Consider the following 144,179-nt stretch of genomic DNA (forward strand, 5'->3'; position numbering starts at 1 on the left):
TCCCAAACATCTCAGATGCCCAGGTGAGAGCTGCTCTCTCTAAAGCAAAAACACAGCATCAGTGGGACCGGACGGTGTCCCCGGCTGTGTGCTACCCGAACTCAATGAGGAACTAAACCCACACATAAGGCTGCTGTTTAATCTTAGCCTTACTACAGGATACGTGCCCAAAGAATGGCGACGGCAACTGTGGTCCCACTCCACAAAGGCGGTGCTTCTACGGACCCTGGAAATTACCGCCCCATAAGCTTGACAAGCCTTGTCTGCAAAGCTATGGAGAGGATCATAATGGAACTCATAAATAAAGACATTGGGGACCTACAGACACTGGATCCTACCCAATTTGGCTTTGTCAAGGGCAGATCCTGCCGCTTGAACTTGGTCGACTTTTTCGAAACAGTCACTAAGGCCATTGATGAGGGTAAGGCAGTTCACACAGCCTACCTTGACCTAGCAAAAGCGTTCGACACAATACCCCACGCGGGCATCATAGAAAAGCTCACCAGCTTAGATGTAAACCCATATGTCACAAGATGGGTTGCAAACTGGCTCAAGGACAGAACACACAGGGTTAGAGTTGCTGGTGCCATATCAGACTCTAAGCCGGTCATGAGCGGTGTCCCACAGGGCTCAGTCCTGGGCCCCCTCTTGTTCGGCATTTATTTTTCTGAAGTGCAGGCAAACATAGGGGGATTGTGGCTGACAAAATTTGCAGATGACTGCAAACTGGGCACCATAATTGACACTCCATCAGACACAGACATCCTCCAGAAAGGTCTCATAGAAATGGATAACTGGTGCCAGAGCCATGGCCTTAAGCTAAATGCCAAAAAATGTATAGTCATACCCTTTGGGAAAAACAAGGTAACCCTAATTACCACATAAGTGGTAATCCATTAAACACGGAAGAAGTTATCAGGGACCTGGGGACCCAAGTTGACAGTAACCTCTCTTTTGACACTCACATTGCCAAAGTGGTTAGGAAGACCTTCTACATTGCCCACCTGATCATGAAGGGATTCACATCCAGATCAGGAGAGGTCATTGTACCCTGTACTCTTCACTTATCAGACCAATGATTGAGTACAACGCCCCATTCGAATGTACCTTACCCGACACCTGCAGCAGTTGGAAAGACCCCAAAAGTTCCTCACCAAAAGGATAAAGGGGCTCAAACATATGTCATACGATGCCGACTGAAGAAACTCCAGCTCTATTCAGTCGCATACCGTCTGCTCAGAGGTGATCTGTGCCTGACATACAAGGCCATGTCCAACCCGGAATTAATGACATGCTCCACCTCAAAAAATCCAAATCCACCAGAGCCACGAGAGCAAGAGACTTAAACCTCAACACGGATATAAATAGGACATGCTGGAGGGACAGATTCATCACCCAGAGACTCCCTACACTATGGAACAGAATCCCAGTCCATGTGAGGCAGAGCCCCTCACTGACTCTGTTCAAGAGAAATCTTGACGAGTGGATGGGAGATCGTAGGTTTACCCCGGGAATCATCTCTGTATCACTGCTGGACAGAGGCACAAGAAACTAATGGGTATAGTATTCTCATCCTAAGGGGTGGTGAAAGCCACACACACTCTGGCTAGGCTTATAAATGCCCTAGGGCAGATAGCCTAGTATGAACCTATGAACCTATGAAACAGACCAAAACTAACTTTTTTTCAGAAAGAATTATTAAACCATGAGAAAACAGTAAATTTATTGATTTTGTATAGGTTCATAGGTTCATACTAGGCTATCTGCCCAAGGGCATTTATAAGCCTAGCCAGAATGTGTTTGGCTTTCACCACCCATTTTAAATTTATTTTGCTATGCCCTTTTTCGAGGCTAGTATACTGTGCCTCTGTCTAACAGTGACACAGAAGTGATACCCGGGGTAAACCTACGATCTCCCATCCACTCATCAAGATTCTTCTTGAAGAGAGTCAATGAGGGACTCTGCCTAACCTGGACTGGGATTTTATTCCAGAGTGAAGGGAGCCTCTGGGTTATAAATCTGTCCCTCCAGCATGTTCTATTTATTTCAGTGCTGAGGTTCAAGTCTCTCGAGCGCGTAGCTCGATGAGATTTGGATTTTCTGAGGTGCAGCATGTCCATTAATTCCGGGTTGGACATGGCTTTATACGTCAAGCACAGATTGCCTCTGAACAGGCGGTATGCCACTGAGTAGAGCTGGAGTTTCTTTAACCGGGCAGCATATGGCATCTGTTTGAGCCCTTTGATCCTCTTGGTGAGGTACTTTTGGGGTCTTTCCAGTTGCTGCAGGTGTCTGGTAAGGTACATCCCAAAAGGGGCATTGTACTCAATTATGGGCCTGATGAGGGATGAGTATAGAGGCACAATGACCTCTCCTGATCTAGATGTGAATCCCTTCATGATTAGGTGGGCTATATAAAATGTTTTTCTAACCACTTTGGCCACGTGGTTGTCAAATGAGAGATTGCTATCAACTTGGGTCCCCAGGTCCCTAATTACTTCTTCTGTACTTAATGGATTACCACCTATGTGGTAATTTGTGGGCACTTTGTTTTGCCAAAGGGATGACTATACACTTTTGGCATTTAGCTTGAGGCCATGGCTCTGGCACCAGTTGTCTGTTTCTATGAGGCCCTTTTGGAGGATGCTTGTGTCAGCTGGAGAGTCGATTATGGTGCCCAGTTTGCAGTCATCTGCGAACTTGGTCAGCCACAGTCCTTCCGTGTTGGCCTGTACCTCCGAGAAATATATACCGAACATGAGAGGTCCCAGGACTGAGTCTTGTGGGACACCACTTGTAACTAGTTTGGAGTCTGACATGGCTCCAGCAATTCTAACCATGTGGTTTCTGTCCTTGAGCCAGTTTGCAATCCATCTAGTGACATAGGGGTTTATATTTAAGCTGGTGAGCTTATCATTAATGCCCGAGTGGGGTATTGTATCGAAGGCTTTTGCGAGGTCCAGGTAGGCTGTGTGGACCACCTTCCCCTCGTCAATGGCCTTGGTGACTGTTTCAAAGAAATCAGTTTTAAGTTTTAACCAGGTTTAAGAGGCAGGATCTGCCCTTAACAAAGCCGAACTGGGTAGGATCCAGTGTTTGTAGGTCCCCAATATATTTATTTATGAGGTCCATGATGATCCTTTCCATAGCTTTGCAGACCAAGCTAGTCAGGCTTATGGGGCGATAGTTCCAGGATCCGTTGAGGCACCACCTTTATGGAGAGGGACCACTGTTGCTGTACGCCACCCTTTGGGCACATATCCTGTAGTAAGGCTGAGATTGAACAGTAGTTTTATGTTTGGGTTTAGCTCTTTTTGGAGTTCATGTAGGATGCAGCCCGGGACACCATCTGGTCCCATTGATGCTGTGTTTTTTGCTTTGGAGAGGGCGGCTCTTACCTGAGCATCTGAGATGTCAGGGGGGCAGCACTCTGCTGGGATAAATATTTGCCCTTTTGGTGGGGAGCGGGGGGAGAAGTTTGCGCTGAACCTGTCATCTAGGATGTTGGCAATGTCTGTGGGTTCGGTGTATTTTTGTCATTTTGGACTAATTCTGAGCATATCTGGGAATTACCACCCAGGTTCCTAACATAACTAAAGAAAGCCTTGTGATTATCCTTAGTGTCCTGTGCAATTTTTCTCTCGAAGCTGGCCTTAGACAATTTTATGTGTGCCCGTAGTTTTTTGCTAATACTGATCAGTGATGCCTTCCCTTTTTGGGATTTTGCTCTATAATTTAGTAGCTTCCTCCTTCTATTGTATAGTTTGTTTATGGCTGGGGTCCACCAGACAGGACGTCTACCTTTGGAGGATTGGGTCTTGGTTTTATTTGGGATCGCATGATCCATGCATTCCTGAAGGTGCTCATAGAATGCGTTTATAAAGGATTCTGCGTTCTGGGCCGTATTTTCCACAGGCCCGGGGGCTTTGAAGGATTCCACCTCAGTTTTGAGGAGTGTGAAATTTGCTTTAGAGAAGTTTTTCACTGTGGTTTTCTGGGCAGGGGGTGGGGTCGGGATGTGAATATCCAGTGAGATTAGTTTATGGTCTGATCTTACCAGTGAGGAATACACTTCTGGTCTGGAGCATAGAGTCCCCATGTTGGTGATGATCAGGTCCAGTATGTTTTCCCCTCTTGTGGGAGTGGTAACAAATTGTTCCATAGCATTTGAGTTTATAAATTCTAGGAACCTTTTGGCTAGGGTGTTGGAGCTAGAGTAATGCTCCCAGTCTATGTTTGGGTAGTTGAAGTCGCCCAATATAATGGTGTTTGGAGAGACCTTCATATTTTCCAGTGTTCTCAGGAAGGCCTAGTGGGGTTCCTGGGTTTAGGAGGGTGGTCTGTAGCAGGCTATAAACTGGAAGGCAGTTTTACCCACTGTTAGTTGCACATGGATAGTCTCTGATGTTTTGTGCTTTGCCACCAACCTGGAGGTGTGGGTATCTTTGATGAATATTGATACTCCCCCCTCCTTTTGTGGTTCAGTCCAAGTTTTGGGGCCGAAAAGCATGGTATGAGGTATAACCTGGTAGTGCTGGGGTGCTCTCGGGAGCCCTGAACCAGGTTTCTGTTACTGCACAGATATCGATGTTCTCCATGCTAAGGAGAGTTTTGAGTGCATGCATCTTGAGGTTTAGACTTCTGGCGTTGAGTAGCATTACTCTTAGTTTCTTATCCCTTGTGATACCTATGGAGGTGGGTTTGTCTTTTGAGCCTTGCCTAAAAAAGGCACTTATGGGGGTAGCAAGAGCCTTTGCCAATATCCAAAAGCCCAGGGGTGATAGGTGCAAGCCTTCCCTAGCGAAGCATCGTGGCTTGTCGAGCATATCATCCCAAGCTGACAGGCATTGGATCCCCTTTGAATGACACCAGTACTTAAGCCAATTGTTGAAATTGATCATCTTGTCTTCATATTGTGGCATCATTCTTGGTGAGGGTAAGATGCTACTCAAGGTCAGGGTCATACCGGCCTGGGCTACATGCTCAGAGAGCTCCTTTATGTCTCTTTTCATGTAGTCCAGGGAGGTACGTCTCAGGTCATTCACACCAGCATGGACAATGACTGAGTCATACTTGTACTTGCCTTGGAGTGACCTGAGTGCTTGTGTTATGTGACGGATCCTAGCGCCCGACAGGCTGCTCACCGTGACCCTCTCCTTTATATGTATGATACTTTATGTATGATTTTACTGTGTTTTAATTATATATGATTTTGTATGATATTCTCTAATAAAAGCTGTACAAGAAAGTAAAGTACATGTACGTACCAGTACAGTAGGCCTAGTTTCTTATGTTGACCACCTCTGTATGTTGAGTGTTTGTTACAGTCCCTTGGGTGGTCAACTTACAGAGCTTCTACTGTATATATGTGTGTGTGTGAATACAAATAGGAGTGTCAGGAGGGCTAGGAGAATTTGGGAGATTAGGTAATGTAACCTGTCGATGAGCAATTGTATTCTGCTTGAGGCTTGAGGTGATCTTCAAGGTTTCACCAAAAAGATGGGCAAGCAAAGAGGTCTTTGAGATGGGAAGAGAGAGCTTCCCAGAGCTTGGGGCCACGAATGGAGAAGGAATGGTCAGAGCAATGAAGTTTGTTTCTGGGGGATTGTAGAAATGGTCCTGAGTGACAATGCCTTCGAAGACTGTACATAGGAGGTTTTCTATACAAGCCAGAGGCCAATGGTAGGCAGGAATATCCCCTATGGAGCTTATAAAGCTGTTATCCAAGAAGTAGGTTGATTTGTTGCTGTATAAGATGCAAAATGTTTTTGTCAAGAGGTAGGCAATGCCACTCATACCTTGGAGAGAGTGTGATGAAATGGCAGATAGAGCTTGAAATAGTATGAGATTGTTTTATACTATATTTGATAAGTTACCAGCCTAGAAACACTCAGAATAAATACTTTTTGCATTGTTACTATGTTATTGGGATAGCTCTGCTTTTTGGCATTTATTATTACCTATAATAGGTCCAAAAAGCTTCTGGATAACTAAGGGTGAAGCAGTGAGATGTAAACGTGCTGTAGGTTATCAAAAAGTCTCCAAAGATCTCCAAATAGTTAATTAGTATGATTTTATTCCAAACAGACAAGCGCTTTCGCTAAAAGTAGCTTCATCAGGTCTATAACAATACAAATGAATTAATTTCCTATTTTTATAGTCTGTGTGATTTAATCAAGCTTAAGACCATCTTACATTTAAAAGGGAAACGTCACAACTTTTAAGAAACATCATCCTTCTGTAGACAAAAACCACATTTCCTTCTACTACATTTATATAAAAAAGAAAAATGTTAAAAAGCTTCATTGCTATTATACATACACACTATGAAATTTAAAGAGAATATATAAAATGTATATGTTTAAAAATATATGTGTTAAATTATGTAATAAACATACCTAAATTTCTATGTAAGTATATGAATGTGATGATATGGTCACATATTTATCTGACTTATCATGACTAAAACTGAATAATGTGTGTATGACATATGTATATTATGCTGGAAAATAGGTGTATGTCTATGAGAAATATATGCTTGTGTATAAGATGCCTAATTATCATGTTGATGTATAAACATGTGGAATACTGGTACAATAAAAATGCGTATTCTATGTACCTATATAAACATGTAGTTGTGTAATCAAAAAGTCATCTTACCTAGTATAAGTATACTAAATGAATATGAGAATAATAGGAATTTCTTTATGCCCGAAGAGGAAGCGTTGAACAAAGACATTAACGATAAATACTCCACCATTTACAACGAGTTTGAAGAAGGTACTGTAACTCCTTTATTTGAAAATGTCCTAGACAGTGTGCCAGCGTTAGAAAGAAAGCTGATCACACAGAAGAAGCACAAAATCAGCAGGGACTTAAATGACTTTAAATTAGGCCAAGTCTTTGCTTGGCCGAGATATAATAGTAATAATAATAACAGCAATGTAAATCGAGTGAAAGGATCCAGTAATGTGCTTTCAAATGTTTCTAATGTTCCGGATGCATTGAATGTAACCCCATCACTTGTTAACACAAATGGTTTATACAATACTGGTAATATAGACAAGAACTTAGCATCTAAAAATACATCTAACTTAGATTGTTTAGACAGTACTGTAGTAGTAAGGCCAGATGTCACAAATTGTAATGCGAGAGGGAGAATTGCTGACATGGCAAATAACAGCAATCATGTTAATAACACTGCAAACATCAATACTACTAAACCATATGTTAGTAGAAGTACTGCCACCCCTGACTCTGTAATAACTTTACAACAAAGTATGGATGAAATAACATCTTTAGAAGATAATACCAATATTCCTGAGACTACAACTGATAGGACAGATGGTAGTACTCGATGTATTGGTTTAGCTAATGAAGAAGTCATGAATAGAGAACAGATAGGAGATAGGGAAACTACTAATAGTAGCAATTCAAATGACTCTAATGATGTCATTCATATCATGCATCCTAGCATGAATGAAGATACTAACTTATATCCTACAGTTCAAGTGATTAAGAATAGTTCAGGTATGAATGTTGGAAATGGAGAGGTTGTAGTGAGAAGGAAAACATTGGACTCTCATTTAAAGATAGGTCATGAGACAACCATGAACATTTCTTTTCCCCTCCCAACACGCTTGGAAAAGGGTCCAAGGCGCACGCGCTCTGTGAGCAGAGGGCGTCAAAAAAGAAAATACTCGGAAGAGTTTCCTCAGAATCAAACATTGAGGAAAATGTGGAAGAAATAAGTGTCAGCTCAGTATTTAATTTATCCAATAGAGTTTTAACAAAAGATGAGATTTCTCTATTAGAAAAGGGTATGAATTTTATACCCAAAAGTAATAGTAGTATAACAGAGACTATATCAGACCTGAAATTATTTTGTAGGAATGTGATGTTGAATTTACAATTCAAAGACATTAATCATACACAATCAACAGATAGGAAATTCAGATTTAAGAAACTCAGTGACCTTGTTCCTATCAATCATCCCATAGTAGAGACTTATCAACGGTTGACAGAAGATGAATTACACAAGTACTATAATGAACACAGAGATAGGAGACATTTCAACTCTGATAACCTAACTCATGGTGAGAGAATGGGTCTAAGGAGCCTGCAAGCTGATAACACCATTGTAGTTAGGCCAGCAGACAAGGGAGGGAGGACTGTGGTCATGGATTTAAATCAGTATTTTGTAGCCATGAAGGATATGCTAGGTGATAGATTTTATGAAATCATTGACTCTAATGTTAAAGAGAACATCATTCTAACAATTAAGGGTATACTAATGGATCTCTTCCATAGTAACAGGATTGATGAAGATTTATTTGGCTATTTACTGATTAAAGAACCACTAATTCCGATCATGCATGGATTACCCAAGATCCATAAGAACCCGGCTAATCCTCCCATGAGACCGATAGTCTCAGGACGAAGTTGGATAACTGAACACTTATCTGTGTACATAGAGAAGAATCTGAGACCCGTGTTAAATAACAACAAGTTTGTACTAAGAGATTCGAAACAATTTTTATTAGATTTATATGAATGTATTGGTGATCAACCTGGATCGGAATCTTTTACATTTGTGACATTGGATATACAATCCTTATTCACAGTTATACCGAACAAGGAAGGATTGAGTTTTATCACTGACTATCTAAAGAAACACAGTGACTATAGCACGGACAAGATAAATTTAATATCATATTTCTTGGATATAGTTTTAAATAACAATATATTTATGTTTGATGACACTATATACAAACAGGTGGATGGGGTTGCCATGGGCACCCCATGCGCCAACAGCTATGCTAATATGGTGTTGGCCCACTGTGAGGAGGAGGTGTTATTCAAAACAAGATTATTTGTAGAACAGGTTACATTTTACCGACGTTTTGTTGATGACGTCTTCCTCTTATGGAAAGGAACGGTAGAACAATTAGAATTATTTCTGAGAACCATGAACAGCTTAACGGGCTTCCTTATTTTCACGCTGAACTATTCAAAGGACAAGATTGAGTTCCTTGATTTGTATATAGAGAAGTTGCCCAATGGGATGATCAACACAGGGATATTCCGCAAGGCCTGTTACAGTAATTCACTGCTAAAGAGATCAAGCATGCATCCCTCATTTGTTTTTAAAAATATCATAAGAGGACAGGGGATAAGGGCCTCTAGACTCAATCCCACAATAGAGGGTTTCGACTCAGAATTAGATCTGCTGAAGGGTAGGCTGTTAGAGAGAGGCTACAGAGAGCATGAGGTGGAGAGCAACCTACGAGATGTACCTAACCTAAGGAGAACCATTGCCACACCATATTTTGGTCCTGACAACTCATATAGAAACATAGGTACTGAGTATAGCCGTTCAGTTGTGAAATTCATGACTTCGTTCACCTCTGATAGCTACAGGGTTAGGGACATCATAAGTAAATATTGGAGTATCTTCGACATAAATGAAGAGATAAGGAACATCGTAGGTGTTGTTCCGAAGTTTCAATACAGAAATCGGAAGAACCTCAAAAGGATGCTATGTGACACCAAGGGTAGTCAATCAGTTTCCAATATAGGACACACTGAGCCATGTGGCAAGTGTAATTTTTGCTCATATATAGACACAAGCACTAGATTTTTACATCCAGACACAGGACGAGTATTCAAGACTACTACCGTAGCAAACTGTATGACATCCAACATAGTCTATCTAGCAGTATGCCAAGTGTGTAAGTGTTTCTATATAGGAAAAACTAACCGTAGATTCAGAGACCGTATTAGAGAACACATATATCACATTAAGAAATGCTATCTAAATAATGCTTTAGCGAAACATGTGGCAGATAATGACCTCACACATATCTTTCGTTTCAGAGCCTTAGAAGCTATACCAATCAATAGTAGAGGAGGAGATATTCGGAATCATACGGAGGATAGAGAGAATGATTGGATTATACGACTAAGAGCAGATAGTGGGAAAGGTCTAAATGAGAGGGTATCCATAAAACCCAAATTGAGAAAAAGAAGGAAAATTAAGTAAGATTATTCTCTCTGATCTACATATATACCTTGAATGCACTTGAATTGATTATGTTTAAGTAAGATTGTTGTGTCTATTAAGGGCGTGTACCTTGAGAATACCATTAGCACATAAATGTATAACATATTTTACATTTACAGTTTTCTGATATCTCAGAGTAGCATGTATATATAGTGTTGATAGAAGTTTTTATAAGGATTCCATTACACATCCAGACAATAGTGTTTTTGCTGTTTGATTTTATGTGTTTTAATGACATAAATATTAACTGTTTCTATTTAACCACACTTGATACAGGTCATGTTGAACATACAGATCTATCACATAACAACAACATTAAGGCACATATTCTCTTTGTATCAGTATTTTAGCATGAGCATATTTATACATTAAGAACTTATACATTTTTTCTTAGATACATGTTCATTCCTATTATTCACATATTCATTTAGTATACTTATACTAGGTAAGATGACTTTTTGATTACACAACTACATGTTTATATAGGTACATAGAATACGCATTTTTATTGTACCAGTATTCCACATGTTTATACATCAACATGATAATTAGGCATCTTATACACAAGCATATATTTCTCATAGACATACATCTATTTTTCAGCATAATATACATATGTCATACACACATTATTCAGTTTTAGTCATGATAAGTCAGATAAATATGTGACCATATCATCACATTCATATACTTACATAGAAATTTAGGTATGTTTATTACATAATTTAACACATATATTTTTAAACATATACATTTTATATATTCTTTTTAAATTTCATAGTGTGTATGTACAATAGCAATGAAGCTTTTTAACATTTTTCTTTTTTATATAAATGTAGTAGAAGGAAATGTGGTTTTTGTCTACAGAAGGATGATGTTTCTTAAAAGTTGTGACGTTTCCCTTTTAAATGTAAAATGGTATTAAGCTTGATTAAATCACACAGACTATAAAAATAGGAAATTAATTCATTTATATTGTTATAGACCTGATGAAGCTACTTTTAGCGAAAGCGCTTGTCTGTTTGGAATAAAATCATACTAATTAACCATTTGGAGATCTTTGGAGACTTTTTGATAACCTACAGCACGTTTACACCTCACTGCTTCACCCTTAGTTATCCAGAAGCTTTTTGGACCTATTATTTGTGATTCTAGTTCTAACTAAGGGGTTTACCGTAGTGGTGGTTTCACACTCCTTTGATTTATTATTACCTGATTTAAAGTTACTTTGGTTTAAGCTCTAGTGAGAGTAAAAAGAACTTAGTCATTTATGTTCACTACATAGAAGCAGTCTCTTAGAGCCTTAAAGTTCTCTGTTCTAACTTCAACACAAATTCCAATTGCACTTACTAGTCTATAGTTGCCCAAAGAATCCTTGCTTGTGCAAAAAGGCACACGCTCTTGGTGTCTAGATTTAGATCGTTCCTTCTTCAGACTACACATAGACTACTTATTTAGATAGATAACACTTCAGAAAATTGACTACAAACCTCTTAGGCACTACTGCCCCTTAACCCATGTTAGTAAATAACTGGAACCATGGATTTGCACTTTCCAGTTGTCACTGTAGATAGCCTGTTTGAAATGGGCATCCTAAGACAATGTAACAATTTAACCTTGTTTACTGTCAATCACCTACTACTTAAACAAACTTACAGTGCATGAGCGATGTAATTATATAATATTAATGGAGACAAAGTTCTCACACATAGCCAGTGTAAGTAGAAAATACGATGTCAGTAACACACAACACTACACTAAACCGACCACATACATCTCTTAAAAGTAACTTACCTAAATCACAAAGATCTCCTAAATGTAATATAAGAAACAAGCACCCTCAGCAACCTCACAAACTCAGTGCAGGTTGCACCTACCATGAAATATGAATCTAAGAGTCACATTGTCTCAAGTCAAATGTCCATAAGCAAACTACCACACAATCCAATATTCTAGCTATAGATGACTCCATAGTGTGGCACACACTGATATGCCACTCACTAAGCTGTGCAAGGACAGGGTCACAGTTAGTTACCTATCAGGTGGCAGGATTCATCACATGATGCAAGCACACATGTCCTTGCACCATAAGTACACAAAGGACACAGTCACTGAGCAAGTGGGTTTAAATGACTTGAGACACACCTCCCTGGACTATATGAAAAACAACATGATGGAGTTCTTGGAATATGTGTCTAAAAGTAGGTATGAACATAGATTTGTAGGAGTACATACTTTAACAGCTAAAACACACGTATTATATACACTTAAAATTAATACCATCAAACAATTATTCAATCAGAAAATTAAAAAATTAAAAGGCCAAGTCCTTTAAAGTAACATTTGCCAATTAAACTCCACATTCATTCCCTTAGGAACCAAGGTGTCAAATTTCAATTTATAAATAACTTCTTTAAAAAGAAGTTTATTTTTTCCACTACCTTCACCTAGATGAATATGATCCACTTTTTCCAAGAAGAAATTATTTTACATACAATTTAGGACTTTTTTTTTTTTTTTACATTTTTTATTGTTACCTAAAGTCATTTCATTGCCAGCATATATCAAGGATGTTTTTGATTTTTTAGAAAAATTGAAGTCAATAGAATGGACAGGGAACATGTAGTGGGTCACACTTGATGTTAAGAGTTTATACACTATTATACAATGACCCCCCCCTCCATTAATATTCAAAAACATGCACGCTGATTGGTCAGCATCCACGTTGTAAATCCGAGTTATAGTAATGGAAAAAGTTCCAGTCGCCCGGACTTTTTCCATTACTATAACTCTTACAGCAACACTGTCTCACTATGTTAAACGAGTTTAACATAGCGAGACAGCTTTAAAAAAAGCAACGGATATTCTCCGTTGCTTTTTTAATGCTGTCTCGCTATGTTAAACCCATTTAACATAGCAAAACAGTTTGTAAAGAGCAACGGAGATCTTGCTTTCTCCGTTGCTTTTTTCAAAACTGTCTCGCTATGTTAAATGGGTTTAACATAGCGAGACAGCTTTAAAATAAGCAACGGAAATTCTCCATTGCTTTTTTTTAAAGCTGTCTCGCTATGTTAAACCCATTTAACATAGCGAAACAGTTTGCAAAAAGCAATGGAGATCTTGCTTTCTCCGTTGCTTTTGCCCACAGCTCTGATGTACTGCATAGGCATACGCATGCACAGTACATCAGAACTGCCGCAGAATACCAGACAGCTGCGGAAGGGCAGCAAGGAGGCATTATACAATGCCATTATTTAAGAAAAGTAATTATTTTTTTCTTAAATAATGTCATTGTATAATAGCAATAACCCACTTCTGGGTGTGGGTAATGCTGGATTTACCCATGGTTGGCTTTGTTTGGCCACTCGGGCTTCGCCCTCATGACCAAACCACACCAACTGTGGGTAAATCCAGCATTACCCACACCCAGGCATGGGTTATTGCTATAATATTAACCATTCATTGCCATGGCCTGGAGGCTGTTTGCTTCTTGTTTGGTGAGTCTCCCACAACTGAATATATTGTGGAATTAATACATTTTTGTTAAACTAAATTTCATTTTTGAGTTCAACAATGAAGTTTTACATCAATAATGTGGTATAGCTATGGGGCAGCTTTTGCCCCCTCATATGCTAATTTAACAATAGGGCTGTTTGAGTTGGAATGTATTTATAAAAAAAGATTTTTTCCTTCAGTATGTTAAATGCTATTATAGGTTTATAGATAATTACATTTTTTTTATGTGAAGGTGTTGAACAAAATTTAAAAGTATTTTTGGATGAGTTACAAGTTAATAGATTTAATTTACAGTTTGATGGAATTCAAATAGGGACGGAAATTTATTTTTTAGATGTAGATTTAAAGTTAAGTATAGGTGGAAGACTCACCACTAAGGTACACAGAAAATTTCAAGGTGATATACATTATTTAAAAGCTACAAGTTGTCACCCAAGACATACAATAGCGGCACTACCATATAGGGAATATATACGCCTCTTCAGATTATGCAGTGATGAACAAGACTTCTACAATGAAGTTGGTTATACTTTTAGAATGTTTGAGAAAAGAGGCTATAAACAGGATATATTACAAAAGGGTTGGTTAAAATTTAACAATGAATATAGAGAAAAAAAGGTGAACAGATGGAGATCAGGCAATGGTGAACATATTAATAAACAAGTGGACCCTAACATGTATTTTGTAACCACATATAGTGGGTTTAGTAAGAAATTAATAGATATTGTTCAACAACAGTGGCAATTTTTATATTCTTTGAAGGCTGGCTGTACTTGGATGCCCTAGAAATTAGTAAGTTCATATAGGGTTGGTCGCAGTATAAAAAAGTTTTTGGTTAAATCTAAATTCAAAAGTCTTAGTGAGAGTTTAGTTAAAACTATGGGTAATAGGGGTACTGTAGGATGTGGAAAATGTAAGGCATGTAAATTTATTGTACCTTGTTTTAAGTATATTAATGGTCAGATATTTGAAGTTAAAGGGGAATTTAAATGTGACACTGATGGCATAGTTTATGCCCTCAGATGTATGTGACAAAATTTATATTGGAGAGTCTAAAAGGGCTTTCAAAATAAGGGTATTGGAACATATCTGTGATATTGATAATCAAAAAGAACAAAGCCCAGTGACAAAACATTTTTTAAAAGCACATGGGAGGTTCTGTAAGGGGTGTACAAGCCACTGTTTTGGAAATGGTGGATCAAATTGATCTGGGTGAAGGTAGTGGAAAAAATAAACTTTATTTTAAAGAAACTATTTATATATTGAAATTTGACACCTTTGTTCCTAAGGAATGAATGTGGAGTTTAATTGGCAAGTGTTACTTTAAAGAACTTGGCCTTTTAATGTTTTAATTTTCTGATTGAATAATTGCTTGATGGTGTTAATTCTAAGTGTATGTAATACATGTGTTTTAGCTGTTAAAGTATGCACTCCTAGAAGGCATTTTCTGCCGAGACGTCAGAAGTTTCATTTGGAGGTCCTGGCTTTTTGTTGTTTTTTTAGTTCATTTGAGTGTATTGTGTGGTTTTTGCTATGAACATAGACTTGGTCTGTATTCTACAATCGCCAAGAATGATGGTGCAACATGAACAAGAGATAATTGAGCTCAACAATTGCCTTACTTTGTGGTGTTATTCAGAGGGGGTACAATATATATCAGCCTGGGAAGAGATGTTAAATAGTCTGGGCTGCTTTACCAGGGATGGCCTGCACCACTTCCACAAGGCTTCCATATATTGGCGAAAACCTTGTAAACCCCACAGTGCTGTTTTTAGGCAATTTCAGTTTTCTAAAGCTCTCAACATAACTAAACTGAATCTGGACAACATCAAGGTATTGCTGCTCAAAGCTAGGAGTCTTAACATAAAACTTCACACAGTACTACTTACCCTGGAAAATGTTGATATATGCATTGTCACAGTTACCTGATTCAAGACCAGTGAAAGCACTCCATCAGTGCAGGCCTCAAATGCCTATCATTCATACAGATCTACCAAACTAGACAATGCCACTAAAGGAGAAGGTGTCTCTATATTCCTTAAAAAAAAAAACTCACCTCCAGACTCATTAGACGAAATAATGACCAAGAACTCATCCATGTACAACTTACTAAAAAAAAAACCCTTATCACTTTACAGCTAACTATAGGACTCTCTCTATCCCCACCCCCCAACTCTTGACCCATGCCTCCAATCTCCTTACAAGTATGCAGTCACTATGTATTAAAAAGTATTCTCCTAGGAGACTTCAACTATCCTTTCATAATCTGGGAAGACTTATCTGTCCTCAAACATGTATGCCCAGAGATTTCCAGAAATCATCAATTCAAACTGTCTGACCTGTTAGTCCACACCCCCAACCATGGGTGATAAAATGTTGGACTTGGTCCTTAGCATTATGGGGCAGCTCTGCTCCCCACCAGTCATAACATCCTCCATGGTGAAATTGGACCACAAGTCAGTCACATTCACTTTAAGACTGATGCCAGAAGTATCTTTCAATATCTCCGTATTCAGAGACTATGTAAAGGCTAATCTACTAAAACTAAGTGATTACCTGACTAAATTCAAAAGCCCCTTCCAATCTGATGGTTTCACTGCCTGTGGAATCCTTCACTGCCAAATTCTATGTACATGTAAATATTTGCATCAATGTATCTATTTTCCGTGGAAACAAATACAGTGCCAAATTCAAAAATAAACCCCTGTGGTAGAATCCTGGTCTCTCTAATAAAAGAAATAAAAAATAATTGCAAGCAAAAATAAATTTAACTCTCAAGAAGACAAAAACAATCTTACTAAACTAAACAAGGAATTCTAGATCCTGAGTAAATCAACTTAAGCTGGATATCCATCCTTGGACCCCTACTTTTCTCTCTTTACACCAATAATCTAGCCTCTGCCACCAAACATGGCACACTCATCCAATACACAGATGACTCTACCATCATCTGCTCAGCCCAGTCCCTACCCAAACTGCAAAAAGTCACACATGAAGCCTTTTCCTCAGTTGAAACATGGTTATCCGATGCCCAATTAATACTCAACCCAAACAAAACTAAACTACTCATCTTCCAACCCACCAAACATACTCAAAACAACTCTCACTTTAACATCACAGCAAAAGACAACACCACTATATACCCAACTGAACACACCAAATTGCTAGGAGTGGAAATAGACAATAAACTAAAATTTGACATTCACATATCCATGACCATAAAAAGTCCACAAAAACTAGGAGCATTATACAGAAATAAACAATTTCTCACCAAAGCAGCAAAGATTTCAATAGCAAATTCCCACCTTATCTCCACCCTACTTTATGCCTCTCCAGTATATACCAACCTAAGGCAATGTGATCTAAACAAGCTAGAGACCTGCTACAACAAAATCGCAAAATTCGCCACAGGGGCATCCTACCGTAGTCACCACTGTCTCTCACTTGCTGAACTGGGCTGGCTTGAACTCCCTCACCTCCTTCAGTGGTATCAACTCTCACTCACCCACAAACTAGTAAACCATCCACTAAATGTCCCATCCCTCCAGAATCTACTCCAACCCTATCGCACCACCAGACCACTAAGATCCAGCAACAAAAATCACTTGCAGATCACTAAAGCAAATAACTCTGCTGGTGAAGCACTATTCTCTTGCGCCATAGCCAAATTATGGAACTCACTCCCACCCACAATTACCTCTGTACCATCATGCACCAACTTCAAAACTTTATTAAAAGCGCACCTAAAAACATGCTGGCTATGCCGTTGCAACTTCCACTCTAATATCATCCACCCCATCCAACTACTACATTTCTTTCACCTCCACTAACTACCTTGATGATAGCAAGCTCAGATGCTCATAAGCCCAGTACTTATTATACAGCAGGAACTTCTCATTGTTACATTTGTTAATGCCTGTTATGTACTTCACAGATAAAGATTCTAGTTGTCTACTGTTGTACTATGTTCTTCATCTGTAAATATGTTGTAAGTAATTTCTATGTTAAATTGTTAATCACTATGTAATCCAATGTAACTACTGTTTGTTTATTTTACTGTGGAGCTTTTCTCTCCGGGCCTCCGCTGAAAATGGACCCACGTCCAGTCGGACACTCCCGGTCAACAAATTTAAATAAATAAATAAATAAATAAATAATATGAAGTAAAATTAGCCACCCAAGCAAAAGATAACCACAAAACCTTCTTTAACTATGTTAGAAATCGCACAAGTAGCACCTAGTGCTGGACTGAACTAATTGTAAATGATACCACATACTCAAACCAAAAAGACATAACAAATCTACTAGTGGACAAATTCAGTTTTATCTTCACTCTTTTCTGCCATCCAGTATTATACACCCCCTCAAATCTCCCAAGACCAAGTTCATAAGGCAATATCTAAGGCTAAAAATACTATATCTATGGGACCAGAAAACATGCAAGACTGCCTTCTGGTTAACCTGAAACACAACTTGACAGAACCTCTGTAGATGCTATTTAATTTTAGCCTCAAAACAGGCTTTGTGCAGGAGAAATGGAGGACAGCAACTGCCATTCCCTTGTACAATGGTGGGGCTTCAATTGTTATCCATAATTATAGACACATAAGCCTGACCAGTCTCATCTGTAAAGCTATGGAAAAGATCATTATGGATCTAAGTAATAGGGATATAGCTAACCTGCATACTCTTGAAGAAACCCATTCTAGATTCGTCAAGACCAGGCCCTGCCTACATAATCTGGTTGACTTATTTTGAGAAAGTCTCTGAAGCATCAGGGCAAATCAGCAAATCAGTGCATCTTGCATATCCAATCCTCAAAAAGAAGTTCAGCACCATCCCTTACTTGAGTGTTGTGGATAAACTCCCCCAGCTAAATGCTGACCCCTACTAAACTCGGATAGAAAACTGTCTCAAAAATAGAACCAAACAAGTACAAATGGGGAGGTCTATCCCCTCCAAAAGGGCTATCACTAGTGGAGTGACCCAGGGTTCAGTTTTTGGGCCACTTCTCTTAGGCATTTACTTCTCAGAGGTTAAAGCTAATGTTAAGAGTTTCTGGCTGACCAATTTTGCAGATGACTGCATATCTGGTGACATCATAAACTCCTCAGAGGATAACAGAATCTACCAAGAGGGCCTGTCCCAAACAAATAGTTGCTGTTAAAGCTATGGACTAAACTGAATTCCAAGAAATGTATAATCATATCCTTCTGCAAGCATTACTTCCCCTTATAATTATCACATTGACAACAACTTCCTGAAAATTGACCCTGTATATAGATCTGCAAATCTATGTCAACAATGAACTGACCTTTGATCACCATATATCCGCTATTGTAAGGAAATCCTTTTTCATCACACAGCTTGCATCTAAGGGTATGGTGTCCAGATCTAGGGGTGCAATTGTTCCAATGCACTCATCAATTATTACACCAATCATTAACTATAATGCCCTTTTTGGTATGTACCTCTCCAAATACTTGACACGGCTAGAACATCCACAATGTTTTTTCACTTAAAAAAATTAAAGCCCTAAATCACATAAAATATGCAGTCTGACTCAAAGCCTTATCCCTCTTGTTGGTATCATATAGCCTGTTGAGATGTGACCTCCGCCATCCATGTAGAGCGTCAACAAACCATATTCTATCAGACCTATTACATATTCATAAATCCAATGGTATCATAAGCAGCTGCTCAAGAGACTTCAATCTCTTTTGAAAAATTAACAGAACATGTTGGAGGGATAGCTATATATCACAGAGAATACTGATTCTATGGAACCATCTTCCACTCCATAAAGCAGAATACTTCTTTTACACTATTCAAATGTAATTTGGATACATGGATGTGTAACCACAAATTCACTTCTGGTTTAGTAACACTGGAGCTTATGGAGAGGGGGAACATTTAATTAATCCAATATATGCTTACTTGTCCCATCTTTGGATATTTATATTGCAAAATATAAGGGCTAATAATTACCATGGTAATATAAGGCTAGGCTTCTTAAGATCCTCACAGCTTAATAGACCAGTAAGTACCTATGAACTTATGAATGGAGAAGGAATTTTTATTTTAGAGGTAGCAACCACTAGTGTGAGGCAGTATCCAATCTGGAATAGGAGAATGTCTTTGTCTATGCCATTCCTTGTTGGTCTGGTGAGAAAAGGATAAGTTTTATTAGACCTAAAGAGCAGGGAGTTTATCTTTTCCTGAGTATCATTGTGAATCAGGTGGAAAATAAGTGAGAGGGGTCTAGCCAGATGCCAACGTACCTGAAGGAGGCAACTTGTTCAACAGAGTTGTTAAAGTAGTCATGGATAAAGAAAGTGTTGGGAAATGTTTGGCATATTTGGGGGGTGTACCAATCATCTCAGATTTAGTACTGGAGGGTATGAGCATACCTCTCAACTGTCCAGATTTTTAGAGAATGCCCATTTTTTTGCTTCATATTTTTGGGCTGTTCCTCATAAAATTTGTGCTTTTCCTGCAAATCATTGAAGACTGAAGTCACTAAATAATAACACACATTTGTGTTTCAGAATTCATATCCTTCAGAAAGTGCATGTCAATGCAAAACCTATTTTTATAGCAAGTTTCTAATTTTACAAGAGCAATATTTAAAATGTTTTCCTAATTTTTGAGCTTTTGTCCCCATTAATTTTGGCTTTGTACATGTTTCTTGCACTTAGAGATTGAGATGTATGGGTCTGAGTATCAGCTTTTGCTGTTGAGTCAATTTATGAGGGAAAGGAAATCTGTTTGGGGGTCTGTTGGACTGCACGGGTAGTATGACTGAAGTAATATACAAGCATGTCATTGGCATACAGTACATACAGTAAGAAAGGAAGGTAGGGTAGATCTATCATGAGTTTACTGTAAGTGGAGAAAAGCAGAGGAAGGATGGAGTCCTGGGGAACTCCTTTAATTAGAAGTGTGGAAGGACAGAGATGATATTGTTATACAGTACTGAGGAATGTCGGTTGGAAAGGTAAATCTGTAACCAAAAAATTGTGTAGAGTCAATACCAATTTCAGTAAGGTGGTCAAGTATAATGGTATGGTTGACCTGATCAAAGGCTCTAGAAAGGAGGCATTTGTCCATTACTAGGAGGTTATGGTCTGTCAGGGTCTATAATACAGTGGAAATGCTGTGGCCAGAGGAATGTACTGAGTGAATTCTGTATACAGTAGCTTTTCCAAAATTTTACCAAGGGAGGTCAGAATAGAGGTAACTCAGAAGTCAGCAGGGAGAGTAGGATTGGCTCTAGAGGAGGGCTGCATTTTAAATGTTCAACATTTTGTTTTGCATAATGCAAAACATGTAAATGTTTAGCAATGGGGGTGACAATGCTTTCCCTGCAGTGGTGTAAGAACCAGGGAGATACGTTGTCTGCCCAGGCTGAGAAGTCAAGTTTTAAGTTCTCAGGGAGAGGTAAAATATTTTTTGGCTGTAAATGTTTAACAAAAGAAAACTGGAGTATAAGGTAATGAAGGGGGACTGCAGAGAACAGGAGCGTATTAATGGAAACAGTGGTAGGGAGGGAAGAGAAAAGATGACTGAAGTTTGAGATACAGAGATGAGATTAGGTAGAGATTTGGGAAGATTATACTATCCTGTTAAACAATTGACTTCAGCCCAGATTTTTGAGATCTTAAGAGGAGAGGATCGATGTTCTCCAATAAGGTGACTTTTATGGGTCTTCCTGCTTGTTTAGGCAGGTTTCTAAGGAGGGTGAAGTTTGTCTAGAGGAAGAAGCTGGGTTGGACGTCCATGATTGCCAAGCATTATCCCTAAATGTATGGAAGACTTTGAGCTCATTGGTGAACTAGTTGTTTTTCTTGGGCTCATACAGTGAGTCCTGAAGATTAGTAAGAAGAATAAACAGCTTGGCAGGATGATTAAGGTCAGAGGAAGATAGTATAGCAGACCAGCTGAAGAGGGCAAGCATTGATTTCAGAGTCAGAATGTTGGCTTTAGATTTATGGCAGAAGGTAATGAAGTTCAGTGAAAGTTTGTTAAAACAGTGATGATTATTGAAAATTATAGGGCACTGATCACTGATGGAAGCATGATAAATAAAGATATGTGAAATAAATGAAGGATTGTTCATAATTACTTGGTCAAGTAGAGAGTGAAGGGATGAGGAAGGCTTAGGTCTAAGTGGGTTTAATAATAAGCTGAGTGAGATTATAACATTAAGTAGTTCTAGTTAGAAAGGTCTCAAAGCCAGTGATAGATAAAATACATATGAGGAAGGGTATAAAGTAGGGGTTGAGGATATTTAGAATTTAAATTTAGGTAGACTGGTAGAAAACTATCATGCAAAAAAAAAAAAGACAAGGAGAAGACATTGTAAGAGAAGTCCATATTATATAATTATAGATGATTACAGGTTATAGGCTTCTTTTAATAAACATTGCAAAACTGTAAAAGCAGTTAGTTGGCTGTTAAGGCTCTGTTATCATATTTTGCATTTTAGTGTGTAAGCTACCTTATTGCATTGTAAGTGTTATCTGTTAACTGTGTTTTGTGTACTGTTGCCAAAATAAATTATACATATCTGGAACCATGCACTGTCTAGTGTTATTGCACAAATATTTGTGTGTTGGTCTCCATGGCACATGGGTTGTGGCGGGAAATATTTATGATGATTGGCATTCCTTCATGACTAACAACTATAAATAATAGAGTGATGGAAAGATAAATAGTTACGCATCTGACAATGTACTGCAGTAACTTAAAAAGTCCTATGCTTGCTTGCCTTCTTTATTTGTGGGGACCACAGGTCAAGATATGGTTTATATAAAAGTTTTTATTATATCTGAGGGCTGGTAACTGTCTTGGGTAGAGACAAATCCAGATTCATTTAATTAGTCAGCAGAACAAAAAGTGGTTAACAAAAATTGGTAGATGGTTCTGAGGAAGGAGCATACATGGTGATGCAGTAGCCTGCTTTTTGCAGCAGCGATAGATGGTGTTACCATACCAGACACATTATTGGGGCCAGCAATGATCTTATGCAAAAGGCTGCAGGTTTAGTTATATGATGATGCAAAGTTCACATGAAAGAAACAAAATAAGTATAATAAATAAGCAAATAAATAATGTGAGGTGAGATGTTTTCATTAGGCTGTATGTAGAGAATTGTTTTAAGGAAACCCTACTAAGCCCAGTTAGGATATTGGGGGTAGTGGAGTAAGGTCATATTATGATGTAATCTAGATAATATTTTTATGGGAATATAGTAGAATAAAAGTAGTAGTGAATGCTCAAAAGTCTGAGGGTTGGTATATTTTAGGTTTTAGTCATAAGCTGCAACAAAATAAGCCATGGTTACCAGACACAGACCTATTTGCAATTGGTGAAGGCAGTGAATTACTCCTGCACTGAACTCTGGCCCAGGGAGGAAATGGCCGTTAAGGGCCATTGCATGCTAGGAAGGAAGGAATGGAAGAATTAATTAATAAGGGAACAAGTGAATGGACGAATGGGAGAACAGAAGACTCAACAAGTTCACCATAACCCCATCCCCATTTAATCATCTTGTTTGTGCATGATCACAATGCACTTAGGGGTTAGGTTTCCAAAGTAGAGTTGTGCATATTTAACATTTTAAAATGGAAGTTTATGAGAGCACAGCCGCATTCATAGATCATCAGGGAAGAGTTGATTTATGATATCAGGACAGTTAACAGGGAAGTTTCACAGGACAAAATAAAGAAAAACAGTTTTCAGAGAAGCTCAGAGATGAAAGAGTCAAAAAAAGGGTAGCAGGAACAAGTAACAACAGATCAACATTTGGCATCAAGAGGTTAGTACCACAGTGGGTTAATAAGGACCAGTAAGTTACTGACACAGTAGGCTAACAAACATGTCAGCAGATGAACAAGGGAGTAGTAGAGGCAAAAGACAGAAGCAGCTTTTTGGTTGTTGCCTGTGCACAGAAAGGGCCACAAACAGATGGGTAACAATTTCAGAGTTCAATATCATATGGATAAGTATATGCCAATGGGCTCTTCAATAGCTCTTTTAAATGTTTGCACTGTTTAAAAGCACAGAATGCAGGCAAGGACAATATAGTGCATTGCATTAAGGTTTCTCTTTATAGGGCAGGCTAATTCACAACTGTATCAACAGCTAGGACCAAGCTTTGGAAGAATATGCAGGACCTAGGAGGGCCCTTGGCAAATGAGAAGGTGAAAGGCCCACTGACCAAAACATCCTATCCAGAAATAGAGGCAGACAACAGGGTAGGCTTATGCCCCCTATTTAAAAAAATGATTAACAAGTTAAACAAAATATTGGAGAAGGTTTTGGGTAAAGAGAACTTCACATTAAAGCAGCTACAGAAATTGACAGACTGATTGGATTTTGCCTGCAGAGCTATCTCAATGGGCAAGTCATTCAAGTGAAGGCTAGCAGTGAAAAGGGCATGGTGCTCAACATCATTACATAGGATAAGGATCACGAGGGACAAGAAATGTGATCTAGGAATATTATAGAGACTTATTTGGGACTTCAGTAGAATAGCACTGCGGTAGCAAATACACATGGACAAGGAAGCAGAAATATATATAACTAGAAATGAATCCAAATCCTCCTTCTTAGCATACTTGTTATATGAGTATATGGTATGTATGGGTTTGGTGTAATAATTAAGGTCTTCATCTCATAGACACAAGGCACATGGTTTGATTTTGATCACTGGTTACTGGTGAGGCTTAAATGGCCCATCAGAGGAATTAGCTTAGTCTTCATCTAAGAACCTATGAACCTGTATTCCTTTAGCTCATTGATGAACTTTGATTTACAAAGGAAAACATCAAACTGAACTGATTGTAAATGTAAACATACACATTACATTTGTGGTTACATAAAAATGACTACAAACTTTGGTTTTACATACCCACACTCCCAAAACTTAAATATATGAAGTCCATGTTGACACAACCATGGAGAAACACAATAACTCCTAAATGTATATTACAGTTGAACTGTTGCAATTCAACAGTGATATCATTTGACAACTTTATCCACTGAAGAAAATTACTAAAAGTAGATGCACTAGGTAAATACATGCCACAACCAAACTCATGGCACCCATATATATTGCAATTAATGACTGTGTGTTCTTTCTTTTTTTAAGACATTTTTATTAATTTAACATATTTATAATATATACACAGAAAGGAAGACATTCAACATCACCATACTGTTTTACAATGTTAGGAATACATTGAATCATTAAACTGAGCTTATACAGTTAACACATTAAGCGTCTTGGTATTTCAACGGTAACATTTCAAGGCTAATCCAACCACTGAAAGTCTTAATATGATTTCTAGAGGTTGTTCTTATCATTTATTTTTCAGTTTTACATAATATTGCTGTTAAATTTAAAATTACTTGAATGTAGGAACTGAATTAAATTTCTATTTTTGTAACTTTTCTAGCCACTGCCAGGAGACTCCAGAACAGTGTTGTTGTTTGGCTTTTACAGATAAAGGAAGTAGAATATTCATTAGTATTATTGATTTAGTTAAAGAACAATTATCAGACCATAACCCCTTAAAAACATACTTATCTCTTCCCAATATACATTTAATTTTTACAATCCAATAACGTGTACCCAATCAGCTTTTACATCTTTACTACATCTCCAACAGACTGAAAAAGGCATTTTACTAAACTTACAGATTTTATAGGGAGTAACAAACATTCTATGTATTTTTCCACATGAAAATGTCAGTATAAAATTGAAGAAGTTTGATTAACTGATTTAAGTAACAACATTTTATTCTTACCATCTATTGAGTCACTCAATCCACTATTATCTAAACAGTTCCAGAATTTTGCATTGAAATTATTATTATTATTTTATAATTAACATACATAACTTGGACATGCTTCATTTTTAGGTCAATTTACTCCCAATGATAGCATTCATATATTTATATAATGAGGGTATAGTGTTCTGTTCCTCTTCACTCGTATTATCTACATTTAATTTCTTACAACCTTTCATTAAATATTCTGGCAAATGAGCATTTCTTTTTTTTTTTCAAACAAATCAGACCATAATACTAATCTATTCCTTTTTAATACATTCATTTTAACATTGTTCTGAGTTTTCTTAAATCTAGAGGTGTGTGCAATGGGAAAGCACAACCATTTCCATTGTGATAGTATTGGAGTTTTAAAAACATATTTCTTAACTGTTTTAAAATTTGATTTAATATATGCAGAGTCTAAAGATTGAAATGAATTTATTTCTAAAGTAAATTATATTAACCAGATGAAAGGATTGTAACATATTTCTAAATTATCATATTTGATAAACTTATAAGAATTTAGTAAAAATCTGTTCCTGGATGGTTTTTCATTGACTGGTATAGGCTGCGTCTATCCAGAGTAAACTGGAGTTAAATTTTGCAGTAATAGAACAATATTCTACATCTAGGAAACTAATCCCAACATACTCCCATTATCTTATATGAGTTTTATAACCAATTATTTGCTTTATATAATACCATAAGAATTAAATTAACATTTTCCATTTTCTTTAAAAGTTTTTTTTTCTGTCAGATATTAAAGCTATTGAATGCAATATGTATATAATTTTGAGTAATATAATCTTTTTGATAAGTACTAACCTATCCTTGAAAGTAAAAAAATGTTACATCATTAATAAGAAGAAACACTTTTTTCAATTATTTTGAATTATTATTAATATTATTCATTAATAATTTTACTCATATCTTGATATATTTTTATTTCTAAATATTTTAGTTTTTTTCTTCCCAATTATGTTTATCTTTAAAGTTACTATGTAGCAATTGATTTAACACTGAAGTTTTAGTTTTATTATTAAATTTCAGCAGTGATAGCACTTGAAGCTTTTTAATTTCCTCATTTATTTCAACTGAATAATTTAAATTTCCTATAGTTAGTAAAATATCACCCACAAAAACCTGTATTTTAGATTGACAATCCTTGTTAATTTTTTCATTGCTTCCCACACTATTAGCTAAGAGTTTGATAACTAATGCAAACAGTAAAGGGCATAAGGGGCACCCTTGCTTTGTACCTTTGTTTAATGTGAATCCTAGACAAATGTAAGATCCAAATGTAACATATGCTTTGGAATTTCTATACATTTTTTAAATATTCCAACAAACTGTGCTGGAAATACAAACATTTCTAAAGTTTTAAACAAGTAGTTCCAAACTACAGAATCAAAAGCTCTCTCAATATATAAGCTAATTAGGGCCAAGTTCTTGTTCATTCATTTTGCTAAATCTAAGATAGTTACTACCTCTTTTGTATTACCATACATTAATTATTGACTATTGATCCTGTTTGATCTTTACTAATTATCTGTTACATCTCTTAACACTGTGGCGAAGATGTAAGTAAATATTTTACAGTCTGCATTTAATAATGAAATAGATCTATATGAGGAAACTAACTTATTATACTTTCCCTATTTAAGTAAAGGTGAGATCACAGAAAATTTCCATGAGGGAAGACTTATTTTGTCACATTGAATTATCCTGAAAATGTCACTCACTAATTCTAAAATATTTAAAGGATGCAGACTATTTAATTCCATATTTAAACCATCTAATCTTGGAACTTTATCATTTTTCACTTTTTTAAAGCTTCTTTCACTTCTATTAATGTAATATGCTTATTCAACAGAGATATTTGTTGGTCATTAAGTTTATTAATAACATTTTTCTTTAAATACTTATCAATTTTATAATTATCATTATTATTTTTATCTTTATTAAGATCCTCACTGAATTTTATAAAAATGTTAAACATTTCCTTTATTTCTGAAGTAAGCTTATTAGTGTGAGGATTTCAGATATTATTGATTTGTGCCTTTTTGCTTAACATCTTATGTCTATTAGCTAGTCTATGTATATTTTTTGAAGTCATTGCATAACTGTGCAATTTTATTTTTTCTAAATCTCTTTCCACTTTATGCATCAAAATTTATATTTTGTAATTATGTTTTAATGACTTTGGTATTATTTAATTTGCTTGTTGTTCAAACTTCACCTTGTGTATTTCATCATGTATTTTTAACAACCTTTTATAATTTCTTTCATTTTATTACTAGCCCATCTTCCCATTCTACCTTAAAATTGTATTTTTAAGGAGTCCCATAGTATGATTTTGCTAACCTGACATTTATCATTTAAAGATTAAAAAATAATGATTTATTCTTTAAGATAACTCTTAAATTCTTTTAATCTCATCAAATATATTGGGATTCTATAAATAATCTGAAATTTCCTTATATGTGTTAATATATTAATACTTAGTGCATTATGCTCAGATAAAAGACAAGGAATAGTTTTAAAATAATTCACTTTATTAAGTAAATCTGTAAAGGCATACATCCTATCAATTCTAGCCTACACATAAGAATAATGAGTGAAAAACAATGACTTCTCTTTTGCTTTTACTATTAAATCAACTAAATTATTAGTACTAACTCATCTGTTTAGTACTTTAGCTGGTGAAAAAAAAATGTAACCTTCTGTTCACTTGTATCTTCTACACTAGAAATGAAGTTAAAATCCCCTGCTAGGTTTAAACTACCCTTCCAATGGCTTGTAGTAAGTTTGAGTAAGTTTTAGACACTCTTGCACCTATTCCACAGATCCAGTAAAAAGTAGCTAGTATATAGAGTTTGACATTTTATTTAATTATTACAAATGTATGCATTCCTTTGGGTTTATTACTGGATTCCATGACCTTAGGCATTACAGTATCTTTTCTGTAAAGTATAGCAGCTCCTCTCTTCTTTTTGTTAAAAGAAGCAGATGATAACATGTCATAACCTAAGTTACTTAAATATTTAATATCTTTATCTATCAAATGAGTCTCTTGCAAGAAAATAATGTCTCCTCTATTTAATTTTAGATATCTCATTAATGACTTATTTTTGTTGCCATAATTTAATCCATTTACATTACCAGTTAATGGAGTAAAACTATCAATACTGTGTATTTAAAAAAGATCTCTTTTAAAAGATAATATGACACATGTATCCACCATATTAATTTAACTGTATATGACTCTAATATAGTCCTCTGTCACTATCTTAAAATTCCACATTTTTTAAATTCTTCCTTTCTACAAACTAAACTACAACTCATAAAAAACATAAACAAGTCTACAACTGTAACTGTATATATTACTAATAAAACACAATCTACCATCCATCAAACTATTATACTATCTCTCTGTCTACCAATACCTAAAAATCATAATAAATAGTCAAAAGCTAGAGTGACTTACAGATAATTAATATAATGTTATATATGTGTTAAAATAATAATACAATATTAATTTAGTTTTATAGTTTGACATTTAAAACTACTCCCCGAATTACTGCATACGTTTAATAATCTTCTTCAATTAATCACAAATATTAAATAATCCAACAAATAGTGTACCATATACCTATGTAATAGTGACATAAATTATCCCTCAAATATTCCTGAGTTATTCACTTATTCAAAATAATTTAACTAAATCTCTAAATAAATAAACAGAACAAAGTAGGACCTGAAGAGATAAAGATATATTTAAATTTAAGGGTAATATTATCATACTAAACTATTACATGAAAGGAAAATCAATACACACACACACATATATATATATATATATATATATATATATATATATATATATATATATATATATATATATATTCATCATGCTAAAAGATAAACACATATTTTTTAGATAAAAAAAAACTTTGAAATAATTTTAGAAGTACAAATGTCTATATCTCAAAATTGTGTGTCACTCAATATGATAAAAATAAAAATATTTAAAAATCATTTAGCTTATTAAACTAATTCATAAAAATATGTACATCACTGACTTCAAAGAGAATGTCTTACTATTTCCGTGGAGTAAAAAAAAAATTGCAGTCTGTATTATATTCAGAAGTTACAATGTGCTTAATTCAAATCCCATTCTCCCTTCCCGGGTTCAAACATATTGAAAACAATACATTACTATCAAAACAGATGTACTGATCCAGCAATATATCACTCAAATTTAAGCTCTGACTTATGAAATTAGTTATTTCAGGTAGTATCAGTGAATCTAATAATATACAATATGCAAAGAGCTTCAAAGTCCCGCGGTAGTGGTGCTGCGGTAGCATTGTCACCTCACAGCAAGACGTTGTCCCGTTCGATTCTCAGCTAGACCGTCTTCTGTGTGGAGGCATGTGTGAATGAGCATGCCTTTGTTGAAGGTTGTGCATCAGGGCTGGTAACTCGGCAAGTAAAAATCCACTACCAAACATTAGCGGACCGGAGTTCCGCTGTGGCGACCCCTAACTGGGATAAGCCGAAAGACACAACAACATGCAAAGAGCTTCAAAGTTCATATAATCAAGCTTCAAATTTCATATTACAGGACATTTTCAAATATTTTATATGATTTTCTATGGAAATTATATGAGATCTTATACATTCACATTTCTGCCATTTGCAGGTATATGTAATATGCATCTTTCTTGTAAGCAGATTGTTATTCAAATATATTTTTTCTGTCTTATTTGCAAACTAATATTCTTATTCTGTATATCTTGTATTTCTAAAATCTCCTATCAAAGAGTTATTTAGACAGTGGCTCTCTATTAGAGATTACAGTATGTGTATATATATTTTATAACTTATTGATACTGCTCTTTTATTAATCTTACATAGTAGATATTTCATTCCTTGTGCATATGCATATTATTCATAAGAAGTTTACTCTTCTTATTATTTCTAGTATTACAAGAAATCTTGACTATATAAAAGAATTATTGCTTGTTTGAACCAGGCTCTGCTGAGGTGCATCATCTCTGGGACATTTTAAAAAACTCCTGGAGCACCAAGACTAATCTAAGTGCTTTTTCATTTATTTTCACTTATTTTATCGCATTTGCACTTGCTTATCATTTTTTATCTGTGTCTTATAGCTAATTTATCATATTTGCACTGTTTTAAAGCACCTTACTGATTAACTGCATTGCATTACTATCTAACTGTATTTCATTGATATTTACTGCAACTTATTACTGTTTAACTGCATTTTTTCATACTGTGAGTTCTGTTTTTGCTTCTAAGTGAATAATTGGTGCTTTTCTGTGATTTTACTGTGCTCTAAACCCTTAAATTAAGTAGCATAGTCTGGATACAGGTTTGCTGGATCCAGAGCTGGTTTTTTTTGCCTTCTGTGTTTCTGGCAGCCAGCTTGTGTTTGCCTTCTGTGTCTCGGGCAGCCATCTTGTGTTGTTAGGGGCCTATCTTCTCTGCTAATGAGAGTAACAAGGCTACCTGGACTTTGTCTGGCACAAGCTGATTGGTAAAGAAACCAGGGTCTAGCAGGGTTGGCTAGAATTCTGTGTCATTAGAATCTTCTATTTTTTGTGGTGCTTAACTCATTCACTCCAATGGCGCTCAGGGAGTAACTTCCAATGGGTGGAGCCTAAACCTTTTGACAAGAATCAAATTATGTCCTCACATTTCAAACAAAAGTTCATATGTCTGGAAATGTAGGGGTTATGAAAGAAGTATAATGCAAACTCTCCTGCAAAAACTATTTTTATAGTGGTAGTATTCTTTAAGTTCTAGGTCTTAAAGCGAAATTTATAAGTCACAGTAAACACACTCCCCCAGATTCACTAATCTTCAATGCAGGACTAATCTAGTCCTGCACGGAAGTGGCAGTTTAGGAGGAGGATGGCAGCACGCCATGCATATTAATGAAGGAGCACTGCCTGACCTACTAATCCTACACGGAGCGTGGATGAGTGCAGGGAGTGTGTCTGAGAGTAGAGCTCTCAGAATAAACACACCCCTGCAAAGTAGAACAGCAGAAACTGTAAATAAATGAGCGAGACCGCTCATAGGTGTCTGCATATCCCTACCAACAATCCCCCATGTGTACAACAGCAACAGGACGTAAAAATAAAAAGAAGTAACCCCTGTATTTATTTCTAAAACTCCGAGTACAGCTAACCGTAGGTGCACGGGTGTGCCCATTGCTTAGCTACGGTTAAAGCAGCTTAAAAGGCTGAAGAGGATAACAAGGAAGATATATGCAAATGAAGCAGCAGTAGTGTAGTGGTCAGAGCATCTGCCTACCGAGCAGGCATTCCTGGTTCGAGTCCCACTGCAGCACAAACCATTTTCCATGTGAAATCTGTATACGAACATATATTTACATTTTATTGCTGTACAACCTACTAAATAACATTTAAACGTGAACTGGAGTACTGCATTAAATGCACATGTGAAGAGTCAGTACCATAATGAATAAGTCAGCAGTAAGCAGGCATAAGCACAGATAAGCCAACTGACACTAGATTGGGCCAATACCTTGAATCAGCCTTACACACACACACACACACACACACACACAGACACAAACACACACACACACACACACACACACACACACACACACAGACACAAACACACACACACAGTCCCAAGCCTTTACTGTTTACATTAGTAAATTTAGCTTTTACTTTCAGCATAGTCTCTAGACTAATCACAACTCTATCTAATTTACACAGCAGGCACATAAACAGTGCTGTTTGGCAGTTTTAAAGTATTCCAGAGCTACTTCAATTAAGCTTTTGTTAGATGCTGATATTTTAAGCTCAGTACTCACGTTTAAACTGATAATCTTTTCAGGTCTTCTCCTGTGGGGCTGAACCCGCTCCGTTCGCTACGCTCACTCCACTCCTCTCCCCTCCCTGCCCCCAACCGCACCCTCCCCCCATAACATCAACCTTATACCTAGCCTGATCCCTCCCATACTTCTCTTCCACCTATCCCATAACCCCCCTAATAATTCCCCTATTATACTTCCTCATTATTGTACTCTACCTCCCCACCCATTTCTAAATAAGCCCATATAGTTCTCCATCCTCTAAACTACTTCTATCCTGCTCATATTCTTTATCACACTGCCCTCAACCACCATCATGTCCATCACAACTATTACTTTGATCTTGCTTCTCTCACTTACACTCTCTTTCCTAACAATAATCACAACTTTCCAGGCACCCAACATACCTCCTGCACATACCTGTACAACCAGTACCCATAATCCACAATTATCAAGTTACTCAGACATCCACCCTAGCTTATTCACAGCTAATCCCTCTGTACTATACAAAGTGAACATTCTACCTCTCCAAAGACACTCCCCTTATCATACCACAAACAGCAACTACACCATTTTTAGGAAAAACTGAGAAGTATAACCTACACAGTTTGCCAAAGCACTATTTCCCAGTGTAGTGATGTACAACCCAACCCAGGACCAGCCCCCCTCAGCTCCAGAAAACCTAGCAAATCTAGCAAATATCTTATGCTATCAACCATAAATCTCCAAAGCCTTAGGAACAAGATACCTGAACTCCATGCCTGGATTTCTAAGTACAACCCAGATATTACAGCAGCTACTGAAACCTGATTGAAATCATATATAAAAGACACTGAATTTCTCCCCCCAAGCTACTCATGCCTGAGAGTCGATCAACCCAACAAGAGAGGAGGAGGAGTAGCAATACTTTTCCCTAGCAATTACACATTAATCCCCTACTCAAAACCAACACCCAACTTCTCCCCAGCCTAAATACTAATCTCTATATTAAAACTTAATAACCATAAAAACATTTGCATAATTGCTCTTTATATTCCCCCAGGAAACAACATACCAATATTAGAAAACATACTTGCCTGGACTTCCCAAAATATAGATAATGAAACCATCATTCTAGGTGATGTAAATATAGACTGGCTAGATATAGGCCACAACAGCCCCTCAAAAAACATAAATCTTTATAACTTCTCCCAACTAATTGAAGACATCACTAGACCTCAGAAAAAGTATAACTGGGGCTCGACAATAGATTGGATATTAATACCCCACCCTTTCTATGTCATCAGTGCAGGCATACTACCTAATACCATTAGTGACGACCACCCAGCATATATCATACGCAAAACTACTCCAACCACAGGCCAACACCAATACAAATCTACCAGAAATTTTACTAAGTTCCAATCATCCATATTTAATGAAACCTTAGCTAAAGTAAACTGGAAACCTCTCAAATCCCTACCACTTAATGAGGCTGTTGAATTCTTTAACTCAACATTTCTAGACATCCTAAATAGGCAAGCACTAACCCGCCAAAAACGAATAAAACATAGCCATGCATGCTGGCTCTCAAAATCCACCAAAGAATTAATGTCCACAAGGGATAAAATCTGGAAATCATGGTAGAAAAACAAAGACCCCTCAACTCTACTACATTACAAGCAACTCCATAACCAGGCAAAACATCTAATAACCACTGATAAAAAAGACCACTATTTCCACCTACAAAGCCAACATAAAAATAATCCCCAAAAATTCTGGTCTTCCATCAGCCAACTATTACACCCAGGCTCTCAAAGCAATCCATCCCCTGACCTACAAAAAACTCCCACTGAACATGCTACCCTCTTCAATTCCTACTTCATTGACACCATAGCTAACCTAACCACCACCTTTCCTACAGTTAACAGCACCACCACCAAGACAGCTGATGATCAAATCATCCCAGAAAACAAGTCTACGCTTAACCCTAACCTACAATTCTCCCTCATACCTACCAGCACAATAAAAAAAACTTTTACTTTAGCTAAAACCCTGTACTCTGGCCCCTGGCACTCTACCCCCACACTTCCTGCAGCTAGTAGCAAAGTCTATAGCTTATCCCATCAGCATACTCATTAACAGATCAATTAAAGAATCCCTTGTCCCAGACATCTGGAAAAAAGCATTCATTCTTCCCTTACACAAAGGTGGCACCAACACAGACACCACAAACTTTTGACCCATAGCAATTCTCTCACCCCTCTCTAAAATACTGGAAAAATGCATTCATGCCCAACTCCTCAACCACCTGAATGAAAATCAAATTTTATCACCCACTCAGCATGGTTTCAGACAAGGACACAGCACCACTACCACCGTCTTATCCTTCCTTGATATAGTTAACCGGGCACGGGATTCTGGTAAAATAATTGCTTCACTTTTCCTTGACCTCTCCAAAGCTTTTGATACCATTTCCCACACTATCCTACTCTCTAAACTATCCACCCTCCACATTTCTCCCCTACCCTAAAATGGTACAACAGCTATCTCTCCAATAGGCAGCAATCCACCAAATGGCAACAGTCTTACTCTCCCTTCCTCAGTAGATCCACAGGGGTACCCCAAGGCTCCATACTTGGTCCTCTCTTATTTAGCATCTTTATTAACAACTTTCACACCACTCTCCCACAATGCTCAGTAATCCAGTATGCTGATGACTCTACAATAATATGCACTACAAATTCCAGCTCTGAACTCCAGCAAATTACCTAGAATGCCCTCACATCTACTGAATCTTGGATGCTTAACAATCATTTTGCCCTAAATCCAAAAAAACCTAAACTAGTAATTTTTACTCCTAGGAAAACCACTCCATTTGATAAAAAACTCTTCACTATACAAGCCCAAGACAATACCATTATAGAAGTTGTCCCACACATTAAATTACTAGGCGTTATTATAGATGAAAACCTTAACTTTGACCTACACATAAACAATAACATCAAAAAACACACCAAAAGCTTGGTATGCTCTACAGGCACCAACACTTTCTTAGCCTCCCTACTAGACAAACCCTTGCAACTACCTTTTTATTACCCTCTCTCCTTTATGGTGCCCCTCTCCTCACTAATATCCGAAATTCTACAAAATCCAAACTTGCTATGTGTTACAATAGAATAGCAAAATTTGCTACCAAGGCCACATTCTCATCCCACCATTGTAAGTCACTGAAACAATTAGGGTGGCTGGAACTCCCCCACCATCTCTCATTCACCCAACTAACTACTGTGCACAAAATAATCTACAGACCCACAGACTGTCCTGCTCTCTCAACTCTACTTGCCAAATATAATTTCAGCAGGCATCTAAGATCTGAAAATCATCTACTTCTAAAAGTAGATAAGCCCACCTTACGTGCTGGTCAACTCCTCTATGCCTTCACTGTCGCCAAACTATGGAACTCATTTCCGCCTTCTATAAGAAACACAGGCAGCACCACCATCTTCAAACAAATGCTGAAAAATCATCTCAACTCCTCCTGGCTATGTTCCTGCTCTATAACCTAACCTCTTCACTCTCCTTATATGATTACTAAACTCCTATGTCTTTTGCTACTAGTGACTGATGATATTTTCTCCATATTTATTTTTATCTTCACTTGTTGATTCTGGTACAGTAATACTAATCTCTGTTTATACCAATCTGACTGAATTAATTGAATTCTGCTTTAATGTATATTTTCTGTATATATATATATATATATATTGTTGTAATCAAACTAGATTCCTGCTTTTATGTATATATTATGTATATGTTACTATATTTACTATCTGTAACACTGTTTCTGCTTCTGTACTAATTAATGTTTATATTTTTTCTGTATCTCGTTGGAGCTTTTTTCCCTGGGCCTCCACTGAAAATGGGCTCTTTTAGGCCCAGTGGACTTATCCCAGTAAACAAATGCAATAAATAAATAAATAAATAAATAAGCAGTAGTAAGCATATGTAAGCACTAGTAAGCATGTGCAAGTGCGTTTGGGCAGGGTGAAGCACCACTGACACAGATTAAGCAAGGGAGAAGCTAACTGTGTGTAAGACACTGTGACTGGAAGTCAGCAGTGCTTACCTCTGTGCAAACCCGCTTACAACCGCTTGAAAGTGTCTTAAGCACACCATATCCAATGGCCGGTGTCCCGTGTGACTCTGTGTACACAAACGGATTCAGTTGTAGGTATTGCAAAGCATATGTGGCACACAAGGTTGGCTGGTATGCACACGAAACACAATATACAGCAATACCAGTGATCATTACCGTATATGTAGCTAAGGATTTAGAGGTATATGTGTTTGTATAAATACCCATAACTATATAGATATATACCTCCCCCTCTCTGTAGTAAAAATGTATACATACATAGACAGACAAATAAATACCCACATATACATATATACATAAGCAGACACCCATAGATCCACATGTCGTTAGATATATATACAGCAATATATATATATATATATATATATATATATATATATATATATATATATATATGCATAATGAACCGAGAGGACTTCAGAAGAACAGGAATTATATGCAACAACCACTTCTGACACTGAAAATAAAACAAAAAAGAAAAAAGGACCAACACTCTTGTACTGTGGTGTATTAAGCTTTCGTTCCTCTTTATTGTATCGGAACTTCATCAGAATGAATCAAATTACACAGGACCAGATTAAAATACCTTAGAGAGAAAGCATGAATATTACACAGAATGAAATAACCAATCAGAAGCCCAATAACCAAATTAGTGAAACATAAGTGCAGTGGCAAAATATACTTGCTGGGAATTAGTTTAAGTATAGCAGAAAAAATATAGTACCTTAAACCATGTAAAACATGTAGTGATCAGTAAATAAGTACACTCATAAAGTATGTATACACATATATATAATTCTGAGTGACCAGAAGCATATAAAGAATAGTGAGAATAATTCATAAACAGTGAAACCATATATAAACATCTTAAAAGCAAATGTTCAGGCAGTCATGACAGACCATAGATGAAATGTGTTTCCCTTATCCCTAGAGCCAAATTTTAAGATAGGTCTAATGGACCCCTAACCAGGTGTATTTACCGCAGCTGTCCCAGACTGGCATCTGTGCTACCTACATTACTTTACTTTTAACAAGGGTTCAGAGGCAGAGGCTTTTTAGAATTGCACAGCCGCACACTTTTTGCCTACTTACACCTACAACCATGCACTTTATACTTGTGTTGTGTCTTTTTTCCTTTTCCTGGTTGAGGTCGCGCCACACATGAACTCCCGCCCACTAATGACTAGCCAGTTATTTTATTATGTTATAGCCAGCCAGGACGCACAACCTTCAACAAAGGATGCAATCATTCATGCATGTCTCCACACAGAAGATGCTCTGGAGCTGAGAGGAGACAGGACAATGTTACTGTGTGGCAGGCAACAACGCTACTGACACCACCACCACTGTTTGCACATGCCCTAATATGCTACTTAAAATAGACACAGACTTTTATACTGATTGCTGAACATAATTTTAAATTCCTGCTAGCTAGAGATCATTCCTGAGAGTTTAAGGGGAGATCTTAGGCTGGATTCTTAATGCTGACAAAATACCAGGTCTTAATGAAGTTGTCTCTCTTGTTGTGACATTTTCTCTCTAGATAATTGATGCTTTATCACTGCTTTTATTGACTAATTAACTTATGGTATTTAACTGCATTTGTTACTAGTTTAGAACAGTCTGATGGGGTGGTGGTATGCAATGCCACACTAGTTTTAAAATGTGGAGGCCAACCCAGTGTATGATGAGCCCTCCTCGTGTGCAGTAACAACATAAATCAGCATCCCCAGGACCCTCCTGCACACTAAGTGAGTGAGAGTTACCACGAAGGCATGGCAGATATACAATGAGCTGCTGTTATTACAAACATATAATCCGGCACAGTTAGTCAACAGTATAGGAAATATATGTAAGTATGTGCATTAATACCAGCAAACATGTGCACAGTGCTCAGTCACAGTAGTCCACCCTGGGATGCTACCAGTGGGAGAAACAGTGTGGACCAGCAAAGTGTACTTGTCATGACAGACTATAGATGAAAGGCTGCTGGGATGCACCAGACATTATGAGTCACAATAATGTTTCCACCAGTATCGTAGGTGGATGAAGGGAAGGCTCGAATGTACATGGACTAAACTGATGAAGAGCTTGCAGAAGGTTGCATCGAGACAGTGACATGGAGGAATACTGAAATGTGCAGAGAGGGAAATGTGTATAGGTGCGGTATGGCAGGGCTAGCAACTGCAGAATAGATGGATGCTGTGTACATGGAACTCAGGGGCCGGGGAAAGGGAGCATGGGTATGACATTAAGGTAGAAATAAGCAAATTACTCAGAGCTGCAATAGTGTAGTGGGCAGAGCATCTGCCTACCGCGCACACATTCTTGGTTCGGGTCCCACTTCAGCACATTCCATTTACTATGTGAAATATGTATATGAACATATTTTGACATTGTTTGCTGTATAACCTACTAAATAACATTTACATATGAACCGGAGTACTGCATTAAATGCACATGTGAAGGTCAGTGTCATAATGAAGAAAGCACTAGTAAGCAGGTTTAAGCACAAATAAGCATATATAAGCACTAGTAAGCATGTGTAAGTGCATTTGTGCGGGGTAAGCATTGCCTACACAGATTAAGCAAAGTAAAAGCTGAGTGTGAGAAACTGCAACCGGAGGTTAGCAGTGCTTACCGTCACGCAAACCCACGTACAACTGCTTTAAAGTGCCTTAATAACTCTGTACCCAATGGCCCATGTTCTGCCCAGCAACAAAATAAACTGCCTCTGCAAAGCTTGAACTCAGGACCCTGTACACTATAGTCACAGTAGTCAACCACTAAGCCATCATAGCAATACAGATGAATGAGGTATCAGCAAACTAATCCTCACCACAGGAAAATCAAACCAAACATGTGAACTGAATCTATGTACAGAGTGAAATGATATAACCTGCTACATAACATAAATATGTGAACTGAAGTACTGCAGTAAGCAAAGATGTGAAGTGTTACTGTAATAAAGTGTAGAAGTCCCCAGGTCCCCATACAGTGTATGTACACATGAATCATGGATACAAGACCCATATATAACATGTAATGAAGAATAAATCACTGCCAAAAGGCAAATATAGTGCAAATTAACTATTAAGCAATGCTAACCACAGCACAGCTCAACTTAGTAAGCTAAGGAATGTGTAGGGGAGACAATCTAATCTGCCTAGCGGTATACCCCTTTATGCACTTCCAACCTTAGGTAAGCAGGTGTGCCCATAGCATAGCCTTTTCAAACCTGGCCAATCAAGGAAAAGTGTGGGTAATAGGCTGTATTTAAACCACACAGGTGGGAATACATTCCATAACTGGTTGTAGCTTCCTACTGCAGACAGAATGGCTGCTGTGGGTGAAGGCACTCATTTTAGAGCACAGCGCTGGGGCATCCAGAAGTCAAAAATCAAAGTATGGCTCCTGGTAAAACACCATGAGGAGAGACTACTGCAGGGCCAGTACTAGGGCTCGCAGTATAAAATGAAGGCCTGGGACAGTCTCGCCCATGACATCACCGGTGCCACAGGTATCCCCTGGACTGGTGAACAGGTCAGGCACCACCATGCTGACCTGAAGTGGTGGAGGGGGATGTACTGGAATAGTGGATCCAGGAGTCTCAGCAGATGGCTAATGCCCCAGTACTGAGTAAGTACTCATTCCACTAAGTAGTTAAGAATTGCTTAGTTTGTGTATACTATGGATAAGTATGGCTAAATATCACTGTATTCCTCCAACAGCTGCAGATGAGCAGGCTGCGAACCAGCAAGCCCATGATGCTAGGTTGCAAAGGCTGCATCATGAGGCAGGTTAGTAATTAGTCTGCATGTACTGTCATAACAAATATATATAAGAGCCTCTGAGTGTTGTATCAGTAGAAATAAATGTGTAATAGTCTGTGAATAAAGGTATAACGCCTGGAGTGCTTCTGTTTACTCTTCTGTCATATGTTGGCAAAATGTTGCATACTATAAATAGTACTGTTGCATTTTAAGCAGTGTCACCCACACCGCGATATGCAGATAAAATGTGTATGATGTCCTGCATAACAATGTTGGAAGTGCCAAGAGGTCAGTCATATTGTACAAGTGAGCGAGACTTAGAAAACAGTAGAAAGCTTTACATCAATTCCCTGATAGCACAGTGTACCATGATCTTAGCTATAAGTTTTTGTCACACACAGCAGGGGTTTGAATCCTGGGAATGCTACTAAGTTGAATGCATAACCATACACCACAACTGTACAGATTTTGTAACAATGTTCAGATAGAAAGCTGTATGCATAATTACACCCAACAACTGTACAGAATTTGCTAGAATATTCAAATTGAAAGTTGTATGCATATTCATACCCCACAACTGTTCCAATCTGTCCAGCATGTCCAGATAAATGGCCCATATCACCAGCCTGGTACCCCGTTTCCCTGAAAAATCATTGTGATTATCCAAGAAATGTAGGCAGCCGTTAATGACATATAACTGATAGTCAAATGTATACAGTCACAGAATGTATATGAAAACAAACCTATCATTCTAGCACCTCACCCAAAGTTTATGACAGCAATTCTCAACATATGTGGCATTAACATCTGCATCTTGTCATGCCTGTATGTAAGACAAAGGTCATGTATGTAATAATCTATAAACATACCAGTGTACAATATAAGGCCATTGGGTGGTGTAATAATACATGTAAGGGAAAGAACACTGCAGTGACTAAGAATGTTGTGAAAACTACAGTGATATATTAGCTGTTAATAGAACTCTCTCTCTCTCACCCCTACCATATGTGTAAAATAACCCAATGACACTCCTCAGCTGGTATGTGTACACTCCAAACATTTGTTGGGACATATGTCCTAATGGTTTATGAATATTCACATTTGTTTCTATGCATGTGCCATGTTAAAACACACCCATATTGGTGGCCTGTTGCCATCAATGAAACCTGCATGCTCTTGTAATGGCCACTGTTGTTTCATATATGCATGTGTTCTGCTTGCTCTGCAACTGTGTTAAATCTGGTGTTTTGGGTTAATGGGAATACCTATGCATGCTGTTATAACTAATCCTGAATGTTGTTGACTGTTACTAACCGATATCTGTCATAAACCTGCTACAACATAGCTCGTTTGGGATGGCTGGTCCCAGCAGACCCTCCAATCCCACCTCAGCTGGCCATGGCACTGGGCACCAGCATATATGGGGCCCAGCCTGGGACCTCCTCGTCTGTGGGCCCTGCACCACCTTTGGGTGGAACCGCTGCAGGGGATGGGGCTCGCTCCCTCCTCGGAGCTGGAGCGGAGGGGAACCTGTCACCCGTCAACATGTCCGGGCTGTGGTGCAGAGGGAGCTTGATCTTGAGTTTCGAGACTGGCTATGCCAGCTTGAGGGCCGAGTGGTGCAATTAGAGGGTGAGCCTGCCCCTCCTACACAGCCCCCAGCACAGCGACCTTTGGGACCGTGAAGGTGCAGTGGTGACTGCCCATGGGTGGGGACCTCAGTCCCACTGTTTCCAGTTGGGTTTGCGACTTCCAAACACCCCTCCCCATCCAAGGTGTTTACTCGCCACATGTGCCATATACTGGCCCATATGCATCTTGTTTGTCTTGGCTGTTAACCTACCCAACCTACCTCCCCAAAGCTACCTACTACCCCTCCCCAACATCCCACTCTCACCTGAAAAATAAAAAAGGGAAATATGTTCCCACAAAAAAAATCCTGTCCCATACATAGCTGTCTGTTTTGCACAGGTGTCCACTGGACACATGTAATCTGGTCTAATTGGCATCATAATGAATATATGTTGTCCTCACCCCTCTCCCTGGTGTTTGAGGGTCCAAATATACCTCCACTTCAGTGTATATGCACAGCTGTTGCTGTAGAAGAAATGGGCAGCTATGGACCTTTCCTATACCCTTCCTGCACGTGCCTAGCTATTTTCCCTACTGTCTTTCCCTCTTTGTGCCCCTTTTTTCACTGCTGTCCTATCAACCCCTTTTTCTTTTCTTTTAAAGAAATTAGTGTGGGGGTAAGTGGCAGTAAGCACTTTTAGGCAGCAGTAAGCGGGTTTGACGGGGGTAAGCTATGTCTACCCAGGTTGAGCAATTCCAAAGCTAACTGAGTGCGAGAAAACATAAGCAGAGGTTAGCAGTGCTTGCTGTCGCGCAAACCTGCACAAAGCCGCTTACAACTGCTTAAAAGTGCCTTAATCACTCTGTATCCAATGGGCTGTGTTCTGCCCAGCAACAAAATATACAGGTCTTGCAAGGCTCAAACCAAGGACCCTGCACACCCTAGACAAAGTAATGTACCACTAAGCCATGACAGATACACAGAAATTCAATGTTCTCAGAAACGTATCATTGAGTCCTGTCATGCAACAGTACAGAGAATGTATAGCAACACCTAGATGTCTGTGTGTGTAACTATATTAAAATCTAAACAGATGCAACATATCTATATATGTATATATATTGTTTTACTAACTCTCTCTCTCACTATACATATATATATATATATATATATATATATATATATATATATATATATATATATATATATCACTATATACGCACATATGTACATGCATATGCCTAAATCGACACATATATATTTGTCTACACCTATATGTCTACATATACACACAGCACGTTACATATGTGTACGCAGATATATATCTATGTGGGTATATACGGACATAGTTATATATATGTTAGCAGATATATATCTAAATAAGTATATATGGCCATACATCTGTAGATAGTAATGGCAGATTAACAAATACACATATGTCCACATGCACCGTTAATGGGGTTGAGAGGCCCCACACACTATACATCATGTATGAATAGGCATCCCCCCCACAGCCAAACACGTGCGCCCTGCAATACACTACCAAGTACAGTCTGCCTCCCATAGGACATGTAATATGTGGAAGCCATCAACATCCCTAGGATACAGATACACAGACACAGATATGCAGATACAGAAATACATATATATATATATATATATATATATATATATATATATATATATATTTGTATGTATGTATGTATGTATATATATATATATATATGTATATATATATATATATATATATATATTTGTATGTATGTATGTATGTATATATATATATATATATATATATATATATATATATATATACACACACACACACACACACACACACATGTGACTACACATACACACACAAATATATGTACAGTAAGATACATATGTAGACGGTGCACACAATATGGAACAGCCACTATGCCTACAGTTAATACCTGATCAACTGGACACTGTATGGGCCACCCATACAAATGTCAATCATTGCCTGCAACACATACCCATAGAAAGGTCATAGGAAAGACACCACACACAGGTTTGCAGATATGGGAATCCTTTAATTGTGTACTATAACATTTCTAAATGCCATGTCATATAGCTGCTCAGATACTGACAACCATATAAACAGAGTACTGCAACTCTGAAACAGTTACACTAATACAGTAGTCTGGAAAGGTTCACAACTATTGCTGTCCAGGCCAAGCCCTTCAGATTGTACAATAGTGAAGACAGACTGGGCCACAGGATACCAAAAAATTAACAGTATGTACTGCAGGTGTGTAGTTCAGCAGCCTCCATCTACACTCTGTACAAACTCAGTAGGAGGTAAAGACGTTTTGTGATCAAATGGGTTGTAACTGGTACATAACAAGGCATAACTGACACCATCACGAGCACACCGGCAAACAGAACAGTGTGTATGGCAGGAGGCAGTAGGCTTGCAGTACCCCAAGTCATGTAAGTAATGTCAATATGGGTGAAGTATACGGTACTGTACAGACAGATACCTTGTGGCAGCTCAGTCCTTTTACCCCATTTTGTAACAGCCTAGGTCATTTATGGAGCTCCCCACCTAGACTCAATAATACATGCCCATGTACCACTGTTACATACACTGGCCTCTGCAGTGCATAAGAGCACAAGTATTGTGTAGGTGATGCCCACACATATATGGCCCCAGCCCCACTGTATGTATGGGGAATACAACAGCAGTGGACTAATGGCAGCAATGGCAGTGTGATATACTCACAGCCCACTACAGAACCCCCAACAGCATGACATATGTGCACAGCTTGGTATGTAGATGGAGGACAGAGGCTGGCACACAGGCACATATGTGGAACACTGTTGCCATACACTAAGCAAGGTGCTGGTGTTACAGGATAGTCTGCAACATACCCTTAATCAGGGAATTGAGGTTAGAAACAGAAATGGATGTAGTCATGTACTGATAGCATGCAACACACACACTGCCAGTGTAATATCTGACACAGGACCTGTGTGGTGGACGGACATCACATGATAGGCATACCTCCGTCCAGCAAGAGAATAGGCCCACAATAGTGAGCTATGCAGACAGACTGCATTCCAAGGCAGACTAGTATGTACACACACACACCCTGTAACACCAGTACTATACAAAGCATAACACAACTCTACTCACAGTCTGTCTGTAGTTCCTGATCCTCCTACAAATATGTGGCCGCTCTGAGTGTGCAGGTTCTCCTGTAAGAGGTATTGCAACCTGCTGTCTGTAACACTGATGCCCACACACAGGAAGGATGTCCATCACAGAGGAAATGTAAAGGGACCACGTCCACATGCTGTAGGGATTTATAGTGGGTGGTTGCCATGACAGTGGTAATCGGAAGTACTACACATGTGTAATTATATATTTATATATGTGGCTATCTGGATAAGTATATGTACATATATTTCCACCAAATGTCCTGGACATAGAGTATAGCCCTACCCCAGCCCCTATAGTCCCAAAGTCATAGTGCAAGGGGATGTCAGGTATGTATAGCAGGTATATTACTAAATTATTGTTACTGTCATTGGGATTGTCTTCACAGACATGGTGTGTGTGGAAGGTGACATCTGTTTATAACATGTGTGCCATTGGCTACTGACCAGGCATCCTAAGGAAATCATTGTAAAATACTGCCGCTAGCATGTAATGCCCCTGCGGAGTGCAGCAGAGATATTGGCCAATATATGTGCAACTTTGGACGCACCCTGTACAGTCCAAAGGTATACACATAATCCCGTAATGCATAACATGTGTACCAGGCCTGACAATGTGGATGTAGACAGCCATGTAGATGGGTATACCATATAACAACTGTTATACATATGCCACCATAGGTTTTAGATTCACACACTCCTGTCTGGCCTGACACATAACGACTGCTGGTATAGGGGTGCCATGGACACATACTACCCACTAGATATTGACATACATCTGTACAGCATCCCACTGCTCTGTCTGACATAGATGACTTTTAAGGGAGGCCCGGCAGCAGTACATCTGGCAAGTATCTGCACATGACATATCACTGGATAAGTACACTAGGCTGCTAGGCATGTAACAGTGCACTTTGCAGGCTACAGGCAGACTGGCTCAACACTGGCCTACATCTCGTATGGGGGAATGCACATGTACCTGCATATATAGCAGGCTCAACAGCCATGTCACAGCACAGGGTAAGATACACCTGTGTGAAAGTGCATAACCACAACCAATGTGAACACAGACACAGCTACATATGGTAAGCTATCATATTATTACAGTATATAGACTATCGGTTCTACACCATCCTCATATGTGCCACTTACAGAATGACCCTACATATACTGGGCTGCTACACAGTTTGGTCTGATGGCTGTCTGTGGTATGGGACATGTGTATATATGGCCCTACAAACCTGTATGGCAAAACAGTACCATACAGTAGGGCAACATGTAACATCAGATAGAAGGGGAGCTAGAACAATGACATCTACCACAGTCTGTACACAGGCTAATGTACATATTAACAATACACATACTGCCGACATTCACCATCACTACACAGACCTCAGTACTGTACAAACATCCACAGAATGTCCAGGTTATGTCATGAAATATAACCCCTACTGTACATGACATGTGTAGCAATCTGATATATCACTGGCTTGTTATCAGATATGATGACACTATTTATGGTGTACAGCAAATATGCACCACTTCATGCATGACACATGTACAAAGGTTGACAGAGGTGTGGCTAACAGCACATACACAGGGCCAGTATAGACATGTTGCTGTGATAACCTCATACATTTACCACTGTAACGGGGTTTGTTGAAACATATGTCCTATGAGGGATATGAAGTCAGTAACTGTCACGGCCTTCACCATCTAAAGATGCAATCCTCATACTACCTTCTGCATTCCACAGATAGATGCAGCATGGCTACCACATAAAACCAAACTCACAACACTGCCCAGTCTGCAGATGACACTGCAGATGGGGATTCCTCATATACATGGAACTGATATGGCAGGTATTGTGACATGTACAACAGGCATATCCAGACAAACATTGTTAAACCAACATTACTCCAAATGAAGTATAGCAGCAGTTAGAGTCTGTAGTAAGGTCAGGCACATCCCCCTCCTGTTTGTTGCCCTCTTTCCACAGTGTATGTTGTTAGAGGTAAAGCCCCAATCCAGCTGAGATGCTGTTTGCCAAACTATAGATTTAGTTCCTGCTCACAATGGCTGAAAAGGGCCAACACCACCATGATGTTCCTAGGTATTGGAGTGTGTTTCCATGCATTTGGCTATGGGAATGTTACCACAGCTGTTCCACATTCAATCAGCTAGGGGGAGGGCTGCAATATGTGCAGAGGCCGTCAGCTGATCATGAGCATCACTTAAAATACACATGCTGCTACCTAAGCAAAGCAGGTGTGGTCCTCCTCATCCACCTGAGAGGGGGTGGGGGAGGCAGACAGAGGCAAATACATAACAGGGAGGGGTGGGAGAGTAAAACTGAAGCATGTTTGTGTCCCACATCTACCAGCACATGGTATCAAACACCTAACAGCTATGTAGTGCTATCACAGTTCAATACAGTTATTGGATGCGCCACATGGGTTACCTGCTGTGGAGCACTCAGAACATATATGTGATGGTGAGTGACATCTGCAACACGGATATGGTAGATATACGGTAGGTGACGTACACGTGCCTGTCTGCATGAACAGGTGCCAGCGTCAACACAGGCACACAAACACAGGGACACTTACACAGTGGCACACTTGGTAGGGCCAGGAGTGCAACTCATCACTAGTGGGATTGCCACAACACATCAGTGTGCAGGTGTCACATGCACCATACGGGTCATAGGGAGGTCGTATGGGCAGAGGGTATGAGGAGGTGTCAGACATCAGACAGCATGCTGCAGTATGCTCTGGGGGGTTGTAGTGAGTGTGGATGTGGACATACGCACCATACAACACACAAACACACAGGGTGCCAGTTCTGACATACATGGGTGCATGTCTGCATGGGTGTGTGGTGGTCAACTGTGCCAGCAGGCTGTACAAGGGTAGGTGATGGGTATACCATGGCATCAGGCCACATGACAATAGTTTGCATTGTGGCTCAGGCCTGTAGTTTCTGCATTTGCCCACAAAAGTGGGTATTGCATTCCCCATCCAGTCACCTGGGTGACTATTGTATGTGGCCAATGCTGTGCATCACTTGCCATGTATGTGTTCCTTAGTCCATGACATGGATGATGTCTGGGATGTGCAGACCTCCCACGTGCATGTACAATGACATGTGCTACTGCACCTGGATTGTCTGGCCCATGTTGTGAACACAGATTATCATCAGATGTGTCAGTCTTGCCCACCTATGGCAGGAACTGGTAATGAGCAGCAGGTCTACTCTGCACCTACATTGATAGCATGCTAACAACATTCCCTGATGTCAGTGTCATCTGTCCACACAGGACATGTTGTCAGGCATGGTATGTCCATTGTGAGTCACATGTGAAGGCACAGTGGGGTTGCTAACTATGATTGGCTGGCCTTGATGTCACATGTATGGGTACGGCTTTCTACCCCAGTCTCTCAGCTAATTTACATCTGTTATTCCTGTATTATTTATTTATTTAGTTTAGTTTACATTTGTTAACCAGGAGGTTCCGACTGGACACAGGTCCATTTTCAGCAGAGGCCCGGGGAGAAAAGCTCCATGTTACACTATTAGCATTTATACACTTCTAAGCAAGTCTTAAGAACAAATTTAGCTGTTACATTATTTAAAGTAGTACAAACTGGCCTCTGCACATATTGCATCTGTTAGAACTAACAATTAGTAGAAAATTAACAAGATTTTTTTTTTTTAGATACATTCTCATTCACAATACATTTATACATTAAAATTTGTAGAGACGTATATATATGCTCACATCCACACATCAGGAATATAGGTATTGAAGTAAGACCAAGATGAGAATATGAAGTTTTCTGATAAGGTTTATACCATTCTCAGATACAGATTATAGCCTATATCAGGTACAGATTTTAATAGTGTAGTGTACAGGTGATAGTATGTTTTATCCTATTGTACTGATGCGGAGTTTGGATGAATAAGCAAGGATATTAGCAGGGCTATGTAAGGAAAATGCTAGAGAGAAGCAGAATCCTTGCAACTGTGCATAGTTATTGTTTGCCCTGGGGAGTAGCAAGAGCAGAGCCAATTGTTTGAATAATGGGATTTCAGGAGGTGTTTGAATTGGGTACTAGAAGAAGTGGTAGTTATATGGCTTGGGAGTGAGTTCCAATTTTGGGCTATTGTGCAGGCAAAGAGAGATTTTCCTGCTTCATTTTTATGTGTAATTACATGAATGAGGTTTTAGCTGCTTGATCTTAGGGCTCTAGTGGTGTTGTGGGGCTGAATTAGCACCTGGAGTGCAGGTGTTTTCTCAGGGTAGTAGTAGAGTTTATGTGCTACTGTGGCTTGATTAAGTCATAGTAGCTGAGGAAGCTCCAGCCACTTGAGTTGCATTAGGGAATGACAATGATGGGACCTATTTGTGGAGTCTGTAGCAAACTTGGCAATCTTGTTGTAACACGATTCCATTTTGCAAAGTTCAATAAGGTGAAGATTAGTTAGGAAAGGGGAGGCATAAAGAAGGATGGAGAGGAAGTGGGTTCTAGCAATAGTAGCTTTGGTCTGTTTAGTCATGAACTTTTTGTTTCTATAGAGGAGTCCTAATTTTCTGTTCACCTTTTTGATGGTTTGTGCTATGTGGATATCAAATTTCAGGTGATTATCAATCTCTACTCCTAGTAGTTTTGTGTTCTTGGTTGGTGTGATTTGAATATTATTTTTGGAGTTTATGATGAGGCTATAGTTTAAGTTAGATGATCTGCCAGGGGTAAATAGGATTAGTTTTGTTTTCTTGGGATTGAGAAGTAGTTGTATGTTAGAAAACCAGGTTTCAGCTGGAGTAAAGTTATTTTGGGTAAGGGTATGTAGTTCCATTATGCTGGGGGCAGCACATATTATGGTGGTGTCATCAGCATATTGTACTACTGAGGCAGTGGGCAGGGAAGAGGAGATGTCATTAGTGAAAAGAGAGAACAACAGTGGGCCAATGATTGATCCTTGAGGGACTCCTATGGATACTGGTAAGAGGGGGGACAGCTTTTCTTGCCAGAGGACTGCTTGTTGGCATTCTGATAGGTAGCTATTGAACCATAGTATAGTGCAGGAACATATGTTTAGACTAGATAGAGCTTTGAGGACATATTGTGATTAACCATGTCAAAGGCTTTTGATAAGTCCAGGAAAATGGATGATATGAAAAGACCTTTGTTTCTGTAGTGGTTGACTGTATTGGTGTAAGGTAGAAAAGCGGTGGTCGTACTATGGGAGGGTCTAAAGCCATGTTGGGAATCAGACAGTAATTTGTTTTGTTGGAGATACTGCATTAGTTGCAAGTGAACAACTCTTTCTAAAATTTTTGATAAGGGTGATAGTATGGCTATAGGGCGATAGTTGGTCAGCTCTAAGGAGTTGCCTCCTTTGTGCAGAGGAACAATGTGGGATGTTTTCCAGAGAGTAGGTACTTTGTGTAATGAAACTGCCATATTTATGAGAATTGACACTGGATATGATATGGCCTCTGCTGATATTTGAAGGAAATCTGCAGGAAGTTTATCGGCTGCTAGTGTGGTTGGTTTTAGCTTCTTAAGGAGGTTTAAAATCATTTTAGTGGACACTGGATGAAGAGAAAAGCTAGAGGCGTTATTTTTTGTATTACTGTCGGTTGTAATGGATGATTGTGTTGGAGTGCCATTATTTTTTTGGGTATTAGCTAGATTTTGTACTGTTTCTGTAAAGAATTTATTAAATTGTGTAGGGATATTGTCTTGGCTGTTTGGCAACACAGGGGTAGGTGTGGATCCTTTCCCAGGGTGAAGTAATCCATTTATGGAGGCCCAGAATTTTTGGGGGTTATGGGTATATTTATCTTGTAGTTTTTTATAATAGTTGGACTTGTCAAGTTTAGTTAGCATCTTGGCTTTATTACGTAGTTCTATGTACTTTTGCCTTAGGGTAGTATTTTTATCTTTGTGAGATGCTATCCAGATTTTGTCCCTTTCTTTCATTGTACTTTTTGTCTCTTTGGTTAGCCATGGGGCATGGTAGGTTTTTGGCCTAATAGTTCTAGAGGGTGCATGATAGTCTAGGATTAGTAGGAAGGTTGAGTTAAAATACTGTACTGCTTCATCGAGAGGTAGGTGCTTGAGGGGGAACCAATTGCAACAACTTGGTGCCTTATTAAAGTCATTGGCTATGAAGTTTCTTTTATTATGTATTACTCTGAGAATAGGTAGGTTGCAGAGATGGTGGGTTCTGTTCCTGATTAGGTAGGTGGGTTGATGGTCACTTAGACTGTCAGGAAAACAGCCTGATTGTTGTACAAGAGTGGGGTGGGATACCAGAATCCAATCCAAAATGAATTGATGTTTAGTTGTTTTATCAATCTTAGTGGGGGTAGTTATTATTTGGGTGAACCCATGGAGGTTGATGTGATCTGATGGATAGTGTTTGGAGCAGTTGACCCAGTCTATGTTAAAGTCACCTAGTAGAATGGTTTCATAAGGGAGGGAGTGTGAGAACCAATTTAACAGGTTTTCCATTATAGGAATGTTATTACCTGGTGGGAGGTAGGCACCTACAATGATTATTTGTTTGTTGGTGTTTAGTTTAAATTTGGCAAGGATAAGTTCTATCTTGTTGAATTCTTCGTTATTATGCTCAACTAGTTCTAGGATGAGGTGATTTCAAAATTGAATGAGTGACATTGTGATATATATAGTAGGGCCACTATAAAAGAAATAAGCAAAACCCCCTCCACATTGCCCACAGGTGTCACACACTCACCCTCACCTCTACACAGGATACGAGTTACACACACACACATACACATACACACACCTGCCATATCTGGGAGTAGAACCCCTACCTAACTAGTTTACTATACTACAGCACTACGCAGTTATAGTACGTGTCACAGACATTTCTGAAGTACTTCCTCCTCAAAGGTATATTTCACAATGAATGACATCAGCAGGATTGCCAAAGTAGGGCATTTGAAATGTACTGTGAGTGAGTAGCCTATAATACATTGCTCCATACACAGACATTGAAACATACACAAAACATCCAGAACTGGCATGGATGGAGATGGAACCCTACCACAGTTCTAAATCACATTACAGCAGTACACAGTTACAGGATGCACTACAGACATTACTGAGCTACGACCTTCCCAGAGGTGTATTTCTAGGTGGGTGACATCAGCAGCCTTGCCAAAGTTGAGTATATGAATTCTAAGGAGTGTGAGTACCCTAAAAAGCATTCTTCTCTACTCAAAGACAGACAGAGACACACGGACACACATATTCAGACACACACACACACACACACACACACACACACACACACACACACACACACACACACACACACACACACACACACAGTTGCCAGATCTGGGGTTGGAACATCTAAAAGCATTGCTCTCTACTCAGTCAGACAGACACACACACACACACACACACACACACACACACACACACACACACACACGCACACACACACAGTTGGCAAGTCCGGGGTTAGAACACCTACCTAACTACTTTATCACACTACAGCAGTACGCAGTTACAGGATGCGCTACGGTGATTATTGGGCTATAATCTTCCCAGTGGTGTATTTCTAGGTGAGTGACATTAGCAGCCTTGCCAGAGTTGAGTATATGAATTGTATGGCATGTGAGTAGCCTAAAAAGCATTGCTCTCTACTCAGACACACACACACACACACACACACACACACACACACACACACACACACACACACACACACACACACACACACACACACACACACAGATTCACACACAAACACAGTTGGCAAGTCTGGGGTTAGAACACCTACCTATTTTATTACACTACAGAAGTACGCAGTTACAGGATGCGCTACAGAGATTACTGGGCTATAATCCTCCCAGAGGTGTATTTCTAGGTGAGTGACAGCAGCAGTTGAGTATATGGATTGTACGGAGTGTGAGTAGCCTAAAAAGCATTGTTCTCTACACAGTCAGAGACAGACAGACACGCACACAAACACACACTCACACAATTGCCAAGTCTGGGGTTAGAACTACTACCTAACTAGTTTATCACTATAGCAGTATGCAGTGATGAGACGAACCATGGAGATTACTGAGCTACAGCTCTCCCAAAGGTGTATTTCACATTGGATGACCTCAGCAGGCTTGTCATAATACTGTTATTGGGAGGGCAGTGTGTGCATGGGCCATAACCCATTCATGTAGGGGTTGACATGTCACATGCAGGCACACACGGGGTCATATGTCACATGTACGTGTATACAGCTACTAGATGACTACTTCCTTGTACAGTCATGTTGCACAGCTGGCACGTGCACCACATAGTCTGTCATGCTGACAGATACTGGTGGCTAGTATCTGCAGTGAGTGACATCTGCACCTCATGTGTTTGGGGCCCTTTGGCTGTGTGCTGGGTGGGACAGGCCCGGGTAGCCCCTTGTCACGGTCACCCTCTTCCACACATCTATGTCCATCTACCTTTGGCTTATTATAGTGTGTTGTCCTTACATATATCTCTGTATTCCTATCCACTGTGTGTGCAAGGCAGGAGTGGTGCATACTGACATGTGTTTGCACTATGAACTGTGACTGCCAGCAATGTATGGTCCACTGGTGTTTGCAGACATGGCCTTCATGTGTTTAAGTGTGTGAGCATGCCCAGTATGATCTTTCAGTATGTCGTTGAATGACATTGCCTTCATTCCTCTAAGTTTATGAGCATGCCCACTATGGCCATCTGTACTGCATGTGTGGATCAAGTCCAGGTAGTTTGTACTGCGGAGCTGACCTTTGTGTTGCACACCAACAGGTAGCATGCTGTGTCTGCAGGGTATCCATCTGTCATTTGGCATTGGCTATTGCTACATTTCTGCATAGTGGGGGACACACCTGACTGTTTCTACATTTTTACACAGGAGTGGGGGGCACACCTGATACTTGTACACATTTGCTAGGACTGTACTGGTATGTCAGGTACTCCATTTCAGTCTGTAGTCTTACCTATCATGCTGGCTAGAGGCATACCAGTGTACTACAGATCTTAGCTTTAATTACCTACATATTAGTTTCTGACTTCCTAGCCTTCACAACTTACATCCAACTGCCTGGCTTGCTGTAGTCTGTCTGTGTAGGCCTGGGGGTGGGGTTACCCATAGGACTCATTCAGAGGCCATAGTACAGCATTTGTTTGTGTTTGTCTACACCTGTCCTGCTGGCTGAGACTGTTGTTGGGTATGTGAACCTTCCTGACTGGCATGTGTAGGTCTTATGGACACACATGTCACTCAGCCCATTTCCTGCAGTGGGTTTTGTCACCCTGTGTAGTACTGGTTACTATGGTGGCTCCAGTATGTGCTACAGATGTCATGGTGCCACTATGGGTGTCTACTGTCTGCTGCCTTAACATTCGGCCACCCAATTCCCTTGCATGCTCACATCCATAGCGTAGCTACAGGTAACAACACATTCTACTCCACTTGGCAATTGGTAGGTTGATTGACTTACCTTGATGGTGTGCCAGACTTGAGGATGGTGCTGGAGGGCTGCCTATGTCAGATGCACATAGTACACTCCCTATACATGGTTGAGCACAGGTAGTGTCATGTTTGGCATCCCTTTTACTGTCTGTGCAAGTCAGACAGGGTGTCATTCCCTGGTTCCCTACTGTGTCATTGCATATGCTACACGTTTCCTCTTTGCCAAGGTCAGGGCATACTGGGCACGCCTCCTTCTGCCTACTGGGGCAGGCTCAGTTTGTTCCTCATCTGAGTCACTCTGTGTCTGTACAGGCCTTGGCATTGGTGGGGGGGTTGTGTGGCCCTGCCCCATGCTGTACCTGCTGCAGCTGTTTCCGCAGGATTATATTGTGTAGCATGGCACATACCATAACAATTTGGGTACATGTAGTTGGCGAATACTGCAAGGCTCCACCGGATGTGTCCAGACACCGGAACCGTGACCTGAGCATCCCAAACACATGTTCTATTATATGTCTGGCCTGTGCGTGTGCCTCATTATGGAATTGTTGTTTGGGTGTGTGTGCATTTCTGATGGGTGTCATCAGCCACAGCTCCAGTGAGTACCCAGCATCACACACTATGTGACCGTAGGGGACGTCCACATTGGCAAATCTGTGGTACAGCTGCATCAGATGCCATATGTGTGAATCGTCATAGCTTCCAGGGCAGCCAGCACACACACATTCATTATAATGCCCTGGGTATCACATACGACCTGGCAGTTGATGGAGGGGATGCCCCTGTGGTTGATGTAGGCCCCACCCTGCTCAACGGGTGATGCTTTGATGCGTAAGTGCATGCAATCTATAGCACCCACTACCCCAGGGTATTCTGCTATTTGGTGGAAGAGACGTATATTGCTGGTTAACACCTCACGTGTGTTGAGGAAATATACGTGCTCACTGGCATGTGCTGACATGGCATCCAGGAACTGGTGGAATAATCTGGATGCTGATGCCTGTGAGATTCCCATGATATCCCCAGTTGTGCTTTGGGAGGTACCTGTGGCTAGTATATCTAGGCCTACACATACCTTGCTATCCACTGGGATGTGTTCACCTCGGCCAGTTTGGTGTGTCAGGTGTGGCCTGCACAGCTCAACAATTTGCTGAAGGAGGTCTCTGTCCACCCTATAGCGCTCCACTATCTCCAGCTCATGAAGCTCCTGGTAGGTTACCCTGGGTCTGTACATTCTTCTGTGTCTCCTCACTGTGGGTTGTTCGGCAGCATACACATCCTCATCACCCTCAGCCTCTTGCACATGTTGTTCTATGTTGCCTGCTGCAGCCCTTCTCATTTTGTAGGTTTGTTTGTTAAAATGTCCCCGCTTGTACACATCGGTGGTGTAGAGTGTAGAAAACCAAAGGGGAAGGTGTTTGCTTAGTTTAGAGCAGTGTTCTGGGCTGGGCTGGTCTTCTGCCTGTGTAATTGGCTGATTCTGATGCATTTCACCTGTCAGCTCAGCTAGTTCTCCTTGATTACCTTCCTACTGCTGTTTTCCCTTCCCATTGCCTTCCTGTTTAAGCCCATGTGTGCACTGTGCAAACAGAGTGCTCAAATGTGCACAGAGCTGCTATTTCCTTGTTTAACTTCTTTTTTCTTTCTGTAAAACTCTGTGTGCGGCGGGCACACCCACTTACAATTTGTAAAGAGTGCTAGGCAGGTGTAGACACACCCCTAGCTTAGCTGTGCTAAGCTAGGAGCAATCCCGGGCCACAGGGCTCCAATCCACTTACAGTATGCCTGACACCCCCCATGATGTCACCTATATCCTATTCTTGTAGCCAGCTATTTATACTATTCCACTCTTGGGACCTACCTCACACCCTGGGGAAAAGTGGGATTCACTATCCTTCACCTCATTTGCATAGGTTTGCCTGCTAATGCATCGTTACATGTCCCACACTGAGCTTCCCCAATTAGCAACCATTACTTACTGGCCAGGTTGTCTTCTGCCTGCCATTGACTTGCATGGCAGACTACTGCTTTTAGTTGGAATGCTTATTTTATCCCCCCAATCCCGTTTGCGCATCACTGCCTTATGCTTAAACAGGCGTGATCAGCGAATAAAAATAAAGTTATTATTATTTTTTTTTAAAACATTTTGCAATGCCAGTGGCCTTCTACTTGGCCATTGGCATGCTTCCTCAATGATGTGCAGCCTTTATTTGGAGCTGTCATAGCTCTGTTTTGGAGTTTGCAGTACCATACTCAGTTACTAACAGAGTACATTTCTGCATATCACGCTAGTCCTGCACACCCTGATTCCTGCTTCCTTGATGGCATATTTACCTCATTTGCATGGTTTTCACCTGCAAATGGGGTGATTTGCATACGGGGCTGGGGACATGCAACACTAGTGCTACTGCACTCGCACATGTCAGATGTGCACTTACATGGATCGCTCAGCCGCCATATTGGCGAAATTTCATCTAACACTAATCATGCACTCCGTGCAAGCTTTTGTGAAAATGGGGAGTAACTATTACATTTGTAATATTTTGTAAACAACTTACAATATCACAGCAACCACTCCAGTTTCACACATACTGTCATCTGCATTTTATTCATCTAGCTGAAAGCTTTCAAATGAGGTTAAGAGGTTCTGTCTGTGTTACTTGGTTGTGGAGATATTTAGAAAAAGTGAAAATTATATCTATATAAATTAATATAATAAAAACAACAGTTAATATCTCTTTATCTGCAGTAGACAGAGATCAAATATTAATGCAGTTGAGTTTGCCATTATGTAAGCTTTAAGATGAAATCTTTTAAAAACATAGCATGGTTTTGGAAATACTGATGTAAATTTTAGCAAGCAATATTTTCAGCCTAGAGGCGTCAGTTGGCGGTAACTGCAAATGCACCTGGAGGCGTCACTCAGATGTAATGAGTTAAACCCTGCATTTGAGCTGGGTTGGGCTTCTTTGTGCATCACACACCACAGCTACACTGTTTTTAACCCATTGCGAGGTATTCCAGCTACAGATTTTGCCTTAGTAGCACTTGTGTGATCACCTAGTAGTACTTATCTTGACCTTCTAGCCCTTACCCTCTTAGCTCTCTCTGGCCTCTCTCCCATAGATTCAGACAAATATGGATAGACAGTTTCCTATGGTTTCTCCTGCCAGTCTGGTTGATATGGGCAACCTGAGACAGTGTATTAACTGCCTCATGTACACAGACAACACTCTAATACCACCTAGGAATACAGTTTGTGAGAGATATAATTGCATTAAGAACCTAAAGTCTATGCTCTCTCAAGTCAGTATATATGGCACTGAGAATATTTTCCATGCAAACACCACACCTAAAATACCACCGACACTTACACAACACACACCCACATATGTGGAGACCCTCAATAAAAATAAACCCAAACAAAGGAGACATCAGAGGCAAAAACACATGCAAATTCCACAGCCCACCACGCCACATAAAGTCCATACACCTGTGTCTCACAGCCATTAAGGCCTAACCATAAACCCAACATATTAGTCATAGCAGACTCCATTATGAGACACACAGATGTGCCTCTCACAGGCTGGATAAGGAGAAAGTCGCAGTTATGTTGTATGTCAGGCAGGTGCCAGAATTTGCCATATTACACATGCACTCAAGCCTCTCAACAACAGGCACTGTTATGACTCTGTCATAGTCCATGTTGGTGTAAGTGACTTGAGATGTACCTCCCTGGACTATATGAAAACAGACATGATCAAGCTCGCTGAATGTATCCCAGGCAGGTATGTCTCTAGCCTTAAGCAGCATTCTACCATCACCCAGAATGATGCCTCAATACAAACAGAAAATTATTAACTTTAACAGTTAGCTTAGTTTCTGGTGTCACTCCAGTGGGATCCAGTATACGGCTGCCTAGGAAGTCATGATCAACAGACCACAATGCTTTGCTAAAGATGGCCTGCATCTGTTTCCCATGGGCTTCAGGATTCTTGCAAAGTTTCTTGCGTCCCCAGTAGTGCCTTTTTTAGGCAATGCCATGAAGTCAAAACTACCAACATGAACATTTCGTCAAAATGCAAATTAAAGGTCATACTGCTAAATGTTAGGAGTCTAAACATGAAACTGCACTCATTGCAAGCCTTCTTAACCCTGGAAGATGCTGACATTTGTGCAGTCAGAGAAACCTGGTTCAAAGCTGAGGAGAGCACCCCAGCCATACCGGGTTACTCATACTATCATACATTCAGACCTCAAATCCTGGGCAGCAAAGCAAAAGGAGGTGGAGTTTATATATATATATATATATATATATATATATATATATATATATATATATATATATATATATATATATAAGACATACACACTTCCAGGCTGGTCAAACAGTATGGTGCACAGGAGACACTCCAGGTGCAGTTAACCATTGACAAGACCCCTATTCAAATCATAGCTAGCTACAGGCCCCCAACTTTGACTCAAGATGCCCACTCCACCTATCTGCACCTCTTCAAATCAATCAAGATTTAATCCTTTACCTTGATCTTGGGTGACTATAACTATCCAACCATATATTGGAAGAACTACTCATGCCAAAACACAAATGCCCAAAGATTATTTGATTTCTTCAGTGAAGTTGCCTTAGACCAGCTGGTCGACACCCCCACAAGAGGTGATAATATCTTGGAACCACCATGAGTACCCACTGCAGCATCCCTATAGTGTCACCCTCCCTGATAATATCAGACCACAAAGCGGTCACTTTAGAAGTCACCATCTCCCCTGAACCCCCCCCCCCCCACTGGGGTCAAACATAAAAACTTCTCCAAAGCTGATTACAGCCTCCTGAGGGAAGTTATAAAAGCTTCACAGTCCCCTCCCCCTCTGTAGGAACTGACATTTTTATAGCTGCATGCAATTAGGAATACCTGACAGGACAAAATCCTCCTCCTCAAGGATGAGTAAACCTGCCTGGTGGACATTTGCAATAAATAAACTAAAATAAAAGGACAAAAATTGCTGTTTAGGACCAAGAAGGAGAAGGTGCCTAATTGGAAACAGTCTCTCCTTAGGCTGAACAAGCAGATAAGAACACTAGTTAAATCCTCCAAAGCAAACTTTAAGCCCAAACTGGCCACATCTACTAAAGACAATCATAAGGCCTTCTTCACATATGTCCGCAATCTCAACTGAAGAACTCAGATCTGCTTAGAACTGGTGGTCAAGGACACCACATACACAAATGAAGTAGATATAGTCAAACTGCTGGCGTACAGGTTCAGCAAAAATTCACCCGTCTCCCCCATCAGTAAATCAGGACATCCCCAGCACCTGCCTCATTCCCCTTATCTCCAGTGAGCAAGTCATCACTGCCCTCTCAAAGAAAAAAAATACAGCCTGCATGGGACCTGATAGCATCCCAGGCTGCATCCTACATGAACTCAGGCAGGAACGTGCAGCACCATTAGGCACCCTATTCAACCAATGCCTGAGTACCGGCTTCATCCCAACTGAGTGGAGGACAGTCACTGTCATCTCTTTGCACAATGGTGGAGTGTCCACCGAGCCAAGAATTTATACACCCATCAGCCTAATTAGCCTGATCTGCAAGGCTATGGAATGGCTTATCATGGACCTCATTAACAAGGACATTGGCAACCTTCAAACACTAGATCACACACAGTTTGGTTTCAAGGGGAGGTCATGCCTGTTAAATTTGGTTGACTTCTTTGAGACAGTCACCAAAGCCATGGACAAGGGGAAGATGGTGCACACCATCTACCTTGACCTGGTCAGAGCCTTTGATACTATTCCCCACTTGGCTATAATAGATAAACTCTCTCAGCTAGGCATCAATCTGTATGTTACCAGGTTGATAGCAAACTGACTTTTGACCACCATATTGCCTCCTTTGTATGGAAAGCTTTCTACATGGCCTACCTCATTAGGAAGGATATCTCATCCAGGGACAAGGATGTCATAACATTCCTGCATTCTTCCCTTATAAGACCATTATTGAGTACAAAGTCCTTTCCAGCATGTACTTCACAAAGCACATGCAGCAGCCTGACAAACCACAGAGGTTCCTTACCAAGGGAATACATCAAACATCTACCCTACACAGATAGGCTAAAAGCCCTGTTTCTCTACTCAGTCTCATAAGACTCCTCAGAGGTGACGTCTGTTTGACATATAAAGCAATCTTAGACCCCACCTTCATGGACTGCTGCATATCTACAAGTCAAGCAACCTCAACCTGTTCTATGACATCAATAGGACTTGATGGCAGGACAGATTTGTGTCCCAGAGACTCCCTCTTCTGTGGAATAGACTCCCTCTCCATGTCAAGCAGAGTACCTCATTAACCCTTTTTAAGCGTAACCTGAATAACTGGATGGGGAATAGAATATACACCCCTGGGATTCCACCTGTGTCCCTGCTAGACAGGGACATTGGGTGCTGACTTGTTGGAACATGGGCTAATTTCTTGGCTAGGCTTGTAAGGGCTTCAGGCCAATAGCATATTAACTTCCTATGATCCTATGAACGTGTGTTTTTAGCCATTGTGAACTGCTGTTCTGATATAAGCTTCACATCCTGACATTAGAATTTGATTACTGCGTGTGAATATGACAAATCACAGCACACAGCAGCTGCTAATTTTTTTCTGTAAGTTTCTCATTATTCTTAATTCATTTAAATTGTTCTAATCAGGAACAAACATCTGACTTTACTTCTTTCCATTACTATGTAGAGTTAGAGTTAATAACACTACAGCATAAGCTATTAACATTCAGCAAAATGTAAGAAAATTATGTCAGCAACAGCTCAATATAAAATATTACTGTAGCTTTTGTTTGTCATTTTGAATAGATTTCTCTCATATAATGTATACTTAAAAAAGAAAACAAAAACAAAAGTTCCTTTCTCTTTTCACAGAGATCAGTGGTGAACTTTGACTTAAAGTTTCTTCAGAACAGGACAAGGTGGGAAGCAAGGTAAACAAGAATCCTTCATTCTCACACAACTGGAACATTCTTTTGTTTTCAAGCTTGTTTCAAGTGTTACTTGCTTATTAAATGACCTGTGAAAAGAATGTGTTACACAGGAACAAAGAAAACAAAAAATCCCAGCACTTTAACATTTCTAATGAGCTTATTACTTAGATCTTACATTCAGTAAACCCAGCAATGCACCCACTAAGCAAGGTTAAACAAATAAATTAAAATTCTTAACCTATACAGTCTTAAAGTTACCAATTCTATTGCTTATAATTTAATGATGTTCTCTTACAGGAAGTATTTGTTTAACATTTATAAATACATGTATAAATTTAGTTAAATGAAATATATTAAATCTTTATTGTAAATACAGTAAAGTGGTAAAAGTAACTATTTATAGGTTCATAGGTTTATACTAGGCTATCTGCCCTAAGGCATTTATAAGCCTAGCCCAAATTTTTGTGGCTTACACCACCACTTATATGAAAAAATACTGTGCCCATTAGTTTGTTGTGCCTCTGTCCAGCAGTGACACAGAGATGATTCCCAGGATAAACCTATGATCTCCCATCCACAGGTCAAGATTTCTCTTCAACAGAGCCAGCGAGGTGCTCTGCCTCACATGGACCGGGATTTTATTCCACAGCATAGGGAGTCTCTGAGTGATAAATCTATCCCTCCAGCATGTCCTATTTATATCCGTGCTAAGGTTTAAGTCGCTTGCTCTAGTGGTTTTGGTGGATTTGGATTTTTTGAGGTGGAGCATGTCCATTAGTTCCAGGTTGGACATGGCCTTGTATGTCAGGCACATGTCACCTCTGAGCAGACGGTATGCAACTGAATAGAGCTGGAGTTTCTTCAATCTGGCAGCATATGACAGATTTTGGAGTCCCTTTATCCTTTTGGTGAGGAACTTTTGGGGTCTCTCCAATTGCTGCAGATGTCAGGTGAGATACATCCCGAATGGGGCATTGTACTCAATCATTGGTCTGATAAGTGAAGAGTACAGGGGAACAATGACCTCACTAGATCTGGATGTGAATCCCTTCATGATCAGGTGGGCAATGTAGAAGGTCTTTCTAACCACTTTAGCAACGTGAGTGCCAAAGAAAGGCCACTGTCAACCTGGGTCCCCAGGTCCCTGATAACCTCTTCTGTGCTTAGTGGATTGCCACCTATATGGTAGCTTGGGGTTACCTTGTTTTTCCCGAAGGGTATGACTATACATTTTTGGCGTTTAACTTCAGGCCATGGCTCTGGCACCAGCTATCTGTTTCCGTGAGTCCCTTCTGAAGGATATCCGTGTCCAATGCACTTTCCACTATGGCCCATAGTTTGCAGTCGTCTGCAAACTTTGTCAGCCAAAGCCCTCCCATGTTGGCCTGTTCTTCTGAGAAGTAGATGCCGAACAATAGGGGCCAAGGACTGAGCCCTGTGGGACACCACTTGTGACCGGCTTGGAGTCTGACATAGCGCCAGCAACTCTAACCCTGTGGGTTCTGTCCTTAAGCCAGTTTGCAACCCATCTTGTGACATATGGGTTTACATTTAAGCTGGTAAGTTTTTCTACAATACCCGAGTGGGGTATTGTGTTGAAGGCCTTTGCAAGGTCAAGGTAGGCTGTATGGACTGCCTTTCCCTCATCAATGGCCTTGGTGACTGTTTCAAGAAGTCGACCAAGTTCAAAAGGCATGATCTGCCCTTGACGAAGCCAAACTGGGTCGGGTCCAATGTCTGCAAGTCCCCTATATCTTTGTTTATGAGCTCCATTATGATCCTCTCCATAGCTTTGCAGACTAGACTTGTTAAGCTTATGGGGTGGTAATTACCAGGGTCCATAGAGGCACCGCCTTTGTGGAGTGGGACCACAGTTGCCATACGCCACTCCTTGGGCACGTATCCTGTGGTAAGGCTGAGATTAAACAGCTGCCTTATGTGCGGGTTTAATTCCTCACTTAGCTTGTGTAGCACACAGCTGGGGACACCATCCGGTCCCATTGATGCTGTGTTTTTAGCTTTAGAGAGAGCAGCTTTCACCTGTGCATTTGAGATGTCTGGGAGGCTACACTCTGCTGGGATAGTTATCTCTCCTTTAGGGGGGGAGAGGGGGTTGAAGTTTGCACTGAACCTGTCTGCCAGTATGTTGGCAATGTCTGTGGGTTCAGTGATTTTTGTATCATTTTGGACTACTTCTGAGCATATCTGGGAGTTTCCACCCAGGTTCCTAACATAGCTGAAAAAGACCTTATGATTGTCCTTTGAATCCATGGCAATTTTTCTCTCAAAATTGGCCTTAGTTGATTTTATGAGTGCTCGTATTTTTTTAATAATAATGATCAGGGGTGACTTCCCTTTTATGGATTTTGTTCTGTCATGTAATAGCTTTCTCCTCTTATTGTAAAGTTTGTTAATGGCTGGGGTCCACCAGACTGGAAGTTTGCCCTTTGTGGAAAGAGTCTTGGTTTTATTTGGGATTGCCTGATCCATGCAGTCCTGGAGGTGTTCATAGAAGGCATTTGTAATGGCTTCCGCAGCTTGGGTTGTGGTTTCCACTGGCTCAGGGGCCTTGAAGGATACCACACCAGTCTTGAGTAGTGTGAAGTTTGCTTTAGAGAAGTTCTTCACTGTGGTCTTTTTTGTTTGGGGTGGGGGCGGGATGTGGATTTCCAGTGAGATTAGTTTATGATCAGATCTCACCAATGAGGGATAATACTTCCGGTGTGGAGCATTTTGTCCCCATGTTTGTGATAATGAGATCTAGTATATTTCCTCCTCTCGTGGGAACAGTGACTAGCTGTTCCATGGCATTTGAATTTATGAACTCCAGGAACCGTTGGGCTAGAAAGTTAGGGCTTGAGTAATGTTCCCAGTCTATATTCGGGTAGTTGAAGTCACCCAATATGATGGTGTTTGGAGATACATTTATACCCTCCAGTGTCTTCAGGAAGGCTGTGTGGGGTTCCTGAGTTTGAGAGGGTGACCTGTAGCATGTTACAATTTGTAGAGCAGTTTTGCCTATGGTTAGTTGCACCTGGATGGTTTCCGAGCTTATGCGTTGCCACCACCCTGCAGGTGTGGGCATCCCCTATGAACATGGATACACCCCTCCTTTTGTGGTGTGGTCCGGGTTTTGGGGTATGATATGAGGTAAAACCTAATAGTGCCGGGGTGCTCTCAGGAGCCTTGAACCAGGTTTCAGTTACAGCACAGACATTGATGTTCTCCATACTGAGAAGGGCCCCGAGTGCGTGCATTTTGAGATTTAGACTTCTGGCATTGAGCAGCATTACCCTCAGTTTCTTCCCATTTTTGTTTTCTAGGGTGGTAGGTTTAGAATTTGAGCCTTGCCTAAAAAAGGCACTATGGGGTGGCAAGAGCCTTAGCCAATATCCGAATCCCAGGGTGACAGGTGCAAGCCGTCCCTTGCGAAGCAGCGTGGCTTGTCAAGCATGTCATCCCAGGCAGACAGACACTGGATCCCCTTTGAATGACACCAGACATTAAGCCAATTGTTAAAGCTGATAATCTTGTCTCTATATTGTGGCATCATTCTTGGTGAAGGAAGGATACTGCTCAGGGTCAGGGTCATACCTGCCTGGGCTACATAATCAGAGAGCTCCTCTGTGTCTCTTTTCATGCAGTCCAGGGAGGTACGTCTCAGGTCGTTCACACCAGCATGGACAATGACTGTGTCATATTTGTACTTGCTGTGGAGTGACCAGAGTGCTTGTGTTATGTGGTGGATTCTAGCACCCGATAGGCAGCTTACTGTGACCCTCTCCTTGGTGAGTGGGACGTCAGTTTGTCTGACTATGGAGTCACCTATGACAAGTATGTTTGGTGTTGTATTTAGCCTTAAAGACTGTGACTGCTTTGCACACTGCTTTTGTGGTTTATGTGTTGCTTGTGGGGTGTCTTGAGGTAGCAGTTGTTTGGGTGTCTGCTTTGGAGGCCTCTGCTGTTTAGGTAAATTTTTACTCAGAGCCTCCGAGTATGTCTTTGTGTGTTTATGTGTTTGATTCAGTGGTGTGGTAGCATTATGTGAGGCTGGTTTTGTGGTGTGTGTAGTTGCCTTCTCCTCCTGTCTGGTCTTGCCAGTCCTGAGTTGAGAGAGCTCAGCCTCCAGTTTGGCTAAATAGCTGCATCTCTCAAAAGAATTTGTGTTATGTGGGAGGAGGAGAGGGTTGTCTGTGTACATGAGGCAGTTATAACATTGCCTCAAGATTCCCAGATTCACCAGCTGGACCGGAGAGGAGATTGACAACTGACCTTTGGACATGCTAGAATAATATTGGGAATTCCTTAATAATTGAAAACAAGGGCCAGTGGGGAGTGAGGGTGTAGTGCTTTTAATTTTTAGTGCTGACTTATATAATTGCTTTAGTGAGCAAGTGCCAGGTAACTTGAGTGCAATGTGTTACAAGTAACTAAATGCAAAAACGACAAACAGTAACTTTCTTTCAAGTGAAACAAGGAACTAGTACAGTAAGCAATGCAGATATCACTAGTGATCCACAGAAGTGCTGAGAAGCCGTATTAGGTGGAATTAGCTTCCAGGGAAATAACAAGCAAACAAACAACAAGCATATAAACAAAGCTAGATTCAGCAGGCCTGGATCTAGTCTATGCTAGAGCAAGGTGTACCAATTTCAGTAAGATACAGTTCAAATATTCAGGCACTATAAACCCTCAACCAGAAATTCCCAGCTCAGAAGGGCAGAGTCCAGCCTCTTCTCCCACAAGAGTGCAGACCACGAACCTTCTTAATGTAAAATAACTGGCCTGAAGCCCAAGTGCCTAAACCAGAACTAATACCCTTGGACACTGGGCTCTCAATCAGCAGTTCCCAACTTAGAAGGATGAAAGCTACCTGTCCTGCTACCACAGTGCTTGCCACAAACCTTCCTAATGTAAAACAACTGGTCCGAAGCCCAAGTGCTTAATCCAAAAGACTTAGAATGATAGCTACACTTTAATCAAGTTACAACCAAGCAGTAATAAATACAATTGAATACTTTAGAGAATGTCTGGATTAGTGCTCAAGTTACACAAACAAAGCTAGATCCAGCAGGCCCGAATCCAGTCTATGCCACAGCAAACAAGGCACCAACCGTAAGAAGCAGTTCAGATATGCATGCACTATAAGCCTTTAACCAGAAATTCCCAGCTCAGAAGGGCAGAGTCCAGCCTCTCCTCCCACAAGAGTGCAAACCACGAACCCTCTTAATGTAAAATAACTGGCCTGAAAGCCCAAGTGCTTAAACCAGAATTAATACACTTTTAGAATAACAGACACTGAGCCCTCAATCAGCAGTTCTTCCTTATCATGAGAATGTTTTAGGTTAAAATTTAAATAAATAAATATTTACATATATTTTGAAACTTAATGTCCAATACAAACCATTTACTTAAATAGTAACTCTCCTGTTTCGGAAAACAAAAGTCCTGCAATCAGGGAATAGAATTCACCTGTTTTTATGCTTTTTAAATTTAGAAGCAGTTTTCCAGGAATTCAGCTCATTCTGTCTCATGAGGGATACATTGTTCCAATCAATTTCTTCAGTATTAAGGCTGTTACTATTGTTGACAAAAGTGGATGTTTTCGCCAGTATGTCAAGCATTTTGTTCCTTCAGAAAGAAATAATTTGATCTTTGCATGAAACACCAAAGTGGCTTTAATATTGTTCTTTTTAAGTTCTTTGAGTAGTGGTAAGCATAATTTTATTTTATACATTACTTTACTGAAATAATCATTGTCAAATCTGACTACATGCTCACCTACTTTAATAGGTGGACTGGACCATGCTGTTTTTAATATTTGATCTTTTTGTAAGCTAGATATAAACTTACCTATAATTGAACATGGTGGTGAGTTTTCCTTCTTTAAAGGTACTCTCAGAGATCTATGTTCCCTTTCAATTCCAAATGATAAAGTTTCAGAAACATTTAATGTTTTATGTATTCAGATTCTTAAAAAGTTTATTATAATGTCTCCCTCATACGTTTCAAGTATACCATCATCATCATCTTTTTTCGGCTGTTCCCGTTAGGGGTCGCCACAGCGGATCACCTGTTTCCATTTCTTTCTGTCCTCTGCATCTTGCTCTATCACACCAACCACCTGCATGTCCTCTCTCACCACATCCATAAAACTTATCTTAATCCTTCCTCTTTTCCTGTTACCTGGTAGCTTCATCCTTAGCATCTTTTTCCCCAATATACTCAGCATCCCTCCTCAGCACATGTCCAAACCAGCGTAATCTTGCCTCTCTGGCTTTGTCTCCAAACCTTCCAACCTGGGCTGACCCTCTAATATACTTATTCCTAATCCTGTCCACCCTCATCACACCCAGTGCAAATCTTAACATCTTTAACTCTGCCACATTCAGCTCAAACTCCTGCCTTTTTTGTCAATGTCACTGTCTCCAACCCATATAACATAGCTGGTCTCACTACCCTCTTGTAGACCTTCCCTTTCACTCTTACTGGTACTCGTCTGTCACAAATCACTCCTGACACTCTTCTCCACCCACTCCATCCTGCCTGTACTCTCTTCTTCACCTCTCTTCCACACTCACCATTACTCTGAACTATTGACCCCAAGTATTTAAACTCATCCACCTTCGCCACCTCTACTCCTTGCATCCTCACCATTCCTCTATCTTCCCTCTCATTCACACACATATATTCTCTTAGTCCTGCTGACCTTCATTCCTCTTCTCTCTAGAGCATATCTCCATCTCCCCAGGGTCTCCTCCACCTGTTCCCTACTCTCACTACAGATCACAATGTAATCTGCAAACATCATAGTCCACGGGGACTCCTGTCTGATCTCGTCTGTCAACCTGTCCATCACCATTGCAAATAAGGAAGGGCTCAGAGCTGATCCTTGATGTAACCTCACCCCTATCTTAAACGCATCCGTCACTCCCACCGCAGACCTCACCGCTGTCACACTACCCTCGTACATATCCTGTACCACTCTTACATACTTCTCTGACACTCCCAACTTCCTTATACAATACCACAACTCCTCTCTAGGCACCCTGTCATATGCTTTCTCTAAGTCTGCAAAAGCACAATGCAACTCCTTCTGACATTCTCTGTACTTCTCCATCAACACTCTCAGAGCAAACATCGCATCTGTAGTGCTCTTTCCTGGCATGAAACCATACTACTGATCACTAATCATCACGTCCTTTCTTAACCTAGCTTCCACTACTCTTTCCCATAACTACATGCTGTGACTGATCAATTTAATCCCTCTGTAGTTACTACAGCTCAGTTTCAAGTATACCATAAATTCTAAATTTGTTTTGTCTCAGCCTATTTTTCTAGATCATCAACTTTATCTATGAGACAGTTATTTTGTTTGAAAAGAAATTCAATCTGAGACTTACCTTCAGTTACTCTCCCTTCATGATAATTTAAAGTTTCTTCTATAGTGCTGATTTGTGCACTTTGTTGTTTCATAAGAATTTCTAAATGTTCCATCTTCTTTCTGGTCTCTTCCTTGAAACTTTCTGTTTTGGTATCCAGTTTGTCCATTTTAAGTACTACATCTGCATACTAGATATTAGTGTCTGGATGTCTTTTTAACACAAGAATCATGAGAACCATTTCTTGAGTGGCTCATATTGAAGTATCTTCTGCCTTAACCAAGCAGCTGAAATTATATCAAGAAAATTACATCTTTTGAAGAATTTAAAGATATAAATCTTTTCTATATTAGTGAATAAAATTAGCTAACAAGTATTTCCAAATTTACTTTTTGATTATACTTTCTGCCAGAGAAGAGTTTTCAGTCACAGAGCATCCACCAGTTGCTGCTCTCAGTTAGCCATCTTTGCCATGCTCTCTGCAAGGACCCTGCATGTTCCCTATGATAATAACATAGGTATATTATGACTTATGTGTGTATAACTGAAATTATTTAAGAATGCATTTCTTTCTCATGGTAATAACATTATCCTGTGGTTGCTAAATATTATTTTGGTATGACTGAACATTTCATGTATCCCCAGACTGAGTAAAAAGTGGTCTAGTAGGATCATTGCAGTACCCTGGTCAATACATTAAAATAGATAAACATAAAATAAATACATACAGATGTGGGGGGTGTATAGTATTCAGGGAGTATGTTATATGATGCTGGTTCAGCAGCAGGTAATCAAGAGTAATTAGTGTTAGGGATCAATTAGCTATCACAGAGCTGGAATTATTTCCTGTGATAGTAGCATTAGAACTGTGGGGGAAACATATACAAACAAGGTAGTCAGACAACACAGGTTTATTTCATACAGTGAACAATAAGCTGGGTAGAAAAGGGGTGATGGAAGTACTGAGATATTTTACACTGCGCTGGTTACAGTTGAGGGTAGACAGAGCACAACGCTTATGAGGGGTAGATACTTAATGTGCCAATTAGCTGCAAAGGGGTAAGAATGCAGGTAGCCACAACACGAGTATGGATCTGATGAGTATAGATCTGGATGTGAGGTGTAGGTTCCTACAAGTTAATGGTGTAGCTATATGGCAATATCACAACACACAAGAACAGCTGGAAATTTTTACAGACACAGCAGGTACAACTGGTTTTGAGGGGCTATTTTAAGGAGCAATGGTTTAGTGACACATGGGCACTGGATGTACAAAAGAAGATAAGTGTATCCATTGCAGAACTGGAGTTCTTTCCAGAGGTAGTAGCCTTGGAAATGTGGGGAGAACAGGTAAGGAACAAGTTGGTGAGACTTAGATTAGACAATAAGACAATAATGACATGGTACAAAGTGTAAATAACCAGCTCGAGAGCAGGAGCATCATAGCAGGTTGATGGGACTTTTTACCTTAGATGATTTAACTTGAATGTGACCATCAAAGATCAACATGTAGCAGGCTTAGAAAAGGCCCATTCTGAATGACAGATTAGGGCCTACATCATGGTGATGAAGGATTTTGGGTTGGTGTAGGGGTTAAACGAGGAGTTACTGACCAGCTTTGAAATGGCAGAGGTATTACACATGTATCAGGTTAGCATGGTATGCAGCTAAGCCCATTGTTTTGCCACCAACAAGCAGAACCAGTTATACAATATCAGCTGAGGACTATACTTTAGAAGTCAGTGAATTAGATAAGGCCTAGTACACACTGCACTCTTTTTCAGATAAAGACAACATTATCTATTAATGAGGCAGGGGCATCACAGGAGGTGATTAAACAACAGGGCAGGTAGAAGTCCAATGCCAATAAGGCATATGTGAGGAATTAAATATTTTGTTTTACAGCTCACAAACTACCAAGTCAAGTTAATCTATAGATCTTCAGCCATGCCATGCCAAGTAAAAGATTGCAATTTTGGCTACAACATGAAGAGAAAGCTGTAGCAGTGATTGGAACGCTGCAGCAAATTGATATATTAGTTTTATGCTACAATGCCTAAAACACACACACAAATATATACACATACATTGCAGACCAATTATTTTAATGGCAGCAGTCTCAGTCACATCTGTTCAAATGACTACAGATACTGCTGTCATGTCCAGCTGTTCAACAAAAGAAATGGCATCACTGAACTGCAAGGACTAACTGGCACATTTTCTTCAGTACTGATTTTTCCCCCTAACAGCTTACATCAAGGGGTGATTTTCCCTTTGTGCCACCCCAACTGCAGCTTTGTTTTCCGGTGTGAAATTAGCACAAATTTATATGCAAGTACATTAGCAGTATCTTTAGGGTCAGAAAGGGCAATATTATTATGCATTAATTTGAAAAATGGATGTATTTCCTAATTATCTGATGATGTCAAAGAAGGGTTTATAGCCGCTCCAGTGTCCTAGAGGGATAAAGCCTGTACTACAGACTAGTTTATTTTAAGCAGATCCGTGGGCAGTTGTCACATCTTCTTGTAGGTGACTGGAATTCATCTGGAGGTTGCATTGCTTTTTTGCTGAACAGCTGTAGAACTTTCACAGTCAGTGTTTCTTCCTTATTTTTTTGTAGCTGATTTCTTTTCCACGTCCTCTGTATTTCTTTTTTCCTGGCATCCAGGCCATACACTTACTAGCCAGTTACTGAAATGTATCCATAAACACAAGTCTGCTGGCCTTCTCTGTTGAGTTTCTGTTTTCACACTGGGAGGGTAGAATTAAACTGTTACTCAATATGTGGCCACCTTGGAAGTCCTCAGCACTGGTGTGGTTGAACCTCTGAGACCAGCTGTTGTGTTGTGGCATAAGCACTTGGTGCTGAATGCCAGAACTGGTGTGAGTGGAAATCTGTGAAACTGGCTACTGTGATAGGGCACAGAGGCTTGTCACTAGCTGTCTTGTAAATGAAGTTTTCTGGCTGTTTTTTGCAGTGCAGCACTTAAACCAAAAGGTAATTTGTGTGATGTGGCCAAAGAGATAGTGTACTACAGTGCCAGCTCATGGCCTATACATTATGTTGTTGGGCCTATAATATGCCCCTCTTCTTTATCTTATTTGAAATTCTATGTTTCCCTGGCCAAGTTGCTGTTGCAGCAATCACATTTTGCATGCTCTTTAGCTTAGAATAAGAACAAAAAATATACACCCAGTCTCACATGTCCAATATATATCTGTGCTCCTAGGAAACATGTTTTCTAGTCTAGCTGAAATATAGAAATACTTAGGTAGTCAATTCCAACAAAAATCTGACATCTCCTGATTTTAATTACTTTCAGTTTTCTGTAGATCTCTTCCTACTGTTCATTTCTGAACTGAACTCACAATTTAACAACCTTTTTCAATCAAAGGAGAGGGGGGGTCCCTGTCTTGTTCCACTAATACCCTGGAACCTTGATGTTATCTTGTCATCTAAATTTATACATGAATGTGCCTCTATGTATTTAGTATGTCAATAGTCCAACAAATCCCATTGGGGAATTCCATATCACATAACACCTTAAACAAATATTTACAACTGACTCTACTGAAGGCTTTTTCTGCATTTAAACTAACCAACATTAGCTGTCTATTGGTATCCATCTAAAATCTTGACTATATTGTCAAATGTTCATCTTCCCTTTACAAAACCATATTGATCTCAACGTATCTATCCAGGTATCACCTCCGCCAGTCATGTTGCCAAGATTCCCATCATCTTCTTATAGTCCTAATTTAAGACCTGGATTGGCCTATAGGAACTTATTTTTAGTGGATCATTGACAAGTTTTACAATAGCTGAAGTTATACCACTTTCCATGACACAGGAACTATATATGTGTTTAATGCACTGTATAATAATTCCAACAATTGTTGCTTCATTGGTTACCCTCCTACCCCCAATGTATATAACTCTAATGGAATCGTGTCCAGTCCTGGGGATTTACTATTCTGCAGTACGTTTAATACTTTTCCAGTTCAATCATTGTACTAAGGCTGACTAGTATATCTGCTTGCAAAGAGGACAATCTAGGTAGCTGTAGGCCCCCCCCCAAATAATTTTGAATCATCCTGCTAACTTCTTATCACTGCACTCTTCCTTACTAAGGTTAATGCAGTAATCCCTAAATACTGTTAATGTCTTATCTGGCTGTTTGTATGTCCCTTTAGTTTTTGTCTCTTTTATCTAACATATCAGTCTTTCTTTGCCTGACTTAAAAGAGTATTCATACATACTTTTGTGCTCTGGGTAAATTGCCCAAACAGTGCTTTTGTATTGCCTTAAGTTGAAATTGCCTCACACTTTCTAAAAACTTGTCTATTTTCCTGATGAACTTTCTTCATCTCTCCCTCCTGGCTCATTTCCTCTTTTCTTTCATTTAATATAACTTTCTGTACCAACTTTGCCATTTTCTCAGAACTTTTGTCTTTTTTAATTTTGCATAATTTTTAGACTGGAATGCTAGTCCTGCTTTCTCCTTTCCCAGTTTACTGCAACATATGTCCCTTCATCTTTCTTATAATCTTCTATTCTAAAATCTTGCCCTTCCACCGTTTTTTTAAATGTTTCTCTTAACTATAATTACTGGAAATCACCCATATCCAACCACCTATTTAGTGTTTAATGCCAAGCTTACTATCAAAGGGGTGAGATCTGAGACCACACATGGTTGTAATTCCCATGCTGTACCCCATTTTTATATTTCCATGATATATAGATCTTATCAATATTAAACTAACTTTTTACCACTTTAGATTAACACCTATAAGATGGATCTTCCTGTCTGGGGTCAGAACATAAATCATTCAGTCCTATCCTATCCATCAAAGCTACAATGTATCTTTATAGATTCTAATACTGCAAGGAAGGACCCCCCCAAAATAATAACCTATGTAATGATTAACTAAATTGAAATCCCCTTCCCAGAGTATAGTCCCTTGAGCAAAGTTTAATATCAAGCTGCACATCTCACTAAATCTTGATAGCAGAATTCTGGTGGCCTGTACATACTTGATTCTAGTGAAAAGATCTGTTTGCAACTTTATGGCCTCGAATCACCCTTTCTTATATTTAAATGGTTCCTTTATTTTTTAATTTCTTCAAGTCTTTTGAGTTTCTACTACTATGATGAGAATGGACCCCATTCCTAAGTCAAGGTATGATTAAGTTAATGAAATCAGTATTGCTTCAATCCTTGATGTTAGCCAGAAGTGCTCTTCGCAGCACCAGCAATGGGCGCAGTATTGACTCCTTCTGCAATTCATATGGAGTCACATATATCGGTAATATTTCTAAGGATGATTGTAAATTCTTTTTTATAAGACCTGTTGCTCCTACTACTATTGGAACTGTCTGGGTATCCTTCTTCCACATTGCCCTCATTTCTGCCTGCAAATACTAGTATTTCATGACTCTGTGTCTTTACATAAAACACTGTAGTCACTGGGAGTAGCAATTTTGGTGATCAATGTTATTTTTGTCTTCTTTTCATGGATGACTATATCTGGTTTTCTCGCATCTATTTTTTGAACTGTTGGTAATGGGTGATCCCATGTGATATAAACTTCATCATTTTCCATAATGCTTCAAATATTTTTAAGCTACTTCAATATTATAATGTTTGCACAATCCCCAATGCAACAGTCATCTCACATTATTATACCTTTCACTAGACAGTCCCTCTGCCACTAGTATATCACAACTATATCTGCCACTAGTATAACACAAGATGTGGGACTATTACCAATTCTTTTTTTTACAAAACATACATTTGCCTGCATCTGCCATGTGTTCAATGGACTTTGTAAACCAAATTGTACATAGTCCACTGTCTTGGGCTTCCAATATTAACCTTTCATCTTTTGGTTTAAATTTACCTCTCTTTAACCTTTCCTGCATTCAGTACTGATCAACACGAGGTTGTTCCAAGAGTTTTCTACACTTGCAACTATATTTATGTATTCTCCACATTTTTTTTCCTTCTCATCTGATCCTTCACCCTATATTCTTTGTTTATTTTCTGGCACTTTGATTCTGGATATTTTTATCTACTTCTGGTTTGATTTCCATTCCCATCTTCAACTTCTGCTAAACTAAGTAGGAAAGCCATCTTAGACTTATCCTCCTCATGTTTTAAAACTTTCACTATGTTTGGATCTTGTGAGGTCAGCAGATATGCATGCAGTCTTACAACTGCAGATCTATACATGTAATCAGTTTTGAAGAGGCCCATACCTCCTTCAGAATGGGGAATATATACTCTTGCTATACACTCCCCGGGATTCATGAACGTTGCGCCAGGCGGACGCATAGCGTAGGCGTTACAACGCCAAATATGGCCGCCGAGCGATTCAGGTACGATCCAATCCCATCGCACTACCGGCGCGCCGGATCTGTGCCGCCCGCGTAGGTATGCTAAACACCCCATGTGCGGTGTTGCACCATGCAAATGAAGGCATATAGCGATCCATGAAGTGGCACAGGCAATTTAAACCAAAAAAAACGGTTTACATTTACCCAAACATAACATAGGAGTAACGGAATGCTGTCAACGTCAGGTATCACACCGTTGCCATATGCCAATGGTGAAAGACACAGAGAATGTCAAAAGAAAACATGCACAACATGTAAATAATAACATAAATGGTATGTCCACAGAAACTCACAGCAGAACCCCAGGACATGTCTGCAGAAGGTGCTAAACAATGAAATAATATGACAATGTCATAAAACAGCAGTGTAATACACATCAGCTTCACAGCCACAATACACCATGGTATGCATGGAAAGCCACATCCACGGTGCAAGGGTTGCCAAGGAGTTGCGGCAGTGTTCGGCGTGGTAACTATGAATTAGTAGTCAATGCCATGCAAATGAGGCAGATAATACTGAATCGCAAAACCCCTGCTGGTGTAAGGCTGTACCAAACGGCGCAGCGGTAATACACCGAGGAGTGGCTCAGAGGGAATACATGTCACCTGCAGAGGGGTGTGCCACTGTAGGAGGAAGCACATTGGAGCTCAGCAAACCTGGGCTGTACATTGCACATCACAGCTGCAGGACCGGCGTGTGGGGAAATAGTTGAGCTGAGAGCACACAATGCGCGCAGAGGTGCATGTGCACGAGGATGACTACGTTCCCTTAACCCAGTCATGTGACGCTCGCCCCGCAAATAACATCGGATACAGGAAGGTGATGTTGAGAATATGAGGAAATGCAGAAGCAGTGTAATTGGAGTAGTAATGAGCAATCAACAGTAATCAACCCACGAAGGCCAATCGGCGGCAGCTGACAACTCTGCATGCAGAAACCTGCAAAACGGGATAGGGGAGGCATATGAATGCAAAGAAAGTAGGGGAGGTAGCAGATTGCAAAGAGTGAAGACCTGACACAACAGAGCCAAGTAGACAGGCAGCATAACGGCGGCGGCACACAAAACGCACGATATGCCATGTCCCAGAAACTACACATGACAGGGCTCTGCAGGATGCATGCCAGGAAATAGTAGGTGCAACGTGCAGAAACAGTAAGGGAAGGTCGAAAGGTAATCCATTGCAGGCAAGAGTAATGCAACACCAAAGGCAACAGCGTTGCAGTGCCAACGGTAAAACACGGAAGATAATCCCCAGATACGGCCGCACAGACACACCCTATGACATTACCGGGTGTACAGCACAACAGTATAAAGTGTGAATGCACACAACACACAGCCATGTATTCCCAAACGCCACACCATAAGTGTAAACACACGGGGAACATTTAAAATGTACATGTTGGGTGCCACCGTGGCCGTGATCCATCAGCATGTGTTAGAGACAGACGGAGTTGTGGAGGAGGGTGCCGACAACTACCGTAGGCCTCAGAGGAGAAGGAGAGTGTTCAGACCAAGGGTAACCTACCAGGGGCTACAAGACCTGGAGATAGTAGAGCGTTACAGGGTGGATAGGGACATGTTACAGCAAATAGTGGAGCTGTGCCGGCCACGCTTGAGAACAAGAAACAACAGAGGGAAGCCCATCCCAGTGGACACAAAGGTATGTGTAAGCTTGCGAATACTGGCCACAGGTACCTTTCAAAGGCCAACTGGGGATATAATGGGCATCTCACAGGCATCAGCATCCAGGGTACTACACCAGTTTCTGGATGCCATGTTACCACATGCCAATGAGCATATATACTTCCCCAGATCTCACGAGGAGTTGGCTAGCAATATGTGCCACTTCCACCGTGTGGCACAATACCCGGAGGTACTGGGTGCGATAGACTGTACGCACATACAAATCAAGTCACCACCTGGGGAGCAGGGTAGACGCTACATAAACCGCAAGGGATTCCCCTCCATCAATTGCCAGGTCGTGTGCAATGCGCATGGCATTATCATGGATGTGTGTGCTGGCAGCCCTGGAAGCTACCACGACTCCCATATCTGGCATGCCTCACAGCTGTACCAGGTATTCGCCAGGGGACATCCCACAAGGCCACCTTGTGGGGATGCTGGCTATGCACTGGAGCCGTGGATGATGACTCCCATCAGAAATGCACACACACACATGCAAGAACGCCATAATGAGGCACACGCACAAACCAGAATAATCATAGAGCATGTGTTTGGGATGCTGAAATCACGGTTCCGGTGCTTGGATACATCCGGTGGAGCCCTGCAGTACTCTCCAGGCACATGTGCCCACATATTCATAGTATGTGCCATGCTACATAATATGATCCTGCGGAAGCAGCTGCTGCAGGGACATAATGGTGAAGGGCCACAAAGCCCACCACAACTGCTAAGGCCAGTCCAGGCACAGAGGGTTCAGGACCATGAACATACTGTGCCAGCCCCAGTAGGCAGATGGAGGCGTACCCAATATGCCTATGCCCTGGCAAAGAGGGAACGTATAGCACATACTCTGACAGCGTAGGCCCCATGGACTGACACCTCCCTACCTGCACACACAGTGAAATGGACGGCACACAAACATGACCACCCATAAAGTGTACCGTATGGGTGGCCCCATGTGTGACTCAACAGAGGCAGCACCCAAACACTGTACACCCAACAGCCAGCGGAGCATGGAACGCCAACACCTGAACCATACGCGGGTCCTACAGCAGACGGCGTTGCTGTATGCTGCCACGTTCGCCGCAAGGTGTATACATATAGACATGTAGATATGTGCATATACAGATATGTAGATAGATATAATTACATATATAGAAATATATGTACACATATACATATAAGTACTACAGGTAAGACAGGGAATCAGAGGGATGTAAGGTGACAGAGATGCATGCAGTCTTACAACTGCAGATCTATACATGTAATCAGTTTTGAAGAGGCCCATACCTCCTTCAGAATGGGGAATATATACTCTTGCTATACACTCCCCGGGATTCATGAACGTTGCGCCAGGCGGACGCCAGCGTAGGCATACAACGCCAAATATGGCCGAAAGTGATTCAGGTGCGATCAATCCCACGTGCACTACCGGGCGCCCGGATCTGTGCCGCCTCGGCGAGGGTATGCTAAACACCCCATGTGCGCGGTGTTGCACCATGCAAATGAAGGCATATAGCGATCCACGAAGTGGCGCAGGCATATTAGCATAGACGCAATGTAAACCAAAAAACGGTTTACATTTACCCAAACATAACATAGGAGTAACGGAAGGCTGTCAACGTCAGGTATCACACTGTTGCCATATGCCAATGGCGAAAGACACAGAGAATGTCAAAAGAAAACATGCACAACATGTAAATAATAACATAAATGGTATGTCCACAGAAACTCACAGCAGAACCCCAGGACATGTCTGCAGAAGGTGCTAAACAATGAAATAATATGACAATGTCATAAAACAGCAGTGTAATACACATCAGCTTCACAGCCACAATACACCATGGTATGCATGGAAAGCCACATCCACGGTGCAAAGGGTTGCCAAGGATTCGCGGCAGTGTTCGGGCGTGGTAACTATGAATTAGTAGTCAATGCCATGCAAATGAGGCAGATAATACTGAATCATAAAACCCCTGCCGGTGTAAGGCTGTACCAAACGGGCGAGCGGTAATACACCGAGGAGTGGCTCAGAGGAATACATGTCACCTGCAGAGGGTGTGCCACTGTAGGAGGAAGCACATTGGAGCTCAGCAAACCTGGGCTGTACATTGCACATCACAGCTGCAGGACCGGCGGTGGGGAAATAGTTGAGCTGAGAGCACACAATGCGCGCAGAGGTGCATGTGCACGAGGATGACTACGTTCCTTAACCCAGTCATGTGACGCTTCGCCCGCAAATAACATCGGATACAGGAAGGTGATGTTGAGAATATGAGGAAATGCAGAAGCAGTGTAATTGGAGTAGTAATGAGCAATCAACAGTAATCAACCCACGAAGGCCAATCGGCGGCAGCTGACAACTCTGCATGCAGAAACCTGCAAAGCGGATAGGGGAGGCATATGAATGCAAAGAAAGTAGGGGAGGTAGCAGATTGCAAAGAGTGAAGACCTGACACAACAGAGCCAAGTAGACAGGCAGCATAACGGCGGCGGCACACAAAACGCATACGATATGCCATGTCCCAGAAACTACACATGACAGGGCTCTGCAGGATGCATGCCAGGAAATAGTAGGTGCAACGTGCAGAAACAGTAAGGGAAGGTCGAAAGGTAATCCATTGCAGGCAAGAGTAATGCAACACCAAAGGCAACAGCGTTGCAGTGCCAACGGTAAAACACGGAAGATAATCCCCAGATACGCCGCACAGACACACCCTATGACATTACCGGGTGTACAGCACAACAGTATAAAGTGTGAATGCACACAACACACAGCCATGTATTCCCAAACGCCACACCATAGGTGTAAACACACGGGGAACATTTAAAATGTACATGTTGGGTGCCACGTGGCGTGATCCATCAGCATGTGTTAGAGACAGACGGAGTTGTGGAGGAGGGTGCCGACTAACCACCGTGAGGCCTCAGAGGAGAAGGAGAGTGTTCAGACCAAGGGTAACCCACCAGGGCTACAAGACCTGGAGATAGTAGAGCGTTACAGGGTGGATAGGGACATGTTACAGCAAATAGTGGAGCTGTGCCGCCACGCTTGGAGAACAAGAAACAACAGAGGGAAGCCCATCCCAGTGGACACAAAGGTATGTGTAAGCTTGTAATACTGGCCACAGGTACCTTTCAAAGGCCAACTGGGGATATAATGGGCATCTCACAGGCATCAGCATCCAGGGTACTACACCAGTTTCTGGATGCCATGTTACCACATGCCAATGAGCATATACTTCCCCAGATCTCACGAGGAGTTGGCTAGCAATATGTGCCACTTCCACCGTGTGGCACAATACCCGGAGGTACTGGGTGCGTATAGACTGTACGCACATACAAATCAAGTCACCACCTGGGGAGCAGGGTAGACGCTTACATAAACCGCAAGGGATTCCCCCATCAATTGCCAGGTCGTGTGCAATGCGCATGGCATTATCATGGATGTGTGCTGGCAGCCCTGGAAGCTACCACGACTCCCATATCTGGCATGCCTCACAGCTGTACCAGGTATTCGCCAGGGGGGACATCCCACAAGGCCACCTTGTGGGGGATGCTGGCTATGCACTGGAGCCGTGGATGATGACTCCCCATCAGAAATGCACACACACACATGCAAGAACGCCATAATGAGGCACACGCACAAACCAGAATAATCATAGAGCATGTGTTTGGGATGCTGAAATCACGGTTCCGGTGCTTGATACATCCGTGGAGCCCTGCAGTACTCTCCAGGCACATGTGCCCACATATTCATAGTATGTGCCATGCTACATAATATGATCCTGTGGAAGCAGCTGCTGCAGGGACATAATGGTGAAGGGCCACAAAGCCCACCACAACTGCTAAGGCCAGTACAGGCACAGAGGGTTCAGGACCATGAATATACTGTGCCAGCCCCAGTAGGCAGATGGAGGCGCATCCCAATATGCCTATGCCCTGGCAAAGAGGGAACGATAGCACATACTCTGACAGCGTAGGCCCCATGGACTGACACCTCCCTACCTGCACACACAGTGAAATGGACGGCACACAAACATGACCACCCATAAAGTGTACCGTATGGGTGGCCCCATGTGTGACTCAACAGAGGCAGCACCCAAACACTGTACACCCAACAGCCAGCGGAGCATGGAACGCCAACACCTGAACCATACGCGGGTCCTACAGCAGACGGCGTTGCTGTATGCTGCCAATGTCACGCAAGGTGTATACATATAGACATGTAGATATGTGCATATACAGATATGTAGATAGATATAATTACATATATAGAAATATATGTACACATATACATATAAGTACTACAGGTAAGACAGGGAATCAGAGGGATGTAAGGTGACAGAGATGTAACACGCGATATCTGTACATAGTATACATAGTGAAAGACAACCTGAGCATCCGGGAGGTTTAACAGAAGAGGAAACCGCCACCCATGGAAAGGTCAACATACCGAAATGCATAACCGCGAGTCGGAATGATCGCCAGGCCACAGTACAGTAACAGTACATGCGCGGGTAATACTATGATGATATGAGGGGGGAGGTAGACACTGCTGCCGGTGATGCGGCCCATGCAGGTACTGTGTGTAACCGTCCCCGTGACTGCCGCAGTATGTGTATGTGTGCGGTGAGGGTGCCATGTGTTTCGCTGTGCGAGTGTAATGTGTGTGCCTCTGTAAAATGTGTATGTTGGTGCCATGTTAGAGGCAGAGTGGAATAACATGTGTAGGCATACAGTACACTAGCCACAGGCATATGTACACCAGTAGTCCCAAAGTAGTACTGAGAGCCCCACCCTGGCTAGGCGTGTGGCGACATATAACGATGCAAAGTGACGATGTCCCAGAATGTAGCACAGGAATATACCCCACATGAAATGGAAAGGACATATGTACTAATCATGACCGTATGTATGACAATCGATATGCTAATTGCAAACGATACGCCGGCAAAGTCACACAGCAATAGGTATGTACCGCGGAAATACGCATGTGCTACCCCGGTACTGACAGTGGCCACGTATCGGCCCGTAAACACCGCTGTGTGTTCTACAAGTGTCAAACAAGCAATCGCCACCTGAATAGGTGGCAACCACTGGCAAACAGGCCATCCCAAGTACAGGACCACAATGACTGTAAATATCTGGGACAGAATGACAAGGATAGTCGCCACGCATAAACAACCGCAGATATACCACCGATGTGACAGAGGAATACATGCAGGAAGCACACACGCAGGCGATACCAACACCACATGACAACAACACAACCTACACTCCCAGAACAACAGACAATTAACTGTCAACTCCCCAGGCAGGGATGGAGCACACAGACAAGCATACCGTGTATGTAGAGATGCAAGGCCCACAACCCGTATCCGTCACCTACAACCTCCGATATTCCCCATCGCATATATTAAAGGGATACAAGCCGTATAGTAGCACAAACATACAGGCAGTCAATGACAGCTGCACAACCGCAACATCTCGCGTGGGAAACACTATCAACAGCGGATGCATACTTGCATCCATTGTTTAAAGGAATACAACAGCTATGTTACACATCCGAATGCAAAACGCCATCAACAGACGCCGTCAGGACAGGGACACCCACATGTCGAACATAATACCATACCCAACACACACAATCCACGGCTAACACCACTGCGAAATTTACCTGTCGCCACATAGTGGCTGCAGTTACACATAACATAACACAATACAGACCATCTCCACGAAGGTAGGGCAAATAGCCAACGCCCAGGTGAGGAATGCAACCATACCCTAGTTACGACGCGTAATGTATGAATGGAGTAGATGCACAGGTGATATGCGCACAAGTACACACTGAGGAACAGCAATTGGTGTGATGAACCCACATGTTGCAGGTATCGACAGATATAAGGATGACACCCAGGATATTCAAACCGTATGCTCATACCAAACCAGCAGTGTACAACGGAAAGAGTAATAAATAGGAATACCGATACACGGAACGAAAAATGGAACGAAACACTGACAAGGTATGTAGAACCCACGATATGTACGGGTGTGTAACGCATGATGTGTATGACGGAGCTGTACTGTATGTGAATGGTGTTTGTAAGTAATGATACTTGTCCATAATACAGAGAGTGGTGAAAGGTGGTTATGTAGTGCTATCCTGCTGAGCATACCAACGACTGTGGACACCGTGTGCACAGCAGTGGGACATCATGTACACAGCCGGATAACACAAGGGCTGCCACAGGGGCATAACAGAGAACAATGCCACACCACACGCCGATGCTGGCAGTGGATGTCCAACAAGGAAGTGCCATAGCAGGGGATAGGACATGTATGTATACTGTCACAGCACACATGTGTATGGGCATATACCGATGTCATGCGTAATGTGTGCCCGACGCACGTATGCCTTGCAGTAGGGGATACTATGTCAACTATGTGTAATGTAAAGCTGTCATGGTGGATATGACAGACATCATACACAGTATCACAGGCATATCATGCATAATGGAGTTATTGCCTGTTGGTATGTAAAATAACAGGATACATATGGCCTGTAGATATGGGACAGAGTAGTAGCATAATAGCCATCCGAAATGGAAGGAACACCAAGTAACCATGCCCAAACGATCTGTAGAAGGTGCAATGTGGGCAACAATGAAGTCTGGCAGGTCCATGTGTAAACACATGTGCAGTGTACACAGTAGTGTCACCTCCCCATGGTAGTGTCCAGTGAACAGCAGAGGTGGGTGTCAACTGCATGTTTACACAGTACTGCTGCTGTGGTGGTACCATGACTACGTGTCACTCAAACCGCAAGGGAGCTATCACATGAACAGTGCCACTGTGTGTCCCTGTGGGATGTGCACAGGACCTATGTTCCACAGCATGGTGTGTGTTGTGTCTGCGAAGTAACACAGAAGCCCAGCCCATGCAATGTGGCATGTGTGCACATATCCATGAGTGGTCCGTTCACACTGCCCACTGCAATTGTCATGTATGAGTAGTACATGCATCAGTAATGTGGAGGACATGGTCCATGTCAGAGCAGAAGACACCCCTGTGTATGTGGTATGCAGATGTGTACAGATGTGTTTTCCGTCTGTCAGCCGCATATGTAAACTGTCTGAGCCTGGTACACATCATGGCATGACAATGCTGTGCCATGTAAAGTCGTAGCCGTTGTGGAAGGTACACCACGAATGTGGTATTGTAACCTTGACCGTGTGTAGATGTGTGTATGCCACAGGTACAATGGCTACCTATGTACCAGCATCACACACAGTACAGATAGGTGTGGCCCTGCAGAAGTGTATCCATGCCACATTGGAATACGGTAACCACAGGACCATGTGGGTCATTTGTGTGTACAGCAACCATGTACAATTTGATATGCATGTACGGGGCCAGTATCCATGTGATAGTCAGTGGATGAATGTTGCTATGCAAAGGTGATGTGCATGCACCATGTGTCATGCATCCTGATGCCATGACACCCACATGATGTATCTGCCACACCGACACCCGTATGGTTGTTATCAGTATGAGCTGGTGGAGCTATAATGGTGCCAGGTATGTAGATGTGGGATATCTAGGCATGGACAGTACTCTGTGACAGCATGTTGTGTATGTAAGCAAATAGTGAACATGAGGGGCCCCATGACTGAGGACTGTGTAATGCCATATGTACCTGACATGTAGTAGGTAGCATGATATGCTTGCACCACTGTGTGTCCTGTCCAGGACTCATGTAGCCTAACATCCTGAGACACAGGGTATGATGTGCAGGTGGATGTGTACGTTGCCAATACCAGAACGTGGAATGGTGCTGAAGGGCAATGTGAGGACAATGTCTGATTTGTTGCCCTCTGTACCACACCAACCACCCATGCAATGGTATGACAGGTGGCCAGCATGTGTATGTGGCGTGCTGTGGCACACAGAAGCCCAACAAGGGTGCCAGTAAAGGCATGGAGGTCATCAATGAGTGTGTGAAGCACGTTTGTGAGGATGTGCCCCAGTGCCATACAGAATGGTCCAGTCATGGGTGTACAAATGCAGTCCCACATGTGCAATGCAGTGCCACCCATGTGTAGTGCGATAGATGCGTCAGTGTGACGGTCAAGGTACACAATGTCCGACAACAGGCTAGCAGTGAATTCAGTGGGCTGGTGTGGAGACACATACCAAACAGGTTGGCAGGACATAACAGCTAGGGAGATCGGAAGGTGACATTGGGACAGTGTCTTAGGACATAACGTGTGCATGGCAGTACCATGTATGTGTCCACAGGGACACTACGATGTCCATGTATGGATTGCAACCCTGTAGTGAGTGAGAGTGTGTATTGTTGGTAAGTACACCATTGCCTGGCATGTTGCCAACATTATCTCAGTCTGCAATGCCTGGGTGACTGTTGTACGCAACATTGAATGTGGATGTAGCCAAACAACACAGACATACCACCACACTGCCTGAGGACCCACACTGCAATGTGCGGCAGTCATGTGTAGGTAGCTAGCCTTGGAGCATGTGATGGACCACGAGGACCCACCATGGCTGAAAAGTGATGCACCCCACACATGTGAATATACACTACCGTGCAACAGCCTGCACATGTGCCCATACAGCAGATGTGCATGGAACATGACCACCACCGTGGCGTCTGTGAAAAGGTCAGTACCGCCATGTCTCTGTGTGGAATAGCATGGTCCCTACCATTGTGTACATGCTACGGAAGTGCACTGTGGTATGTGTCAGCATAGTTATGTACACTGTCCATCTGCTGGGGTGTCATGCCATTAACAACTCCTGTCAGCAGACGTCAGTAGTACTGGCTGTAGAACACATGTTCCATGTATGCTGCGATGGGTGTGTGTCCAGGGTGTGGCTAGCAGGGCCGTGAAGCATATATGTTCATCTACCAAAGGGGGGATAACCCCAGGTTTAACACACCAGACACATGGAGGTATCGTGCATGCTGAGGGTAGTGTAGGTATGGTATGTGTTGTGTAATGTGTCACCCAGCTGGGTGGATTGCATGCCTCAAGCATGTGTGGGTACATGGGTGTCCATTCTAGAGAAGTGTGGGTTGCTGTCAGCACATGGCAGTATCAGCTGTCTGAGGCCCAATGTACAGTATGACAACACAGACAGCATGTAACCTGTGGTGTACAATGTAAGCACTGTTGCGTGTTACAATGTGTCTAGCGGTCACAAACATGGGTATCTGCACATGGAGCACCTATGATGCATTGTGTTCGGCAAATATCCAGTATGTGTGCAAAACACTGTGTGATGTGGGATCCCCTCACCTGTGTGTGTTGCAGTCCAGGTATGTGCCTGGGAGGTATGATCCGTGTACAATCTGTACTTGCAGGTGTGCTGTGCAGAGCATGGAGGCAGGTCCCAGGCACTGCAGATAAATGTGAGTGGTGCACTAGTGTGTGTGCCTTGCTTGTGTGCAGCACAGTGGAAGGTGCAAGCATTGTCCCACATGACCCCATGCCGTGCCTGCCTGTTACAGCCCTGCTGGAGACAGTCATGTGACACCACCACAGAGGCAGTATAGCATGTGAAGATGTACATGTGTGCTCCACACCCCAGGCAGATGTCCGCAGGTCATGTGTGCCACAGCAGTGTGGTCGACCAGGACTGTCATAGTGGTCAGATACCACATGCCTGTATAAGTACAGTATGAGCATAGGCAACAGTTGCAGTGACAGAGTAGGTCAATGTACAGTGTCCCTGTGTTCAGACCACTGCCTACTGTACACTTGGCTAGACACACACCCAGAGGGTGAATATACCGGTGAGCCATCACATGTCCCAGTACACGTAGCCTGTGTAATGCCATCACAGGGCGGTTACAATAACATGTTGTATGACAGATATGTTGTACCAGGTGATGTGTCATGTGTGCATATGTTGAGTTGCACAGCTGTTCACACGTCCGCAACATATCAGTGCATGATGCCTAGTGTAACATGATGTGTGGAACTGCACTGTGATCCAAAAAACAGGGTCATCTGAGACAGGTGTGTTGTGAATGGTGTAACCTATGGTTCCACGGGATATACACTGGTGCTGTTGGCTGCCATGCTGGGGGCCACCAGTGGTGCCTGCAGTGTTCATACAGACATACTGCACACATTGTTCTGGCAGGAATGTCCATTGTTGTAGATGATGTGTTACTACGTGAAGGTAGGTGTGTGTTGTGAATGTTACCCATCCAGATGTGACCATCAGGTGCAGTCATGGTTGTTGACAGCATCACACCCATCCACAGCTGTCAGAACCCTGTCCCCAGAATGTGTCAGCCGCCCTCGTACTGTGTGACCTATGTGCAGATGGCGGAACACCTACTACTGGCTGGCTAACAGTGTCATCTAGGAAGGCTATGTGATGGCTGGAGTACGCTGTTATAATGTATAATGATGGTATCCCAATGAAGTACATGGAATCACACACACAGTAAGCCATGGCTGGCATGTAAACCATGTACAACAATGACTGTGTGACAGACACAAACAATGCGGAGCCATGTTGAACATGCACCCATGAGAACACCAAATGAGGTATGTTGCACATATCGATGTACAACTGTCAGCTATGGGCACAGCATGGATGCAGACGCATATCCCCCACAGGCAGTACCACGCCATGTAGGTAGGGGGGCATTGCACAACTACATGTGACAGTTGCTGTACCGCCACATGTACTGCATATCCGTCATGTAGGGGTAGCAGTGATGCGTGACTGTTGGACATGCCTGTACATATGACCATGTCCCACAGGATATGTGTTACGTGTGTACAACATGTGTTGTACCGTCATCAAGCTGTGAAGTGTATGGCTGCCAGTGTACCTGTGTGACATGTTCTGCAATGGGTGCAAAGGTACGCAGTAGTGCATTGCATGCCCAAATGCCCCACACAGGTGCATAGCCTGAACATACAATACAAAGAGGGTGTTGGATCATAGCAACCCACATGAGGAGATGGGTACGGGTGGCAACCCACTACCACCTGTCCGGGTAAGGTGTGCATGTCCATGACACATTAGCACCCGAGAAGCTAGCAGTACAGCAGTACAGGGTGGCATGCATATATGAACACTAATACCCCTGTGTGTTCCACCACTGGCCTGTGGACAGACAGACACCAACACAATGTGCAGCATTGACATGTGCACAGCACATCACCGCTGGCTACTGTAGAACAGGCTTACTGTGTAGACATGTGCACAGAACGTCTGCACCAGCCACACTCAAACACATTATGTGTTGAACCCCACCATCATCGTAGCCCATGCCACAGACAGATGTTCATGCATCTGTGTATGTACGTCTGGGAATGTCCCTGGCCTAGCAGTATAGCTGTGTCAGTGTTGCGAACAACATACTGAATGGGCTGTGTGTGTGAGGTGTGCGTCATACGTGTATGGTCCGATGGATGATACCATCAGTGCCCCTGCTGTGTGAAAATCCCTGTCCCCATACATGGATATCTATGCTGTGCCCAACACCACAGTCCCTGTGGGAGGGATGGTGCTGTGTGGTGCACCAGCTGACATGGGGGTGGCAGCAGGCACTGGATGTAGACATATGTGGTACCCATGTCAGGCCAGGCAACCATCCATGTGCACGGGATAGCAGTGTGTGGGCACATACAGCACTGTGTTGAACAATATCGCAGCACATAGCACCTGTCAGGGGTAATGTGTATGCATGGATGTGCGATACCAGCATGCACCATACACACCCCCACCAAGCAGCATGCTGCCTACCTTGCAGAAGGCTATTGTCCACACCATGATGATAGACATGTGTAATGTCCATATACACATAGCAATGACATATGGAATGGACAGCCACCCTGCCAATATCAGTACCCCCCAGGTGGGACACATCCCTGTGCCATGTATGTGACATACCCTGTCATACCATGCAGCCCTGCCCAGCAAGGCTGCATGTGCTATCACAGTCATATATGGTGCGATGGACAAATGGCACTTGCACTATCAACCGTCCAGAGCAGTAATGTGGCACTGATGCACCCTGTGGTGTCACAGGTGCTGTGTGTTGGTGTGTACAACGTGTGAGCGCACATGCTATGCATGACCTTCCCTGCTAATGTCATATGGTTACACAATGTCCCATGTGTATCACATGTGCAATACAGGTGAGCTGTGGCAGGTTGTCCAACAGCCGTACAGTGCTGTGTAGATGTACATGGCACAACACATGCATGTACAGGTGTCCATGTGCATGTGTGCAGTGCCACCGCTGACGTTCATAATGGCTGCGTACGTGATGCCTAGTGACATATACACAGCATCCAGGTGAACAGTAGAACTGTGTGCACATTGGGACACGTGCCAACTGGTATGAACACAGGTGCAGGCAGGTACACATGTCCACAGCAGGTTACCATCAACATGGTGTGTGTACAGTGTGATGAGTTGACACAGATATGATATGATACCCACTGCTTAATGGTGTGACAGCAACATGTCAGCTGTGTCAGTGCCATGATGCATCGCAGAGATTACTGTGCAGATGTCGTACATGTCATAGCAATGTATGTCCAGCGGTATGCCAGTACATCAGTGTAAATGTGACCTGTCACCATCATTATGTCTTACAGATAATGCCACGTTCCCGGCTGCCAGCCTTCAGCCGCCAGGAGGATGACGTAATCATACCGTTGCTCCATGACAACTATGACCTGCTATTCAGCCATGTTCCACAGCAAGCACAGCAGCGGGATGACCTGTGGCAGGATATGCGCAGGAGAATGAACAACGTGGGTGGCAACAACCGCACCTACCAGCAGATACGCCGACACTGCACAGACCTAATACGGCACGCAAAACAGCGTGCCGCCGCAATCGCCAGAGAACAAGGTGGAACAGGTGGTGGGCCACCAACCCAGCACCCACTCACACACGGAGGAGCTCCTGGCCAGTCTGGGGACACCCAGGGAACATCATGCAGAAACACTCGCTGCCATCGTGGAGGTGGGTGTCTCCCAACCAATGAGCCTGGAGCTGCCTGGTAAGTCAGTCTTGCATGTGTGTATGATAACTGACGTAGGTGTGGGTGTCACAGTACACCACATAATGTACCAACACATGCCAGGTATATGGCCACACAAGCTGCATACTACAGTATGCTACGTTGTGTTTGCAGACATGTGCATAACACATGCTACCACACAGGTACATGATGTAACATGCACAGTGCTTACTGTGGCTACAGTAATGGATAATGTGTATACTGTTGTGTCGCCCCTATACAGGTACCTCTGGCATGTCGCACAGCCATGGGTCCGTCGCAGGTGAGACTGTTGCTAGTAACAGGCATGTTACAGTGTATAGATATTCGCCATGTGGCCAGGTATGACATGCACACCTGGGTCTGCTCCAGTCATGGTATACAGGTTGCACCACCTGACACACATGCCACCCATGTACAGTAGATACAACCGTTAGTATACACCGGCATGACACCACATAACCCATCGATTGTGATATGTGCAGTCAGCTATGCATACAATGGTGGAGGTGTTCTACAATGGCTGCATATGTAGTATGCATCGGAATGCCATTTGTGGTATGCACACAGTACCACATAGTGAGCTGTGATCTGGCCAGCACACAGGTGTTACCAATGTGACCTATGCCCCTGCATTGTGTGCACACATTGTGACATGGCACATGACATGTCCCATGCACGTGGTGTTCTGTCTGCAATATTGTCACACCATGACATGACCTACGCCTGACATAGCAGACATCCACACTGTCTGCATAGCCCTCGGGATTGTGACACCTCAGACTAGTATGGGTGTATGTCACATGGGCCACCACAGGGATGTGCACACGATGCCCATCACACACAATTGTCCATGACCCAGTCAAACATGGCCATGGGTGATACCCACAGGCATGTTGCCACACAGTACATCTGGAGTGGGTAGACACCGTTGCACTTTGTCCACACATAGTGCAATCATAGCTGTAGTGGACCACCTGTACATCTGATGTGGTACACCAGACAACCGCAATGCCTGTCTGCAGCCACTGGAGGTGCCACCAATGTCTACCATATCGTGCTGTGGAACAGCATGACTGTGTTGCAGACATGGCAATGCAATGCGTCCATGTTACGCATCGCACAGAAACATACCTGTGTCTTGCTGCCATGCAGTGGCACAGTGCCTGTACTCCCCACTGTATAGCTATGTACACAGCTCACACCAACCACACCTGCACAGACATCTTTGTTACACATGCATTCTATCTGTAGCCTGTACACATAACACTGCACTGTGACATCCAGTATGATGCGGTGCATGTGGTGGGACACCATTGTCACATGACCACATGTTATCGCACATGTTGGCGGAGTACATGTCAAAGTGACGCCAGCCATGTGTACTGTTAACGGTGTACCACGGTGATGCATGCAAACTACCATGAATGTGTGTACTGCATGCCTACTGAAATGACACCTGCTTGATGTAGTGTGCACCCCAGGGCAGTATGCATACTACCACTATTAATGTCTGGCCTGCATTCACTGAGCTGTGGTGTGGGAATGCTGCATGCCATCTGCAATATCACATGCATGATGTGTCTGCGTGTGTGTGTCTGCGTGTGTGTGTCAGCATGTGTGTGTGTCTGCATGTGTGTGTCTGCGTGTGTGTGTGTCTGTGTGTGTGTCTGCGTGTGTGTCTGCGTGTGTGTAATGTATCTTACAGTATGTCTTTGTATTCACAGGTGGTGTAGGTGCGTTCCCCCCTGCGGTCCATCTGATGCTAGTGTCCCCACAGATACTAGCGGTGATGACCATATGCATGAGGCACAGGCAGGGTTGTCAGGGGCAGAAGCTGTGCCATTGGTTAACATCCCACCTATGTCCCCTTCATCTCTGCACACGGTTCTGATGCCGACACATACCACATCACCGTTGCCCATAGAGGAAGGACAGTCAGCGTCTGTTGGCATTGAGCAGGAATGTGTGGTGGCTACAGAAGGTGCGGGTACACACCATGTTGCCAGTGTAATGACTGGTGATGTGCCACACAGGCATGTGGCTGGTGCTGCTCGTAGAAGGAGCTCTGGTAGACATGCACCTGCTGTACAGGGTGCAGCAGCTGGTATCACCAAACGCATGTTCCAGACTGTAATGGCGGCACAGGCACGTGCTGAACGGCAGAACCAAGAAGGGCAGAGGCTGCAGAGGGCCACAATCCGTTCCCTAAATGAGAACATCCAGTCATTGGCGAATGCTCAACAGCAGCTTGCTAATGTTCTGGATAGGCGATTAGGTGAGATGGTTGGAATCCTCGACCGAGGCATGTCAATCCGCGAGCTGTCTGTGCTGGAACACCTGGTAGGGGTGATGCGTAGGACACGTGGCCGTAGGCCAGCAACACCACCTAGTGTAGGTCGACGTGTGTGTGCCACCTCTCATGCCCACTCACACAGTGCCGGTAGCAGCAGCAGTGCAGCTGGTGCTACACCAACCACACCAGGACACAGCAGGCCACGTGGACGTGGCCCTGGCCGGTCCCAGCGTGGACACGGTTCCAGCGGACATGTGTCATCGGAGAGTGGCCACTCCATAGCTCCACCCGGTAGTGCCCGTGCGACCCCAGGCAGGCACGGGTCACGTGGCCACAGACGGACACAGTGAGCCGTACAACCTGCACTGTACAGTCTGGGGCTGCCAAGTATAGCCCGTGTAGGCATCACAGATGGCTGAACTGTGTACACACATACCCACACACAGCAGACACAACTGTAGGGCTCCACCACATCCACATGCATTCTGCACAGTCATGCCCAGTAAATGCACCGGCCCTTACACACACACATGATGTCATCCATTGGTACAGCCTATGCCCCTGGCACACATATCACCCTGTGCATATGATGAAGCCTCTGCCGCAGCACTGTCATCCACACCATCGGTGCATGGTTATGCAAATATATTCTGATGCACAGGGTGGACAAGTTAGTGAGAGGTGTATGTGATACCTGTGTCCGCATAGTGCGTGATGTGTATGTTGCAGTGGTTGTGTATGACAGGTGACAGGTGCATATGTGGTGGCGGGTTGTGTACTGACATCATGCAGCAGACGTACCATGTAGTGCAGGTGCAGCATACATTGAGCTGTGTACACGGTATGTGTGACGGTTACATGTGTAGCACCATGTTGGTTCTGTTAACCTGTATGCCTCATATGGTGTACTTGCATGTGCCTACTGGGAGCACTGTTATCCGTCCCCCACGTGTAGCTGTGGGTTACCCACAGGCACATCTGGCAATATCAGCATACCACAGGTACCCGCAACCTGCATGGACTCCTACATAGGTACATAGGTGCATAGGTACATACCAGGCTACCCCTACGGCATGTGTAAGCCTAGCCAGGGTGTGTGTGGCTTTCACCACCCCTTAGGATGAGGATACTATATCCATTGGTCCGCTGTCCCTCTGTCCAGCAGTGACACAGAGATGATGCCTGGCGCATACCTACAATCTCCCATCCACACGTCAGGATTACTCTTGGACAGAGTCAGTGAGGGGCTCTGCTTCACAGGGGCTGGGAATCTTTTCCATGTTGTAGGGGGTCTCTGGGCGATGAACCTGTCCCTCCAGCATGTCCTATTTATGTCCGTGTTGAGGTTTCTGTCAGTTGCTTCCGTGCCCGTGGTTGTTTGGAGCCTAGGAGGTGGAACATGTCCATGTCACCCAGGTCGGACATGGCTGTGTATGTCAGGCACAGATCACCTCAGAGCAGACAGTATGAGAAGGTATACAGCCGGAGTCCCCTAAGTCAGGCAGCGTGTGACATATATTTCAGCACATTTATCCCTGTGTTGTGGAAGGTTTGAGGTCCTTCCGAGTGCTGCAGGTGTCAGGTTAGGTACATTCCAAATGTGGCGTTGTACCCAATCATTGGTCTGATGTGTGAAGAGTACAGGGGTACAATGACCTCCCCTGATGTGGATGTGAATCCCTTCATGACCAGGTAGGCACAGTGGAATGTCTTCCCAACCACATTGGCAATGTGACTGTTGAGAGAGGTTACCGACAGGTTTGGTACCCATGTCCCTGATCACGTCCACCATGTTTAATGGATTACCACCTATATGGTAATTCGGGGTGAACATGTCTTTCCCAAAGGGTAGGTCTATACCTTCCCTGGCATGTAGCTTCAGGCCATGGCTCTGGCACCAGTTATCCATTTCTATGAGACCCCAGGTGGATGTCCGTGTCTGATGGGGTGTTGAGTATGGTGGCCGGTGTGCAGTCATCTGCATACCTTGTCTGCCACAATCCCCCTATGTTTGCATGCACATTGGAAAGTTGAATGCCGAACAGGAGGGTCCCAGGACTGAGCCCTGTGGGCCACCACTCTGGACCAGCTTGGAGTCTGACATGGCACCAGGAACACTAACCCTGTGGGGTTTGACCTCCATCCAGTTGGCAAACCATCGTGTGACATATGTCTCTACATCTACGCTGGTGAGCCTTTCTATGATGCCCACGTGGAGTGTGGTTTGAACGCTCCCGCCAGGTCATGGTAGTCTGTGCAAACCGACGTACCCCCATCAATGGCCTTAGTGACTCCTCCAAACAGGTCGACCAGGTTCGGGAGGCAGGATCTGCCCTTGACTAAGCCGATGTGGGTATGTTCCGGTATTTGCCGTACACCAATGTCTTTATTTATGGGCTCCAGTATGGACCTCTCCATAGCTTTGCAGACAAGGCTTGTCAAGCTTATAGGGCAGGGATGTACAGAGTCCATAGGAGCACTACCCTGGTGTAGTGGGACCACAGTTGCCGTATGCCATCCATCGATGCGTAGCCCGTAGTAAGGCTAAGATGAAACAGCAGCCTTATGTGCGGGTGAGGGCCTCAATGAGGTTGTGTAGCACACAGCCGGGGACACCATCTGGTCCCATTGATGCTGTGTTCACTGCTTAACAGATATCAGCTCTCTCCTGGGCATACGGGATGTTTGGGAGGCTAGACTCTGGTGGGATGGATACGTCCCTCTTGGGGGTAGATGTATGCACGGAACCTGTCTGCTGGTTTGTTGGCAATGTCTGTGGGTTCAGTGATCATTGTACCATTCTGGAGTAATTCGAGCATAACTGTGTGCTTCCACCCATGTTCCTACCATAGCTAAGGAAGGCCTTATGGTTGTCTTATGTGTCCTTTGCAGGTCCAGTCCCATAGGCGGCCTTGGATGATTGTATGAGTGATCGTATGTTAACGCCGGTATTAATCAGTGATGCCTTCCCTGGTACTGATATTGCTCTGTCATGTAGTAGCTTTCAACTCTTGTTGTACGGTTTGTCAATGGCTGGGGTCCACCAGACCATGTGCCTGCCTTTGGTGGACAAGGTCCTGATGTTATCGGGATCGCTTGGTGCAGACATTCCTGGGGGTGCTCATAGAAGGCATTTGTAAGGTTTCAGCAGTGTGGCCTGTGTTTACCACTGGCATGGAGGCCTTGTAGGGTACCACACCAGTCGTATGACGTGTGTGGTTCACTGTGGAGAGGTCTTCACTGTGGTCTCCCATGCCGGTGTTGGGTGCAGGATGCGGATCTCCAGTGAGTTCACTATATGGTCTGACCTCACCATTGAGGGATGTACATCCTGTGTGGAGCATGTCGTCCCCATGTGTGATGATCAGAACTAGTATAGTTCCCCCCCTTGTGGGTATGGAGCATGGTTGTTCCACAGCATTCAGGTGTATGAACACCTGGAACCTTTGGTGTAGGGTGTTGTGGCCTGGGTAATGTTCCTGGTCTATGTATGGGTGGTTGATGTCACCCAATATGACGGTGTTGTGAGAGCATTCATACTCACCAGTGTCTTCAGGAAGGCTGTTCAGGTATCCTGGGTTTGGGAGGGTGGTCTGTAGCATGCAACAAACTGTAGGGCAGTCCTACCCATGGTTAATTGCACCTGGATATTCCCCGCTGCTACGTGCATTTCTGCCAACCTGGAGGTGTGTGTATACTTCATGGAAATGGAGACTCCCCCTCCATCTGTGTTAGGTCCGGGTTATGGTCCTGAACGCGTGATATGGGGTATGACCTGATAGTGCTGGGGTGCTCTCAGCAGCCCTGAACAATGTTTCAGTTGCAGCACTGACATCGATGTCCTCCATACTGAGGAGGGCATTTGAGGGTGTGCAGCTTGGGCGTAGACCACTGGCACTGAGCAGTATTACCCTGTCTGTTCTCCAGGTTTGTAGTGTAGGGTGTTAGGTTTATCATTCCAGCCTTGCCTGCAGTGGGCACTGTGGGGGTGGCAGGTGCCTTAGCCAAACCCTTGAAGACCAGGGGCGACAGGTGCGAGCTATCCCCTGCGAAGGGGCGTGGCGTGCCAAGCATGTCATCCCAGGTATGACGAATTTGGATCCCCTCAGACTGACACCGGTAACCAGGCACATTATCAAGGGTGACCACTTGGAGCCAGTATAGTGGCATCATACTTGATGAGGGTGGGATACTGCCCAGGGTCAGGGACATGCTGGCCTGGGCTACACAATCTGAGAGGCCCTCTATGTCTCCTTTCATGTATCCCAGGGTGGTATGTCTCCGGTCGTTGACACCAGCATGGGCAATGACCGCGTCATACCTGTACATGCTGCGGAGTGACCTGAGTGTGTGTGTTATGTGGCGGATTCCAGCGCCCGACAGGCAGCCTACTGTGATCATTCCCTTGTTCAGTCTGGTGGGTGGGACGTCGGTGTGTCTGACAGTGGCGTCACCCATTACAAATGTGTCTGGCATTGTGTGTGTTGCCTTTGGGGCTCTGACTGTTTAGCACACTGACGTTGAGAACTATGTGTTGCATGTCTTATGTCTTGTGGAGGCAGTTGCTTGGGTGTCTGCTTCAGAGGGCTCGTTAGGTTCGTGACATGTTTTAACAGTGCCTCCAGGTATGTCTTAGTGTGTTCATGTGTTTGATTAGCATTTGCGATAGTTACATGTGACACTGGGTTTGTGGTGTGCATGGTGTCCTTCCCCTCCCGTTTGGTCTTGCCGGTCATGGTTTAAGAGCACAGCCCCCTGTCTGGCTATATAGTTGCATCTCTCACATGTATTATGTTCAGTGGGGGAGGTGCGGCTTGTCCGTGTCCATGAGGCACCTGTAACAGTGCCCAGGACGCCCAGATTCACCATCTGAACAGGAGAGGTCGCTAGCAATTGACCCTTCGACATGCCAGAGAACATGAATGCATTTGCTGTGTAACTGGGTCAGAAGGCACCTATAGGGAAGTGGGTACACAAGGGGATTCTAGGCCAGTGTAGTACTCCATTTAGTATACATGTACTTTACCTATGTAGGAATACTATGGGAGCAGGTGCAGAGCTTTTGTGATATAGAGAACAGACAGTCGGGATTGCAAGAAGAGAGGTTATACACGTAAACCTGCGGAGCACGGAGCCAGATATAGTGTAACGTTGCTTACACGGTACATGACGCACATGTCCACACATATACTGCACCTGACGCCTGTGGTCAGTGCCACAGGCTACGGTGGACAGAGACATCACATACATGGCATGACACAGTACAGGTATGGTGACATTCTGCAGGTGTCGTACGCAGTGTGCTGGCAACTGACCGCAGGTGTCACCTGTCAGCTGTGGTGCATGGTGTGCAGCAGTTGGATGCTGTACCAGTACAGGAATATGTCCGCAATCGCGGTGCGTACACCTCTATGGCACACACCCCATTGTGTGCAGATGGGGACACCTGTCTGTGTGGTCAGCACCCTCACAAGACAATGCACCCACGCGCCATGTCACAGGGGGTGGTCTTGCACAGGTGGCCAGTAAGGCTCACAGGTATGGCATTGACAGGGCTGTACAATGCAGCACCAGTACGGGATGGTCACCCTGTGTGGTCAGTGTCCAGTCACAACACTATATCTGCATACACCCTCACAACAGGCAGCAGACATACACACATGTTGACACACTGACATGGTGGTGACCACACATGTCTACGGAGGGATGACGTGTTGCATGTACTGCACCATCCACATCCATGCACCCCACACTGAGGTAGGTACAGATCTCTACCATGGTGTACAGTGATGTGTGGCACATGGCACATAGTCCCCCCGATCTGTGGCATACATGGGCACACATTCCTGCACACATGTTGGTGCTAGGAATGCCACACCCGCTATATGGGATATGTGCAGGCGTGCAGCGGTATGTAGTGCATCCTGCGTACCACCACTGTATCTGGCAGCTGTGCCAATATTTGCACTTGGGAGGTGGTAGGGGTTACAGTGGCCATGTGACATATGGTCGATGGCATGGCGATGGGTATGCATTATGGCAGCACTGTCATGTAAAGGCGACATAGCAGACTGTATGCACATGGCAGGGTAGGATGGTGTGTGACACACCTGTGACCAGCACCTGCACACATGCATGTGGACAGGTGTTTAAACACATGGTGTACACACATACTGCCATGCGTGCTGTTACTATGCCACCATATGACGGCCCCCATGATGGGTATGCATGTGGTAGGGGGTTGCAACTGTGTTATGGACACCGGACACCGCTCATGCACGGCTGCACCATGCACAGTACACGTGTCACATGTATCCCCTGTTGCCATGCGTGTATGCATTGCTACGTTGTGACATGTGTGTCGACATACATGGAACATGGACTGTGGTATGGTATCACAGCTGCCACAGGCAAACTGCACAAGGGTATGTGCCCCAGTGAACACTGCTACACCCTGTAGGGGGTGCATACCACAGACATGTGTCCACCTTCCCTTCGTGTGTGTATTACCGCGTACGCCTGTGTTATGCATGTGGTACATCACAGGCTTCGTATGTGTCCTGTGTGCAGTCCATGCACACAGCCAGGAAATCACATATATGACATATCCGGACATTGTTTCACTGTGGTACAGCTGCAGTCATGTGTCATATCTGTGTCAGGCCCGTGGTATGTGTGGAGCATGCCTGTCCATGTATACCGGTATGGGTGGACTACATCACACCTGTGGGATCATTGATAGTACATGTGTACTCTGCACGACGGACGTACACCGCCACATAGTCTTGTGGACATATGTCACATGCTGTTGCTGGTCTGTGAGGCATACTGCTGCACCGATGACATGGTGCTGGCATGGCAGCTACAGTGTTCACTGCAGTGTGTACATGTTCAGCCTGCACCCGTGATGCCTGTGCTGTCATCTGTGTGTGTACGTGTAACTGCATGTGTCCACCCTGTGCGTGTGTACGGGTTTACCTGGCCGTGACTTGCGGTGTGTGCACTCCGTCTGCATGCCGGATGGCGCGTAGCACATACTACGTGTGTGAGCATGGCCGGGTTGCTGTTGTGTGGGTGGACACACACGACGGTCCACATTCTGCCTTCCATGATTTCACCCCATGTGTATGCATGTCTGCACTGTGCAGATTCTAAGTGTCTGAGCATGCCCAGTAAGCAGCTGTGCAGATGGACACACACAGTACAGTGCACACCGCCGTCTCGTTGATACCCGTGTGCATGCCTGTTTCCCGCAACCGCCACGTCTGTGGCATGGCCGGGTTGCTGTTGTGTGGGTGGACACAAACGACGGTCCACATTCTGCCTACCATGATTTCACCCCATGTGTATGCATGTCTGCACTGTGCAGATTCTAAGTGTCTGAGCATGCCCAGTAAGCAGCTGTGTAGATGGACACACAGTACAGTGCACACCGCGCCCGTCTGCGTTGATACCCCGTGTGCATGCCTGTTTCCCCTTCACAACCGCCACGTCTGTGGCATGGCCGGGTTGCTGTTGTGTGGGTGGACACACACAACGGTCCACATTCTGCCTTCCATGATTTCACCCCATGTGTATGCATGTCTGCACTGTGCAGATTCTAAGTGTCTGAGCATGCCCAGTAAGCAGCTGTGTAGATGGACACACAGTACAGTGCACACCGCGCCCGTCTGCATTGATACCCCGTGTGCATGCCTGTTTCCCCTTCGCAACCGCCACGTCTGTGGCATGGCCGAGTTGCTGTTGTGTGGGTGGACACACACGACGGTCCACATTCTGCCTTCCATGATTTCACCCCATGTGTATGCATGTCTGCACTGTGCAGATTCTAAGTGTCTGAGCATGCCCAGTAAGCAGCTGTGTAGATGGACACACAGTACAGTGCACACCGCTTCGTCTGCGTTGATACCCGTGTGCATGCCTGTTTCCCCGCAACTGCCACGTCTGTGGCATGGCGGAGTTGTTGTGTGGGTGGACACACACGACGGTCCACATTCTGCCTTCCATGATTTCACCCCATGTGTATGCATGTCTGCACTGTGCAGATTCTAAGTGTCTGAGCATGCCCAGTAAGCAGCTGTGTAGATGGACACACAGTACAGTGCACACCGCCGTCTGTTGATACCCGTGAGCATGTCTGTCTCCCCTTGAACCGCTAGGTGTGAGGGCATGGCTAGTACACCATTCGGGGGTACACACTACAGTCGGCACCGATGTCTGCTACTAGGCGTGTAGCCATGGCCAATGACATCCTGCATAGCCATGGTGACCATCCAGGTGAGTCATATGTGGTTGTTATGACACAATGGCTGCCTACATCGTGCATGCCGGATGCCCTCTCATAGGGTATACTGTATGTGGTGCATCCCGTATCCATGTCGTGATGTACTGCTCCGTAGTTAGTTGGTATTCCCAACTGCAGCACTACCGTGTTACTGTACGCCCACCTTGGGATGGTAACATGCTGTGTGACTGCGCACTCTGTCTTCATTCCCTATTGGCTGCCTTGCCTCTGCAGATGATATCACCCACCTAGGGGTATGCCTCCTGACAGTGCTGTGCTCAGTAATCTCGGTAGCGCGTTCTGTAAATGCATCATGCTGTAGTGTGTTCATGTAGGTAGGCGTAGGTTCGACTCCCGGCCCTTCCCTGTGTGTGTGTGTGTGTGTGTGTGTGTGTGTGTGTGTGTTTCCAGCTGCCTCTGCAGATGGACATGCTTTTAAATGCTTCGCAACACATACCTTGGCTATTGTCAGCTATTCCCTTACGGATGATGTCACCCGCCTAGAAGTATGCCTCTGACAGCGCTGTGCTCAGTAATCTCGGTAGAGCGTTCTGTAAGTTCATCATGCTGTAGTGTGTTCATGTAGGTAGGCGTAGGTTCGACTCCCGGCCCTTCCCCGTGTGTGTGTGAGGTGTGTGTGTTTCCAGCTGCCTCTGCAGATGGACATGCTTTTAGACGCTTCGCAACACATACCTTGGCTATTGCCAGCTCTTCCCCACGGATGATGTCACCCGCCTAGAAGTATGCCTCTGACAGTGCTGTGCTCAGTAATCTCGGTAGCGCGTTCTGTAAGTTCATCATGCTGTAGTGTGTTCATGTAGGTAGGCGTAGGTTCGACTCCTGGCCCTTCCCCGTGTGTGTGTGTGTGTGTGTGTGTGTGTGTGTGTTTCCAGCTGCCTCTGCAGATGGACATGCTTTTAGACGCTTCGCAACACATACCTTGACTATTGCCAGCTATTCCCTTACGGATGATGTCACCCGCCTAGAAGTATGCCTCTGACAGCGCTGTGCTCAGTAATCCTGGTAGCGCATTCTGTAAGTTCATCATGCTGTAGTGTGTTCATGTAGGTAGGCGTAGGTTCGACTCGCACCACTTTCTCATGTGTGTGTGAGGTGTGTGTGTGTGTGTGTGTGTGTTTCCAGCTGCCTCTGCAGATGGACATGCTTTTAGACGCTTCGCAACACATACCTTGGCTATTGCCAGCTATTCCCTTATGGATTATGTCACCCGCCTAGAAGTATGCCTCTGACAGCGCTGTGCTCAGTAATCTCGGTAGCGCGTTCTGTAAGTTCATCATGCTGTAGTGTGCTCATGTAGGTAGGCGTAGGTTCGACTCCTGGCCCTTCCCGTGTGTGTGTGAGGTGTGTGTGTGTGTTTCCAGCTGCCTCTGCAGATGGACATGCTTTAGACGCCCGCAACACATACCTTGGCTATTGCCAGCTATTCCCTTACGGATGATGTCACCCGCCTAGAAGTATGCCTCTGACAGCGCTGTGCTCAGTAATCTCGGTAGCGCGTTCTGTAAGTTCATCATGCTGTAGTGTGTTCATGTAGGTAGGCGTTGGTTCGACTCCCGGCCCTTCCCTGTGTGTGTGTGTGTGTGTGTGTGTGTGTGTGTGTGTGTGTGTGTGTGTGTGTGTTTCCAGCTGCCTCTGCAGATGGACATGCTTTTAGATGCTTCACAACACATACCTTGGCTATTGTCAGTTATTCCCTTATGGATGATGTCCCCCGCCTAGAAGTATGCCTCTGACAGCGCTGTGCTCAGTAATCTCGGTAGCGCGTTCTGTAAGTTCATCATGCTGTAGTGTGTTCATGTAGGTAGGCGAGGTTCGACTCCGGCCCTTCCCGTGTGTGTGTGTGTGTTTCCAGCTGCCTCTGCAGATGGACATGCTTTTAGACGCCAACACATACCTTGGCTATTCCCAGCTATTCCCTTACGGATGATGTCACCCGCCTAGAAGTATGCCTCTGACAGCGCTGTGCTCAGTAATCTCGGCAGCGTTCTGTAAATTCATCATGCTGTAGTGTGTTCATGTAAGTAGGCATAGGTTCGACTCCGGCCCTTCCCGTGTGTGTGTGGGGTGTGTGTGTTCACAGCTGCCCTAGTAGAGTGTAGTTATTTTAGACGCTTGGCTACACATACCTTGGCTATCGGGCGGCTATTCCTTTACGGATGTTGTCACCCACCTGGACATGTGCCTCTGACGGTGCTGTGTTCAGTGGTCCACGAAGCTGCGTTCCATACCTGTGTCATACTGTTGTGCGGTTGGGTATGTGGGGTGTGGTCAATCACCATGCCTGCCAGCTGTGTGTGTGTGTCTATGCTCCCAGCCGCATGGGTTCATAGGGTATGGCTTTAGAGTTTCCGCAGAACACTTATATCCTGCCGCCATCTCTGTGTTTGTGGATGGTGAGACGCAGCTCGTGGACTGCCTGTGTGCCTGCTGTGGTTGGCGACCTCCGTAGCATGTTCTCCACGTGCGCCCTGCTGTGGTGTGGTGGGGTGGTGCTGTGTACGTTACACTCACGGCCTTGCCACATGTGTCCGTCTGTATCTCTCTCGTTGTATATATACATATCTATGTTGTGCCCATAGCGCTGCTCTTGCATGGACAGCTGTCTGTCCCATGTATCGCATATTTGCACGGCTGACACATAGAACTGTGGTACGATGCATATCCACTCATTGTCCATGCAACGTCCGTATTCCAGAACGCCCTAGAGACATCTGCTAGATATCGTGGCAGACAGCTATCCTTGCTGTACTGACACTGTACCCGTACACGCCATAAACCTTGTGTATAATTGCCTGTTTATGGTGTGTGTATGTCTATCTGAGCTGTATGCATGGTCGTGTGTGTGTCCCGCTATAGCCGTCTGTGCAGGTGTCACCACTAAGGGTAATCCTTGTAGACCGCTGTTTCATGTGCACTTCAGCACATACCTGAAGACTGTACTACCCCTCCTACGGCAGTGGCCTTAGATCGACCGCTGCCCTAGGCTATAGGGCTCCATGGCGCCCACCACCACAACACATGGTGCCCCCATCCTGGTGTACCTACATGACATACCTACTAGAAAGGTGGCCCTACTAGTGCGGCGCCCTAGGCAGCCGCAGGATTGGCGTATGCCTACGGCCGGCTATGAGCACATCACAAGGCATACGTTTACATTCAGTGTTTTACAAGGGCTAGGTTATAATACCAGAGGGGGGGAACTCATCAACTATGCTTTAGAATGCGGATTGAGATGGATTATTAGGTGGAGAGTTGACCACACACCAGGGCTGAATGATGAAACACTGATTAAGCCTCTTTTGAGAAGCAGGTGGCTTAAACCCAAGTAACAGGAATGTAGTTTAGGTACAGATATACAGTTAACACACATTAGTCCACTCTTTCAGTTGTTTACCACTGTATTACATTGATATGATATACATATCTTCTATATATATTGTTAGATCTTTGATTGATGAGTATTAGGCATAGTACAATATCATATAATACATGTTTTAATAGAATGTTTTTGGAGATGTTAATATATGTGTGTGTAGTTAACATTGCGTCTGTGCTTTATATGCTGTGGTTAATTGTTCATTGTTTGCTGAGAAATTGACCAATGAAAGTGTAAGGAGGGATATTTAAAGCCTGGATGCTTTTATATTATGTGTAAGTCTGACGGAGCCTATGGGTGAAAGCGCTTACTTGTCTATGAAGGAACCTTTGTATACCATTTGGGCACTGTCCTGGACAATTTCTACGTTGACTGTTTCATCTACCTATGTGTTTTTTGGGTTGTGTGCCATAAGGTGCCAGCGGTTATTTGATGTTGATTAGGTGTATTCCATGGTCAATTGACATTAATCCTATTAATTCATTGAAGGATGTTCTTTATAAGTGGGAACGCCATAGTTTAACCATCCTATGACCTTCCTAGTTGAAGTTGTTAGTGTGCCATTAGTATGTGTTCCACAGGTCGCCCATTTGTTCTGCAGTATGGAAGCGAGTGATCCCCATTTTGGTGCTGGCAGATTGAGTGCTGTGTACGCCGGTATTCGCACAGCGGTCTGACTTTGTATGGGGAGTGTCTACTGTAGTCCCTATCTGTATTTCCTGTGTTATGCCTTACTGCAGCTGTGTAATTCCACCAGGTTTCCAGTTATGGGTGCCATCTTGGTCGTACGCTTGTCCATCCATGGGAATTGCCTACTGGACACTGGTATAGGGCTGTACACATTTCACACCTGCATTTAGCATTATCCGGTGGATGCTTTGCATTATTAGTGGGGAGTAAGGCATGTGCTATACCCACATCCCTCCCACGGGGCGGGACAATGGATTATCTGCCAAACAACACCGAGCCCCATTTCTGCATACCCAGGATCCCATGGCTGCAACCCTCGACGGTACTCATTACACATCCTTCATGTGTGCGGGACTGGGATGTGGACACACTTCTATGGACTCGACAATCTGGGGATTTCTGTTCATATGTCCTGCATTTCATGGACACTTGTCATCAACCTTAAACACGCTGGTGGTGCATATGTCTAGCTGTGCCGTAGTCACGGCTGTCACTTCTTCTGGGTCGATCGCAGCTGGTTGATATTGCGTACGGATCAATTTTTGGGGTCCTACAATGGACACCAATGTGCATATGTAAAGTGTAGAACTTGTTGGACTGTCTCCATCTGGCCAGTGGTTTTGACTGCTGCTGTATGTTCCCCAATCGCGGATGTCTGTTTGACTACCCATATTATGTAGTGCTACGAAAACCAAGTTTTTCAAAAATGAACCCAAATGGTGTAAATCCAAAGATGCAAGTTAGCAACTGCTTTAAATAATCCTCAGAAGTCCCAATAGGAAATATTCGCCACTTTATTGTCAGAATAACACCACCAAAACAAGTAGATCACGAGCACTTTCGCCCGGTCTTTCCGGGCATTTTCAAGTGTAATTAGCTAAACCAATAACTCTAGCTTTTATAGCGCAAGTGCGTTCTGTTAATTAACTAATTGATTAAAATATCACCATACTATAAATAAATTAAATCCACTTCTACAAGCATTAAAGAGACAAATACATATTTAAAAATGCTCGACACAATAAATGCATTGTTAAAATGTATGTATAAAACTTATATGAATTCAAACAAAATTCATTCTTTATGTTAAAAGTTGTTTGTGAACCATTTGAACCAAATAAAACATCAGTACCATGGTGATATTTTAATCAATTAGTTCTATAAAAGCTAGAGTTATTGGTTTAGCTAATTACACTTGAAAAAGCCCGGTAAGACCGGGCGAAAGCGCTCGTGATCTACTTGTTTTGGTGGTGTTATTTTGACAATAAAGTGGCGAATCTTTCCTATTGGGACTTCTGAGGATTATTTAAAGCAGTTGCTAACTTGCATCTTTGGATTTACACCATTTGGGTTCATTTTTGAAACACTTGGTTTTCGTAGCTCTACATTGTGTTTGCTTGGTGCTCACGGTTTAGGACCTGGTGGGTCCTTTTCCTACTAGTTTTTTCTTGGTAAACTGTTCCTTTCTTCTTACCCATATTATGTATTACTTGGCCTATCTATATCCATGTTCCAGTAAGCGGAAATACAGCAAACCCTGAGTCCTGGTCATCTTCATAAAAGACATTCTTGAACATAAACCATGCCAAGACAGACGATGACAAAAACGATACACTCCACAGTCATAGGATACTGAGCTCTTTCACCCACTAACATGGGGCAACGTCGGAGTACGCGATACATTAGATAGTCGTCCCTTATATACTTCCTTCAGAGTCAGTTTAAAGTCAACTAATTAATAGACTTGCTCATAGTTCAGTGGACCGTGCTCCAAGTCTTGATGACAAAGTGACATGTAGAACTCAGTGTTGCATACATTACTGAATGGAAACAATGATACAACAACGATGTGTTAATATAAATACAATATTGGTCAATACCATCAGTATATTGAAACATAGTTGATAATTGTTGTGAGTAAACCTTAGAATGTAGTGTGTTGGTAATGCTTTTGTATATCAATGTGTATAATTGTTGCATTAAGATTCCAAATCATGGAATAAATAAGTACAATTACATGCATATTTTGTATAAATATGAATGTAAATAAGGGTCACAATGTTAAATATGAATATGACTGTATTATTACTATATCAGTATGATATGGACTAAACTGTAGTTGTTTACATCTTGTTTTCAGGTGACAAATCTATGTCCATGCGTCATATATACGGACCGTCGGACTGCTGTGTGTAGATATATACATGTGAACCCCTCGTTTCATACCTTGCTTTGTTACTGTCTGTGGATTACCTGTGTACACACATCAATTACCATGCCATACCTTTCCACTGTACAGGTTCGGGCATGGTGTACGGCTGGTTGGCCCTTAATGTTGCTGTGTGTTACATTGACCTGTGTCTATCTGGCACCCGCTGGCGTGTCATGTGAGACCTTCTTGCTTCTATAGGGACATGATCCCATAATTGTGACGTGCTTCCACTGGCCATATATTTCTCTGTCGTCTGTGATCTGTGTGTAACCAGTCCTTTCAGGACACTTTCTATTGTTGTTCTTCTTTGGTTACATATATGAGTACTTTGGTATGTTGTGCTATTATTGTGTGTGGAGCATTTCTCCATGGGCCTCTGCTGACACTGGACATATATCCAGCTAGCCTAGCCCGGTCAACAAGTGTGAGCCCACTGAACACTTTTCGTACGGGGGCACCTTCTGACAAGTGGGTCGAGTTACAGATGCATAACCGTCGTCTATCCATACTACTAACGCACACGTTATTCTATCCACATTCTATGTTTGTCTTATCACATAGCGTGTGTTTCTCACTATTTCTAACGGTACTTTACATGGCATTGCCCGATTCCATACTTTCAGGGGCTGACAGTTTTGAGACATGTATGATTGACATGGAGGACACGGCCTTAACATTCCCTGCTGTGAGCGGATCACACACACACACACGCGCACTTGCATTTCCTAATTGTGGGTTACGCGCAGGCGCACATGCATATCCGTATTCTGGTTACATATGTTTACTGGGTCTGTGTGGTTACGTGGCCTGTGTTAGTTGTGACTGTTCCGGTAACATATCTCTGATCCGGTTGACGGACGTGCGGAACACACTTTCACCTTTACACATGTAACAGTCTTTGCGGCATGGGCGCATTACTGCATGCACATTTATAAGTTCTATAGTCGTAATTCAAACGGGACTGCATTCACGTTTGCGGTTACTGTGACCACTACACGTTAGCTGTTCGGTCTCATTTACATGCATACCCATGGTACTTAGCTAAATTTACATATCCCCCCCCGCACTCACGTACGTCACAGGCATCCATTCTCCTGCTGGGAAAGGTGCGGTACTACATGTTAAACATTCCTCATTCCCTCCCGCTCATGGCCCAGGATGCATATGTCGTGACCGCAGGGATATTCAGATCACAGGGGCTTATATCCCCTACGCATACAGGCCTTCGATTGTCAGGGTGCTTTGGGTTTGGTCTTGTCCGCCTAGTGTACGGAACTGCCTTGACCGTGTACGAATGTCAGACAAGTCACATGGGCACGGTTTGTCCGTGTCTATGATACCATATCCCCCCCATTATTCCTAACTGTGTGCGCTGATTGGCCGGCGTGCCTGTTGTAGATCTTGTTATAGTAATTGCACACGGTCTGGTCGAACGGACCTATTTCCATTACTAAACCTCGGTATTTATAACCTGTATCGCTATATTACATGGGTTTAACATTGCGTGACGGCTTCCACCGAGCCACGGACGTGTCCGTTGCTTAGTTTGGGGCAGTCCCGCTCTGCTACACACATTTAACATGGCGGAACAGGTTGTACAGCTCAGCAACGGGGACATCGGGCTCTCCGTCGCTGTTTAGTATTGAATCGCTATGTTGACATTATTTCACATAGCGTGACAGTGTCGACATTGGTTATGGACATCTCGCGCAGTACGTCCGCACCGCCGCGGGTGCCATATGTCTGCTTTGGGCGGCGGACAGGCATTATGCTGTGCCATTATGTCTGGGAATATATGGTTTCTTTCCATAGATGATATAGCTAACTAGCAATGACCCGCGCCTGGGTGTGGGTACTGTAGATGTGGCCTTAGGTCAGGTGGTGCCCTAGGCAAAAGGACTCCATGGTGCCCCCACCACATCACCCGCTACCCCCATCCTGGTCTACCTACACCGAATAAAGGCTGGAAAGGTGCCCCTAGCAGAGCGTCGCCCTAGGCAGCTGCCTACTTGGCCTATGCCTAAGGCCGGCTATGTGTGTGGTCCCTCGGGCGTCGGCCTCGGGAACGCACCACGTCTGCCGTGGGTATGTCTAGCATCACCCACATCCAGGCGTGGTTTATTGCTATGATGTTCCATGTGTACGGACACGTGTGTTTGGACAACATACAATAGCTTCTGCTATTGGCATACAATGCTGTGGGTGGTGCCGGTTACCATACATATGACTTTCTCAAAAGCCGACTTCACACTTCTAAACACTAGTGTGGTCTCCTTTAAGGCCCCTGAGCCAGTGGTAAACATTACTCAAGCCACTGAATCACTTACATATGCCTTCTACCAGCACCTACAGGACTGCATGGATCAGGCAATCCCTTACACAACTGTGACTCTTTGTACCAAAGCCAAGCATCCAGTCTGGTGTACCCCAGCCATACACAAGCTCTACAACGAAAGGAGGTAGCTACTACAGAACAGAGCAGAATCCTTGTAAGGTATGACACCCTTGCTTATTATATGTGAAGAACTACAACCTCTCATGACATCATCCAGGGCAAATCCGACAGATATATCACCAAGGACTCGACAGACAATCATACGGCCTTCTTTAGCTATGTTGGACACCTGGGAGGACACTCCCAGATATGCTCGGACTGGGTTCAGAATGATGTGAAGTTTACTGAACCTACACACATTGCCAACATACTGGCTGACAGGTTCGGTGCAAACATCTCCCCCCCACATGGAGAGATATCTGTACCAGAGGATTGTGGCCCCCAAAACATCTGTAACGCACAGGTGGGAAATGCTCTCCAAGGCAGTAAACACCGCATCCATGGGACCAGATGGTGTCCCGGCTGTGTACTCCATGAACTCATTGAGGAATTAGACCCACAGTTAGGACAGCTGTTTAATCTTAGCCTCACCTGAGGTAGCATACCCAAGTTGTGGCGCGGCAACTGTAGTCCCACTTCACAGGGGCAGTGCCTCCACTGACCCTGGTAATTACTGTCCCATTAGCTTGACAAGCCTTATCTGCAAAGCCATGGAGAAGGATCATAATGGAACTCATAGATGAAGACATAGGGGACTTGCATACTTTGCATCCAACCCAGTTTGGCTTGGTCAAAGGCAGATCATACGTTTTAGACTTGGTTGACTTTTTAGGAACAGTCACCGAGGCCATTGATGAGGGTCAGGCAGTCCATACAGCCTACCTCGACCTGGCAAAGGCCTTCAACACAATACCCCCCTCAGGTATCATTGATAAACCCATCGGCTTGGATGTGAACCCATACATCGCAGGATGGGTTGCAAACTGGCTAGGTGACAGAACCCACACGGTCATAGTTGCTGGCACCATGTCAGACTCACAGCCGGTCACAAGCGGTGTCCCACGGGGCTCAGTCCTGGGTCCACTCTTTTTCAGCATCTACATTTCCAAAGTACAAGCAAACACAGGGGGGTTATGGCTGACAATGTTTGCAGATGACTGCGAACTGGGTGCCATAGTGGGACGCACATCTGACACAGATATCCTTCAGAAGGGCCTCACAGATATGGATATCTGGTGCCAGGGACATGGCCTACAGCTAAATGCCAGGAAATGCATAGTCATACCCTTCGGGAAGAACAAGGTTACACCTAGCTGCCATATAGGTGGCAATCCACTGAGCACAGAGGGAGTTACCAGGGATCTGGGGACCCAGGTTGTCAGTAACCGTTCGTTCGACACACACGTTGCTAACGTAGTTAGGTAGACCTTCTACATTGCCCACCTGATCATGCAGGGATTCACATCTAGATCAGGGGAGGTCATCATCTCCTTGTACTCATCACTCATTAGACCTATGATTGAGTACAATGCCCCGTTCGGAAGGTATCTGACCCGACACCTGCAGCAGCTGGGAAGGCCCCATAAGTTCATCGTCAAACGGATGCAGGGTCTCAGGAATATGTGTTATGCTGCCCGACTGAAAGGACTCCTGCTCCATTCAGTCACATACCACTTGCTCAGTGGTGACCTGTGCCTGACATACAAGGCCATGTCGACCCATATTTGATGATTATGCTTCACCTAATGAATCTACATCCCTCAGAACCACAGGGGCAGGTGACGTGAACCTTGACACGGTCATTAATAGAATGTGCTGGAGGGACAGATTCATCACCCGGACACTCACTATGCTGTGGAACAACATCCCAGTACATGTGAGGCAGAGCACCTCGCTGGCCTTGTTCGAGGGGGATCTTGACCAATGGATGGGAGATTGCAGATATACCCCAGGGATTACTTCAATGTCACTGCTTGACAGAGGTACAGCAATATAATAGGCATTGTTTTCTTCGGACTGGAGGGGTGGCAAAGGCAACATAACTATGGGCTAGGGTTATAGCTGCCCTTGGGCAGATAGCCTACTATGTAGCTATGGACCTATGAACTTTTAGTTATGTACTCACCATAACTTCAGATGTTTGGGATCCATCTCGCCTACATTCTGACTGATGGGTTTGGAGCCGATCCCTCGGCTCCGACTCGGCACGCTTATGCCAAAGAGCGAAGTCTCTAATTGGCTGAGCTTACTATATCCCAGGATGCACCACTACCAGTCCCCCAGATCTAGTTTGTCCGCATACATGCACACATGCACGCCCTGCTTATATAACATCGTCAGATGAAACAAGATAAACAGTAAAACTCAAAACCGTTCAATCTCTTCTGATCTCCAAGGCAGGGGGAAGGAGGGTGGGTTTTAGAAATGTAAGCGAGATGGATTCCAAACAACTGACAATAAGATGAGTACATAACTAAAAGATGTTATGTTAGCCTATCACGCCTACATTCTGACTGATGGGACAGCGCCCTAGCACCTGAATCCTGGGTGGCTCACTGGAAAACACTCCTGAGTACCGTGGAACCAAATGATGCTCGTCCTTTAGATGCCACATCCAATTTGTAGTGGGAAATGAAAGTGTGCGGACTGGACCAAGTAGCCGCAGCACAAATTTCCGATATAGCGAGCTTGGAATGAAAAGCTATAGAAGTAGCCATAGCTCTGGTAGAATGAGCTTTGATAGATGTTGTAAGTTGCTTATTGAAGAAGAATAAGCCTGAGTTATGCAATCTCTGATCCATTTGGAGATAGTAGCTTTTGTGATGGTTTGACCCAATTTATTATCTGAGAAGGACACAAACAACTGGTCTGACTTACAATTTGCTGAGTCCTGTCTAAATAGAAGCGTAATTGCCTGTGAACATCCAATTTATGGAGCGTGTATTCTGCTTCATTGGAGAATTTTGGGAAGAAAACTGGTAGCTCTAGAGATTGTTGGAGACAGAAACTAGAACAGACCTTTGGGACAAAGGATGGATTAGGCCTAAGTGATACTCTATCCTTGTGGAAAATCAAGTACGGCGGCTTAATAGACAGGGCTTGAAGCTCTGAAACTCTTCTTGCAGAAGTAATTGCAACTAAGAAGGCAGTTTTCCAAGACAGATATTTTAACTCACATGTAGCAGCGGTTCGAAGGGGAAGATGTTAATGCGAAGCACCAAATCAAGATCCCACGGAGGTGCAGGATGAAAAATTGGGGTCTTAATAGGCTCGCACCTTTAATGAAAGTTTTGCATAGTCTGCTGCTCATCAAAGGAGGATCCATGGATTCGTGGAATTTAGAGATAGCCGCTAGTTGGACTTTAATAGTTGAGACAGAAGATCCTTGATTAAACAGGGATGTTAAGAATTTCAAAACCTCTGGGACAGGAGCAGAGATAGGGTCTAAGCCCTTGAGTTGAGCCCAGATAGCAAACCTCTTCCACTTACTGAGGTACAATTTGTTAGTGGTGGGTTTGTGGGCGAAGATAAAATGTGAACAACTTCCGGGTCTAGTGTGTGCCTTCTAACTAAAGTCGGAAGTGGAGGAGCCAAGCTGTCAATTTCAAAGATTGAAGAGACTGATGCCGATGTCCCGACTGATGGATTAGCAAGTCCGGAATTAGGTCTAAAGTCCACGGATCGTCCACCTCATGCTTCTTCAGGTAAGGAAACCATACCTGACGAGGCCAGAATGGGGCAATCAGTATCATTGAGGACCCCAATTGAGAAGCTTTTTGAATAACTTTGGGGAGAAGTGGAATTGGAGAAAGGCATAAAGTAGCCCTGTTGGCCAAGGTTGTGCTAGAGCATCCATAGCTGGTACTCCCTGATGTGGGATCAAGGAGAAGAACCTTTGGCACTTGGTGTTTAGTGGAGCTGCAAATAGGTCGCAGCACGGCGTCCCCCATCTCCTGAAAACCTGAGCTGCTACTGTGTGGTTTAGAGACCATTCGTGAGGAGAGAGAATTGTCCTGCTCAATTTGTCCGCCAATATTTGACCTTCCGGGATGTGGGTCGCTACCAAGAAGCGGTTGGTAGCTACAGCCCATTCCCACACTCTCATGGCCTCTCTGCAAAGGGGTACGATCTGGTCCCTCCTTGTTTGTTCAGATACCAGACCACCGACATGTTGTCTGTGTGGATGGCGATGATGCCCTGAGGAAGAAACTTGTGTAAGGCCTGTAGGGATAGAAGTACAGCCCTCATCTCCAACACGTTGATGTGGAGGAGAGCTTCGTCTGGAAGCCAGGAGCCCTGAACTAGCCTGCCCAGACAATGCCCCCCCCACCCTATCTGGGAGGCATCTGTCGTCAGGGTAACCACTGGAGAGGGAAGAACAAAGGGTTTTCCTTGATCCAAATTGGATGTCTGAAGCCACCAGCGAAGGTCTGTTTTGCATATTTCCGTGATCATGATGTGATGGTTGAGAGGAAGATCCTGAAAGGACCATTGAGTTGACAATAGCCACTGAAGAATTCTCATGTGCAATCTCGCCAGAGGAACTAAAGAACCGTGGCAGACATTGAGCCTAAAACTTGTAGAACCATCCTGGCTGGGGCTTTGGATCTCGAGATCAGAGCTTGAACTTGGCCCTGTAAAGTTTGGATCCTTTCGGCAGGAAGAAAGACGCATCAATATTGAGTCTATCTCTGCTACTATGAACCTTATGCGTTGAGTGGGCAGCAAGACAGACTTTGACCAATTGAATGTAATCCCAGGGTAATACCCAGGAGATGGTGGCTTTGAGGTTGTCCATTAGTAGATGCCTGGTGGTGGCAGTCAGGAGCCAGTCGTCCAGATAGGGAAACACTTGGAATCCAAGACTTCTCAGGTGAGCCGTCACTACTGCCAAACACTTGGTGAACACCCTGGGGGCTGTGGTGAGACCAAAGGGCAGAGCGCAAAATTGGTAATGACTGTCTCCCAGGCTGAAGCGCAGATACCTTCTGGATGCCTGATGTATCGGTATATGATAATAGGCGTCCTTGAGGTCTATGGAGCACATCCAAACATCCTTCTCCATCAATGGGAGAATGGATTGTAACGTGACCATTCGGAATTTTGATTTCGTGACGGATTGGTTCAGTCTGCTGAGATCCAATATTGGTCTCAGGTCCCCTGTCTTTTTTGGCACTAAAAAGAACCTGGAGTAATTTCCTGATCCGATCTGGTCTGTGGGGACCGGTTGGATGACTCCTTTTCTAGCAGCTTTAAAGCTTCTGCGGCTGCCATTTCCCTTTGACTGGGTGGTGGGTCCGGGATTCTTTGGACGGTGGGGGCGAGTATGTGAATGGGATGGTGTAACCTCCGGCAATGATCCAAAGCACCCATCTGTCCTGAGTGATTGACTCCCAGGCTTTTAGGTGCTTGGCAAAGCGACACCCGACTGGCTCGAGCAGCACAGCCGGGCAATCCCTCATGGCGTGTGGGAGGCTGAAGAGCCACAAAAGGACTCATGGTCTCCAGAATTGCGGGGCCTCTGCAGCCTCTGGGACGGCGTCTCCCTGAAAAATTTCCCGTCCTCTGCCTCTGGAAGGGAATCTTCCTGCTGTTGGGAGAAAAACTTGCGAGATTTGCGAACCACATTTTCCCCCTCCTTTAGCCTTGGGGTAAGGCCGAAGGGAGTGGAATAACGGCACCTACGGCAGATAAAGTTTTTCCCTCTTGCTCACAGCGGGTAAGGGTGTCTTTCACCTTGGGTCCAAACAATGAGGACCCATCAAAGGAGCGTCGGCGAAGGAAGACTTGAAGGCCTCCAAACTGACACAAGCGGAGCCAGGCTTGTCTCACGTAGAGCCACGCCTGTGCCTGCGCTCTACCCGCCTTGGCCGCATAGGAAATGAGCCTCATGGACGAGTTAGAAATTGGCGTAAGGATAGCCAACTGAGTGCTAACCGACTGGGCTAGCTGCTCAGGTAGTTTACCCGCGAGGGAGTCTGACAACTCCTTGACCAGCTCCCTCTGAAGCCTAGTAAAATGTGCCAAATAATTCAGAGACCTTAAAGTAAAGGCAGCTGAAGTCAGGGTGCGCTTCTACCTGTCCATACTCCTAGACTCCTTATTAGGAGGATGGACGGACGTTGAAGCCTCTGCCACGTCCTGTTGTGTAGCAGATGCCACCACCATGGCATCTACAGCCACGCCTTTAGTGAGGAACTCCTTCTCGGGGGGAGCAGACAAAAATTTATTTGGACGAGAAGGGACTGGTTCCACGGTATCTGGATGTTCCCACGCCCGACAAACTAAATCCAGAAGCTCGTGAAGGCGGAGACACCCAGGAAGCAGAGGGCTGAGCCCCAAAGGCCTTGAGGAGCACTGACTCATCAGCAGAGGGGGGTTTGGATATCCAGCCACCTCGTTGTTTAAGGATCTCTAAGATGTCTGCAAATGAGACATCATCCGAGGGCGACTGGGGACCCCTCTGCATCATCAAGATCAGTGTCTGATGTAATAGACTCGGGGAGTCCACGTGCTTCCTCTTGCACGATCTCTTCCTTGGGGTTCCTCGAAGACAACTCGAAGAACCCTCAGGAGGAGGGAACCCCACTGGGGGTAACCTCAGGCCCGGGCTCCGCTGACTACGGACAGGGAACTGCCAAAGACCCAGTCTCCACGCCCAGGAAGGTGCGGTAAAGCGGAGAGATGGCGAAGAGGACTTGGCCAAGGCACTCCTCATGGCTCTGAAAGCGGACCCCAGAATCCTGGGAGTGTCCGTCCCGAGCCGTGATAGCCGACGGAAGTCCCGCAGCGAAGCACCGAGGGAGACTTCGGAACCGAAAGCATAGGTCCCGAAACATCACCCCCAGGTCCAGCTGAAGAAGTCAGCGTACCAAACTCGGACCCGAAGGCCGGGTTGGAGTAAGGGTCGAGCCGACCCTAAGATCTCCACCGGCTCCAACAGCACCTGCTCCACGGAGCGAAGCAGTCGGAGGAGGAATGGCAATGGGGTGGGCCAAGGTCATCGGCTCCGAAGCCAACTGGGTCGGAACCGAAACAAATTTTGGAAGACTGGGGACTGGAACAGTCTTTGGAGCACCCTGTCTATATCAGAATCTGACATCCTCGAAGACCGAGAGGAAACAGAACGGGTTCGAGCGGCCTCTCCAACGGCCCCAAAGGGCTAGGGGACCGCTCGAGGTGACTCGATGAGTATCGGCGCCGAGGAATACACACACCAGATTCCATCGGTGCGAGGTGGACTTCGGCGAGGAGGAAGTGTCTGAGCGGGCGACCCTTGTCGGCTCGAGACCAGTGGAGCCGAAGGTGACCCGCCTCTCGATGCCCCAGCCATCGGCTCCAAAGCCAGAGGAGTCGATACTGGTGGCATCGAGGCAGACCGTTCCGACCTCGGCTCGAAGTCCTTGGAGCGAAGGAGAGGCCTGCCTATGTCTCTTAGCGGCCGGATCCGACGGACTGGTCGGAACCGACGCCCTTTTCTTCTTGGCCGGAGAAGGAGAGGATGCCAAGGCTTCTTCAAAAGAAGGTTTAATTAACCCCTTAAGAATTAATTTATTTTCCTCTCCTGGAGGACCCTTGAGGAAAAAGCGTGACATACGCTACATGATTCCTGTAAATGTTTTGCACCTAAGCAATACACACAGAGCGAGTGATCGTCCGTGATGGACATTTTGAAACTACATTTCGTACATTTTTTAAAGCCCGAAGGCCTAGGGTTCTGAGACATTATGAAGAGAATTTCAGTAATCTGACAGGAAAACACAATTTACTGACTTACTGATTAAACCCTTTAAGTATATGGTTAACAGTTATGGCTAAAAAGTGCCAATGACAGGTAATTTTCAAAACCTTGAAAGAACAAACAGAGCTACAAAGATATTTAAAGCCTTTTGCTCTATAGGTAAGTTATAGGAGGGTTGACCGACCGGGAAGGCCCTAGATGAAGGGGGGCCTACCAAACTCAACCCAATCACACAACAAAGGTCTTCAACAATTCAACCAATCACACAACAATGAAAAGAATAGCCGTTAAAACAGCTTTTGAGGCAAAAACAGCAAAAAAACTGACAGAAAAGTTAGTTAAATAACTACTCAGCCCAGCCAGCTCGAGACCACGTCTTCGCAGGTTAGCGGCAAACGAGATCTGGGGGACTGGTAGTGGTGCATCCTGGGATATAGTAAGCTCAGCCAATTAGAGACTTCGCTCTTTGGCATAAGCGTGCCGAGTCGGAGCCGAGGGATCGGCTCCGAACCCATCAGTCAGAATGTAGGCGAGATAGGATCACATAACATCCTATGTTCATAGTTTGTCCCATTCACACTTGTCTATCCCCTGTCCTCATTTGTGTGTGTATATTTCTGTGGCACATGATTGAACTATGTATTACCTGCAGGTATGCTGTGTACAGTGCACATACGTCACGGTTGATTACAGTGTATCTGTGTACCTACCTCTGTGATACTGAGGACTACCACACATCCTTCACAGCATTACATGCATATGTCCATACTATTATTTGTTGGCCTGTGGGGGGTTGTTAGGGCAACGGTTACACGTGTCCCTGTTTGTGCACGCATCATGGTGGTCTTTGACCAGCCTCCGTTGCTATCGTGGGATGGACGGTGGTGTTGGTGTGTGTTTGGGTTGTGTTTCCACTGCCGGTACATCTGTGGGGGGTGGGGTTGGCACATGTTCCTCTTTGCAGGGAGCCCCATCCTGGACATTTGTGTCATGCGTCAACACTTGCACGTGCCATATGTCCTGTGATATTCCCACAGTCGTGTATGCCTTCCTGCATTACTACTGCGTGTTACTGGCAGTTTGTATCTGGTACGCATGGCTATTATGTTGGATAGCTTGGCCTATTCCCATGCTATGACATACCCATTCATCCAGGCATATACATGTTATTCCATCCTTTGCGTTGGCCGTGGGTGTTTGGCCATCCAGCAACGCTATTCTCAACGTGTGATGTCCCACCTTCACCTTCTATGCATGTGGCACCCTGTTGGGGCGTCCTGCTTGGTGGGCAGATGTTCCGCCATATGTGTTGTGTTTAACATGTCTGCATAGCTAATCATCAGTACGGTGGCTGAACATACTGCCTTGTCCAGATGTGTACAGTTATGGGCACCGTGGCGTGTGAACGCCTATGGGGTTTCGACAGGTCCATACCACATGCGGGATGTACACATTCTGCTGACACATTCACATGCAGCCATTTGGATATCAATACCTGAGGTGGGATGTTGACATGTGGGGTACATATTTGCCCGCGTGGCACTGCCTAGAACAATACTTCATACTACATTTGAGGTATACCCATTGTGTGTAGGTGTGCAGCTGCGCAAGGCTGCTAACTGGGTTGGGTGCACGGTCGTACATGGGTGCGGGTTACGTGCTATGACGGGGCTGTTGTGTATTACATTTGCATGCATGGGTTCTGCTTCTGGATATTACGCTTCGGCATACGCCGTCCTATGTGTATGCGATGGGCACGTTGCTGGCTGTAGTACATGTTGGTATGCACATGTTTGTCTGTGTTTAAGGTATCTGGTTTCCTTCTGGTTGTTATATCGACACAGCTGCCCGGCTGTGTACTCTCACTACTGCTGGTGACCATGCCCATGGGGCTACTTGTGTGTAGGTGTGGCGCGCTGACATGCTGCGGTACACCTTCACTGGGTATGCCCACTGACAGTGCATTGCGTGACGGACACGGTATTATGCGTATCCTTTGTTCCTTGGACGGGTACAATTTGGACTTCGTGGGTTAATGTTTGGTTCTCCGTTTTGTGTGAATGGGTACTATGTTGCATACTCTGCGTGCATTTCATTATCCACGGACCCTGGCTGGTGTGGTTACTATTGCAGGCGGCCTGTGACAGTCAGCACTTTAGGTTGCTCATCGCCTGCCGGCTTGGCCACGCCTACAGGCGCATCCTACTTGGGCTCGCGCACGTGCCCTCTGTGGTTGCGGCGTGCACTCATTACTATGCATGTGGCGCTTCTACACCGATTATACACTACACTGCCGGCGCAAGCCTTACACCGGCCTTGCGCCGAGCTTCATGAATCCCGGGGACTGTTTTTTTATAAATCATTTGATTAGCATGAAACATCCTTCTTCTTTTCCTGTCCAACTGATCCAATGCCTTTTGGAACCAGTCAGTCACTCCAAAACTGTAAGTTAGGACAGGAAGAGCAAATTGGTTTATAGCTTGGACTTTGTTCCTACATGTCAGCATTGTTTTCAGTATTAATTTTAGTCTTGTAAAATATTCCTTACTGAGTTTTATTTGCACTTGTTCATGTTTTATTGTTGACCCTTCATCAATTCCCAAATATTTATACACTTCCTCTTGCTTGTTTTTTTTATATCACTTTCCTGTCCCAGGCTGATGTTTTCATTGTGCTGTAGCTTTCCTGCTTTAAAGGTTGCTTTTGCACATTTATCAAGACTAAATGACATTCTTATATCATCTGAAAAAGTTTGACCACTTGCAGTTGTGCTTTCAGTTCCTTATCTGATAAACTACACAGTTTTAAATCATCCAGAAAAATATGAGAAGTCTTTACACTTTATTGTTTTCTGGGGGCCAAAGTGTAGCCATGCCCTATTATGTTAAGTAGACAGCTTAATGGATTAAGGACAAGACAAAACAACAGTGGTGATAAAGAGACACACTGGAATATCCCCCTTTGAATTTGTATGCATGGAATACTAATTTGTCCTTTATCATGGCTTATCTGCAAAGTGGTTTGCCACTGTTTCATGGTCACTGTAATGTAACTGATCAGTGTAGGGTCTTTCTTATACATTTTAAGCACTCTTGTACCCATGAATGTGGAATATTGTCAAATGCTTTTTTGTAGTCTATCCATCCCATACTTAGATTCTTCCCGTTTTTACAGTTCTCTATTATGACTTTAACAACAAATGATCCCTTGTTCCATATGATTTTCTTTTGTTGCCCTTTTGTTCTATTGCCATGATTGAGTTTTCTTCTAAACAACTGTAAACTCTGTCAGCATCAATTCCAGTGTACAGTTTACACAGATATATATTTGACAATCGAATTGCCGTTTATCGTAAATAGACCATCTAAACTTTCTTACATTGAAAAGCAAAATTATCATAAATAATTTCAATGAGTGATCATAGCTGGTCAACATAAAGGAAACATAAAGTAGTATGTACTTATTGGTAATGTAGGTATAAGGAAACCTGCCCTTTCCCCATTATAGTGTAATCTCAGAGATGGTACCTATAATTTGTGACTGTATTCAGTCTCCTACAGGTGGCTGAGAGGAAATCTTTGCCTGGCTTACAGTATTTCAAAAGACCCAGCCCTGATGGATCTGTTGCACATGCACAAAACAACAAACAGCATCAGTAACACTAGATCCAGGGATCTGAAGTTTGCTTGTCACATAAATAGAACATACTGGAGGGACAGATATATGTCCCAAAGGTTCCCCACATTAAGGAATAGGCTCCCCTTCCATGTAAAACATAGTTCATCTCCAACCCTAATCAGATGAAAGCTTGACGTCTGGATGGAAATTGTAAATTTACCCCTAGTCTGTCCCCCGTGTCCCTTATGGACAGAGACTGTCAATAAGAAAAATTGTATGTTTAAGTAATTATGTATACTGTTATAGATAAGTACAGATTTTTAGTATGTCTTTCAATTCATTTTTGGGGAAAAAAATCAATAAATAAAGACATAAAGACAATACTGTCTTTAGGCTTTTCCCAGTAAGGGGTCACCACAGCGGAAATCCGGTCCGCCAATGACTGGCAGTAGAGTTTTACGTGCTGGCTTGCTGGGCCTAACGCACAACCTTCAGCAAAGGAACGCCCATTCACACATGTCGACACACAGAAGATGCTCTGAAAATCGAACGTGCAACGTCTAACTGTGAGGCGACAATGCTACTGCAGCACCACCACTGCAGTCAAAGACATAAAGACAATATAGTGTATATATGTATATATATATATATATATATATATATATATATATATATGGGTCTACTTGAAAACACCGACATGCCAAAAACACTGATGACAACACCGAGAACGGAAGATCGACAACTGAGATGACAGACAGTTTAAAAGCACGAAACTTCACATTCCCAACAAACCACAATCCCGACAATCAACAAAACAAAACAAATACCTTTTCCGAAAACACACACACAACACAAGCACACCAAAAACCTTACAAACTTACACTAAACCTTACAAACACAACTATCTATGCACTTACCTTAACCCAAACCCTAAGGTTCGTCACTACCACACACTCACCTAACCCAAGCCCTAACCCTAACTCACTTAACCCGCCCCTAACCCTAAAGTCTGTCACTATCACACACTTACCTTACCCGCACCCTAACTCACTTAACCTGCCCCTAACCCTAAAGTCTGTCACTATCGCACACTTACCTTAACTCGCATCAGGCTTTGTGCCCACTGAATGGCGCACGGCAACAGTTATCCCACTCCACAAAGGGGGAGCTACCACTGATCTCGGGAACTATAGACCTATTAGCCTGATGAGCCTTGTCTGCAAAGCCATGGAACGTATCATCATGGAACTCATAAACAAAGACATTGGTAACCTCCAAACTCTGGATTCCACCCAGTTCGGGTTTGGGAAAGGCAGATCATGCCTCCTGAACCTAATCAACTTCTTTGAGGCAGTCACCAAAGCCGTAGATGAAGGTAAAGTGGTTCACACAGCCTATCTTTACCTTGCCAAGGCTTTCAACACCATCCCCCATTCTGTAATTATAGCTAAACTCAATAAACTAGGCATAAATCCCTATGTTACAAGATGGGTTGCCAACTGGCTCACACTCCAAATCTGACCTCAAACTAGTGACAAGTGGAGTACCACAGGGTTCCGTCCTGGGACCGCTCCTGTTTGGTATCTATTTCTCTGAAGTACAGGCTAACACAGAAGGCCTCTGGCTAATGAAGTTTGCAGATGACTGCAAACTAGGAGCCATAGTCAAGTCCCCAAATGATGTGAACATCCTACAGAAGGGCCTCTCTGAGACAGATGCCTGGTGTCAGAGCCATGGCCTCAAGCTCCATGCCAAAAAGTGCAGTGTCACCCTCTTTGGTAAAAACTCTGTACCCATGAACTACCACATAGGCAGCAATCTACTTAACACCAAATGCGTGATAAGAGACCTTGGGACCCAGGTGGACAGTAGTCCCTCCTTTGATAGTCACATTGCCACAGTAGTCAGGAAGTCCTTCTACGTGGCACACCTCATCATAAAAGGGTTCTCATCCAGGAAAAAAGATGCCATCGTTACCCTCTACTCATCACTCATTAGACCCATTATAGAGTACAATGCCCCTTTTGGAATGTGCCTCACAAGACATCTGCAGCAGCTGGAAAGGCCACAGAAGTACCTCACAAAGAGGATTACTGGACTCAAACAAATGCCCTATACTGACCGCCTCAAAAAACTCCAGCTTTACTCCGTAGCATATCGCCTACTCAGAGGTGATCTCTACCTAACATATAAAGCTATGTCAAACCCAGAGCTGTTGGACATGCTACACCTAAAGAGATCCCAATCCCTCCGAGCTACACGCTCTAGGGACCTAAACCTTGTCACCACAATAAACAGGACATGCTGGAGGGATATATTCCTATCCCAGAGACTTCCCATACTCTGGAACAGGCTACCCATCTATGTCAAGCAAAGTTCTTCATTAGCACTCTTCAAGAAAAATCTTGATGAGTGGATGGGAAATAGGAAATACACCCCAGGGATCACTTCTGTGTCTCTGCTCATCAGTGGCACAGGAAAATAACTTTCTTGGGTGGCGTAAGCCAGGGAACCTTGTTGGCTAGGCTTGCGTAGGCCCTTGGGCCGATAGCCTAGTACCTACCTATGTACCTATGATGTTGGTGTTCTCAGCGTCAGGCTTTTAAATTGTCGGTCATCTCAGTTGTCGATCTTCCGGTCTCGGTGTTTTCGTCGTCGGTGTTTTGGTGTGTCCGTGTTTTCAAGCAGACCTATATATATATATATATATATATATATATATATATATATATATATATATATATTTACATAAAACTATATATGTGCCTTTATAGCCGAAACCTCTAGTTAAGTGCATTTTGTGGCTGAAGCATCTGAAGGTCATAATATATTATTCTGAAAAAATTTATATAATACTTCTTATAGTTTACAGATAAATTTGGCCTTTATTACTAGGTACCATCAGTATCTTTATATAGCCATTTTGATGCCCTGGTTTTGCCATTCATTTCATAGAAAATTCATATTTTCAGTTTCTGGAGCTGACACACTCATTATGCATCCAAAGTGCATTATTTGTATGCAGTTTGAAATGAAAACCTCAAATAAATACTCTTTTAAAAGAAAAAGTAACATTTTATGCAATTTCTATATGTAGCATAAAAACACACATTGTACATGCTGTGGGAGGTATGTTCATATCTGAGATTCTGTTATCTACTTTCCCTAAAAGATGTTACACTGCAAAACAAAATGAAAGTGGTGTAACCAGTCAGGAGGAGAAGTTAACCTCACACAACACAATTCCAGTATCACATAGTCCCACCACATCAGCGAAGCAAACACATAAATACACAAAAACATACTCGGAGGCACTAAATAAAAATCTACCTAAGTAACAGAGACCTCCAAAGCAGACATCCAAGCAAACGCTACCTCAAAACAAAACACACACAACACATAACCCACAAAGTCAGTGTGCCAAGCAGCCACAGCCCTTAAGGCTGAATAACACACCTGATACTCTTGTTATAGGTGACTCTATTGTCAGACACACTGACGTCCCGCTCACCAGGCTGAATAAAGAGAAGGTCACAGTGAGCTGCCTGTCGGGTGCTAGGATCCGACACATAACGCAAGCACTCAGGTCACTCCAAAGCAAATACAAATATGACTCAGTCATTGTACATGCTGGTGTGAATGACCTGAGATGTACCTCCCTGGACTACATGAAAAGAGACATAGAGGAGCTCTCTGATCATGTAGCCCAGGCTGGTATGACCCTGACCTTGAGCAGCATCTTACCCTCACCTAAAATGATGCCACAGTACAAAGACAAAATGATCGATTTTAACAATTGGCTAAAATTTTGGTGTCATTCAAAGGGGATCCAGTGTCTGTCAGCCTGGGATGACATGCTCAACAAGCCACGTTGCTTTGCTAGGAACGGCTTGCACCTGTCACCACTAGGCTTTCGGATATTGGCAAAGGCTCTTGCCACCCCCATAGTGCCTCTTTTAGGCAAGGCTCAAAAGTCAAACCCACCCCCATAGACAGCACAAGGAACAAGAAACTAAGGGTAATGCTGCTAAACGCCAGAAGTCTTAACCTCAAGATGCACGCACTCGAAGCTCTCCTCAGTATGGAGAACATCGATATCTGTGCAGTGACAGAAACCTAGTTCAAGGCTCCAGAGAGCACCCCAGCACTACCAGGCTATACCTCATATCATGCTTTTCGGCCCCAAAACCCAGACCGAACCACAAAAGGAGGGGGAGTTTCCATATGTATCAAGGATATCCACACCTCCAGGTTAGTGGCATTGCATGAAGTATCGGAGACCATCCATGTGCAACTAACAGTGGGCAAGACTGCTTTTCAGTTTATAGCATCCTACAGACCACCCTCTCAAAGTCAGGAGTCCCATTCGGCTTTCCTGAAAAAATTGGAGAACATGAAGATCTCTCCGAACACCATTATATTGGGCGACTTCGACTACCCAAACATTGACTGGAAGCACTACTCAAGCCCCAGCACCTTAGCCCAAAGATTCCTGGAAATTATAAACTAAAATTCTATAGAACAACTAGTCACCACTCCCACAAGAGGGGACAACATACTAGACCTGATCATTACCAACATGGGGACTCTATGCTCCACACCAGAAGTATATCCCTCATTGGTAAGATCAGACCATAAATTAATTTCACTGGATGTCCACATCCCGACCCCACCCCCAGCCCAGAAAACCACAGTGAAAAACTTCTCAAAAGCGAACTTCTCACTTCTCAAAACCGAAGTGGAATCCTTCAAGGCCCCAGGGCCAGTGGAAACTACAGCCCAAACTGCAGAATCCTATATAAATGCATTCTACGGACATCTCCAGGAATGCATGGATCATGTTATCCCAAACAAAACCAAGACCCAATCATCCAAAGGCAGGCATCCAGTCTGGTGGACCCCTGCCATAAATAAACTGTACAACAGAAGGAGGAAGCTACTACATGACAGAGCAAAATCCATAATAGGGAAGGCATCTCTGATCAGTACTAACAAAAAATTACGATCCCTCATAAAATCCTCCAAAGCCAGCTTCGAGGGAAAAATTGCACAGGACACCAAAGACAATCATAAGGCTTTTTTCAGTTATGTTAGAAACCTGGGATGCAACTCCCAGACTTGTTCTGAGTTGATTCTAAACGACAAAAAATACACTGAACCCACAGACATCGCCAATATCCTGGCAGACAGGTTCAGTGCAAACTTCTCCACCCCCCCCCCAAAAGAGCAAGTATCTATCCCGGCAGAGGGCTGCCTCTCAAACATCTCAGATGCTCAGGTGAAGGCTGCCCTCTCCAAAGCAAAAAACACTGCTTCAGTGGGACCAGATGGCGTCCCAGGTTGCGTCCTACATGAACTACAAGAGGAACTAATCCCTCAAATAAAACAGCTATACAATCTCAGCCTCAGTACAGGATATGTGCCCACAGAATGGCGTACAGCAACAGTGGCCCCACTCCACAAAGGTGGAGCCTCTACGGACCCTGGAAACTATTGCCCCATAAGCCTGACTAGCTTAGTCTGCAAGGCTATGGAGAGGATCATCATGGAGCTCATAAACAAAGACATTGGGGACCTACAGACACTAGATCCTACCCAGTTCGGCTTTGTCAAGGGCAGATCCTGCCTTTTGAACCTGGTTGACTTCTTTGAAACAGTCACCAAAGCCATAGATGAAGGGAAGGTAGTCCACACAGCCTATCTGGACCTTGCAAAGGCATTTGACACAATACCCCACTTGGGCATCATAGATAAGCTATCCAGCTTAAATATAAACCCCTATGTCACAAGATGGGTTGCAAACTGGCTCAAAGACAGAACCCACAGAGTGAGAGTTGCTGGAGCCATGTCAGACTCGAAACCGGTCACAAGTGGCGTCCTACAGGGTTCTGTCCTGGGACCACTCTTGTTTGGTATATACTTTTCCGAGGTACAGGCAAACGTGGGAGGACTATGGCTCACCAAGTTCGCAGACGACTGCAAACTGGGCGCCATAATCAACTCTCCAGCTGACACAAACATCCTTCAAAAAGGTCTCACAGAGACAGATAACTGGTGCCAGCGCCATGGTTTAAAGCTAAATGCCAAAAAATGTATAGTCATACCCTTTGGCAAAAACAATGAACCCACAAATTACCATATAGGCGGAAACCCATTAAGTACAGAGAAAGTTATTAGGGACCTGGGGACCCGAGTTGATAGCAATCTCTCCTTTGAAACCCACATTGCCAAAGTGGTTAGAAAGACCTTCTACATAGCCCACCTCATCACGAAGGGTTTCACATCTAGATCAAGAGAGGTAATCGTGCCCCTTTATTCATCCCTCATCAGGCCCATCATAGAATACAATGCCCCTTTTGGGATGTACCTTACCCGACACCTGCAGCAATTAGAAAGACCCCAAAAGTATCTCACCAAGAGGATCAAGGGTCTCAAACAGATGCCATATGCTGCTCGGTTAAAAAAACTACAGCTCTACTCAGTTGCATACCGCCTACTTCGAGGTGATCTATGCCTGACATACAAAGCTAAGTCAAATCCAGAATTAATGGACATGCTCCACCTCAGTAAATCTAAATCCCTTAGAGCCACATGCTCGAGGGACTTGAACCTCAGCACAGAAATAAATAGAACTTGCTGGAGGGACAGGTTCATAACCCAGAGGCTCCCTTCGCTCTGGAATAGAATTCCAGTTCATGTGAGGCAGAGCACCTCACTGAATCTCTTCAAGAAGAATCTCGATAAGTGGATGGGGGATCGTAGGTTTGTCCCAGGGATTACTCCCGTGTCACTATTAGACAGAGGCACAGTAAACTAAACCTTAAAAAGGGCACAGTATACTCAAATCAAGGGGTGGCGTAAGCCATACAGAATCGGGCTAGGCTTATAATTGCCCCAGGGCAGATAGCCTAGTATGAACCTATGGAAGTGGAAGTGTGTTCTGAAAATGTCATATCTTGACACAGTAGAAAAATACTGTCATTGGAAGTTAGGGTGGAATTCGGGCCAGAATGACCTTTCCAAATTTAGAGTGCAACTGTTAGAAAACAAATTAAGCTGAAAAGAAATGTATAACTCATAGATATGTTGAGTAAAATAAAGAAAAGCTATCAAAATATAATCATACAATAACAGCTCATTGTTATTCAAAAGCATGCACACTGATTGGACAACCCAACCAGTGTGCCCACTGAAAATCGAGTATATACCAATAAAAAAAAAAGTCCAGCCACTGAAGTACCACTGAGCAGCATATGCTTACAGGACTGCAAAATATATGAAAAGTCAGGTAAAATGTGCAAAAATAAATAATCAGAAATGTGCCTGGTTTTCCTTGTATTTGGGCTGTCCTTAGTAAATCTATGTCAAAAAAAAAAAAAAAACTAACAGATATTTTCTTTTCTTCAGTGCTTTCCCTGCACTGAACTGATGTACTGTGCAAACATGGGAATGTAAGTCCCATATACGCATGCACAGTATCAAAAAAGGAAGAACAAGGAAGAACACTACAGCACTGTTACACAGACATTATTTAAGAAAGGTACACAATTTCTTTCCTAATGTCATTGTATAATAGCAATAACACACTCCTGGGTGTGGGTAATGCTGTATTTACCCACACACAGAAGTGGGTGATTGGTTAAATATATAATATTGGGGGATTTAGATGTAAAAGGGGCATGCACTTCTGTATAAAAGTTATCTTTTCATTCTCTGTATATGCTGAGGCATAAAAATGGCATTTAAAACTATATATTTTTTTTAATTCAGTGCACAGCTGCTCCTTTGTATTTCAGAATAGGGATGCAGTCCAATAAACTTTTATAGATAATTATGCCAGTAATATTCCTTGGCAAGATCATGAATAACTTTTGACTCATTTTCGAGGCATGGGATTTCAAATTCAAAGAACAAAACGAAAAGAGAAAACTAACCAGCATTCTGGGAACAGACTGGCTGAAAATGATAAGCAGTTAAGTGATTACATATTTCATAGTCATTGAATTTTTGGGAAAAAAAAAGACAGTCCCAACTCTGTATGGAGGAGACTTGGAGTTATCTACTCTTAAAGGAAAATTCCATCTTAGAACTTAAAAAAATTGTTTTTTTATTGCATCTTTGTTTTTCTGAACTATTTAATGCCTCAAAATCATTCCAAGTGCTTCTTTTACAATTGTAATGTTTTCCACAAAATGGTGTATGATGGGGCCTGCCTTGGTAACATGATTTTGTTTTCCTGCTTTCATTCCTTCTTTCCAGACTACATTTCAAGTCCTCTTTGTATGAATACCAGACATAAGGATGTAGTGTTGTTTTCCCATACCATTAAGATAGAATGGCAAGACTGTGAAGCACTGTCATTTAACACACCTTCTATAACAGAGCTACTTCTATGTTTCCCTGACTATGCTCATTTATGTGTCTGTCAGAGCTTGTTCTATACTATAAATAGCTGTTAGCTACTTCCAGCAAAAGAAAGTAGGTAAATAGCAGGCTTTTGTAAAATTATTTTTTTGTAGTTCTAAAAGAATTGACAGACTTTCACTCACACGCTGAGGTGTGAAAACTCTCAGTGCAGTACATTATCCTTGCTGTATCATGATAAGCAGTATGACTACAAAGTAAGTCTGTCTGCTACTTCCCAATGCCTTCGGTGAGAGTTTTTTTCTCTCTCATAAACAATGCAGAATTAAAATGTGCTTTACTAGTTCCTTAATTATTTCTGTCATGTTCACCCCCCCAAATTTTCTCCATTTTGTATTCATTTATTTATCCTTTTGTACCCAGGACAGTGAATTGGTCCCAGGACCCTTTTCAGCTACAATTTAGACTACATTGGCAAAGACAATAACAAGTAATGAATGCACTTATCAATACAAAGAAAAAATATATACTGACATAAAAACACTGACAAAAATTGCAAGAGCACAACACAGCCAATGTGTGACAGTGAATACATAAAACATTAAGGAACATTTACTGGAATGTATACATTAATAATGCTTAATCTACTATGTTAACTTTATTTTAATTACGAATTGCATGCACCCATATTGCACACATATGTGTGTACGCACAGACACACACATATTAAGTATGTGCCTGTGTGCATGTACACACACACACACATATATATATATATATATATATATATATATATATATATATATATACACACACACACACACACACACACACACAAACACACAAAAAAAAAAAAAACAAACCTAAAGTAACGAGCAGTACTCTCCCATTCCACACTATTATACCTATCTCACGATAAACAGACACACTACACACACAAAAACACACCACTTTCAACACTCACACACACACACACACTCCTACCTACCCTAACTTCTAAAAGTTCCCAAAACTTTACACCAAACCACATTCCTACACAAAACACTAAAAACTGTACACCTACCTAACCCTCAGAACATAACTATATGTCGGCCACCATCTTTCCTACCAGGAAACCACTTACCTTAAAGTGACAACATACTGGGAAAAAACAGCACACACATCTACTACGGATTCGGCAAACTAGCATTCAACAATATGCAGTTTCAAGCAACTGCACTTTCGCTCTTCTGGTCTTGGGATACTGAAATTCGAGATTTCAGTATCTCGAGCTTGTAAAGTGAAACCATATATGTATATATAAAGTACAAGTGTGCAAAAACATATGAGTGTGTGTATAAAACAGAGAAGCAAATTATACGTCTGTGTGTGTACTTCATGTCCTTTAAATAAAAACTAAACAAAATGGAAATTTTGTGTAACTATATATGTGTCCAGACAAACACACATATATATGTGTGTGTGTGTGTATATATATATATATATATATATATATATATATATATATTTATGTGTGTGTGTATAAAATAAAAATGTATATAGCATGTAGAATAACCCAGCCACTGGGGATGCACAAGCCAGTGCATTTCTTTGTGCTGGTCCCAAGCCCGGATAAATGGGGAGGGTTGCGTCAGGAAGGGCATCTGGTGTAAAACTTTGCCAAATCATTTCATGCAGACACCAGTAAATATTTCCATACCGGATCGGTCGAGGCCTGGGTTAACAACGACCACCACCAGTACTGTTAGCCAACAGGGTGCTGGCGGAAATTGGGCTACTGTTGGCCGAAGGAGGAGAAGAGGCAGAAGGCATGGCCGAAGGCAGGAAGAAAGGAGAAAGGCTAGGACTGTGGTAGTGAAGGTCGGAACTTTGAATGTTGACAGTATGACTGATATAGGGAGAGAGCTAGCTGATATGATGGAGGTTGGTATATTGTGTGTGCAAGGGACCAGATGGAAGGGGAGTAAGGCTAGGTGTATCGGAGGTGGGTTCAAATTGTTTTATCATGGTGTGGATGAGAGGAGAAATGGCGTAGGAGTTTTTCTGAAGGAACAGTATGCTAAGAGTGTTTTGGAGGTGAAAAGAGTGTCGGATAGAGTGATGTTTATGAAGCTGGAAATTGATGATGTAATGATGAATGTTGTTAGTGCATATGCTCCACAAGTTGGGTGTGCAATGGATGAGAAAGAAACATTTTGGAGTGAATTGGATGAAGTGGTGATGACTGTACCCAAAGGTGAGAGAGTGGTGATTAGAGCAGATTTCAATGGGCATGTTGGTGAAGGGAACAGAGGGGATGAGGAAGTGATGGGTAGGTATGGTGTTAAACAAAGGAATGCAGAAGGTCAGATGGTAGTGGATTTTGTGAAAAGGATGGACAATGCTGTGGTGAATACGTATTTTAACAAGAGGGAGGAGCACAGGGTGACATACAAGAGTGGAGGAAGATGCACACAGGTGGATTATATCTTATGTAGGGGGGCCAGTTTGAAGGAGATTGGAGACTGTAAAGTGGTGACTGGAGAAAGTGTAGTTAGGCAGCATAGGATAGTGGTTTGTAGGATGACGTTGGTGATCAAGAAGAGGAAGAGGAGTGTGAGGGCAGCACCAAGGATCAAATGGTGGAAACTGAAAAAGGGTAATTGTCAGGTGGAGTCCAGGGATAAGTTAAGACAGGCACTGGGTGGCAGTGAAGGGTTACCAAATAGCTGGGTAACTACAGCAGAGCTAGTAAGGGAGATGGCTAGAAAGGTGCTTGGTATCACATCTGGACAGAGGAAGGACAACAAGGAGATATGGTGGTGGAATGAGGAAGTACAGGAGAGTATACAGACAAAGAGGTTGGCAAAGAAGTAGGATTGTCACAGAGATGAAGAAAGTAGACAGGAGTATAAGGAGATGAGGTGCATGGCAAAGAGAGAGGTGGCGAAGGCTAAGGATAAGGCATATGAAGAGTTGTATGAAAGGTTGGACACTAAGGAGGGAGAAAAGGACCTGTCCAGATTGGCTAGCAGAGGAACTGAGCTAGGAAAGATGTGCAGCAGGTAAAGGTGATAAATGATAATGAGGGAAACATACTCACAAGCGAGGAGATGGAAAGAGTACTTTGAGGGGTTGATGAATGAAGAGAATGAGGGAGAGAGGTTGGATGATGTAGGGATAGTGAATCATAAAGTACAATGGATTAGCAAAGAGGAAGTAAGGATAGCTATGACGAGAATGAAGAATGGAAAGGCTGTTGGCCCAGATGACATACCTGTGGAAGCATGGAGGTGTTTAGGTGAAATGGCAGTGGAGTTTTTAACCAGATTGTTCAATGAAATCTTGGAAAGTGAGAGGATACCTGAGGAATGGAGAAAAAGTGTTTTGGTACCGATTTTTAAGAATAAGGGTGATGTGCAGAGCTGTAGTAACTACAGAAGGATTAAACTGATCAGTCACAGCATGAAGTTATGGGAAAGAGTAGTGGAAGCTAGGTTAAGAAGGGAAGTGGTGATTAGTGATCAGCAGCATGGTTTCATGCCAGGAAAGAGCACTACAGATGCGATGTTTGCTCTGAGAGTGTTGATGGAGAAGTACAGAGAATGTCAGAAGGAGTTGCATTGTGTTTTTGTAGACTTAGAGAAAGCATATGACAGGGTGCCTAAAGAGGAGTTGTGGTATTGTATGAGGAAGTCAGGAGTGTCAGAGAAGTATGTAAGAGTGGTACAGGATATGTACGAGGATAGTGTGACAGCAGTGAGGTCTGCGGTGGGAGTGACGGATGCATTTAAGGTGGAGGTGGGGTTACATCAAGGATCAGCTCTGAGCCCTTTTTTATATGCAATGGTGATGGACAGGTTGACAGACAAGATCAGTCAGGAGTCCCCATGGACTATGATGTTTGCAGATGACATTGTGATCTGTAGTGAGAGTAGGGAACAGGTGGAGGAGACCCTGGAGAGATGGAGATATGCTCTAGAGAGAAGAGGAATGAAGGTCAGCAGGACTAAGACAGAATATATGTGTGTGCATGAGAGGGAGGATAGAGGAATGGTGAGGATGCAAGGAGTAGAGGTGGCGAAGGTGGATGAGTTTAAATACTTCGGGTCAATAGTTCAGAGTAACGGTGAGTGTGGAAGAGAGATGAAGAAGAGGGTACAGGTAGAATGGAGTGGGTGGAGAAGAGTGTCAGGAGTGATTTGTGACAGACGAGTACCTGTAAGAGTGAAAGGGAAGGTCTACAAGAGGGTAGTGAGACCAGCTATGTTATATGGGTTGGAGACAGTGGCATTGACAAAAAGGCAGGAGTTTCAGCTGGATGTGGCAGAGTTAAAGATGTTAAGATTTGCACTTTGTTTTGCTATGAAATGAGAGTGTTAAGTTCTCCTCCTCTCTGCAGTAAAAGCACTGGAAAAAAGTTCCACAGCTTTTTGTCTTTTTTATAGCAGCTGCAGTGTTCCTGACATTAGCAGGATTAACTTCCCATCTAAGAATAACAGCAGTACCTGAGAGGGTAAAGTACAGACCAATCAGTGCCTATGGTATGCCATGCAAGCAGAGACAAATTCCTCTGCAAAGTATGTGAGATGTTAAACTAAAAAAAGTCGGTGTGCTTTTCCTTCCTTTGATTCCAAAGCAAAGAAATGGAAAGTTTTAAAAAGTACAAGCAGGTTTCTGGCACCTACACAATACTGGAACCATACTGTAGGGAAAAAAGAAACCTGAGGATTGAGTTAAACTGTATGAGAGGGTGGAGTTTTCCTTTAAAGCTTTTAACTGCAATGCAACTGTTAGTATTGTTGCTTCACGGTATTTGATTCTTCAGTTCAGTTTTTATCTTGAGAGCCTTCTGTATACAGCTTGCAAACCCTCCTTGTAAATGGACATTTGTCAGGTGGTCCAGTGTACCTGTACATCCTAAAGACATGCCATAAATAGACTCCCCAGACTCTGGAATAGACTGCCCATACATGTCATGCAGAGCGCCTCTTTGGCCCTCTTCAAAAGGAACCTTGATGATTGGATGGGAGAAAGGAAATTCACCCCGTGGATTGCGTCAATTGCCCTGCTAGACAGAGGTCCAGGGAAGTAAATAGTGTGGGAAGAAACAGCCAGGGAATTGTTATGGTTAGGCTTGTATAGGCCCTAGGGCTGATAGCCTAGTACCAACCTATGATCCTCCCCACAACTGTCTTGAGTTGTATGTGTATGAAATCATATGATAAAATCAGTAATTATATTACTCCTACCTTTTCTAACAAAAATCAAGATCCATAGCTGATGTACAATAACTATCAAGCAACTGAAAAAAAAAGAGAGACACAGAAAAATAGTACTGTGGAGATGCATCAAAACCAAAACCAATCTGCTTGCAGGGATAAAAAGTTTATCAACAATGAATCCAACTGTTAAAACAACTTAAAAGCAGTATTTTACTTATGTGGCCTGTTAATCCCTCCTCCTCCTTTTCTATAATCACCCAGGTTCCTGGTACACAGGCCACGTGTACCATGGGTATGAACAGTATAATCAAAGGACCTACATTCAGGTGAAAGTATGAATCTCACTCACACAAGGAATGAGGTGAGGAAAGGCAATAGCTTCCATTTCTAAATCTGGCATGAAATTTCTGTGGAATTACTCAATACAACTGTAGTTCACAGTATATACAATGTATATCATAAATATGCTAGTTTTATAACAGTAAATGGTACTTAAAAAATGCCCTGTTCAAGTCAGTACATGCCCCTGTTGACCTCCCTCCCAGTCTTCAGCATCTTTTGGAACCTTGATGAATATCTAATTCAGTTTTAGGATTTCAACAGTTTAGAGCTGTACTTAGAGAAAGGGTGAGATGTCACCTTTCCCCCCTCCTGTGGCAAAATACAGGAAATGTAATGAAGGCCAAACTTCCATGTGGGGAAGGCTACAAGACTTACCAGCTGCAAGTCCCCAGAGTAGGTCAGGGGACCCACCAGGGACTGTCCAGCATGGCACCTCCCACTGGCAGATTGTAAAGCAGCCCTCAGAAAAATATGCTTGAGCTTAAATTGTTGTGTAAATTATGTAAACATTGAAGAGCCAGATATTGACAGTCCTACCCGCCTTGTAGCACTTATGTGATATAAACCTATGATAATGCTCTCCCTGAACTTCCTGCTTTGCGCAAATATCCTAGAATAATTGTCTGTCAATCACATAGTTATGAAAACTGGCAATAAACATATGATTGTGGCCATTTAAACCACAATAAGTTTGTTTTGCTGTATGTGTTGACAGTAGTACAGAACACATAAATTGAAAGTCTGCTGCAATGGCTACAGGTATGATGGTTGTAAATATGGTATAGCTGAACAGCAAGAAAAAGAACAGGTAAGGACAAAACTGTGGTTTAAAGTAAGGAGGTTTGCTAATGACTGGGTGGAAGGGCTGTCTGTATCCAATCTCAGGCAACAGTGTGATACGTTGGTTGCAGTCAGTAACCATTTATCTGAAGGGGGGGGGGGGGTCAGCTCAGATACAAGTGCTCACAAGGAAGGGAAGGAGGTGGAAGTAAAAGGCTAGAATCAGGTAAGGACAGGATAAATCAGGAGGGTTAGAGGGGAAGACCGAAAGTCAGTGGTAAAAAAGTGCAGTTACACTGATGCACCCTCTTGTAAATGCAGGGGACAATTTTACAGGAACAAGCAAGGATCAGATTAGAATGTAGGCAGGGTGCTCATTGATCCACAGGGGCAATCACAGTACGAGTCAAGAAGGAATTCCATTCTTCTCCCCAGAGCATTTTTCAGGTTTTTGCCTTCTCTGATGGGTTTAGTATAGTAGGATAGGCACAGTCATATAAGCAGAAGGCAGGAAAAGTTAAGGGTAGCCAAAATGATGTGGGCTGAGGGACAGCACTCCTACCCAGTGCTCCACACCCATGACAGCTCAGCCATGGCCACTACCTTTTCCCCTCCTTTGAGACGCCAACACTGCATCTACCAAGAATCACCACAGGCATAGCCAACCTTAGGTATAGGCGTACTAAGCGGCCACCAAGGGCACCACTCTAGCAGGATGGTGTGAATTTATTTTTTTTGGTGAACAGACCAGGATGGGGGCACCAGGTGGTGTGGGTGGGCTCTGTGGCGCCCCTTTGCCTATGGCACCACTTGACCCAAGGCCAATCCTGACCACAGGGAACTCCTTTGTAACTACCCCCACCCTGTAATGGACACAGCTACCCCATGCCGCTGTCGTCAGCTGCTTGAGCCATCTGAGCTGTAAACAGGGCTTGAGCCGTCTAAGAAACCTTTGTGGCTTCAAATACTTGTTTAGTTTTTGGAACCATCAGTGATTTACACAAAAGAGAAAGACAGAGAAATGTTTAACAGAATGTACCTTTAGCGCTTTTGACTGTTGATCCAAACTCATACATTGTGGTCTTGCACACCACAAAAACAGTAGCCCCTTCCTTAAAAATGTCCACATAATGATACGATTATGGGTGTTCAGATCTCTTAACGTCTTCTGATGTTGGCTCGATTCACTAACCCCCCCCCCCAAAAAAAAATGGTCGGGGTGTGTGAAAATTATTTTGGAACGCGCAGATTAATTCGCGTTTTCTTGTCAACTTTTCAAGCTAACGCGAATATTTCTTCCTGATTCTGGATGAGAATGGTGAGAACTATTATTTCCTAAGTAGTTCTGTAATTGTATGTCTTGCCTAAACTTTGCTATACTCAACCATTTTCATGCAGATTATCGCCATTCACTCTGTGTCATGCTGTACTAAAATGCCGCGCAAATATCACTAGGTTATATTCTACTTCGGACAGTCATTAAGGAAGTAAAACAACTCCATGTAATAGTGCTGAAGGCTACAATAAGATTCTAGCACATGCGGCAAAGAAGGGAAAGTTTTGCCCGCTGAGCTCACGTGCTACTTGTCCTAGCCCAAAACAACTATAGTATATATAACCGAGTAACAGGGAAAAAGAACTACGTGTTGCAGGGCCATCCGACCTAGATTTGACAGCTTTCGTGTTAAGGCCCAGTGATGTTTCGATTGCGCGAAATGTAAGAGTAATAAAGACGTGCTGTTTCTTTTTTTTTTAACAAACATAAAAACAAAGAGCGCTAAGCACACCACGGGGAACAACTACAAGATTAAGCGTAAACTATTAAGAACCCACCAAAATCGTTTGCTAAGTTGACTTCCACCAAATGTTACCCAAGTTTATTATTAAGAAAAACACTGCTGTACTTTCTAATTGCAATGCAGGTTTACCACAGAAAACTTCCCATCCTAATCTTATCTTTGGAAATTATTACTACTATTCGTTACACCCACACCCCCTCTCCCCCCCAATCAAGCAACGTTGTCAATCTTGCCCTATAAGCATTAACACTGCTCATGTAATCCCACCTACAAAAGCCCTCGCGCCAATAGAAAAACAGATCAGTGGCGGTTTTCAGAGTGGTACTTCAGCCATTTTGTGCGTTTTCATCAGAACCCTCCCTGGCGTTTGTATGTCACCTCCTCCTTCCCCTGCGATCGAAGTATATAGACTCTAAACAAGCACTTTAATTTCCTTCTTCTGGCGCATCGCTTTTCGTTCTCTTCAAGTTTTGTTGTGCAATGGACGGGTAAGTGGCAACACTTTTTTTCCGTTAAAGTTTATTTTTTTGCGTGTCCACTCCGCCCCCACATCGTTAAACTTTCCTATTTGTCCGCCGAACCCGCGAGAGTTTTAGCGCGCGTGGCAAGGGAGCTGATCGGCCAGAACGTCCGTGCTGGTCTCTAGGGTGGAATACACACTGCGTTAAAAATATCGTTAACCGGGGTGGCGTTATCCTTACAATTATTATTTTTTTCTCTCGTTAGGACTGTGTAACGGGGTTCATTGGAGTTTGTTTATATTAGAAGTTTTTCTTTTGCGGTGGCACTGTTGTACTAGGGGCCTGCTTGTTCATAATTTCGTGTGTTCGCTCTTCGTGGTTAGTGTATCCGTTTACGATGTCAGGTCGCGATCGATTTCGGTAAGTAGAAAGGGACCCCAAATCTATAAGGAATATAGAAGTGTATATGTAGAGTGAGTAGTTATATGGAGTGTCCCTTGATTTAGAAGGGTTAGTAGGCCACATCGCGATGTTTAACCGTTTGTAGAAACGGTGAAGCAAGTTTGTGGTTTTTACTGCGGTATGTATCTTCTGCATACTTCGTACAAAGTGCTTCTCACTTTTCATTTACTCGTGTGATACTAGTAATGTGTGAAGTTAATTATCTGTTTGGACGGTAGGAACCTGACGAATTTCCGAACACGCTAATAGCTGGGCGCGGTGCGCTTGAGGTGTTTGCCCAAGGTATGGCAGTCTTTGTCTTTCAGTTTCTAAGGAGCAGACATTTTGAGATGCGTTTGCTTCTAATGGGCAGCGCTGTTTTCAAGTTTGCGGTGGTTTTTACGTAGTTGTACTTTTAAGAGGCCTACACAAGAGGCACTTATTGATCGCTGTAGAGATCGTCTTAATTTTTATTTGTTTGCGTTGACTTGACTGTTTTAATTGCCCATGGTATTTTTTTTTAGGGGGGGGGGGCATTTTTGTTTCGGAGGAAATACGTATTAATCTGTTCGTTGTGCACGTGGCAACGACTGAGGGTTAGTGTGTAATGTATTCCAGTATATGTAGATAACCCCTTATTCTTTCCAACTAACGTCTTGAGATTTGAGTTCTCAAAGCTGTCTACGTTAGCTCGAGAAATAGCGTGATGTAGCGCGCCCCCCCTTAAGGTAGTTTTCGAGCGGCTGTCACTTGTTGCTTTTGTCTATTTGTATAAATCAAACCAAATCTGCGAGTTTCTAGTTTTACTGGTCAGGATAAACGCATGTAAACGTTTTTCCATTGGTATCTTGGTTTACAATGAATATTCTATATACTATAGTAACTATTGTAAAGCTTGTACTTGTCCAGTGTTTGTTTTAAACCCAAATTAGTGTAGGCACGTGCTGGCTCCTAGTTTCGAAAGGATTCTTATCAAGTGAGCTGGGAGCGCTGTAACGTTACCAACAAGTTATCCTCATACCCCTTTCATTGGAAATTTTATTCTCAGCCAACTAGAATAGCGTCTTCCCCGGCACAACGTCCAGAGTTTGTGTAAAGTGGAAACTTTAATTTAGACCAAGTTGAGTTGGACTTTACTTTATAATAACGTTTCCAGATTTTTTTACCTTCTCGAAGTGAGCGGCTCTGGGGCCTTCTCACAGCTTCCCCTTGTGACGCGTTATGGTAATTCTGATCTCTTCCGTTGGGGCAAAACCAATTTTACCCAACGGGGCAAAACCATTTAGCAGTGCGTCGCACGAATGGGACATGTTACCTCTCATCGGTTAACACCGGGAGAGAATTTCTTGCGTATGACAAAGCACTGTATAAAGAATAGTGTACGATTAAATTGCCGTTGCGAAAGTAAGGTCGGCTGACGTAAAACGAAGTTCCCCCTAAGGTGGCGGATCAATTCACTTTATTTTGAGTTTGTCGTTAGGACTATAACTCATTAGTTTATAATGTTTGAGTAATTTGCTGTTCGTAGAATTGCGTTAGTCTGTGTCTTGCGGAAGTTTACTGAGTTCAACTTGACTTTGAAAAGCTTCAACGGGTTGAGAGCCTATCCTGTGTTCTAGCCTTGTAGCACTCGTGGGGTGTTGCGTAACTTGAGGGTTTTGCCTGGGTGTCGGCAAGTACGATGGCTATTAGTTGGTGTTTATTAGGAGTGGCGTATTGATATTTTGATTTTTATGTCCGCTGTAAATTCAGCTGTGGAGTTGTGAATTGTCTGAGATGCTAGTGTCTGAACTTTTGGTGATTTCCAGTGCTGGGCTTCGCCCGGCGCATTTTAAATAGTCTTGATAGTCGCACTTGTTTGCAAACTAAATTGGGTAATCTCCAAGTGTAGTACCTCGCAGGATGCGCAGTAGCAAATCCCGCCCCGAACACGCATGGTGTGCACCGTTTGGTAAACGGTGAAGTTGGGTAATCTCCAAGTGTAGTACCTCGCAGGATGCGCAGTAGCAAATCCCGCCCCGAGCACGCATGGTGTGCACCGTTTGGTAAACGGTGAAGTTGTTAATCTGCCACTTCGCGTTTTTTTTTTTTTTTGCATTGTTTTAATGTCTAGTGTGACGGTTGACTCTTGCAAGAGTAGTAGAGGAACCAATATGGTTAACCAATACAGTATCAAATCGTTTTACATAATCAGTTTTCAAATATTGACCCCGATTTAAATATGGGGAAACGTGGTTTCCTTTCAAACCAAGTGGCTGTCATACATACGCCCCGCATGATCCCTGCTCTCAATGGCGAGTTGTATACTACTAATCATTACTAACTAGTAGGTAACCAGGTTTAGTTAGAAAGTTCAATACTTGGCCCAACAATGACTTTACAGCGAATTTAGGTATGAAGCTCCTTAATCGGCATGCTTTCATTCCCTGTATAATGAATGAAAGGTGGTGAAAATGTTCTAATTATAAGGGTACCTCAAACCCTTCTGTAGGCCGAGGTCCTGATGTAGTGCGGACATTTTTTTTTGCCCTGTAATACGATATTGTCATTCACTAATTCAGTCGCATTCACACTTCAAGATACAGGGCGAAATTGAAGTGTATAGTATGCCCCACACAAACCCATGTGACCATTTTGACTGCAGCACCGCCCACCGTTTTGAAGGAACACAAGGTCATTTAGATCTATATTTTGCCATTAAACAGTTTTTTAAATATTTTTCGTGCTATATCACTTTACTACATATTAATATCACAAACCTTTTAAAATTAGTGCTATTAACGCAAGACATTAACACAATGTATTTCACATTCTTTGTGTTAAAGTGAAAAGTAAATGACTTATTACTAAGTAATATGAAATGAGTATTACTCCGAGGAACAACACTATTTCGAGCTGTCAACCACGATTAACACCAATTTAGTTTTGAATGTGTTTTCTTTCGTAACAGTATTTGGTTGTCAAGATGCTTGTGGATCATTTGAATGAAAAGGTGATTCGTGTCATTGTGCTTATTAAATGCTCTTAATTGTAATGTTTCTGCTACATGACACTGATTTACTGTTACACTTGCATTGTGTCACAGCACATTGCTGTTAATCCCTGCCCTCCAGCATGTCTATTATGGCGGGTGCGCCCATTCCCATGCAAACTGTGGTAGGTTAATGCACTTCAATGTTGCCAGGTGTAGTAGGTATTCAGTACATGTAGCGTTCCCACACATTGATACATTAGTTAATACTGCATCCAGTAAGAGATGTAAATATTTTGGCAGATGTCATCCCCGCACTTAAGTTGATTAGGTTCCTAGATTACTAGGTGAGTGGCTTGGGAGCTCTTTCAAGTATAGCCAGTATAATCTGATTTTAGTCAACCCATGGCCCTAGGAGCAAGAGGATGGCTTAGGTTTGTATCTCTCGCTTTTGAATATTTTACAGATCCCATATGCCCATAAGCACCATGAGTGCTACCCCAATTCTGAATTTGTTCCTCGTCCACTGATCCCGGTAGCAATTGAAGAGGGCAGTGGAGGGGCTCTGCTTAGCATGTAATCCAACATGGTGAATGACTAGCCAAAGCAGCATGCAGCAAGTCCAGCATGGGTTAACTGAAGTTCTGGCAGGTACCAGGGCAAAAGCCCTAATCTCACTAATGTGCGAGTTTAACAGACTTAAAATATTTGTGCTGTTTTCTGTTGGTTCTCTGCTTAACATGAATAGGACACCTATTCAAAAGAAGGTGAGCGGAGACATTTCTCAATGTTTTGAGTCACCAAGTTTAGATCTCTAGGTCAGGTGATCATCGCATGTGTTTTAATCCAACAGTTTGTGCTGTTCTCCCTAATTTAAAGAAACGCACAGTTGCTTTTTCAAAGCAGGTATGCGTAGTCTGCACTGCTGTTTTGTAGCAAGGCCATGGTAGAATATCCTGGTATCCAGGTTGTAGTAAGAATGGAAAACTTGAGACTGTCGCATTGTTGTAAAATGCAAGTGTTTAAATGATTGTGCTCATAAATTGGCAGTTTTAACACTAGAATGTTCTTAAAAATCATTAAACTGTAGGAGTTGAGGTGTTTTTGGGGTGCTAGAGTAGCCAACCTGTTTTGTTTGAAAGAATTTGACAGGGCTTCCTTAACCAGAAGATATAGTAAAACTGGGTCCTGTTAATATGATGGACTTTTTTTGTAATAAGGCTTTTTTATTCAAATGGTTTGAGTGCAGTCAGTATATAGAGAACATTTTTCTTAACATGTTATATTTAATTTCATGTAGCAGAAAATGACACTGATGACCCCACCTCGCAATAACCCGCTCTAACTTAGCAAAAAATCCAGGCAGATCCAAACGGTAGTGGACACATGTCCGAACATGTCCGAATGGGGACAGATTTGAGTTATTAGCAACTTAATTTGATAGAACAAGGTATATTACCATGCAATTCTGAAGGTTATAAGGTCTGTCTTCACTTACCAGAAACGCTTGCGGAACAGACTATAGATTTCGTATCACTAAAACAGTCTGCTTTGTTTGGGGGTGCCAGTTAACTGTATTGTCTGTGTAGGTGTGGTATAAAGTTTTACTATGCCATCTTTTAACTTTGCAGATGTTGTAAAGTTCTTAAAGAGCTGCCCATCCTTGCCACCCCCAAAATGCCCTCATTAGTACAGAGGGCAATGTTGGGGTAACTGTAGTCTATAGATCTAGGCAGCACTTGACTAGGTATGGGGATGAACTTGGGAAATCTGAGTAATGGTAGCCTTTGGAGATGAGACAGCATCTGCAGAGTCTTTTGGAATGAGTTTCTGGTTTTAAAAAATACTAAGCTGGGCGCAGTCTTCGTTCTAAAAGCAATGTACAACTTCATATGCAGGATAGTGTGTGAAGATAATGAATGGGTTTTATTTGAGACTGAAAAAATGGGCAACAATTTGATGGGTATACTAAGATGTCCCAAGTTCAGAAGATTTTTTGGTCATGTACATGCTTATTCTGCTTCTGAATAATTTCTCACTTTCCTTCCACAGCATTGTCCAGGAACTGGGAGTTGGCACCAAGGTAAGCATTTGTTTTTAATTCTTTTGTGCTGTAGTAAAGAATTTTCCTCCACCTTGCATATGATGTGCGCATATATTGGGGGGGGGCAGCATTGCTAGTCTTGTTCACTAGCACACTGCCTTTGTAATTGAAAGGAGTTTTAACAGTTTTGTTCACCATCTGCATTATAGGTAGGTTAGTGGAGCTAGATAGGATGACTGAGTGTTGTCAGTTTGGTGTTATGATTTCTGAATTGAGTGCCCTAATTCTTTACTCAGTGATTGGAAATCTGACGCTGAGGGGGGGGGGGTGAACTTTCATTTTAAGATGTTTTGCATTGCGCAGATCCACAAGGTGAGAAGTGCCAGTAGGTCCTTTTTTTTTTCTGTTCATGTCCATTGTAGGTTCTCTAAGGGTGTACAAAACTGTTGTGGCTTGCCCAAAGTTGGGTCAGTATAGGGACTGAAAGATCCAATTCAACATATGGGGGTTACAAGATCTGACCTTGCCACCAACTGAAAAGCTTGTACAATACCAGGGCCCTTAACCCCCTTCCCGCAATTCTCTACAGTCCTCCCTCTAATATTGTTTTCCATTTGAAACTGCTAGATGTGAGACCTTTTGATTTGGATACCCTTTTCTGCTGAAAGTCCTATTTTTCCTATTGCTCATCAAGGTTCTTCGATCAAATGCAAGGTGAACCACAAATACCATCTGGAGGAGTATAATTGGATTTACTGTCTAGATCTGACACTTGCTTAAAAGCTGTCCAGGAGATTTTGCAGGCTTTTACTGGGAGCCACTCATCAATTCGCTGTCCTACCATTCAGCCTTGCCAAAGCCCCCAGGGTGTTGCAGTGGTAGTAGTGTGCCTGCAACTTCTTGAGGGATCCAAGATTTTTCCTAATCTGGACCATGACTACTACAGAGCATTTTTAGCACCACCTGACCTGGTTCTCAACTATTCTGGATGTAGAGGATTATAGTAAACTTCCCAAAATGCTAGCTATGACCTGCACAGCAAATAAATGTTAGGGTTGCGGCCTATAAATTCTGTTAAGATTATAAAACTTTCCTTAACTCATATCTGTTGGTAATGCAAGTTCATCACCAGTCTCCCTCAGCAATACTTGTGGGTGCATGGCTGCTTTGATCCTGATGGTTCTAATGGCCCAGTGTGTAAACTT

The 144,179-nt window shown here is 43.0% G+C and overlaps 1 protein-coding gene across 7 annotated transcripts in view; it reads left to right on the top strand.

Annotated features, from left to right (window-relative positions):
* The first annotated feature begins 137,385 nt into the window (after positions 1-137,385).
* Positions 137,386-144,179, top strand: part of PTBP1 (polypyrimidine tract binding protein 1) — a 241,450-nt gene continuing 234,656 nt past the window's right edge. For 3 of the 7 annotated variants that reach the window (XM_044053767.1, XM_044053769.1, XM_044053772.1), the window contains exons 1-2: positions 137,386-137,545; positions 142,983-143,013. In XM_044053767.1, coding sequence (XP_043909702.1) covers positions 137,538-137,545; positions 142,983-143,013 — 39 coding nt within the window. In that variant the 5' untranslated portion in view covers positions 137,386-137,537. Of the gene's footprint in view, positions 137,546-137,697; positions 137,939-142,982; positions 143,014-144,179 lie in introns of those variants that run through there. The other 4 variants (XM_044053766.1, XM_044053768.1, XM_044053771.1 and 1 more) reach the window with 2 other exon arrangements.

This window comes from Protopterus annectens, chromosome 13.part0 (genome assembly GCF_019279795.1).
Source record: "Protopterus annectens isolate FY-2018-M chromosome 13.part0, PAN1.0, whole genome shotgun sequence".
Classification (NCBI taxonomy): Eukaryota; Metazoa; Chordata; order Ceratodontiformes; family Protopteridae; genus Protopterus; species Protopterus annectens.